Genomic DNA, 144179 nt, shown 5'->3' on the forward strand with positions numbered 1-144179 from the left:
TAGGAGACCAGGGATGAATTGTCCTGGGGTAGAAGCTTCTGAAATTCCAGGGTTTGCTGCAAATTGAAACCAAGAAGTCAGGCCCCCAACTTAGCAAAACCCATTTCTCTAAAGTATTCCATGTCAAGTACATGCAGGCAGCAACTCTGAGCTCATGAATGAATAAAATGTTTCTTAAATTGAATTGAGGAAGGTGGTGAGTGGAGATGGGGGTTGGGATGGAAAGAAGGTTCTTTGAATGCTGAGGCAGTGAGGAAGCTGGAACACCTTCTGTCAACCATTTAAACTATAGTAAATACAGAGATTGCTTCAAAGACCTCTCACCACAGTCCCTAGCACTCTCCCCTTGCATTAAACTACTAATAACTCCTTACCGTAGTCATTTGACTTCTCCCTGGCATCCCTGGTCTCCTCTACCTAGAGTATTGCAGAGATGCTTAGATTTAGCTAATTTAAAAGTAACAGGACCAGGAGGCTGGGCACCTTGAGCCATGGTTTCCATGGAAACCAATTAGCTTTCCCTGCACTTTGCAGCATCTTTCTCAACTCTGATGGGTTCTCTCCCTTTTAAAATGTATTCTGGATTTATATATGGGCAATTAGTCATTCTGATCTACACAAAAAGACTTAAGAGATCCATGGCACAAAAGATGACAGATTTGGATCTAGAAGCAAACTTAAAGGAATAAACTGATTAAAATCTGGTAAACTGAGGAGGTTACCAATGAAGAAACTGAGAGATTGATCCAAAATTTAACCAGAGAAGGGGAAAGATGGCTGAGATGAATGAGAAAGGAGTCTTATCTAAATTTAGCTGCCTGCATGATAATTGTGGGCATATATACAGAAGAATTACACATGTTTTACATAGATTGAATTACTTGCCTCTAAGTGAGGGGAAGGAGGAAAGAGAGGAAGAAAAAAAATTTGGGGACATAAGGTTTTGGAAGGATGAATGTTGAAAACTATGTATGCATATGTTTTGAAAATAAAAAGTTTTATAAAAATATGTATATAAATGTTAAAGCATCATATAAACATTTTTAAAAAGATAAAAAAAAAAGAAGATTTAAAGAAATCAGTGAACTGGAATTTGAAGAAAACAGAAACTTTGTTTTCATTAACTTCTTAAAAAAATTAGCTGCCTAAGAATCACCTCAGAACAGCAAGAAATATGACAAATAAACAAAAGATAAATATCAAACATCAAGGGAAGGGAAGAGTTCATGATGAGGAAAATCTCAAAAAAAGCAGTTGAGATTAAAAAAAAGTAAAAAAAAATACAAAACAAAAAGAGACTACAATGAATAAATATTCAAAAGTAAAACAAATAATATAAAACCTCTAGATCAGAGGGAATAATAATAATTAACACTTATTAAGCACTTACAATATGTCAGGCTCCGTGCTAAGTGCTTTACAATTATTATTTCACTTGATCCCTATAACAATCCTGGGAGTATTGGTATTATTCCCATTTTACAGTAGAAGGAACTGAGGCAAACAAGTTAAATAACTTGACTGGGGCCACACACCTGGTATTTAAGACCACATTTGACCTCAGATCTTTCTGATTCCAGAACTCAATGCTTTAACCGCTGCATCATCTAGCTATAATACCAAAAGAGATGCTTTTTCCACCCATGGAGTATAAAGATGGCCAAGTTTATTAGTCACCATCTATAACTAGTCCCACAAATAACATCCAAATGACATCAAAATACCACGCAAACAAGATACAAAAGGGACTGATCCCATGTTCTTGAGGAACATAAGATTTGATAAGAAGGAAATGAAAAAGATGCAGGCTAGCACTACCAAAATGATTAGCATCTATGGGAGAGATCATCTTGGCCATCAGAACCTAAAAAGAATTCACACTGATGTAGTATCAGAGGAAGAAGAATGGTACGGTCTCATACTCAAGAAGCCCTGGATTCAAATCCTGCTTCTGACAAATATCAGTTTTATGACCCTGGATGAGTCCTTTAACTTCTCAATGCCTTAGAGGGAGAAAAAAATTTAGGGATTTTTTTAGACTCTAAAATTGTAAATTATAGGGAAAATACTCAGCTTCCTCTGTACAGAAAAATTTCTCCCAAATTCTCTTTATCAGTGAAATCAAAGAACCAGGCCCTGTTGCTATTTAAATAGTGCCTTGAAGTTTACAAAACACTTTATAGGGTCGGCTAGGTGGTGTAACTGATAGAACACTGATCTTGGAGTAAGGAGGACCCAAATTCAAATCCACCCTCAGACACTAGCTGTGTGAACCCAGACAAGTCACTTAAGTCCAATTGCCTCAAAAACCAAAACATTTTATATACATGAATTCACTTGAGCCTTACAACTATATAATGTTGTTGTTCAGTCGTTTCAATCATATCCAATTTCATGACTCCTTTTGGAGTTTTCTCGGCAAAGATACTGGAATAGTTCACTTTCCCTTCTCCAGATGAGGAAAATGAGGTAAATTGGATGAAATGATTTGCTTAAGGTCACACAGCTAGTAAGTGTCTAATAGAAAATTTAAACCCGGGTCTTCCTAACTCCAGCCTTTCTACTCCAACCTTTCTAGCACTTTATCTACTGATCCACCTAAATATAAGTGATAGTATTATTGCAGCAGTTCAGAATTGTGGAACAAGATCAATCCTATCCTCTAAAAAAGGTGATAGACTCTTTTCCCTCAATCTTCCATTTATTCCTGTCCTGGAACCTCAGGGGAAAACACTTATATTTGTCTCAAGTCTAAGAATCCCCAAAAGGGAGTAGAAAGACATTGGATGTAAACTGTAGATCAGGTATAGGCAGCGATGTACATGATCCATATAAAAGAAATACTAAGAACAAAAAAAGTTGAAAACATTCAATGAGAGCTTTAAACATGAAGCAGTAATACATACTCATATTGTTGTAGGAAATTAATTTGGAAAATATCACCATGAACATTTAGGGGATTAGCTAATTATGCATTTCATCTTCTTCCTTCTTCCAACCTTGCACTATTCCCCCAAGGTAGACACCTTCAAATAAACCAGGCCAGGGATTGGGTTCCTCTTCTCAATGGTCATCTCTGAAATGTAGGAGCTGCAAGCAGGGAAAGGGGACAACCAGAGTAGAATTAGGACCACCTAAGGAACCCAGCAACTGTTAACCTTCTAAAGTAGCTATTCCAGAAAAGCCCATTTATCAGGATCCCTGTTCAGGTATACTAATGGAAAGAAACACAAAGCAGAAAAGATATATCCCTGGAGGCACAAGATCTCCATCACCATTTCTGAGGGAAACAGAGACAGAGACTAAGACACAGCTAGAGACAGAGAGAATGAAGACAGAAAGGAGACAGAAATAGAGCAGAGACACAGACACAGAAAAGTACCTAGAGAAGGAGAGATTAAGAGATAAAAAGAGACAGAGACAAATAAAGAGAATAGAGAGAGAAATAGAGATAGAGACAGACATAGAAAGATCTCCAGAAAGAGAGAGAGAGAGACAGAGAAAAAAGATAGAAATAGAAAGAAAGAAGGAATAGAGAGGGGAAGAGAGATAGGGAGGACAGAGACATCCAGACAGATTTACATGTAATGTGTTATAAAATTAACACTGCTATTATGGGGGGGGGGGTAGGAGATCAAGGTTTGCTGAGTCATCCCATGGCACAAAGTACTTCAGTGTTGAGTCAAAACATTGGAAGCTGCCCAAAAATCCACCAAATGGTGTGTGTGTATATATGTCTCTGTGTGCATATGTGTGTGTAGAGGAAGGGGAGATGCTCTCCTCTTTGCCTCCATCTCTTACCATCCTTTTTTACATTATCTTGCTCATTGAAGCTTGGGCTCAGAGACTTACTGAGAGTTATCCACTTATTCAGTTTCTGAGATTCGATTTGAACTCAGATTTTCCTGATTTCCAATCTAGTACTATGAAGGTCATCAGATCCACATTCACTAAACCTAAAAGCCTCTTAAGGGCCTACTAAATATTCTGGCCCCCAAAGTCACCACTAAATGTACAGTTTGCCAGGATTATAAGCAAGCCCATTAAGGCCAAGGTTGATAGAACCACTGGCCCTATACTTACCAAGCCCACCAGCTCTAAAATGGCAGATCCAAGATTATTGGTGCTAAGTACCTGGGGAAAAGGGCTACTTATTCCAAATCTACAAAATACAAAATTTTGTTTAGGACAAAAGCCTGTTTGAATCTAAAACTAGTTTTTCTTTGCCAGAGCAATACACTTTACTCTTTTGTACAAATAAAAGAAAGAAAATGATGGACCATTAAGGAAGAATTAATCTGCCTCCCTCCATAATGGAACAAAGACATTTCCCAAATGGTTTAGAAGATCAATCAGAGAAATAGTAAAGAATAAAGATGGAAATGAGAGCTCTCAAAATTATTTTTTAAAATTTAAAATCAATTAATTTTTCCAATTGTAAGTAAAGATAGTTTTCATTATTCATTTTTATAAGATTTTGTGTTCCAAATTTTTTTTCCCTCTCTTCCTTACCTCCCCTTCCCTAAAACATTAAGTAAGCAAATATAGATTATATATGTATAATCAAAGATAGGGATTTTTTAAAAAGACAAACAGGAAAATAGATCACTTAGAAAGTGAAACGATAAATTTCTCTGAAACACAGGCTTCTCCAAAGTCTCACAGGTATGATTCAAATCCAGATCTTCAAATCCAGACTGCAGCTTAAGTGTTTAGTCACACTGCTTCATGCTGCCTCTTCTCATCTGACTTGCTTCTTGACAAGCTCTTCAGGACTCATCTCTGCTTCCTTGCCTCCTTCCCCACAGCAACCTACTCTCACCTCTGAGTTTTCCTGGTGGCCAAACCCTCCTCCCTCCTAAATCAGATGCTGAAAACAAGAATTTAAAAGCACAGAAATAGTGGGTGAGATAGGTACCACCCTTCAGAGAAAAAAACAGCCTCTGAGAGGCAGGAGAGGTGTTTCCCCCAACATTCAAGGGATATGGCCAGCAGAGAATAAGAGAACTATCTTAGCTCCCACACCCTCAAAGCTAGTCTATTCTTGAACACTCAAAAGGGTAGGCTAATTTCTTCTACAGTTTGTTTAGATCTGACTCTGTCTTGAAGCAATTTCCAGTGATCTCAGTTTCTTCATCTGTAAAATGGAGATAATGATAACACCTATCCCCTAGAATTATTGTGAGGATAAAATAAGATAATAATTGCTAAGCTTGGCCCATGATAAGAACTAATAGAAATATAAGCAATTATTCTTGTTGTTACTATTATAAATCATCGGGCCCAGCTTCTTTAATTCAATTAGCATTTTTATTTTAATTTTTATTGATAGTTTCCATTTGTACATGTCCTTTCCCTTCACTCTTCCCCACCTAGCAAATTATTCCTTGTAAACAAAATCCAGAGAGAGAAAGAAAATGAAGCCCACATTACCTAGTTTCTACCTTTATCCCTCACATAAATTCATGAATTATACAAAGGTAAATTGCTTCTCTTCTTAACATTATCGTAATCCTGCCACCATTTTTATTTTGCAGAGCAGCAGTGTGAAACAGGTCTTAAGGGCCTTTGTGCTTCTAAAATCTTTTCATTCTATGATCTAACCTTTCTGCATGTGTAGCTAAAATAACATTTTTAGTCATTTTCATGTAAATGTGACCCCTAATTCAAAAGAAAAAAAGAAGGCAGCATCTTACCACTCCGGAGGAGTAGAAAATTGAATTGGCTTCCATTGATTGCTCCCATAATGCCTTACTTGGGAGTCACGAAGCAAAGGAACAAGACTGGACTCTGTGTCAGCTCAGGAAGCTGTTATTCCTCCTGAAAGTAATATGTTATTTTCATAATGGAGGCTGAGGACTTAGGAAATCTAGTCATGGTATTTTGGAACTGGAAAGGATTTTAGAGATAATCTAATCTCTGTGTGTTGTCTCAGAACTCTCTATCTCCCAAATTCCCTATATTTCTCATGCTATTAAATCCTAATCTCACAGGAGGGATTAATTTATTTCAATGAAGACTTGAAGCTCCTTTGGCAAAAGTTTCTATTCTAAAGAAGCCAACTCAGAAGAACAATACATATATTTGACATAAATGAAAAATGGCATTAAAAATTAGAAATCAGATGAAATGTAAAAATCAATTTTGATTCCAGGAGTCTAATGAAAATATATTTCCCTCCTTCTCAGTAGAGTGATGCTGAACTATTGCTACAGAATAATATAAACATCTTGGGTTGTATTGTTTCACGTGACTTAACTTTCTTCTCGGGAGACTTCTGTGAATGAACTTTATTAAGAGGTCATTGTGGAGGCAGTTAGCTGATGAAGTGGATAGAGCACCAGCCAGGAAGTCAGAAGGACCTGAATTCAAATCTGATCTTAGACACTTAACACTTCCTGGGCAAGTCACAACCCCAAATGCCTCAGCAAAGAAAAAGAAAAGTCATTGTGGTGTTTTAAAAGATGCACCAATTAAATATTTTTTAAAGGTGCTGCATTTCATCCAGGGAGTCATCAGCCAGCACAATAAAACAACTGAATCTCAATTTCCTTATCTGTAAAATTAATTCTGAGTTTCCTTTCTTAGGAATGAGGGGCAGCTTCATGCAGTGGATGGGAAGTTTTTGAGTCAGGAACAACTGGGTCCAAGTCCTATCTCTGATCTAAATATACTTACCTAACTTGGGTATTTACATAACTAGGTACTTAAACACTGTCCTAGGCAATTCCCTAAGATTGTAAATTGAACAAAAGACCACTAGGTGGCGCCATAGCACACAGAGTGCTGGACCTCGTGTGATCCTGGGCAAATCACTTAACCCTGTTTGCCTCAGTTTCCTCATCTGTAAAATGAGCTGGAGAAGGAAATGGCAAATCACTCCAGTTTCTCTGCCAAGAAAATCTCAAATAGGATCATAAAAAGAAAGACACGACTGAAACAACTGAATAACAATGAAAATAAATTGAATAATGGTTGCTGACCTATATTGACAAAGGTAGTTTTCTTACTCTGGATTACAGATCTAGAGCAAAACAAAACAAAAATATTCTTTTCAATCCTGAGATTAGATATGGTCATCTGCATTCTGAAAGAACTAGGAATAAGGACAGTATATGTAAAAAGAAGTTTGGACTATAGAACCTTTTTTTTAATTGATGGAATAAAACAAGCATTTCCATAACAAAGCATAATTTAAAAAAAAAGATTTCACATAAAACTGCAAATCTATCATGTACAATTTGCTGTTTCTTTTAAATATATAATAGTTATCATGTAAATTTCTTCTTCTTTTTTTTCCTGCCCTACCTAGAGATACCCAAATCTGCATATATATGCCAAATCTTTCTATACATACTTCTATTTATCAGTTCTTCCTCTAGATGCAGATATTATTTTTCATATGTCCTTTATAATTCATTTTAAGATTTAAATAGTTAAAATGACTTATTCATTCAAAGTTAATTTTAAAACAATGTTCTCTTGCTCATTTTGCTCTTCATTATTTCAAGTCTAACTATGTTTTTATAAGATCTTTGAGTTTAGTATTTCTCATAGCACAGTAGTATTCCATCACAATCATAAAACACAACTTATTCAGCCATTCCCCAATTCCCACAAAGAGAACTGCTATAAATATTTTAGAACATATAGTTTCTTTTTTCCCTAATCATTTTTGGAAACAGACCCAATAATGGTATTATAGGGTCAAAAGATATAGGCAGTTTAATAATTCTTTGGCCATAATTCAGAGATTGCTCTCTTAAAATCGCTGTATCAGTTCACAATTTCATCAGTAATAAATTAGTGTCTCAATTTTTCCACATTCCCTCCAGCATTTATAGACTAGAAAGTGGACTACCATTTTTTTTTTTTTTTTTTTTTGGTGAGGAGTTATCAGAACTTTATTGGAAGGCAATGTGTTTCTTTACATATAAAGAACCTCACATTCCCCTTAACAATATTTTGAATTCAATGGTATTTTTTCCAGTTACATGTAAAGTTAGTTTCCTACATTCTTTCTTATAAGATTTTGAATTCCAATTTTTTTTCTTGCTTTCTTCCTTTCCCACCCCTCTTTGAGACAGTAAGCATTCTGTTAAAGGTTATACATTGACTACCAAATCTTAAAGATGGAGGAATCTTAGATGCCTTCAAGTCACTCCCATGGAGGAATAATTTTTACAAATGTGTAGGTAGTCATTCAGCTTTTGCTGGAATTCTTTTAGAGATGAAAATTCATTTTCTCATGAATCAGTCTATTCTATTGGGAATAATTATTAGTTCTAATTATTAAAAAGTTTGTGTTTATAGTGAATCCAAAATCTGACTCCCTCTAATCAGTCCAATGATATTAGTTTTGCCCTCTGGAGTCACAGAAAATAAATTTAAAATCTCTTTCAGGTTGCCTTGCAAAAACCTGAAGATTACTAGTGTGGCTATCTTGGTCTTCTCTTCTCTAGATCCAACATTTGCTATTCCTTCAGCCCTTCCTCACATGATAGAATTTCAGTCATTCCAGTCATCTTACTCTGAAATAATCCAATTTCACCACATCCAAGGCTATTTTGGAGCTAGCTTGAACCAGCTCATGAGAGCTGATGGTTAAATTTTCTTTGAGAAAATATGCACTATGGATATGGTAAACACTACTAGTCAGGATATGATTTATTGTCCTGTTAATTTTCTAGACTTAAGAAAGTGATAGAAAGATGCTAATGATACAAATCAAACTTACAAAGTGTTATGTGTATGTTTCCCCATAAAAAGCTGATTGTTCAATATTTATCAGCAATCCCTGATCATATCTCTTAAAATATTGAACTAGGAATTAAAATTACTGCAGGTTTGGTCTGACTATTTTAAAGTACAGTAAGATGACTGTCTCCTTTGTTTTAGACATTGTATTTTGCTTCCATATTTGTTATATTTTTCACATAGCCTAAGATCACTGAAGCCAATCACAACCCACCTATAACGAAAAGTCTTAGAAATTGGCTTTTCCCCAACCCAGTTAGATCACAGGGAGAAAGGTTGTCCAGGTCACACTGAGGAATAAAATATACTAGGGAGATCCTGGAAGTAGAAGGTCCTATTAAAAACTGTTCTAATGAAAAGTGAACTTGGCTAGTTTGGGAATGAAAAGAGAAGGACCAATGTCAGTAATATTGTGGGGGTGGGGTGACTTGGAAATCGACTAGATAAGGATGTGAGGTACAGATTGGAATTCAAGATGACTGAGGTATCAAACTTAGGTCTGATTCCTCAAGACCCCATTTGGGGTTTTCTTGGCAAAGATACTAAAAGTGGTTTGCTATTTCCTTCTTCAGTCCATTTGACACATGAGGAAGCTGAATCAAACAAGCTTGAGTGACTTGCCCAGGATCACACAGCTAGTGTAAGATTTGAACTCATGGAGTTTCTTGATTCTCTGCACTATGGCGCCACCTAGAGGCTTCAACAATATTCAACTGGTAATAGCAAACTACTGGTATAGTTTTTTGAGTGGAATAACAAATGCACAAAGTTTATTAGAACTGGTTGGGCAATATTAGGGATAGACTAAACGCAGTTAAACAGGAGGCATCTAGTGGCGCAGTGAATACAGCACTAGCCTTGAATTCAGGAGGACCCGAGTTCAAATGTGGTCTCAGACAGTTAACACTTCCTAGCTGTGTGACCCTGGGCAAGTCACTTAAGCCCAGCCTCAGGGGGAAGAAAAAAAAAAACAGTTAAATTTAGGGAGAGGATATAATTCCAAAAATAAAAAGACAAGGGCCAAGGACAAGGAACTTACCTTTCTGTTATAAAATTATTACCAATGATCAGATGCAATTTGCTGTATCCCTGGATATTCCCACGACCCCCTCCCCCTTAGCCCCAAAGAAAGCCACAACTTTGAGTGCATGGCACAAATAAATAGATCTTTAATTTCAATAAATATACACTCTCCATCGTACCAGACAACATGTTCTGAAAAATGTACAGAAACATTCAAGGGTAAACAGTTCTACTCTCTAACTAGGCTACCTCCTTAACTTAAGGGCTGTTGAGGAAGAATGACTTTGATTCACACACAAACACAGAAAGGCCCACAACAGTCTGTCAGGGAAAAATATTGAGTCCAGTGGAGGTTTGAGAACATTTCAATTCATGGCAATCAGTCAGTCCTTGGCAATTCTATAGGCATCTTCAATTGTTTTTGTTTGTTTGTTTGTTTGTTTTTTTTTTTTTTGTTTTTGGATCACCCTACAAGTCCACTTCAAAGGATTATTTTTCTATATCATATTTCACATACTTCACATACAGCTACGTGAATATTAGATGGGTAGATCTCTGACAAACTAGCTGTAGTTGTATGACAATTCATTCAAGGGGGAAGGAAAGAGATCTAGGTCCCAGTGTACCACCTTCCACACAAAGGGACTCACATTCACACACATGTGCATTTAGACAAGAATACAAGCATACATACCAACAAGAGTTCCAGGGTAATAAGCTAACACAAGGACAGATCTGTTAAGTTAGAAGTTATTTTACCACATTATATATAATTGGATTTTTTTTCCCCAGTCTAATCTACTCATCACATTCACCAAGAGAACACATAAATACTTAAACCTCTGGGAAAGAGAATCAGGTGTGCACTCACTGTTAGCAGACAGTGACTATTTCAAGTTTCCCCTTGGGCTTACAGTAACCTCCCCATACTCTGACCCAACACCAAACAGACCAGTCAGGTAAAGGTTGGGCAGCCTTCTTATTAATTCAAAAGTGCCTTTTCCATTGAAAATGAAGTCACAGGGTGGTCAAAGGATTGAGCAACATCAGTGGGTATGTCCAGTAGGCCCCAGAGGAGAAACAATGGACACAGTTCACATCATCTGGAAATGGGACACAGGAATGTCTTCTGAGGCACCTTATCAAAGGTCGTCATTTTATAGCAGTATTGTGTCCATTCCTCTCAACTCCATGGTGATTATGTATGCATGTATATACTCATATGTATAGTATGTGCATGTGTATATGTCAGCCATTTTTTCCTCTCAACTTTTTTTGGGGGGAAAACAAATCACCCAGGAACTTTCACGTCACCTTCAAGAGAGGCAGGGGAGACTCGGTCACACTCGGCTCGGGACCGTAGGCTATGCCACTGCTCCACTGCTGTCCGGTGGGTGTTCAGCATCCGCCGCCAATGGTTGGATTCAGAGGAACCACTAGAGTACTGACCAATGACAATCCGTCCGATGAAGTCATTGCTGCTCTTCATATTATGGCCATACACTGGAAAGAAAGAATGAAAGGAGAGATATAAAGATTGTGGGGAAGGAAAAGAAAGACAAGGACAAGGGGAAGAAGGGATAAGTATGACAGGATAAAGATAAGATTTAAAAAATTAAATTTAAAAGAATAATATATCAGTGAGAAGACTATAATTCCCTTAAGGTCAGGAACTACCTTCTGCTTCCTAACTCAATTTTAAAATGATAATTTGATAATAATATATTACATTTTTAAAAATAAAATTCAGGGTTTTTGCATTGAAGATAGTGAGTACTTTCAAAATATATTTTGATAACAGTATTTTAATATAATTGGAAATTATAATCCCATGAATTTTATTTTATGCGTTTAAAAACATTTTTCTAAGAAGGGAACTATAATATGGCTCTTTTCTTTTTTCTTTTTTTTTTTTTTAACATGTAAATTCTTTTTTTTTTTTTTTTTTTTTAATTTTTTAAATTTTTTTTTATTTTTTTATTTTTTTTTATTATATATATATATATATTTTATAATATTATCCCTTGTATTCATTTTTCCAAATTACCCCCCCTCCCTCTATTCCCTCCCCCCAATGACAGGCAATACCATACATTTTACATGTGTTACAATATAGTCTAAGTACAATACATGTGTGTGAGTATCATTTTCTTGTTGCACAATAAACATTAGAATCCGAAGGTACATGCAACCTGGGCAGACAGATATTAGTGCTAACAATTTACATTCCCCTCCCAGTGTTTCTTCTCTGGGTGTATCTACCTCTGTCCATTATTAATCAACTGGAAGTGAGTTGGATCTTCTTTATGTTGAAGATTTCCACTTCCATCAGAATACATCCTCATACAGTATTGTTGTTGAAGTATACAGTGATCTTCTGGTTCTGCTCATTTCACTCAGCATCAGTTGATTTAAGTCTCTCCAACCCTCTCTGTATTCCTCCTGCTGGTCATTTCTTACCGAGCAATAATATTCCATAACTTTCATATACCACAATTTACCCAACCATTCTCCAACAGATGGACATCCATTCATCCTCCAGTTTCTAGCTACAACAAAAAGAGCTGCCACAAACATTTTGGCACATATATGTCTCTTTCCGCTCTTTAGTATTTCTTTGGGATATAATCCCAGTAGTAGCGCTGCTGGGTCAAAGGGTATGCACAGTTTGATAACTTTTTGGGCATAATTCCAGATTGCTCTCCAGAATGGCTGGATTCTTTCACAACTCCACCAGCAATGTATTAGTGTCCCAATTTCCCCACATCCCCTCCAACATTTGTCATTATTTGTTCCTGTCATCTTAGCCAATCTGACAGGTGTGTAGTGGTATCTCAGAGTGGTCTTAATTTGCATTTCTCTGATCAGTAGTGATTTGGAACACTCTTTCATGTGAGTGGATATAGTTTCAATTTCTTCCTCTGAGAATTGTCTGTTCATATCCTTTGACCATTTATCAATTGGAGAATGGTTCGGTTTCTTATAAATTATGGTCAGTTCTCTATATATTTTGGAAATGAGACCTTTGTCAGAACCTTTGTTTTTAAAAATATTTTCCCAATTTGTTACTTCCCTTCTAATCTTGTTTGCATTAGTATTATTTGTACAGAAACTTTTTAGTTTGATGTAATCAAAATCTTCTATTTTGTGATCAATAATGATCTCTAGTTCTCCTCTGGTCATAAATTCCTTCCTCCTCCACAAGTCTGAGAGGTAGATTATCCTCTGTTCCTCTAATCTATTTATTATCTCCCTCTTTATGCCTAAATCATGGACCCATTTTGATCTTATCTTGGTATATGGTGTTAAGTGTGGATCCATATCTAATTTCTGCCATACTAATTTCCAGTTTTCCCAACAGTTTTTTCCGAATAATGAATTTTTATCCCTAATGTTGGAATCTTTGGGTTTGTCAAAGATTAGATTGCTATAGATGTACCCTTTTTTGTCCTTTGTATCTAATCTGTTCCACTGATCTACCGGTCTATTTCTTAGCCAATACCAAATGGTTTTGGGGACTGCTGCTATATAATATAGCTTTAGATCAGGTACACTTAGACCACCTTCCTCTGAGTTTTTTTTCATTAGTTCCCTTGCAATTCTTGACCTTTTATTCTTCCATATGAATTTTGTTGTTATTTTTTCTAGGTCATTAAAATAGTTTCTTGGGAGTCTGATTGGTATAGCACTAAATAAATAGATTAGTTTGGGGAGTATTGTCATCTTTATTATATTCGCTCGGCCTATCCAAGAGCACTGAATGTCTTTCCAATTATTTAAATCTGATTTTATTTTTGTGGCAAGTGTTTTGTAATTTTTCTCATATAATTCCTGACTTTTCTTTGGTAGATGAATATGGCTCTTTTCAACAGTGAGATGATTCAGGCCAGTTCCAATGATTTTGTGATGAAGAGTAACCATCTACACAGAGAGAGGACTGTGGGAACTGAGGGTGAATCACAACCTAGCATTTTCACTCTTTTTGTTGTTGTTTACTTGCATTTGTTTTCTTTCTCATTTTTTCCCTTTTTGATCTGATTTTTCTTGTCCAGCACGATAATTGTATAAATATGAATACGTATATTGTATTTAACATATATCGGATTACTTGCCATCTTGGGAAGGGAGTACGGCAAAGGGGGAGAATTTGGAATACAAGGTTTTTCAAGGGTCATTGTTGAAAAATTATCCATGATGGTTTGAAAATAAAAAGTTTTGATGAGAAAAAGAAGAAAGAGGAGGAGGAGGAGGAGAAGGAGGAGGAGGAGGAGGAGGAGGAGAAGGAGGAGGAGAGAACTATGGCTCTAGAGACTGTCTATAATAGGAAAAAAAAACTGTCTTTGTTTTGTCTAAAAAAGTTTCTATTTTTTCTCACATTATTTTTTCAGACTATAAGCTTCTTGAAGTTAAGGTCCTAGCTCTATTTAACTCACGTTGATGACAAGTGTTTAATAATTCATTTTTGACCACAAAGAATCACAGAATTTTAAAGCTGGAAAGAAGTATCTAGGTATAGGAGGAAAATGAGTGCTGATTCTGAAATCAAAGAAATTCAGTTCAAAAGCAAGCTCTGGGTCTCAGTTTATTAATATGTAAAATTATTTCTTTCGGCTCTAAATCTATTTATGGTTTTATAACTTCGGTGACTAACCATAGGTTTCAGCTCAGATCCACTATAACATAGCCAATAAGTAGTCAGTCAACGTGTGTTTAAAGACTTCGGATGAGGGTTAACACACTGCTTTTCAAAGCAACCCCTCCACTTTTGTTCTAATTGTAAGAAAGTTTTTACTGGAATACAGATTTATATACAAAAGGAGACTTTTTTTTTTTTTTTAAGAGACTATCAAGTCCCACCCCTTCATTTACAGCTGAGGAAACTGAGTCACAAAATGCTGTTAAATGATTTGCCCAGGATCATGTAGAAGTCTAGAGCAGGATGCAAGCCCAGCCTCCCTGTGTGTCTGAATTTTTAATGATTCTTTTTGGGGTTTTCTGGCAAAGATATTAAAGTAGTTTGTCATCTGGAAAAAGAGCTGAGGAAACTGACACAGAGTTAAGTAAATTGTCCAGAGACACACACACAGAGATAGTAAATGTCTGAAGCCAGATTTGAACTCAGCAAGTTGAATTTTCCTGACACTTCAGCCACTCAGTCATCTAGTTGCCTATCACTCTATTAAGATTAAATTTTCTTCTTTGCAAATTTGTTTCCTGACTCTGCCACCAAGGTCCAAACAGAACAAGTTTAATCCCAATGACAATGAAGAAGAGGATGATAATGATGGTGAACGTTTCTATAATGCTTATTTTGTTTTACAATTATGATCTCATTTGACCCCCACAATAATTCTGGTGAGAAGTACTATTATTAGTCTCATTTTACAGATGAGGAAATTAAAGCAAACATGTCAAATGACTTGTCAGGGATCACACAGTAAGAATGCCTGAGGGGGTGTCAGGCTGAATTTGAACTCAGCCTAAGTTCAGGCTCAGTAAGAACTGTAGTCTTGCTGATTACAGGCCTAAGGCTCTAGATCCACTGTACCACTTGACTGCCACAATGATAAGAATTCTTCACATCTGTATTTCAGCATGGCACTTATTCAATTATCTAATCAATCAATAAGCATTTCTTAAGCAGCTTTTAAGTGCCAGATACAGATAATACAAAGAAAGGCAAAGAATAGACCCTACCCTCAAAGGACTTATATTCTAATAAAGAAATGATATTTAAATAAATGGGTATATTCAAGATATACACAAGGTAATCTTTGAAAGGAAGACTCATCACCTGATCAAACTGAATACAAGAACAGAAAAGCATCTTCTGTCTGGTTCACAGCTAATTCTCTCATTGGGAGATGCTACTCTCTTTAACTTATTATAACTTTAACTTATGGGAGTTGGGGGGGATAGAGTCAGAGGAGGAAGGACCATTAACATCTATTTAATAGGAGCTGTGGGTCTCCTGTTAGGATCTACTATTTCTCCAACCCTTTGCAGGGAGGCCAGCACAAAACATTTTCTCAGGAAGATTTTCTCTGTTAATATCCACACACATTTAATTTTCATCTTGAAAGCCTAATGAGATCATTAGCTTGATTTATCCTTGGAGTCATGTTAGCCCATTCTCTATCTGTACTGTGGCATTCCTCATGATCTGCTACTCTCATGGGCACCCAGACTGTCTGGGTTATTAATGAGGAGCTGTAGAATGTGATGTATTACGGATTTACCCAGCATGAGCCAGGCAAGTGCAGGATTGATCCCGGGAGGAATTCTGATGATCAAATAAGCCAGTCAAAATATGCAGAAAAAAAAAAAAAAAAAAAAAAAAAAAACTAGAGCTCAGATGGTAATGAAGCCCTAGCCTCCCCTATGAGATCCACGTCAAGTCTATGGAATGATAAAAATGAGGAAATGAAAATAGCTAAAAACCAAGCCTACCACCCACCCCCACCTTCACCAAGAGATTTATAAAGTAATTAAAACAAACAAACAAAAATAAAGATCTGACGCTAATTCCATAAAAATCATACTAATGATTTTGCTCTGATCATTTCAGTTTGAGCTGTGGGCTAAGATTATTGATAGGTGTGCTTGGCTTACTTAGACTGCTCATCTCCTAAAGAACACAAAGTCATAGGAGGCTGGACTTACAGCTGGAAGGAACCTTAGAGGTCATCAAATTCAGTCCCCTCCATTTACAAATGGACCTGAGACCCTGACAGTTAAATGCCTTGCCCAAGGTCAAATAGTTAGTGAGCAGTTTGAGGTGACACCTGAACACTGAATCTAAGTCCAGGACTCCACCCACTATATTACAATAAGTTTTTGTAGGTCCTCAGAAAATATGAATGGGCTTACTTTTTTCTTTCTTTTTTTTTTTTTTTAAAGAAAATCTGTACAAACATTTAAACTTATACAACAGATTGGGGGGTAGGGAGAGTGAGGAGGAATTTATATATAATTTAATAATAATAATGATAAAATGAGAACAGATATAATTTCATTATTATTAGGGATTCTTCATGAGGAAACTCCTTTTACCAGTACAGATGGGAATCAAGGCACTGCAAGGACATCTGACTTGTGCTATGTGTTAGCCGCCGTATAAACCAAGTCTTTCTGACTTTAGAATGAGATCTCCATCCACAACCCCTGTCTTCTTTTCAACAAAGGCAATATTATTGTTCATTCTTCTAGTTGAAGAGGATCAATGACACCCACAATGTTGGGGTCAAGGCACAATGTGTCCAATAGAACTCAGAAGGCTCTCCCACAAGTCAACATTTGGGGTAGAGATATTTCTAAAGTTGTGCTTCTCATGTTTCTTTTGGACTGTTGCAATTCTGCTTTGCTCATAGAGCATGGCGCCTTCTATGATGTAGGTATGCCATGGTTGGATGGTCTTGTGCCAGTATCTCCCATGTTTCACAATAGATAGTAAAGTTCTTCAGGGAGACCTTAAAAGTGTCCTTGAACCATCTTCTTCTGACCTTGGTATGAGCGCTTGTCTTGTGTAAGTTCTTCATAAAATGGCTTAATGTTTATTGCCAAAAAATGCTTTGCTTTTGTGAGAAATAATTCATTTGCACCCCACTCCATTCTAATCAGTATTAATTAATTTGCTAGAATCATATCAAAGTTCTGTATATAAGGCTCCAGAGCTGTGAGCCACAGATTCTAAGTTCATTTGCTTAATTTTAGTAAGTTAACTAAAGGCTCTCCACTCTTGTTTTTCCTGATGGTGACCAAGCCTAGTGTGGTGGAGGTGATTCAACTACATGCAAAGGCCCTCAATATAGTGGTTCTGCCTTCTGAGTTCAAATAGAACAAGTCCAATCCTTTCTTCACATCAGAGCCTTTCAAGATATAGTTTTTAAAAATATAAGCACAACTCTGAATGACTAAGTCATTTTGACTATTATGCTTAACCAAATTATCTACAAAGGACTTATGAAGGAAGATGCTATCTGTATCCAGAGAAAAAACTGATTATACACATAGACACATATAAATATACATGTATACATACATACATATATGTATGTATATGTAGTTTATATCTAATGGTAATCATCTCTAGGGCAGAGGGAGGGAGGAAAAAAAGTTACACGATAACTTTATTATATATTTAGAAGGGAAACAAAATTGCATATAACAGATTTTTTTTTCTGTTCTTTGTCATGAAAATGCTTATTCTATTTCTTAAGTTAAAATTTTAAAAAGAACATTGATAAACTGAGGAGTATCAGGAGTAGATAAACTAGAATGATAAAGGAATTTAAATCCATGTCCTGTGAGGATGAAATGAAAGATGTACAAATAGAGAAGGGGTGGAGTGGGGGGGGGCACTTGAACTGTTTTCAAGTATCTAGAAATGCTTTGATGTGAAGAAAAGGATTGGACTTGTTCTATTTGACCTCAGAGGGCAAAATCAGTAACAATGGTGGGTGGGAGTTGTAAAGAAGTAATTTAGGCTCAAATACCAGGAGAAATTTTCTAACAGATTGAGCTGTCCAAATGTGGAATGGGCTGCCTTAAAAGGCAAGGATTTATTCTTTCTTGAAGGTTTTCTGGCAGAGGCTGGACAACTAATCAGGCACATTGTAGTGGACATTTCTTTTGAATATGAGTTAGACTAGATAGATGACTAAAGATAGATACAACTCTAAAATTTTGTGATTCTGTATTAACAAAGTAATCCTTCCTTATCCTCCTCTTCATACCGCTTTCCCACCAAAATCCAAATCAAGTTCTATACCCCATCTTAAATTTTTGAGATATACTTTTCTCTTTGGAAAAAATTCCCAAGTTCTTTGAGTTTCCAAAACTCAAGAGGAAGCCTGGTAGTAGAGTAGATAAAGTGTGAGTGGCCTGAAGTCAGAATGACCTAAATTCAAATCCTGCCTCAGAAATGTACTAGCTGTGTTACCCTTATATGTTATTTAACTGCTGCTTGCCTCAGCTTCCTCAACTGTAAAATGGGGATAAGGGTAGATAGGTGATACAATGAATACAATGCAGGGTCTGAAATCAGAAAGACTCATTCATTTTACTGAATTCAAATCCAGTCTCAAACACTTACTAGTTATATAATTCTAGGCAGGTCACTTAATCCTGTTTGCCTCAGTTTCCTCATGTGTAAAATAAGCTGGAGAAGGAAATAGAAAACCACTCTAGTATCTCTGTCAAGAAAACTCAAAAGAGTCAGATATGACTGAAGTATGTGAACAACAAAAATGAGGACAATAATAACACCTATCTTCCAGGGTTGTTATGAGGAACATAAGAGATAATATTTGTAAAGCATATTTAACACAGTATCTGTGTTAAGTACCTGTGTAATACCACATTGTATGGGCTATATAAATATTGATGAATGTGCAAATCTGCACATAAAATAAGGCCATTATACCCTATGATCTTATAAATGGAGTTGCAAGAAAGGCAGTCTGTGATTCCCCTTCACCAAGAAACTACACTTTAAAAATCTATGAATAGGGCAGTTAGGTGGTGCAGTGATTAGAGCACTCAGAAAGAACTCAGGTCAGAAAAACCTGAGTTCAAATTTGACCTCCCTAGCTGTGTGACCCTGGGCAAGTCACTTAACCCCAATTGCCTCAGCAAAATAAAATAAAATAAAAACTATGAATTGCTGTATGACTTAAACACTCACTAATTGGATTCAAACTAAGGGTCTGTCTGTTGAACTCTACTTGGGTGAACTACAATTTTATAGACATATATATATATATATATATGTATATATATATATATATTTATATACACACACACACACACACACACACACACACACACACACACACAAGCTTCTCCCAACACACAATGATCACTTAAAATGTAAACTGTAATGAGCTGAGTCCTCCTAATAGGAGCAGTTTCCTGTTTTAATGACTTTCCTGGAAGAATATTGCTATTAGAAGATCATTACATTGGAAGGGGGTAAATAATAAGAATTGGCCACTTTCAAATATTTTATCTCATTTCATCTTTTTCAACAAATATGTGAGTTGAGTATATTTAAGCTCTTTTTTAAAAAGGGAAAGAAACTGCACAACTTCTATTCTTTTGCTAGTCTAGACAACCTGCTATCATCTAACTGATACCATCTCTAAACCCATACTTTTCCATTCCTAGGCCTTTCTTCATGCTGCTCCCTATGCTTGTAATAACTTACCTGACTTTCCAGCTATTAAAAGTTTACCCATATTTCAAAATCTTGCTTCAGTGTTCCTACTGCATGAAACCTTTCCTGATTCCTTCAGGTAATTTGTTTACCTCTGTTTGCTTCAGTTTCTTCTTCTGGATAATGAGGATAATAATAGCACTTGCCTCACAGGATTGTTGTATAGATCAAATAAAATAATATTTATAAAGCTCTTGGCATAATTTAAAATTTGAAAGGATTCCTAGGTTTTATTTTAATATGGGCTTTAGGCAATATCCAGTAGAACTACCACTGTTGCATTTTATAGGTGATGAAATGCACTGGCCATTTTCTCGGGCTATCCCCCAAGCTTGAAATGTTCTTTGTCTTTATCTCAAGCAAGAAAGAAAGTCTACAGGCTTCCCTAGCTTCTTTTAAGTCACAACTAAGATCTTCAATACCTCTTAATTTCAATGCTTTCCCTCTTTTACCTATTTTCTATTTAGCCTGCATATTATTTTGTATATATTTGTTTGCTTATTATTACCTCCAATAGATTGTGAACTACTTGAAGGCAGGGGCTGTTCCAAGGCTATTATTGCTATTACAGTTCAATCATGTCTGAATCTTTGTGACTCAATTTAGGGCAGTTTTTTACAGATGATTGTCCTTAAAATACTATTGTTACTGTTACTATGTACAGTGTTTTCCTGGTTCTGCTCACTTCACTCTGTTATCAGTTCATATTTGTCTTCCCAGATTTTTTTTAAACCTGATCCTGATCACCATTTCTTATAGCACAGGCATATTTTATCATAATGATATATCACAACTTGTTTGTTCAACCCCCAACTAATGGATATTCCCTCAATTTCCAATTCTGTCCCACCACAAAAAGAGATACTATAAATATTTTTATACAGACAGGTCCTTTTCCCTTTTCTTTGATCTGTTTGGTAGAGACCAATATAATGATATTGCTGGATCAAATATGCACAGTTTGCCCTTTGGACATAGTTCTAAAATTGTTCTCCAGAAAAGTTGCACTAGTTCACAACTCTATTAACCTTTTATTAGTGTCTCAATTTTTCACATGTTCTCCAGTACTTTTCATTTTCCTTTTTTGTCATATTAGCTGTGCAAGGTCACTTGCCTCACTTTTCCCTCCAGAGTCATCTGGATCCCGTAGCAAGATATAGATTGACGATTGATATGGCCCTGGATGAAATGGAAGACCTTTTTAAGGTAAGGTCTTCAACAGGTCTCAATCTGACTGAAGTTGCAGCTTTTCAGGGATTAAGACTAAGTAGCAATTGAGTCAAAGAATCTCCTAGCCCAAATAAATAAATAAATCTGGGAGGGGAAGACCTTGGGGTTTCTGGTCAAAACAGAAGTGACTGCTATTTACATTCAACTTGCATATCATGACTTCACCTCCCTGATGTCATGGTCCTTTCCCAGAACAAAGGACAACAACCTCTGTGAGTAAAGCTGGCCTTGAATTGGTCAATTGGAAGATTCCTTCTTTCCTTCTGTCATCTATTTATTTAGATATTTTTGGGGGGTGAAAGAGAAGGTTCTTTGCCTCAATTACTACCTAGCTTTAATCACTGAATAGCTGCAGCCTCAGTCAAACTAAGACCTGTGGAGACCTCAGCTTAAAAAGGCCAAGATAGCTTTGGAGGGGAAAGTGAGACAGTGACCTTGCCCAGCCCTCCCTCACTTAAATACAATTTACTTGTATGTTATGGCATCACCTCCCTGATGTCATGGTCCTTTTCAAGAACGAAGGATAAACAATAAAAATGAAGGACAAACAATAAAAATGTATTAGTCAATCTGATAGGTGTGAGGTAGTACCTCAGAGTTGTTTTAATTTGCATTTTTATTATAATCAGTAGTTATTTGGAGTATTTTTTCATGTGACTATTAATAGATTTGATTTTTTTCTTCTGAAACCTTTGACCATTTAGCAACTGGTGGATGACTTTTGTTTTTTAATAAATTTAGCTCAATTCTGTCACATTTTTTAGATAATAATATAACAAACTTGGTGATCAGGTTTCCCAAGCCAACGCATTTGAAATAGCATTTAGCCGATTAAAAGGAAAATAGCAATCAAATAGTAAGGAAAGAGACAGAAAAGCTATTTAGGAAAACAAGAACTAAAAAAGCATGAAGATCATGGGAACCTGGAGAACCAAGTAAGAGAGTAGTAAAATTCTCTATAGATCTGAATAGTTCCTAAGAGCAATATTACTGTATAATAATATATTTTTACATGATGATCCATACAGCAAGAAAGAATAAATTACAGATACTGTTTCAGAAGGCAGGACAGAATCTTCACCTGATGAGGAACAACTCACTGCTACCAGCCAGAGATATTATCTCCTCCAGTAGAAAGTATACCTGAGGAGAGGCAACTATTTAATTTTTGTCTTTGCTCACCTAATAGGTACTGAATAAATACTTGTTGATTAGGCAACTCCAATAGACTTGTGATGGAAAGTGCTATCCACATTCAGAGAGAGTACTAAGGGGACTGAATGTGGATCAAAGCACAGTACTTGTCATCTTTTATTGTTGTTATTTGTTTGCTTGTTGTTGTTTTTTCTCATTTTTTCCCCTTTTCATCTGATTTTTCTTGTGCAGCATGCTTAGAAGATTTGCATGTTTAACCTGTATTAGATTGCTTGCTTTTTGGGGGAGGGGGAAGAGGGAGAGAGGGATAAAAATTTAGAATACAAAGTTTTGCAAAGATGAATGTTGAAAACTATCTTTGCATGTAATTGGAAAAATAAAATTAATAAACAAAAATGGTTGTTGGTTGATTCTTTAAAAAGCAGGAAAATTAGTGATTTTATGTTTCTGTGTTTGAAGAGGAAAACATCAGTTATATGGAAAGTTAATTTGAATGAAATAATGTATTAGAATGGAAACTCCTTAAAGTGATTGTTTTACTCATTGCATCCTATAACTTCATAGGTGCTTAATACTTGCTTACCAAGTTGAATTGAATTTCTATAAAGCTGTCAAATAAGTGAAGAATAATTATCAACTATATATGAGGTGAATGAAAAAGAAAAAGATTGCTTTTTAAAAATAAAAATGTATAGAGAAATTATGTCACTTAGGAATGTCAATGATGTCCCATTATCCTAAAGGCTACCTCTTCACTGTGTAAGATTCATCTAAGTACATGTGGATAAGTTTTCATAAGTCCTTCTCACTCCTCATTCTTGCTTTGGAAAAAAAGGAGAAAAATGTTAAGGAAGTTGACCAGGCTGAGTTTGTATGGAGGGGATTCAATCTTCATTGTTGGAGGGAATCCACACAATGATGACATTGATGGTTTCCTTTTGATGCTGGTGATATTTTCAGCAATCACCACTGCAAAACATCAGAAGCATTTAAGGAAAAAAAGTATTTGATTTTTGGTCTCTAACCAAGTTGCCACTTAAGAATCAGCTCATGTATCTGTTTCTATGGTGCTCATCACCATGGCATTTCAGAGCTCACAAACATTCTTGGCAAAACAAATGCAAACACACAAAGAAAATGTTTCACTGGATTCTTGGCCCCAGAAACCGACATTTGAGAGATTGGTAGCAGGTAACTTTTCTAATCATAGATTCTATATTCCATGACCAAAAGTCATAAGAAAGTTAAGGCTTTCACAGATTTATGTATGTTTAAAAAAAAAAAAACCTACTTCTTAAATGCAAGAGTTGAATTGCTTTTAGTTGTTAATTGACAGTTATGGAAGCGAAATTAGAAGAGTTGGAAAGCAGGTGTAATACACGTTTCAAATAAGAATAAGATCTCCAAAGAGTTCAACAGATTGTACTGGTTACACATATTTTATTTTTCATTTACTGTGTAATATTCTATCCTCAGATATGACTTTAATTGCCCACTCCCTAAGCCAGCTTCTTTTCTGAACTTTATCCAACAGTGACAGTCAACTTCAAGTTACATTGTAGGATACAGAATGGCCATAAACTACCTCTAAAATCTCTCTTCTTGGCTAGCATCAGTCTTCCTCTAGTTCAGACACAATGCTACATCAGAAATCAAATAGAAGAGATAACCTGAATGCACATACAATTTGCATGGATATATGTATACACACACACACACATTCAATGGGCAATAAATGGCAATGTTCAGCAGATACACACTCAATAATACTACTAGTAGGCCCAGACCCCATAAGAAATCAAAATAAAATAAAAAGGGACTCATATGTATAAAATTATTTATAGCAAAGAATTGGAAAGTGAAGGAATGTCCATCAATTATGGAATGACTGGACAATTTATGGTGTGTGAGTGTAATGGAATACTATGGTGCTATAAGAAACAGTCAAAGGGATGGTTTCCGAAAAACCTGGGAAGACTCATATGAACTGATCAAATTGAAAGAAAGGGAATTAGGAGAACAATGTATATTATAATAGCAACAGTATAAAGATAATCAATTTTTAATGATTTAAGAACTGATCAAAACAATGACCACAGTTCCAAGGGATTGATGATTAAAAAAATGCTATCCACCTCCAGATAGAGGGCTGATGGACTCAAGATTGAAGCATATTTTCTTTTCTTTCTTTTTTTTTTTCTGGACAGATTAATGCAATTTTATTTTACATTACTATATTTGTAACAAGTTTTGGTTTTCTTGCTTTCTTAATAAGTAAGAACGGGGAAGGGAAAGAGAGAATTTGCAACTGAAAATAAAATAAAAGTTAATTTTTAAAATACATATCAAAAGTTGTATTTACAGATGGCCCAAGAGGTCAGTTTAAGGTTCCTGAACACTGACTTCTTATGCAGAAGAGTAGAGATTTTTAATTCTTCAGGCAATAGGGTCCTAGAGCCTTAGTCTTGGCATCAGAGAAGCTTGGAGAGGAAGAGACAGAGAGAGAAAAGAGAGGGCAGGGCAAGGCAGGATAGGGAAGGGAAGGGCAAGGAAGGGCAAGGAAGGGCAAGGAAGGGTAAGGAAAGGCAAGGAAGGGAAAGGAAGGGAAAGGAAGGGGAAAGGGCCAGGGAGGGAAGAATCTTCAGTGGTTTCCATTGCTTCTGGAATAAAATACAAACCTCTCAGCTTGACATCAAAAGCCTTTCACCATCTGGTTCCACTTTCCCTTCCAGTCATCTTGAACATTGCTTTCCTTCACATCCCAGTCAGTCTGACCTACTTCCTCTTTCTTATATGCAGAATATTATTTCTTATCTCCCTTTTCTACACTGGCAACCTTGCAAGGAAATATACTCCTCTCTTGCCTCCACTTCCTAGTCACTTTAGGAATTTTCAAAGCTCAATTTGGGCAGAGTTTCTTCTGGCCAACTTTTCCTAAATGCTGTCCCTCTATTCCCCCAGTTGTTAGTCATCTTTCTTCCTTCTCAAATTATCTTGTATCCATTTCTTGTAATGCTCTCATACAATGGGATCTTCCTGAAGAAAGGATGTTTTGTCTTTGTATGGTAGTTATGTAGGATACTTAGAATTTAGCACAAGCCTTTGTACTTAATAAGACACTTATAAAATTGGATATTTCTGCAATTTATTAGCTCTCCATATGTCATCCTACTCCATACCTAGGCACCTAGGTGGTGCCCTTGATAGGGTACTGGACCTGGAGTCAGGAAAATGTGAGATTGAATCCAGTTTCAGACAAATCACATAATCTCTATCTCAGTTTCCTCAACTGTAAAATTAGCATAATGTGAATGTGTACTTCACTGTTGTTATAAGCAATAATTTTTTTTTCCTCCCCTCAGGCTGGGGTTAAGTGACTTGCCCAGGGTCACACAGCTAGGAAGTGTTAAGTGTCTAAGACCAAATTTGAACTTGGGTCCTCCTGAATTCAAGGCTGGTGCTCTATCCACTGTGCCACCTAGCTGCCCTTGTTATAAGCAATAATTAAGATGATACTTGAAAAGAATTTAACACAGTGACTCATAGTAGGTGTTTAATAAATGTTTATCATCTCCCTTGCTTCCTTAATCTAAAAGCAGGATGACTGGAATTTTATCTTCTTTTGGAACAATATATTATAGGCTTGATGTGAAAGATTCTTCCCCTAATGAGTTTGGCCTTCCCCCCCTAAAACCCAATAGCTTCCTCAGTTTTTCTTTTAAAATAAATTTAGATAAACAACTTGGCTTGGCTGTTATTGTCTCCTGAACTTTTTCTGCTGTCTTGGGAATCTACACAGCAGGTGTTGTGGTACTTAGCTAACTATCTTGAATTTAATATTGGGCCAAATGCTCTAACAACCTCTAGTTGGAATTTATTTTTTTGTCCCTATGCTATTTGCCCTTCAGTGGAAGCTGGTCAGCAGTTCTTCCAGTGGGGATCTATGCACAAGTTGTCCCCCATCTCCTCAAGAAAATGTAAGCTTCTTGAGGGTAATCATTGCTTCCATTTTGCCTTTGAATTCCTAGTGCTTAGCATACATAGTACCCAATACATAATTACTCAAAGAGTGCTTAGTGAATGAATTATATAGAAATGAACAAATGAACTGCCATGCTGCTTACCTTCTCCCAATCCTCACCTGATGCAGGAAACCAAAACAATATCAACTTTCCTAGAGGATAGGCACTGGTTTGGCTTAATGCCCCCAAACAAATCTATCCAAAAAAGCAACAGCAACACTTCTGGCTTATGGACCAGTCTAAAGAGCAGCAATCAGTGCAATTCAAACCCAACACTTAAACCTGCCAAGTGCTGTTTGGAATTTCACTTCTCTCAAGGGTGAATCTTCAGGTGGTCTAAATAATTAAGTTTATTGAACACCTGTAACCTCCAGTACCATTGAAGAAAATACATGATACATTCTCTAGACTAAACAAGACACCGGGGACTTTGGCTGGGATCTATTTTCTTTGCTGACATTTTTCAAAAAGAAAGTAACAGTAGTAATACCACATCTTTTCAAGATATTGTTTTCAAGTCCTTTTACCTTATTTCATTTGATTCTCCATAATTCCATTCACTAGGCCTCTTTGCCATAGAGCTTTTTAAAAATCTGCTCATCCCTTCTCATACTCCCATTCCCTCACTCTCTTCACTATCTCAGTTGAGAATCTTGCTTCATATTTCACTGAAAAATTTGAGGCCCTTCATTAAGAGGTCACTCTTCTCATTCTCCTTTTCATATCACTCCCATGCCTTTCCTTTCTATCGCTTCCTTCAAATAAAAAGGGGTCTCTCTCAAGAAGAGGTGGCCATTTTTTAGTCAGGGCTTAGCATAAGTCTGGCACATAGTAGGTACTCAATAAATACTTGCTGACTGATTCGCACGAGTGATCCCATTCCCTACCATTCCCCTCCTTCAGATTTGGAGTCAAGTGACAAGCTGAGGAGACCTGGTCCTGATTAGTTATGCAACTGGTATGCATTTCTTAAACTGATATGCTCAGAACCTCAAACCTTTGTTTCCTCTGTCACTTAAGATTTCACCAGTCACAACAGTAAGTATTTAATAAATGTGTGCTGACTGACTATACTGGTTGTGAAGAACAGCTCCAGATAATTTAATAACTCACCAAAATAGCCCCAAAGAAGCAAGGTACACCATGAGTAAAACCTAGAGGTTTTTTTATGCTGATGAAGGAGAAAAGCACAAGACTCAAATATAGAGGTGGGGAGAGGGAAATAGATCTACCCCAACCCAACCTGATATTGAGAAATGAAATTTGATTTGATTGGAGGATGAGAAAGGCAACATGATGCTTGAGCAAGCTTCCTTGAGGCCAGAAATCAGTTTAAATTGAAGTGTCAGGGAGTAACCTTGTGTGGCCCTGTATTAAAATTGGACGAAAAAATTCTAGACAAGGGACCTCTAGAGTATCCTCCTGCCCTGTTCCTAATCTCCTATAATCTCAAGTGACCTCTGAAGACAGAGGAGCTATACTTTGAGACACTGATTGCTAGGCACAACAAAAAAAAATTAATAATTCATATTTAGGCACTCATCCATTTCAAAACATTTCCCCCATTAAATTGTGAGCTCCTGAAGAATATAGCCTATCTTTCACCTTTCTTTGTCTCTCTCTTGCTCCTGACGTATCACAGGTGCTAATAAATGTTTCTTGATGATTGATCAATGTTTATTGACTGACTTTTCATGTAAGAGGAAGATATAAGAGATGTTATTTTTCTCCTTTGGCAGATAAAAAATCTAATATAAAGAGCTATAGTGAAGCAGCTATCCAAGGTCACCCAGCCAAGCCAATAGCAAAATGTCAGTCAACAAACATTTATTAAACAACTATTACATGCCAGAAATTGTGCTAAGCCCTGAGGATACAAAAAAGAGAAAAGAGTACAGTATACTGTCTGAAACACATAGGGAGGAGACACTAAGCAGGACTGCACCATTTAAATAATTGGCTTTTCTTTACACAGGTCACATTTGCCAAGAAAAACAAAAGAAAACAAACACAAAGCCACAGAAAAAATTCAAAAGGGTGATTTTTTAAAACCTTCTAAGAGTCTCACCCAATGACCATTTTAAGGCCTTCTCAGCCCATTAAGCTCATATGTTCCAGCTGTGTAGTCCAGACATCCTGAAAACCAGATTCTGCTCAGAGAGAAACATATCTTTATAGCAGAGCCATTTGGACAGTCAGCAAGAACAGGATTTTTTTTTTCTTTTCTTTCTATCCCATTTTAAAAACAAAGCAGCTGTCTCCTGCTTCTAAAGTACACATACAAAAGCCAGAGCGCAGGTGTTGAAATGATAGGAGTGATAAAACAAAGACATTTTGGAGATAATTATGGCATCATAATGTGGGGTTAAAATATAAGCAACCATAAATGTGGCTGCCCTCAGCAGGCTGAGAAAAGCCAAATCTGAAATGAAATTACAGGTCATCAACAGGACCATCTTATAAAGCTCTCATCATTTCAACTGAATTGGAGCTATACCTTGGCCACACTCACAGGTTGTTGAAATGCATTTACAATGTAAGGCAAAGTCCATTGTAATAATTTCCAAAGGACTGTATGAATCCTTTTATTATGCTGAGCAGTAGCATATGTTACAGTGGAGAGAGCTAAGGAGGCCTGTTTATGCACCAGTTTTAACAGTAACTCCTGGCTCAGCCAACTGTTTCCATGTATAAATTTGGCCAAGTTAGTTTCTAGGGGGCTCAAATTTCCTCATCTGAGGGGGTGGATTAATTAATCTTCAAGGCCCTTTCTATTTACTGAGCTATTATAGCAAATATGAGATAAATCTTTATTAATAAAATTTGGATTAAATTTCTCTCTTTCCTATCTTATCTCTTGGTATGCCTTCCTATTCTCTACTCACAGCCACAATCCTAATTCAGATTCCTACAAACTAAAGACTCGATTGATTGCCTGACCTCAAGTATCACCCCATTCAAATACATACTCTTTTTAGCCATCAAAATTATTTTTCTAAAGCATCTCTTTCCATCCCAAGTCAATAAACCATAGTATCATTGATTAGAGAAATGTAAATTAAAAGAACTCTGAAGTACCACCTCATACCTCTCAGATTGGCTAAGATGACAGGAAAAGAAAATGATAAATATTGTAAAGGATGTGGGAAAACCAAGACATTAATGCACTATTGTGGAGTTGTGAACTGATACAACTATTCTGAAGAGCAATTTGGAAGTATGCCCAAATAACTATAAAACTGTGCATACTCTTTGATCCAGTAATACCACTAATAGATCTGTATCATAAAAAGGGGGAAAGGACCTACATGTACAAAAAAATATTTATAGCAGCTCTTTTGTGATGGCAAGGAACTAGAAATTGATAGAATGTCCATCAACTGGAGAACAGCTGAATAAGTTATGGCATATGAATGTAATAGAATATTATAGTTCTATAAGAAATGATGAGCAGTCTGATTTCAGAAAAGCCCAGAAAGACTTACATGAATTGATGTTTATGAAGTGAGCAGAACCAGGATAACACTGTACATAACTAATAACAAGATTGTATGGTGATGATCAATAACACACTTGGCTTTTCTCAGCAATACAGTGATCTAAGACAATTCCACTGGACTTGGGATGGAAAATGCCATCAATGTCCAGAGAAAGAATTATGTAGACTGAATGAAGATCAAAGCATAGTATTTTTACTTTTTTTTTCTTCTTTCTTGTGGTTTTTCCCTTTTATTCTGATTTTTCTTTCACAACATGACTAATATAGAAATGTTTAAAATGACTGTACATGTATAACCTATAGCAGATTGCTTATTCTTTTGGAGAGGGGGGAGGGTAAGTTGAGGAAAGAAGAAAAAAAACTTGGAACTCAAAATCTTACAAAAATGGGTGTTAAAAACTAAATTTACATGGGTTGGAAATAATAAAATACTATTAAATGGGGGAGGGGAACCCAGTGCCTTTCTATTGTCTCTAAAAACACATATAAACTCCCCTGGGGGCATTTAAAATTCCTTATGACCTGACTCCTTCTTACCTTTTCAGTCTTCATTTTATACTTTACTCCCCTCCTTTACACTCTCCTGTCCAGCTGCATTGACCAATTTGTATTCCTCATATATAACACTCCATAACTTGTTCCTGTGCCTTTTTCCTGGCTGTCCCCCATGCCTAGAAGGCCTCCCCCTCTTTACCCCAACCTCTCAGATCTCAGACTCAGCTCAAATCCCATTTTCTCTAAGGGACCTTTCCCTGTATGCTATTGCTAATGCCTTCCTACCTCATACTTTTCATCTCCATACATCCTTATACATTGAGACTTTCCTCATTAAGGTTTCCATATATGGCAAGTCTACATATAAATTATAAATGGGATTTGGTGGGGGGAGGAGGGGTTCACAGATATCACAGATGACATGCAAAGGTTAGCAAATGAGACAGAGTCAACTGTTTTCTGCTGTTGTTCATATCTTTAGCATTTAGCAAAGTACCAGGCATATATGGTAAGGATAAAAATGGGGAACAACAATACAATCTTTCAACTACAAGAGAGTAGGGAACCTACTTTGAAAAAATCATTTTGATGTACAATGGAAGTGCCTTGGACAGATTAGGAGCATTCAGAGACATTCTATAATTAATCATGGTCTTCTAGCCATATATATAAAGAAGAATCTTTTCAATTAGGTACATGGCCAAAACAAGAGGCATTCAAAAGACTAGTTGACTGGAACCTATTCCTCTTTTTTGGGCTGATTTCTATCTGGCAAAATTAAGGTAAGAGAAGAGAATCACTCTTTAAAGAAAGAGTCCTTCCCCAGCAGGGGCCACAAGAGGCCCGAATAGGAGCCTTGATTCTTTGTCTCTCTTGTTTTGGGGTAAAGAAAAATAGCGATTGAGATCTGAATGGAGCCAGACCAGGTTTTGAAACTAGTCCAGTATAGAAGCAATAAGGAATGAGAAAGAACCTATGGGATCCAGCCTAATGCTAGCTAATATAGGTACACATCCTGCAGGGATACTATATTGGGTCATGAATTCAGTGGAACCAATACCAGATAGCCTACTCTCAAAGAATAAATGGTATAGAGAAAAGTATGTCCCTGTGGTGTTGGGAACAAGAAGAATGTTTATGTTTCTGGGATTGCTAAATCCTAAAAGTAAATACTTTTTTATAAAAGCTATTCAAGGCCAACTAATTGAATGAAACTAAGACACTAAGTCATTGTTAATAGTAGCATTATTATCCTCATTTTATAGATAAGAAAACTGTTAAGTTAACTTCCAGAGTCATGCAAGCTAGTAAATATCTGAGGTCAAGTTCTTAACTCCAGGTCTGATGCTCTACCTACTTAGCTAAAAATTATTCTGTATTTATGTTATATATACATGTATATAAAATGTAAATATACATATATTATACATATATACAAATAAACATTATACATATATTATCATTGTTATTCAGCCTTGTCTGAGTCTTCATGACCTCATTTGGGGTTTTCTTGGCAAAGATACTGCAGCAATTTCACATTTTCTTCTCCAGCTCATTTTACATATGAGGAAACATATGTATATATGAGGCAAACAGAGTTAAGTAACTTGCCCAGGATCACACAGTTAATAAATGTTGGAGGCCAGATATGAACTCATGAAGGGGAGTTTTTCTGTCTTCAGACCTCGTACTCTTTCCACTGTGCTACCTAGGTATCCATCAAACATACATATAAATAACATACATCACACATACATTTATATACATGTATACATACACATTCTACAGATGAGGAAACAAGAATAGAGAAGTTAAGTGACCAAGGTCACAGAGCCATTGAACTTACCTCTTGTGACCCTAAAACTCCATTTCCATTATGCTACAATAGATTTTCAGTAGCTAGCCAATTCAATCAAAATGACTTTAAAACAATAACAACAAACCATGTATTAAGGACCTTCTCAGGACAAGACAGTGACAGGTGGATATTGTTCATCCTTCCTCTTTGAAGAAGACCAGTGACATCATAAATAATGTCTTGACTCGCACATGAATTGGGTTTAGGTGCAGAGTTGCACAAAGTCTCTCTTTTTCAGCCTCACTCTCTCTTTGAGTCACTGAAGTCAAGCAGTAGGAGAAAAGTCAGAATGACTAGCAGTGGCCCAGGAGGCGGTGGATGACCTTGATATCTTAGATATCTGACCAAGCTCTATGTGCTCCACAGCACCTGCTTAAGCTGCCTTCATGGCCATTGGAACAAACTGTTCTGAAAGGGAAAGTCTTCATATGCGTGGGGTAGACATCCCCCTAACTCATGGATAAGTCTGAAGACATCAATCTGCTTTAGCCTATCTACTGACATAGTTTTATCAGGCTATAAAGTATGCTACAGGTTCTGGAGCCACAGGTAAGAGTTAGGTGAATCAGGTAAATACTAAAAGTGGACAAGCAGTCCTGAAAAAGATATATATATATAAAACATTTAAGTATTTTCCTGAAAATAACACTATTTGCAGGTTTTGGGGGGTAAGTTAGAGGGGCACTAGATTTATGATACAATGATTTCTTTAGTAGAGAAAACTGAGAGAAAATTCTATCTACCAAAGCAGATGAGCAAGTCTTCTTAATTTATATAATTTCATAGAGCTGTAAGATAGCACTAAAAATTTAATTGACTTGGCCAGAGTATCACAGCCAGCATGTGCCAAGGACTGGACCTAAATCACATATATATGATTGCAAGACCTGTCTCTATCTTATGTGACCACATTGTCTCTCTACTACAAATGGAATAAATTCCCTCTTTTTAGATGAAACTGTCAATCAAAGAACTCACTAGATTACACAATCACTAGTGTTCAATTCTTTAGAAAAGAATATCTGAATCTTACATTCATAGTCAATTTACAAACCCCCTATCCTATGTCTCTGTAGCAAACCCAAGGAATTCTCTACTTTTCCCTCCTTCCATGTTATCTTTTTTTGTAACTTTCCCTTCCAAAATGGCTAATACACATGTTAATCTCTTTTTCCCTGGATGATATATTTTAGGATCAGATATATATAATAAGATCTGCTCTAGAGCCCAATTCCTCCAGAGGCAGCCTTTACATTCTAGATTCTAAAGGGTCTTACCCCAATGAGAATTGATTAACATTTTTAATTTTACTATTATATGAATCTGAAGCAATCTATCCATAGCAACACAGAGAACATCAAAACCAAAATGTAAGATTATGAGATATTCGTCCAATTTGTATTTATTTATTAAATAATTAACAATTAAACAATTATTAATTAGATAATTAATGAGCATGTGCTGGCTGACTGCCCAACATTCATTTTCTCTGCCCCCTTCCCCAAAATAGGTTTCCAGTAAAAATTCATCATTTAAATGTTCAGGTTTTAGTGTATGAATAAAATGGCCTGAGTTAAATAACTCTAGTTTCTAATGAAAATGACTAGAGTGCTGTCCCAGACTTAAATTTCCAGGAATTAACCAGGGGCATGTTAACAAATAAAGGCCATGAGGCAGCAAGGTTCTGCATAGTAGAAAGAGCACTAATTGAGCTCAAATAAATCTTGTTTCTGCTATTTACTCCCTTACATTATCTTGTCAAGTGATTTAATCTTCATGAGTATAGACTTCCTACTATGTGAAATGGGAGGACAGAACTGGGACTCTTTCCAGTCCTGAGGGATGCAGTTGATAGAAAGCTAGACTTGGGGTCAGGAAGATGTGAATTCAAATCCAGCTTAAGACACATTACTTTGTAATACTGGGCAAGCCTCAGTTTCCTCATTTGTAATATGAATGTTGAAAGGATAAAATGAGATCTATACAAAGTGCTTTGTGAACCTGAAAGTGCTACATACATGCTAGTTATCATTATTGTTGTTATGATTCCATGATAAGAGCAAGATAGAGAGTAGAAGCAATTATTCCATTCCTGCAACTCATGCTACTATTACTTTTAAACCAGAAAATAATGAACTTGAACTTGAACTTTTACCAAAAGCTACATGCTGTATAAATTGTCCTAATTGTCTTAACTGTCTTCTTTTAAAAGAACCCAGATCCTATTCAGGAGTTTTCTATGCACCTGAATTTTATTGAGTTAATACTAACTAGACCTCAGCACTTTAAGGATTACACCTTCTGGGCCATGAGTATCAGCTGCCCTGCTTGTGTAAAATCAAATTTGGCAGGACCAGTCAGAAGGGAAGGGAAGGGAAGATGCTTTTAGGAGCTTGTTCTGTTTCAAGCTGATGACATCTCAGCTGCAATCTTTATTTGGAACTAACTATATAACAAGAGGTGACGTGGGCAGTTTAATCCAAAGGCTGTTTCCCCTTTAGTCAAACTTAAAAAGCTGTGTCTCCCAGTTCTTTTTTTTTTTTTTTTTTTTTTTCCATTTAAATACTAGCTACAGGGCATGTATTTAACAAATCCTTAACTTTCCACCTGTAACTCCCATGGGGAAACCTTCCCTGAACATTCTTTGATTCAAACCCATTGAAATCATTAATCAGATATTCAGATGGAAGGAAAAGTCCCAGGAGAAGCTGCAGTCAGTTGGCTGAGGCTCACCCAAAACTCAGTTGAGACAACATTGCCAATTTTAACTAGAAGCATCTGTTAAAATTGATGCTTCCCACCTCTTGAAGCTTCTGATAACCACACAGAGTCACTTTGAGAACAGATTTGAGGGTCCCTGAGGGCTTAAGCACTTCAGTATTCTATCTCTAGTTTAGTCTTTTCTCCTGGGTAGCTTCCTTATGCTTCAGCAACATGACAGTTTGGGGAGGGTGGGAGTGAGTGGAATTGAATTTAAATCCAAATCTGCTGAATACTCCTGGAGTAATCTAAGTTAAATCATTTAATCTCTCTAGGTTTGAGTTGTCTACCTGGACAATGAGAGGATTGGACTAGATGGTCATGAGTTCTTGTTTGAATATAACAACCACTGGCAATGTATTGATTGCCACAAATTCCAGGATCTTTATGGTCAGTCAATGTCTTTTCAGGAGTTGTTAACACTTATATTGATAGGTCATGGGATTGAGAGAGAAAGGGACTTTAGAAATGGATCTACTTGAATGACCTCATTTTTACAGCTGATGAAACAAAAAGCCAGAGAGAAATGACTCACCCAGAATTAAGCAGCAGAGCCATTATTGAAAACCAAATCTTTTGCTTGCAGATTTAGAACATGCTTTTGCAAGGGAACTACACTGCCCCTTTCCCCATTGTACCCTACTGCAGGTGCCAACATAACAAAAGAAAGAAAATGTGGGGAACCAAATTCACGTAATTCCACACTATTATTTTGAGCCATCAAATCACATCCTTCTCTGGACCCAATCCTGCCAAAGCCTCTTATGCTTCTTACATTAGCACACATTTGAAATAATTAAATTCCACCTCCTCTAAGAAGCCCTTGCTGACCACTTAAACCAGAAGTTTCATAGGACTTCCATTAGAAGGGACCTAAAAAAAATCATTCAATTCCCTCATTCCATTGCTCATTCCATGCTAAAGTCTAGAAAGGTAAATTGACTCTACCTTCATTCCTGTCTTTTATACTCTTTATTTGCTTGAGCAAAAATCCCTTTTCTCCACAGCTATTTCTTCCCACATTCTCATTACTATCCAGTCCAGCCCAATTCCTTCCTAGTTTCAAGCTTCCTCTAATTTCATCCTTCCCATTATGACAATTAAAACATTCTTCTTCTAAATCACCCTCTTTCCATCCTTTAGAACTCAATAAACCTAGCCATCTCCTGAAGACATCTTGTGCCAGTCACCCTCTTCAATGCTAAATGCCCTTCTCTGATGTCATCACTAACCCCATTCCCAATGAGTTTTTCTGTATGCATTTTAGGTTACCACATGCACAGTACCATGACCTCCCCATGTTAGCAACTCTTCCTATAACCTCAAAATCTACATATTTTGTGAAGATTCCATAAATATCTTTGTCTAGCCTTCTTGACCTACTAATACCTGCTCAAGTTCTAAAAGGAGCACTCTGAGTGTGTGATTCTCAATTAATCTTAATAAATGCCTTTATTTGATTTGGAGATGGCTTAAGCCCTGAATTTTTTCAAAGATGACACCACAGATTAGCTTCTTGAACCCCAACAATAATTTGGCACCCTTAAGGGAAGTAAAAAATAAAAAGACTAAAAGAATTTTTTCACTACCCTCAATCTGCTCTAAGATCTAACCACAATACCTTTCAAAAACTAACTTCTTTATTTTTGTTGTTGGTACTACTAACCCCCAAGTCATTCAACTACACAATCCACTGTATCCAGGTCTCACCAATCATCCTGACTTTTGTCTTGCCATTGGACTAAATAAAGAGGATGTCAAGTAGAATAGCCCCAGAAATTTTAATGGATTCATCCAAATGGCCCCAAAGAAGCAAAAGAGTAAAAACTAAAGTTACTGAGAGTAAAAACTAAAGGCTCTTCTGTAGGGAGTGCTGATGGAGGAGAAAAACACAAGTCTCAAGTACAAAAGTGAGGAGAGAGAAACAGATTTAACTCCAACCCAACTTGATATTGAGAACTGAATCCTGATTGGAAAATGAAAAGAACAACCTGCTTCTTGAGCAAACTTCCATGAGGTTAGAAATCAGTTGAAACTGTAATGCCAAGGAAGTAACCTTTGTATAACCTTGTGTTAAAGCTGGAGACAATATGAATAGCCATGTCTCTAGTCAAGACAAGGGATCTCTAGAATATCCTCCCGCTTCATCTTCAACCCTCTACAGTTTCAATAGATTTCTGACAAAAGAGGAGAGCTATTCTTTGAAACGTTGCTTGACAAGCGTTACAAAAAAGGATAATTCATATTTAGTTACTCTCTCATCCTTTTCAATACATTTCTCCCATTAAATTGTGAGTTCCTAGAGAGTACTAGCCTATCTTTCCCCTTTTTTTGAATTATCAGTGCTCATACAGTGTCTAATAAGTCATAAGTGCTTAATAATTGTTTTTCATTGATTTATTAATTAAATATTGATGATGGAGCAACTGGAGCTTGGTAAGGCATTGAAGACCCCAAGATCATCTATTGCTATCAGGCTACTGGACTTTAACAACTGGAAACTTCATGCAATTCCCCCTCACTTAAATTCAATTCATTTGCAAGTCAAGACATCACTCTATAATGTCACTGGACTTCTTCAAAAGTGAAGAATGAACGAACAACAATACAATACTCCATCTTCCAACTTTGTACCTTTTCAAAGGCACATCCTAGGAATGCTCTCCCTCCTCTTTCCTTCTCCTGGCTTCCCTGGTTTTCTTCAAAACTGAGCTCAACTTTCCTAGTTCTTTCTGCTGTTAATACCTTTCATATAAGATTACTTTCAACTGTCTATATCTTACATTTCAAGAACAGGGACCATATTTTTGCTTTTCTTTGAATCTTTAGAATTTTACAAAATGCCTGGCACATATTAAATGCTTAATAAATTCTTGCTTATTGACACTAACATCTCAAACTCAACACGTCCAAAACTTATTCCATCCTGATAACTTAATTTATTTTTGTTGTTGGTACCACTAACCTCCAAGTCATTCAACCTTGAATCCTCAGGTCCATAATCCTTGTTCCTCATGCCACTCCCATTACAGTTAGTTGCCAAGTAGCAAATCTTCCATGACATTTCTTGCTTTCATCTTTTCCATTCTAATTGACTACAATCATTTGAATTCAGGCCTTTAACTCTTCTCCCCCAAACTGCTATAAGAATCCATGAACCAAACTTCTGTCATCATTTATTTAACCTTTTCCAAACATTTTATCCTTCACACCACTGCCTAAGAAAACATCCTAAAATTTATTACTATTATGATGTTACTTCTTTACTCAAAAACTGTCAATGGCTCCCCATTCCTGCTGCCATTCAAGTTGTCCACAATCTGGCTCCAAATCTACCATTCTAATGTTATTTCATGGTACTCGATTCAGGCAAGCTAAACTCTCCATTTGCTGACTTTGCTCACAGTTTTCCCTGTTTGTAACAAACTCTACAAGCATGCACACATGTACATGCAGATACAAAACATATTTCTACACCTACCTAAACCTAGCAAATTCTTTCCTTCATTTCCAATACTCAACCCCAAAGCCTTCTGTGGGCTTTATGCTCCACATGAAATTGAATTATTTGTCCTCAAGTTTCTCAAAGAACTACATACAGCTCTATGCTCCTCACAATCTCTGGGGCTCCCACCTACTTAACCTCCCCCCCACATTGCTTTATTCCCAAGTCATAGCTTCTGTTACTGTTGACTTCTTTCCCTCCCTGTCTTTCAACCTTTGTGTCTCCTCCTCCTTTCTTTGCTCCAATGGAACACTCTAAAATATTTTTTTCTCAGGTCACAATTGTTGCTTAGTATTGTTGGTGGGGTTGTGAAAGAATCCAGCCATTCTGGAGAGCAATTTGGAACTACGCCCAAAAAGTTATCAAACTGTGCATACCCTTTGACCCAGAAGTGTTACTACTGGGCTTATATCCCAAAGAAATACTAAAGAGGGGAAAGGGACCTGTATGTGCCAAAATGTTTGTGGCAGCTCTTTTCATAGTGGCTAGAAACTGGAAGATGAATGGATGCCCGTCAATTGGAGAATGATTGGGTAAATTATGGTATATGAAGGTTATGGAATATTATTGCTCCGTAAGAAATGACCAGCAGGAGGAATACAGAGAGGCTTGGAGAGACTTACATGAACTGATGCTGAGTGAAATGAGCAGAACCAGAAGATCACTATACACTTCAACAACAATACTGTATGAAGATATATTCTGATAGAAGTGGATATCTTCAACATAAAGAAGATCCAATTCACTTCCAGTTAATCAATGATGGACAGAAACAACTACACCCAGAGAAGGAAGACTGGGAAATGCATGTAAACTGTTTGCAGTATTGTCTTTCTACCCAGGTTACTTATACCTTCGGAACCCAATTCTTACCATGCAACAAGAAAATGGTATTTACAAACATATATTGTATCTAGGTTATACTGTAACATATGTAAAATGTATGGGATTACCTGCCATGGGGGGAGGGAGTGGAGGGAGGGAGGGGATAATTTGGAAAAGTGAATACAAGTGATAATGTAAAAAAAAATACCCATGCATATGTACTGTCAAAAAAATTATAATTATAAAATTAATAAATTTAAAAAATTATTGCTTAATTCCATCAGTAGATGACTCTTCTCCTTTCCCTGCCTAACTTAATACTTAAGCCTTCCTCTCACCACGAACTACTTTTTCCCTATTTCTCCCTCCCTGGCCAAAGCTTCTGCTACAGTCCACCCACTCTCATCTTCCATTCTCTCACTCCACCTCTATGCTTCCCTCTTAGGTCATAATTAAAGTACTACTCCTGCTGCTCACCTAGTATACCCTTTCTCCCTCCCTGCCCCTTTCAATCCATGTGTCTCTCCTTCAAGACTTGTCCCTCCCATGTTTAACTTATATCGTATTGCTTGCTACCTAGGAGAGGGGGGAAGGAAAGAGGAAGAAAAATTTGGAACCCAAGGTTTGCAAAGATGAATGTTAAAAATTACCTTTACTTGTATTTGGAAAAATAAAATACTATTAGTAACATAAAAAAGATGTGCTCCATCTCAGACTACACAGATGTTACTGCTCCCCTCTATTCTATTCTATGGCCCCACTAAACCCCTTTCCACTCCTCCCCAGGTTACTACTAATGGTATTACTGCTCATTGACTCTCTTCTTCCATGCTCCTATTTCACCCTGCTCACTTCTTTCATTCTTGATTCAGGCTACAGCATCTATCTGGTACACCTTCCTGCCCCATTCAACCCATGGATCTCCCTTCTAGATCATGACAACTGCTACTGCTACTAACCTCCTCAAACTCAACACGTCCAAAACTTATTCCATCCTGATAACTTATTTATTTTTGTTGTTGGTACCACTAACCTCCAAGTTCCCTCCTTTTCCCACTGGAATCACCTTTTGCTTCTTTCTTGTTTTTGTATCTTGTCTCTACAGAAAATCTAATTAACCAATTTAGTTATGCTGCTGCAGAAGGCTAAATAATAATAAAAAACAGAACAAGTGATCTTCCTCACTCCACTATAGATGCCCTGAGAGACTCTAAATATACCAATAAGATTGAGAAGTCTATGACGTTGAGAGAGATTAATGCAAAATTCTTGTTGAAATGGAACTTACTGACTGTTTCTTCTTGGTTTCCATTGCCTGATAATCATCCTATCTGTGAGTATACCCTCAAGCTGTCGCAGACCTCTAACTTCTCTCCTACATTCTTTCACTTGGAGATCTTACAAGCTCCCATGGGTTTAATTATTATTTTTATACAGATGGTTCCTAGAGCTACATATCTCTGAGCTCCAATCCTGCTTCATCAATTGCCTATTGGTTATTTCAAATCAAATTCCCAGAGTCCTCTCCCCTTGGCACCTTCTTTTCACCATGGTGAATGCTGCTGAATCAAGGAAGCTTTGGCCAGCTGATTTGGTACTGTAGCCTTGTTGAATATCCTTTCCATGCCATGGCTAAATAATTTTCCTTTTGTGAACTTTTGTTAGATCAGATGATCTGTGAATATCTTATGTCATTACAGTCTCCAAACTGAATCACCAGAGCAGCCTGAATTGGTCCTCCCCTTTATATATCCTTTGCAGACTGGCCAATTTGGTCTTCTTCATGACCCTCATTCTATATGCAGTTCCATTGTCTTTATCCAGGCTGGATTCCATGTTAAGAATGCACACACTTTTTGCCGCTGCCTCTTTAAATCCCCTCTTTCCTTTCTGACTCAGCTCAAGCATTAACTTCTACAAGAAGTTTTTCCTGATACCTCTAATTGCTAGCAATCCCCTTCCCACAAAATGCCACATCTTCCCCTTTTCCCAATTATCTTGTATTTATTTTATTATGATTATTTCCATAAATGTTCTCTTATCTAGTTGAATAACAGCACATAAAATCCATGAGTACAGTTGGATAGTTTTTGTCTTTGTCCCCTTGACCAAGGACAGAGCCTGGCACTTAGAGGCACTTGATTGTTTGTCCATAGTTTATTTACAAACTTTATCTCATTTGTGTGATACAGTAATTATTCTGAAGATAAGGAAACTGAGATTCAGAATAGTTAAGAGTAATGAGTTCAGACATTGAAGTAATTCCATTGTGTGACAGCAGCATTTATTACTAGATATTTCCTCTGGATGAGTTTGTCTCTAATCAACTCAAATTTCATTCTTTTTACCTACTTACCAGTAATAACCCAGCAGCTTCAATCCCTGCTTTCAATTTCTTTTGATAGGATAAAGCTTCTGAGTTAAGAGTTTGATATTTTAGTTGTTGAAATTTTTTCCCCTCTCTACTTTCTTTAGACTCCAGCTATATCACCTGACTGAAAATTACAGCCAAAGGAATCTTCTTCACACATGAAAGGAAATGTTCAGGAAGCCAGGAATACCAGCCAGAGCTTAATTACAGCCTTTACCAAGGAACCTCTGCACAAAAATTTAAATAGCTGCTCAACCTTACTTTGTGATGAAATGTTTGAAAACAAGATAATGGGTTACGTTTCAACATTTCAGATGGGAGTTGTTTCTTTTATTTAAAAATGAAAAGCCCCAGAATTCTGTGGGTTTGCCCAGATAACCACCAATTCACTCAATTTTCCCCAGACCTATCTCATATCTATAATGTCTTGGATTTATTTCAGAGGCCTGAAAAGCTTCTCTATCACCTATTCTAGTAGATCCTGAAACCCTGATTCCTCAAAAAAGGTTTCTTATACTAAAAAAAAAGTTTACATCCCTTAGTATGTGACTATTGGATAGAATGAGGAGGAGAATATGGACAAAGAAAGGCAACAGTTAAAATGATGTCACTGTTAGAGAGGTCACCAGGACTGAACAACCCCCAGCCAGAAAGAAGCCAAATAGGATTGGCTAAAAAGCTCCAAAGGAGTCCCTAATCTTTTTTTGGTATCCTCTTTACTCTCTCCTCTTGTTTTGTATTCAGTGAACCTTATGGACCAATTAAATGCAAAAAAAGTTATACTTTAATATTGAAATATAACTGTTAAAATAGTTTTTAAAATTAGTTCATGGATGCCAAGTTAAGAAACCCTATTCTAGAAGCATCCTTATTCTAACTAATTCTTCTGGCTAACTAGGTACTCTATTAAGAAGCTTAAAACTAGTAACTCAATTGTTTCTAAACTGCTAAATGAATACAAGTGAAATCAGTTCCTAAGGCAAAGCCCTTGTCATACCACTCTAGTTTTATATATAGTTTCTCTATTTAAATACTCAAAAGCCATGATTCATAAGGGGTTTATGGATTCTGAGTAAGAAAGCATCCTAGAGATAGATCATCTAGCCTAAACCCTTTCATTTTACTTTTTACAGAGACTCAAAGGCATTAAATATTTTACTTCTAAGTACTTACAATTTATACTTAATCCTTTGCTTATATTTACAAGTCTATTTTTTCATGTTTTTAGTCCCTATAACTTTCCAGTGTTTTATCATTTCATTTTTTTTTTTTAGGTTCACTCACATGAGCATTTTTGTCTTAGTCTAAAAGTTTTCCTACATCAGGAAATCTCTTCTGCTTAACTTGATCTATATGACACAAGGCCTGAAAAAACTGGCACAGGGTCTGGAGCTTACTAAATGTTTTTGGCTGACTAGTTCATTGATGAGCTAAAGATCTTGTGGGTGGAAGACACACCAACCAGTACATTAAAAAATAGCTGACATTTATACAATGCTTTACAATTTACAAAGCTTTTAGTATGCATTCTATCATCTGAACTTTACAAGAATTTTGTGACATTAGTAGGTACTGCAGATTTCATTATTGTTTCCATTTTATAGATGTGGAAACTTAAGCTGAGAAAGGTTGAGTGACTCACTAGCTCATGGTCACACAATTAGTGAGAGACTCATGTCTTCCTAAAGTCAGAAACTCTATCCATAATGCCCCAAGCATCTCATGAGGCAATCATGCTCACAGAACAAAGAGTTAAATTTACTTGTTTCTAGGTCCTTTCCATTCATCCATGGGGAAGTACTAACCTAAGAGTCAGAACACTCGTAGATCTGAATCTCAGCCCCATCTGTATTCATGTCATTTGGGCTTGTTCTGAACCTCAAGTGAAAAAACTACATAGGAAGGACTCTGCAAACTTTAAAACATTATATCAAGTCACAGATGATGAAGATAGTTTCATGTGACTTCTGTATTTCCCCTCCTCCCTCTACCTCGAGGTCTCAATCAGTGAACTAGTCATTTGAAAACTTTATGATCTTTTCTGGCCCACAGATTGGGGAAGGGATAAGCAAATTGTAGGAATGCATGTTATGGACTATTCCATAAGAGACAATGACATAAGAGACAATGGATTTGAAAATTTAAATCACAGAAGCATGGGAAGACTTATATGAACTGATACAGTATGGATACAGAACCAGATAAACAATATATACAATCCATATAATAACATGAATGGAAAAGACAACAACAAAACAGTCATTATAATGAAAAAACAAATAGACTCAAAAGCTGAATGTTGTATAATTATAAATCTTGTCCTTGAAGAAGAGATGAGAGGAAAAAGTGTACCTTCATTAAAGAAGTAAGGGTTTATGGATATAGAAAACTGCAAACTGTCAAATGCAGCTAATGAGCTGGTTAGTTTTGTTGAATTGTTTTCTTTTTAAATTTTTTTTTATTTTGCAAGAGATCATTCAATGAGTAGAATTTATTTGAAAATGGAATTGGTTACTTTTATTAAATTGCTTTCTTTTTATTTATTTTTCTTTTCACATTTTGTTACAAGAGGTGACTTGAGGGGTAGGACATATTTGAAAATGGAAGTGATGTAAAAATAAATATCAATACAATTTTTTTAAAATTAAGATCTTATTTAGGTAGTCCCTGGGCTGGCAGCTGTGAATCAGCCAATTAATAGATCAAGTTAATCTGAATGGATCCCTGTTGCCCTAGGAGTACTTTCAGATCTATTTTTCTAAAAACTGGCACAGATGAACATGTAAAGGTCATTCAAGGGAACAAAACAAATACTGAATAGTACCAGAATTAAGTACATGAAAAATGAACTTGAAGGACAAGCAAAGTACGCCTTATAAACACAACTATTGAAGCATCAACTTCATTTAAAATATAGATATATTTTAAAAGAAGTTTATTTGGACAAAAAAATGGGTAGGTGTAGAGGGTTGGAACTCTGAAAAGGTGTACTTGAATTTAAGACAGCAGAGCACTTAAGGTTAATTACCTACTCAATGTGAGATAATGGTTCTATATACATATATTTAGATGAGATGGTGATGTGATGGCTTTCCTCATGATTGGTGCTTGCTGAATGTGGTGTGGTGAGATAGAGGCAAGGATTGGAGGGCTGAGGGAGAGAGTTAGAAGCTCTCTGCTGCAGCATGCTAAGGAGAGAAAAAAACTCTAGACTCCAGAGTCCAGAATGCATCTTTGACAAGCCACATGGCAGCTTGCCTGCCTCCTTCACTTCTCCTCCTAAAGACCAAGGACTTTGACTGATCCTGACTCTGAATGATCCTGAGGCACTTCAGAGAGCTAGTCCGGACATTGTATATAGTTCCTGCCCTCTACAGGTAGGCCTAGTCTCGTCTTAGTTCTTTTTCAAGCTTGGCCCTGATTAGAAGAAATCACCATTTAATGACTGCTTGTTACATAGCCAGACACTGAGCTAAATGTTTTACAAATATTAATTCATTTGATCCTGATAATAATCTTAAGAGTGATATACTTTTATTGTTATTATCCCATTTTACAGTTAAGGAAACTGAGGTAAACAGAGATCAAATGACAGTCAAATTTATGGTAGTAAGTATCTGAGGGGGGATTTGAATGAAAGTCTCCTGATTAAAGATCCAGCACTCTAATCACTGCATCACTTAGGTGCCTCTACTTGAGTAGCATGGCTTTAATAATAAAGTAGTATGTAGTCTGACAGATTGTCCCTGGCTTTATAGAAGGGTGTCCTGGGGCTGAGGGCATGCCCATGTTTCCATAGATAAGTAGTAACAACAGGAGCAAGAGCTTACATTCATATGGCCTAGTATTTGGCTGGTTACCCACATTGTCTTCTTGATTCTCAGATAATTCTGTGAAGTAAGTCCATTTTATACATGAGAAAAGTGAGGCTCTTGGAGTTTAAATGACTGTTTAAAGTCAAACAGCAAAAATAGGTAGAAGAGTCAGAATATCATAGGTCTGTGGAAAGTGTACAGAACCAGGAATCACAGTGACTTTGGGCCTTATTGCCCTTACTTTAAATGAAGAGGTAAGACTTCTAAGACTTCTTCCATATAAAACCCAAGTCTTTCCCCCATTGTTGCAATTTGATTCTAACTACATCAATATTTTATAACAAGTTTCTATACAAATTGTAGTAGCACATAAAAAGATAAAATATTCCAGAATGACTTTTCTCTGGGCAATGAGACAGGTCAAGGTTTTACATCACAGAAAGAGTGAGTTCTTATGGTCTAAGTCCCAAAACACATAGTACAGTGAAAAAAACACTGTCTCTTGGCTCAGAGGCACTGAGTTCAAATCCTATCTCAGATGCTCACTATCTGAGCAACAAACCTCAGTTTTCCTCATTTGTAAAATTAATAGATTGGGCTAGACAGTTCCTGGGGTCTCTTCCAACTCAGAAGTTATGATTTTATGATCTTCTCTAAAGCTAGAAGCTGGCTCCCACTGAAGATACTGTCCCTGACTCAATCAGGGTCTGAAATAAAGACACCTACCTGTAAATACTAGGCTGGCATTTTCAAGTTCTTCCTGTGGGACTTTGAAACTGAAAGACTCATTGTAGAATGGATCAATTGTCCCTCTCATAAAGGAAGTCTTCTTGGTTTTCACAAGTTTGAGTCCGTGTACCAGCTGGATCTTCACAAAAGGGTCTGGGGAGAGAGGGACAGAGGAGACACAGAATGTCAGAGTCCCAGGAACCCTTGGCCATCCTCTAGCCCAAGGCTTCTTAAACTTTTTCCACTTGACCCCTTTTTGCCCAAAAAATTTTTACATGACCCTGGTATATAGCTGGATTCTAGCCCAATCCTGACATTTTACAGAAGAGGAAAAGAGGGGTAAACTGAATTGCCCAAGACAGTATCACAAACCCCTTAGCACAGTTATGCTTACTAATATGGATACTTAATAAATGCTCCTCCTCCCTTCTTTTCTCACTTTCTTCTCAAAATAATTTTGTTGTTAGTCACGTCTAACTGTTCATGACCACAATTGGAGTTTTCTTGGCAAAAATATTAGAATTGTTTCCCATTTCTTTCTTTAGCTCATTTTACAGAGGAAGGGTTAAGTGACTTCCTCGGAGTCATATAGCTTATCAGTGTCTAAGGACACATTTGAACTCATGAGAAAGAATCTTCCTGATTTTAAAATCAGGACAAATCAACAGTTCAGTGATCTAAGACCATCCCAATAAGAAAACCATGGAGACTGAATGTAAATCAAAACATGTTATGTACACTTTTTTTTCTTCTGTCTTTTTTCTTGTGGTTTTTCCCTTTTGTTCTAATTTTTCTCTCCCAACATGATTCTTATGAAAATATGCAAAAAATGAATTTTATATGTATAACTAAAAATGTTGTTTTACATGTAACTGGGGAAAATTAAAGTATATTTCTTTAAAATATTGATAATTATTTCTAGTACATCATTTAAACTAGGGGGAGAGAAGAAAGGGAGGAAAAGCATTTATATAACACCTACTATGTACTACTTTGCACTTTGCAAATATTATTCATTTGATCTTCATAACAACTCTGGAAGGTAGGCACTATTTTCATACCCATTTTACAGTTGAGGAAACTGAGGCAGTTTCCTGTAAGGAGAAGTGACTTGCCCAGAATCACATAATTAATAAGTATCTGGAGCTGAAATTGAACTCAGGTTTTCCTAATAGCCTAGCACTCCATCCCACTGTCCCACTTAGCAACTAAATTCATTGGAATTAAAGGCCAAGATCAGTTTGAGCATCATTATTTTTGCTTGAAGAGATAATGACTTCAGAGCTTTGCTAGGGATGGATACTACAATTATATCATTTCTGCTCACATAGAAAAGGCCATTTCCTGATGAAATGGAACTAGGTTAAATTTCCATTCAAACTTTAAAATTTAAAATTTGTTCTAAAACAAAATCTACATTTAATCTTAAGCAAAAGACTGAAAAGTGACTAAAATATAATCTCTGATTTGATTGTAATAACTTTTTGTTTTTCCAAACACATCAAAGATAATTTTCAAAATTCACTTTTGCAAAATCTTGTGTTCTAAATGTTTCTCCCTCTCTCCCTGCTCTTCCATCCCCTAGACAACAAGCACTCCAATATAAGTTAAATGTGCAATTCTCCTAAACAAATTTCCATATTTTTCATGCTATGCAAGAAATATTTGATGTGTTTTTTTTTTAAAGTTAATTACTATAAGATATAAAGATTTAAAAGAGCCCAAGGAAAGAGAAAATTTATTCTCAACTTTTGGTTTCTGAACTGAGAAGATGTCAGGTTATTTGGCATAGCAGAAAGAATTGTGGGTTTAAGAGCAGATGAAGTAAGTTTACATTTAAGTGGCATTAATTCTTATTCCCAGAGAGATGCCATGGGAAGAATAATGAATTTGGAGTCAGAGGACCTAGATTTGAATCCCACCTCTATTTTTGTAACCTCTATGACTTTAAGTAAATTATTCAACCCTCCACATTTCATTTTCCTCATCTAAAAAAGGAAGTGGTTAGCTTAGATGAACTCCAAGGTCTTTTGCAACATTAAATCTATGATTCTATATGTGACAGCCTTCCTGAATCTCAGCTAACATACCTATAAATTGGAGATAAAACTCATGTACCCTATCTAAGGGATTTTTGGTAAGGAAATACAAAATTAAAGGAAATAGTTCATAAATATTAAAGTTCTGTATAGGTTGCCACTAGATGGCACAGTGGATAGAGTGCCAGCCCCAAAGTCAGGAAGACTCATTTTCCTGAATTCAATTTCAGACTCAGACGTTTTCTAGTTGTGTGATGCTGGGCAAGTCACTTCATATTGATTGCCTCAGTTTCCTCATTTGTAAAATAAACTGGAGAAGGAAATGGTAAATCACTTCAGTATCTTTGCTAAGAAAACCCCAAATGGGTACATGAAGCTCTGAACACAACTAAAAAAACCTATATAAATGTAAATTATCATCATCATTATTAATGATAATTATACATTTGCAAATGGTAAGATTCTATATAAATCTCAATAATGATAATGTTGATAATGATTGGAATTCAAGAAGTTTTTCCTTAACCATTTACACCTCCAGGGATTTTGCACACTATTGCCATCTGCTGCCATTATTCATAAATTGCAAGAGTAGCATTTTGAGACATAAATTTACAAGCATTTATTAATTCCCTACTATGTGCTAGGCACTGTACTAGTCATTGGAGACACAAATGCAAAATTCCTTTAGAATTTGAATCTATATATGGAAATGCTTTCTATGATATAACCTATATCAGATTGCTTATCATCTGGAAGGGGGAGAATAGAATTTGGAACTCAAAACTTAAGAAAAAAATGTTAAAAATTGTTTTACATGTAACTGGGGGAAAATAAAATATTATTAAAAATAATGTGAGATATGGTTCTTATAAAAGGGAGGTTGGAAAGGAAAGAGAGAGCTAGGTTATGAAGGGCTTTAAAAGGCAAAGACAATAGAAGTACACAGAGTATGATTTTATATATGCATCTGTGGGGGTTTTTTTGTGTGTGTATATATATATGTGTGTGTGTGTGTGTGTATGTATACATATATATATACATGTCTCTGTGTATAAATGTATACACACAGAACACAGATGGACAGAAAGATAGATATACATGTCAAATGGTACACTTCTCTAGCATAAGGAAAGGAGACAGGAAGGGGAAAAGTTTGGAACACAAAGTGGAACAAAAAGTAAATTTAAAAAAATTAAGTTGAATCTACAAAATTATATGGATATAGGGGCTGGTATACTGAATATGAAGTCATCAAAAGTTAAATCAAAATCCTGCTTCTAGCAGAACCAAGAGAACATTATACACAGCAATAAGAAGATTATGTAATGATCAATTCTGATAGACTTGGCTCTTTTCAACAATGAGGTGATTCAGGCCAATTTTAATAGACTTATAATGGAGGGAGCCATTTGCATCCAGAGAGAGGACCATGGGAACTAAATGTGGATCACAACATATCATTTTTACCTTTTTTGTTGTTTGCTTTTTGTTTTCTTTTTCATTTTTTTTCCTTTTTGATTTGATTTTTCTTGTGCAGCATTACAAATGTGGAAATATGTATAAAAGAATTGTACATGTTTAATATATACTGGATTACTTGCTGTCTAGTGGAAGGGGTGGAGAATAGGGAAGGAGAAAAATTTGAAACACATAGTTTTGCAAGATTGAAAACTATCTTTGTATATATTTTGAAAACAAAAAGCTATCTTTTTAAATCCTGCTTTTGTGACCTTGGACAAGCCACTTAGTTTCCTAAACTATAAAATGGGGATGATTATAGAGTCTATCTCCCAGGATTGTAGTATCAAATGACATGGTATTTGTAAAGCACTTAGCATGGCGCCTGACACATAATAGGTGCTTAATAAATATTTCTTTTCCTTTCTTCATGAACTGACAGAATTTGTCAAATTGGTCTCAGACATATTTCTAGCCAATTCTAGACTCCAACTGAGTCATCAAAATGGTATTCAATAGCTTCTATAAGAAAAATCTGAAAAGAATTTTCCCTCTGCCATTCAACATTTTATAAACATTTATTGTCCACAAAAGCTCTTTGTAAGATGTAAAAATCAAACATTTCCCTGTGCTTATTTTCCTGTTCTGCCATTCTTCTTGGATCTTTAAAAAAAAAAAAACTTCTTGACCAACTAGGGAGAACTGGATCTATGGCCGCCTACTCCCAAGGGCTTCCATCACCTGAGGAAACTTCCGCCCTTTGTCAGCAGACTTCTCTTTACCTGAACCTTGGCTCATGTCTGTCTGAAGAAGCTGCTTGGCTCTTATCACATCAACATTCAATCTTCCAGCACTTGGGAGATAATTCAATGACAACAGCAGTTCTCCCAGCTCCACTTCATTCTATGGAGAAACAAAATGGTAAGGAGTTAAAAATGGTGGCCATTGGTACTACCAGAAAATGAAAAAGCCAGCAATCTTAGACATATTTTGTAGAACAAAAAAAAATCTCTCAAACTATAACAATATTATATATATCCTGGAAGAAAAGAAATTGTAACTATGTTTTATATTTTTAGGATAGATCATGTATTTAGAGCTGAAAGAGACATAAGTAATCTAGTCCAACCTAGTCGTTTTATACATATGAACTAAATTTTTAAAGGGTTATGGGATTTGCCCAAAATCACACAGCTAGTAAGACAGAAACTAGGATTTAAACATTGGTATTAAACTCCCAAATTCAAATTTTCTATTAAATTCTCTCTCTGTCTCTCTGTCTCTCTCTCTCTCTGTCTTTCTCTTTGTCTCTGTCTCTTTCTGTCTCTCTCTGTCTGTCTCTCTGTCTGTCTTTCTCTCTGTCTCTCTCTCTCCTTCTCTGGCACTGAATTCTCCAAACAGGTCTGAGAAGTATCAGAAAAAAATCACACAATTTTAGGTAGTAATGGTAATTTAGTAATTAATCCACATTAAAAAAGAAATCTCCTTGATTATATAACAGAAAAGAAAAATAATAAATGTTGAAGAAGATGTGAAAAAATTGGGACATTAATGAATTGTTGGTGCACAGTATATGGACTTTCTCTTCATACATGTTGTTTCCCCTAGAACATGAGCTTTCTGAGGTTAGGGATATTTTGTCTGACTGCTAGGTCACTGCTCAGTGGAGAAAGTACCAGGCATCAGGTCAGGTTCAAATCCAGGTTAAGGCAGAGATTAAATGGCTTGTCCAAGGTCACACAAGCAGAATCTTGCTGATTCCAGGTCCAGTGCTCCAGCCCTTATAACCATATAATTTTGTAGATTCAACTTTTTTTTTTTTTAACTGACCCAACCATTCTGGAGAGTAAATTGGAACTATACCTAAAGGGTTATAAGATCATGCATATACTTTGACCCTGCACACCTCTACTAAATTTGTATCCCAAAAAGAAAAAAAAATTGGAAAAGGACCTATTTATACAAAAAAAAATTATAGTAGTTCTTTTTGTGGTGACAAAGAAGGGGAAATTGAAGGAATGCCCATCAATTGGGAAATGGCTGAACAAGTTATGGTATATGATTATAATGGAGTATTACTATGATGATGAAATGATGAGTTTTTTCTCCAAAAACCTGGACTTACATAAACTGATATGAAGGATTAGAATCAAGAAAAATTGTATACAGTAACAGCAATACTGCATGATGATCAATTGTGAACGACTTAGTTACTCTCATCATTTCCAAAGGATTCATGCTGAAAAATGCCTTGACCTCCAGAGAGAGAACCCAAGGCAGATGGAAGCATCCTATTTTTTACTTTCTGTGTTTTCTCATGTTTTTTCCCCTTTTGGGTCTCTGTCTTCTTTCACATCATGATTAATAAGATAATATGTTTTGCAGGATTGATCAACAAATTGCATATTGTCTCAAGGGAGAGAGAAGGTGAGAGACAATGAGAAAGTTTGGAACTCAAGATTTTTTTCAAATTGATGGACAATATTGTCTTTACATGTAATTGAGGAAAATTTTTTAATTGCAAAAAGAAATCCTCACTGTAAGGTACCATACAAGTAACCATTCAACCTCTACTTGAAGACCTCCACTACTTTCTGAGCCTTCCCATTCCACTTTTAATTATTTATCTACTGAGAACTTTTTCATGATTTCAAGCACATCTTTGCTTTTTTATAATTTTTTATCCATTGCTACTGGTTCTGCCTTCTGAAATCAAACAGAACTAGTCTTGTTTCAAATATTTAAAGTTGGCTATCATGTCCTCCTCAGCAATGACTGTCATAGACCCGAATTCTACATGGTGCTTCCATATCCATTTTCTTATTTGACATAGCCTCATAAAGGAGATAGAGACAGGTGATTTCCACCTTCACCACCCATTTTATAGGTTAAAAAAAACCTACCAAATGAAATGAGAAAAATGTAAAGGATCAAATGCCACAGGTACAGCTTCTCTCTGAAATGCTCCTAATGTCTCCTTGATGGCAACACCATCAAAGTTTTGATTTCCCTGACTCCCATCTCATCTCTCTCTGATTCACCTTTTATACAGCTGCCAAAATGATATATTTCTAACCTAGCTGACAATATCACTTTATTGCTTGCGAAACTTCAATGGCTCTCTATTGTCGACCTGGGATAATATATCTGTTTAGCATTTAAAGTTCTTTATTATCTAGAGTTAGGTAAAAAGGCTTTTCTTTTCACTCTTATGGCCCACTACTTCATTCACCCACTCTTCAGGATTCCAGACTGACTTAGATGCTGTTTCTCATACAAAGCATTTTGTTTCTCATCTCCACACTTTTGCATAGGCTGTCTCTCATGTCTCTGCCAACTTAGAATCCTTAGCTTTTTTCAAGGTTTAGCTCTATTGCTATCTGTTACACAAAGCATTGAAAACCCTCCTCCTCAAGCTGTTAGTGCTCCTCCTACAAAAATCATTTCTATTTTATCTTTGTGTCAAGTTTGGTTCAAATCCAGCCTGAGATACTTACTAGCTGCTCAACCCTGGACAAGGAACTTAACCTCCATCTGCCTCAATTTTTTTCCACTATAAAATGGAAATAACAATAGTACCTGCTTCCCAGGATTTTGTAAAGATCAAATGAAATAATATTTGTAAAAATGCTTAGCACTGTCCCTGGCACATAGTAGGCACTTAAATCTTTGTTCCCTTCTACCTCTAACACAATGCTAATGCACACTTGGCACCTAATACATACTTGCTGAACTACACAGACCAGTTTTCCAAAGTGTTTCCAACACTCCCTTAGCAAAGCAGTGACCTCAGAAGTTTGAAGTACATAAATACACTGACCATGCTCAAGAGACCACCAAATCACTCCTTTATTTCTAACAGCAAAAAGGAAAACTGGTTTCCTTTTTCACTAAGCTGATAATAACATCCTGTGTTTAGAAGGACCATGAGTGGGTTCATAGCCCAAGTACAGTGGAGCAGAGATAAAAGATGTCTTAAGGGAAGACAGCTGTGGTTTTTGGGAGGCTTTTTTTTTTTCCAAAGCCTTTGGCTTCTTAAAATTCTTTTCCACAAACCCTGCTTTGTCCTCCAACTCATGTACCTCTAATCTTGGAAACTTTAAATGCCACTGATGACATGAAGATTAGGAGAATTCCAAGATTTGATTCTCTCAACTCAGCTTCCCAAGATCAGTTGAACAATCTCACAGCTACCACAAACAGGGATGAGATTAGAAAATGCAACTTTTTCCAGAAAGTGTCCCTGAAAAAATGGCTTATTTTCAGGAGAGAAGTGCCACTGAATTCTTCTGGAACCTCAAGGAGACATTGTCTGTGCTTGTAAGCCACAGAAAATTTCGTCCCTCAAGGACTCATAAATCAGACTCATTGCAGAGCAGGTTTCACTTGTAAAAATTTAACCAGGTTTCTTCTTGAGATGCAATTTGTGGGAAGAGGGTGAGAGGGAGGCAAGGGGAGGAAGGCAAAGGGGGAAAATGTGTAATTCAATCAATGTGGTTGATTTAACATTGAAGAAATTGAATTCTATAAATCTAGCATTGTTTAGGGGTTATTTCTTTCAGAGATGGGGCCAATTGAAGGACAATTTAGTCTAGTGAGAAATTAGCCTCCATTTTAGCATAATTGCATTGGGACATAGGAGGAGGAAAAAAAGAAAATAAAAAGGATCCAGTATGTTTTAGAAAAATTGTAACTGTATGGGCAATTACTGCTTTTCAAACCAGATGCAGTCAGAATGCTGTCTCATCATTCTCTACATCTGCTTTCATACTCCAGTATCCCTATGAAACAACTTGTAGATAAGAATTTGGAAGGCGATTTAGGATAAAGCTTTCCTTTATCCTAAAGAAGGGCCTACCTTCTCTATCTAACCCTTGCTATAAAATCCAATCACCAACATTGCCTTTTCAAAGTGAATGATGCCCTATAAGATTTATTCCCAAATAATCAATTGCTATGACTAAATCTTCATTAGGTAGACACAAAATCGACAGCCTTCTATCAAAAGTAAGGAGGTCAATAAAGGTAGAAAAGCAAATATCTGCTAAAACTATACCCTGATTATAAAGTAGGCCTTGCAAAGAAGGCATATTTGTCCAGTTCTCTCACCTGAAAAGTGAGAATTACAATATCCTTACCTACTTCATAGGGGCTACTCTGAAGAAGGTATAATCCCCCTTTTCTCTGGTCATTTCCAAGCTCATTAGCCATCAGAAATCATGCTGGGAAGAACTTCCACAATTTGTTTTTTTCTTCTGATTAGTCACTGTCTCTACAGACTTATTATGTCAGGAAAACCCCAACCCTTCACTTTATTCCCTATTTTCTGCACATTTGCTGCACAGACTCATCAATTACTTTACCAAGCATATATACCTTTTCATCACTCTTCCCTCGATTCTGGAACCATGGCCCTTGATCAAATCAACTCTATCACTGTTCATGGATGGGATGTATCAACCTACTAACCTATAGCCCCAAACACTACCTTGATAAACTTCTATCTAACTGCCAGGATGGCATAGCTGCCATTGCCCTATATTGTCTCCCTTATTAGATTGCAAGTTCCTTTGTAAACAGGGAGTGCCTTTATTTTGGTATTTATTTTCCCAAGAATTAGCACAGTGTTTCTCACATAAGTGCTTAATAAATGCTTTTTCATTTTTTCTTGTTAATGTGATCTTATATTGACATAGTGTGATGTTGCCTATGGGTTCTGGGTTTATTTTTTTGTTGTTGTTGTTGTTTGGTATTTTTGGAATTGGGGAGAGGAAATAACAACAAGGACTTCATAAGAATTTGCTCAATTGATGATTCAGGCCAATTCCAATGGTCTTGTGATGGAGAGAGCCATCTTCAATTAGAGAGAGGACGGTAGGAACTAAGCATGGATCACAACATAGTATTTTAACTTTTTTTGTTGTGATTGCTTGCATTCTGTTTTCTTTCTCATTTTTTTCCCTTTTTGATCTGATTATTCTTGTGCAGCATGATATTTGTAAAAATATGTATAGAAGAATTGCACATATTTAACATGTATTGGATTATTTGCCATCTAGGGGAGGGGGGGAGAGGAAGGGAGGGAAAAAATCTGGAGCACAAAGTTTTGTAAGGGTGAATGATGAAAATTATCCATGCATATGTTTTGAAAATAATAATAAATCTATTAAATGAAGAATACAGAAGTGTATGTATGCCTTGCCTGTGCCCTCACTTATCTAGGAAGTGTGAGGGTGGTAGTTTTTTATCTTTGATGCAAAAAATTCTAGAACAGAGTGGAGCCAGATGATCCATACTAAAGATCCAAGCCCCAGGCTCTGGTTTCATTAGTATTGTACTCTTACCAAAATAGAGAGAGATTGAGAGTTCAATCTATTGCCTAAGAGCTAGGGATCTTAATCTGGTGTCCAAGGACCCCTAAGGAATACATAGATAAGGAAATTATATTTTCATATGCATATATATATATAGACACACACACACATCTTTATTTTCACTAATACCTAATACATAGTATAATACATATAGCAGTAGCTAGGTGGCACAGTTGATAGAGCACCAGCCCTGAAGTCAGGAGGACCTGAGTTCAAATTTGACCTCAGACACTTAACACTTCTTAGCTGTGTGACCCTGGGCAAGTAACTTAACCCTAATTGCCTTAGCAAAAATAATAATACTATAAATACATAACATAAAAATACACATACATGTGTGTGTGTGTGTGTGTGTGTGTGTGTGTGTGTGTATATATATATATATATATATATATATATATATATATATATATCTTTATTTTCACTAACATCTAACTGAAATTTAGTATTTCCTTCAGTTATTAAAAAAACATTCTTCTAAGATGAGATCAATAGATTTCTCCAGATTGTCGAAGGGAATCTGTCATCACACACACACACACACACACACACACAAAAGTTAAGAACTTCTGCCCTAAAAAATTCCTTAGAGTCTCTGTCTATAAGTTGCTTTGTTTGTTCTTTCAGAGACAGGCTGCTGACTTCTGATAAGCAACATATAAGTGATATATTACATTTCAAAATCCTTAAATTGAAAGTCAGACCCAAGAATGGGAGGGCATATCAACTTTCCATGATACTTCTCAATGACACATGTGCATGCCCCTGACACCATATCAATCACTAGATACTCAACTCCAGACCCCTTTCCCCAAGCAAGTCCCTGCGAAACATGCCAAAATCTAAGGACATGATGATAAGCCCAAACAGCACAGTTCTGAACAACTAGTTAACTGTTAAACCTTCAAACTACAGAGCTGGAAAAAAAAAATCTATAATCAATGAATGAACAAGCCTTTTTGAGCTTCCTTTCCAAAGCTTTAGCTCATAGTCTATTTGCCTCAGTAGAACAGACTAGGTTCCTTCTACCTCCCTATGCCTGGATGGAATACATATGTCTTCTCAAAAGGTGGCTTCAGAAATCCAGAACTATCGGTTATCCTTGGGAGAGCTGAAATGCAGCTCTGTGAATTATTCTTTTCTCTATTTTGATTTAGACAAGTAGGACTAGATCTCACATAGACAAAAAGATCTTTGCAAAGAGATTTTAAAGAATTGCTTAGGCTTCTAAGAACTTATTTTGCCTATTAAAAGGGAATTGTCTTTAAATCACCTTCCCTTTTCCCAAGTCTCCACTTACAAAGTCTGGAATGTGGCTCTGTGTCTAAATTTAGACTCAGTAGTTTCAACAATAGATTTCTGAAATCATAAGAATGTTATTTTAAAAGGAATATGTATGAAGGCAAAACAAGAAAATCAAAGGGGAAAGACCATGACAGAACTCAGTCAGAACCTAGCCAGTTGCTTGAAGTGGCCCTTTCAGCTCAATGAATCTCTCACAGACCTTTTCAGTTGCCATTAGGACCTAAATAAAGCCCACAAAAATGAAAGAACAATTAGGGCTACCTGTAACAGGAATTACAGTAACTATGCTGTTTCATGAGAAAATTTACAAAGTGCAGTAAGAATGAGAAAAGCAGAATCTGTAAACAAAATATGACAACTTCATAGTACTTCATATCATGAAATTATTATCACCAAGTTTGGTCCTATAGAAGAAATATGACAATTTAGAAGTAGAGGACTACAGATATGGAATATTGTATACAAAAGACTTTAATTCTGTAGATCACTTTTTTTTCTTAGTCTTTTTTAAAAGGAGGAATGAAAATACAGTGGGAAATGCAGGTATTTGTAACACGCACTCCTGGCAGTTACAATCACTAGTCTGTCCTAGGCCCAACAGAGTACCTTTGACCTTTGCAGTGTCAACTCTACCCAGCTCGCCTCCTCTGAGGCCTTCAAAGGTCTCTGGCCACGATCTCTTGAATCTATAGCTTAATAACCGGTAGCGCACTCAAGAACAGCCACGTGTAATCTTAAAAGCCTTTATTATACCTACTCACATAATGCCCTGACTTGATGCCCTGACTTGTTGGTTCCCTGGTGAACACCTGGTCAGAAGACTCATGTGTTCACTACCAAACTCCTTACCTCTCTGGGCTATCCATCTGTTTGGCTCAGGGAGCCAGGTTAAAGAGAGCGACTGCTGTTTGCAGTGGGCTTATAAAGGGCCGGTGAGGTCACACACACAGCCAACCAGCGAGAGAGTTGTCACCCATTACGAAGCTATCTCAATGTGGCCAAGATCCCACCCACAGGGCAGTCCTAATATCCACAGAGAATACTTCCTGGGGCACTCAATCTCCTGTTGCGCTGTGGCGCCACCCATTTAAAGGGCCTTTACAATTCCCTTCTCTTGTTTTGTGGGAACCGCATCCTTACAGGTATTGTTTTTTAAAAAAAGTATTAATAAAATTTATTTTAAAAAAAGAAATTAAGTTGTCCTGTGGCTAATTAATTCATCACACAAGATACTCTCAGGTTACTGAATTATGAGAAGCAGCAAGGGAATATCCACCCAACCACCATCAACAATATCTTCCCCTTAGCAAGTGGTCTAAGAAACAAGGCTCAGGGTAATGTGTGAACACAAAACTCAACCCAATTTTTGGTATCACTGCCTTGTATATAAACCTTGTATATAAACCATGAGGCAGAAGCCAGGTGACCTAATGCAACCTTTTAAATATCATCCTTATATATTTTCAACATAAAGAAGATCCAACTCACTTCCAGTTGATCAATGATGGACAGAAACAACTACACCCAGAGAAGGAACACTGGGAAGTGAATGTAAATTGTTAGCACTACTGTCTATCTACCCAGGTTACTTATACCTTCGGAATCTAATACTTAATGTGCAACAAGAAAATGGTATTTACACACATATATTGTATCTAGGTTATACTGTAACATATGTAAAATGTATGGGGTTGCCTATCATCAAGGGGAGGGAGTAGAGGGAGGGAGGGGATAATTTGGAAAAATGAATACAAGGGATAATATTATAAAAAAAATTACTCATGCATATATACTGTCAAAAAATTATAAATAAAATTTAAAAATAAATAAATAAATAAATAAATATCATCCTTATGATGGCATTTGGAGAAGAGCATAACATGTGGTACAATGAGAAAAAAAAAAAATGCTCTCCTTTTAAGAAGCAGAGGGTTGATTTGACCTGCAATGATTATAATACTCAAAGACTATGGCAAAAGACATTGTTCTAGTACTCCAGAAGTTATTTATGTGGTGATTAACAGTGGCTTCTCTGCCTTCCTTTTGGATTTGGGGTCTCTTCTATTTATACTTAATGCAGCAAGGAGAGAGCTGCTTTGAATATGCTCTTTTACAAATTGCAAAGGGTTTGCTATGCCTGCCTACAGATGACTCTTACAAGAAAAATGGGAGAAAAGGAGAATCTGGAGGTTTGTAAACCTGGGCTCCAGAGTTGTATTTTTCTTTGATGTCATGGCTCAATGACTATCCAGATTAAATCAATCTACTCCAAATTCTCTTGAGAGTCTGGGGAAAAAGTGAGGTACAATTGCAACCCTAAGCTGGTTTTTTCAGTGTGTTTTATTCCTTGGGTACCTACCTGTTAATAACAAGCTACTTAAGGGTATGTCTGCCTCATAAAAGAAAAAGGCACATGTGAAATCTTTGTTAATATACAGAATTTGCCAGCTATGGTAAATCCAAGCCCCCAAATTAAGAGAGCTAGGGATAAGAAAAGAAAGTATTACCATTCCTTTCTTGTAGAAGCAGCAGCACCCATGACATGCTTAAAAAATAACTGACATTCTGAGGTCCCATTGATAGGCTACTAATAATAACAATGTTAACTAGCATTTGTGTGTTTTTAAGGTTTGCAAAGTGCTTTACAAATCTTATCTAATTTTATACCCATAACAACCTTTGAAGATAAGTCCTATTATTATCTCTGTTTTACAAATGGGAAAGTGAAACAGTCAGGGATCAAATGACTTACCAAGATTAAGCCTGTCTGGGGAAGAATTGGAAGTCAAGTTCTCCTGTCTCAGCACTCTATCCACTGTGACAGCTATATTCTTGAAGGAAGCCAAATATAAGTGTCTATAGTCTATATACACTAAAATATCCATAGCAATACAAAACTGGAAATAAAGTAGATGCCCATCTACTGGGACATGGCTAACAAAATTGTAATAAATGGATGAAGTGGAATGTTACTGTTTCATTAAAAAAAAAAAAGTTTAAAATATGAAGAATGGGCAGGTATATAAACTGACCCAGAGTAAAGTACACACAACAAGAAAATACATAACCTATGTCTACAATAGTATAAATAGAAAGAAAGAAATCAATGATTAGTTAGAATGAATTAATTTATCCTCAAAGAAAGGCTGAGAAAATGTACTGTCTCCTTTACAGAAATGGGGCACTACAGACAGAATATATTGTCAGACACATGGAGTCATAAAGCACCTACAACATAGGCAGATAATATTTTAGTTGGTTTTTCTAAATTGTTGGTTTTTTTGCTTTGTTTTGTTTTGTTTTCATTTCTGATAGAAAGGGATGGCTTGTTGGGTGGGAAAGGATGATATGGAGTATTAGAAAAAAGAAGACAATGTAACAATAAAAAGGATAATTTCTTTAAAGGAACATGAAAGGAATCACTGCCAGATATTTTAAGGAAACTTTCTGAGCTAACTGATCATGTTTTTAATTACCATAAACCTTTCTACCTTTTAGACTACCAATTGAAATTCCCTGCTCTGTTCTTTCTGCTTAGCCAAATTCTACCTATTCTTCCACATTTAGCTTAAAACCTCCTTCCCACGAGTACTTCCCTAGCCACTTTAATCAGAAGGGATCTTGCCTTTCCTCTGAAGCTGAAAGAATATTTCATATCAATATCATTAGCTCCTGTTGATGTTTCTTATACTGCTCTTGCAGCGCTGTTCAATAATTTCCAGTCATGTCCAATTCTTAATGACTCTTTTTGGGATTTTTCTCAGCATTTCTTTCTCCAAGTCATTTCACAGATGAGGAAACGGGCAAATTTAAGTGACTTTCCCAGGATCACACAGCTAGTAAGTGTCACAGGCCGTATTTGAACTCTAGCCTTTCTGCAACTATCCATTGAAGTGTTCCTTGCCTCTGATTCAATTGTCAGCATATTTTTCAATCTCTTATTTTCCCAAAATAAGTTATTTGTCTAAGTTATTTGAGGATAGGGCCTCCATCTTATAACATTTTGGCAATCCTCTCCTAGTATTGAGCAAAGGGTCTTGCAAACGGTAGGTACTCAACAGGTGTGTAACACAAATGTTGCTAAACTCATAAAGATTATTGGATTTAATGTAGAGGCATTTTTGCATGATAAAAAAGCTTAAGACCCCAAACCCACCAGACTAAGAGCATCTATGATCATTTTTTAAACTCAATTGGCAACAGGCTAGCAAATTCTATAAGGAACATGTATTGTTGAAGTAAAACATTTAAATGCAGACTTAATTACAGAGAGACAATACAATATAGTAGCGGGCAGCTAGATGGTACGGTGCATAGAACTCCACTAGAGTCAGGAAAATTCTTCCTGAGTTCAAATCCAACCTTAGACACTTCCTAGCTGTGTGACCCTGAGCAAATCACTTAACTTCTATTTGCCTCTCAGTTTTTTTAGCTATAAAATGAGGATAATAATAGCATCTACCTCACAGAATTGCTGTGATAAAAGGATATTGATATTTTTTAAATATTTAGCACAGTGCCTAGAACATAGTAGGTGCTTCAATCAACTCCAACCTTGAGGCCCAGGGCATTATTTGAAAAACAGTCCATGTGTACAAAAATATTTATTAGCAGCTCTCTACAGAGTAGCAAAAAACTGGAAACTAAGGGAATACCCATCAACTGGGGGTAATTGAATAAATTATGTTATATGAGATGTAAGGGAATATACAGTCCCATAAGAAAAGATGAAACTCAATAAAACCACATATATAAACTGAGGAAAAGTGAAATTAGCAGAACTAGAAGAACAACTTATATTATAACATTGTGAAGAAAAAAACAATTTTGAAAGTCTTATCAATCACAATTCCAGAGGAATGATGACACATACTAGCCATCTTCTAACAGAGAAGTGAGAGACTCAGGATACAGAATGAAATGTATATATTTGGAAATGTCCAATGCAAGAATTTGTGCATATTTCTTGTAACAAATTTGATTTTCTTTCCTTTTTACTTTTTTAATGGTGGTGGAGAATGGAAAGGAAAGAAAACAAATTTTTATTTGTTAAAAAAATTAATAAAAATTTTTAAAAAAAGAAATATCCTTTCTCTAAAATTATAGTTACAAATGCTTATTGGCTGATTAAAAATCACTTTGTGCCCTGCCTCTACTGTGAGAAGCTCACTTCTTAGGGGGATGGGAAAGGAAACACTGTCATGTTTCCCAGTGTGTGGCTCAAGGACCTTGTGAGAGAAGCAGACTAACTATCTGTATTAGGTACCATCATTCAAAGGCTTAAGTCAGCTTAGCCACTATGTTGTCAAGGACAATTGGGTTTACACTGCCATTCCACCTCACCACAGGAAAGCAATTTTCTTGTTTGATTAGAGGCCTAACTGACGGAGCCCTAGTCATGCTAATGGTGTGAATGCTACAGGGGCCCTTGGAAAGTGCTGAATTATTCTACCTGCCATTCTGGTTACTAACCTCTGATTTGTCTTTGTTCCAGAAGCATCCCTGATAACCATGGGAGCTACATGGGAAAAAAATCAAAAAACTTTTCACTATCATCTGAAACAAACAGAAGCTTACAATCACTCCACATCTGGTCTAAAGAAAATTGTGGTGGCAGCTGTTTTAGTGACTGGATAGGATCTGAATTTTAAGATTTGCCTTTTGGTCTGCTTGACTCCTTACACACACATACACAGTGCATCTTTTGTCCAGTTTAATTCTTAAGATGGCCTCAAAAATCCCAAAATAGACCTCAAGACATAAGTATGCAAATTGGGTCAATAGACCATCATGGACCATCCAACACCGAAATATGTAACTAAGAAATGACCAAGTAAAACTCAGGGCTCTTTTCCAAACCTGATATATTCTTTCCAGTAAGGAATTATGATATAGGGATAAAAGCACTAAATTTGAAGTCAAGTACATAGACTTGAATGAAGACTCTGCTATGTACTAGTTGTGTGATTTGGGGCAAGTTATTTACCTCCTCTGGGTCTCAGTTTCCTCATATAGAAAGTGAGAGGACTAAATGATTTCTTCTAGGTCTAAATTTTATGATTCTATGATATCGAGATGGGGGTAGGGGACACTTTAACTCCACTTCTTAGAACTCTTAGTTTCAGAGAAATCATTGTGTAAATAAATATATATATATATGTGTATATATATATATATATATATATATATATATATATATATATATATATATATATATATATATATATATATATATATATATATATATATATATATAAAATAAAAACAAATTCAATTTTTGGCATTCACAAAAGCAGGCCTTAAGGGAAAATTTCTATTTCTTAAATAAATACAAGGGGAAGCTAGGTGGTGAAGTGCATAGAATCTGGAGACAGGAAGACCCAAGTTCAACTATGATCTCAGAAACTGACTAGCTATTTATTTGCCTAAGCATCATTTTGCACATCTTATTTTCCCCAGCTGCCACTGCTTCCCAAAGACTTTTTAAACAATCAGAACTAAGTGACTTGCCCAGGTGATACAGCTACTCAGTTTCTGAGGTAACATTTGAATTTAGGTTTTCCTTAATTCCAAGGCCTGCTCTATCTACTTCACCATCTAGCTTCCCTTTCCATTTATTTTAGAAATAGAAAGTTTCTACAAGTCAGTTGAGGAATGGCTGAGTAAGCTATGGTATATGAATATACCATAACTTATAGTATATGAATATACCATAACTTATGGTATATGAATATACCATAACTTAAGGTATATGAATGTTATGAAATATTATTGTTCAAATAGAAATGATCAGCAGGATGATTTCAGAGAGGACTGGAGAGACTTACATGAACTGATGCTGAGTGAAGTGAGCAGAACCAGGAGAATATTGTACATGGTATCAGCAAGATTAAGTGATGATCAACTGTGATGAGCTTGATTCTTTTTAACAATGTCATGATTCAAGACAATACCAATAGATTTGAGATGGAAATTGCCATTCATATGCAGAGAGAGAATTAGAGAGATTGAATGCTGGATGGAATGATAGTATTTTCACCGTTTTTGTTTGTTGGTTTGCTTATTATTTCTCATGGTTTTCCCCTTTTGTTCTGATTTTTCTTGCACAATATGACAAATATGGAAATATGTTTAAAAAGGATTGTATATGTTTAACCTATATTAGATTGCTTACTGTCTTGAGGAAGGGAGATGGTAAGAGGAGAGAGAAAATTTTGGAATACAAAGTCTTACAAAAATGAATGTTGAAAACTACCTTTATGTGGATTTGGAAAAATGAACTATTATTGAGAACAAAATAAAATAATAATGGGAAGAAAAAGAAATTTTTTCCTAAGGACTGTTTTTGTGAATCCAAAATTTGAGGTATGTTTTTATTTTGTATTTTATTTATTTACATTTTGTTTTTCTCTAAAAGAATGTAAGCTTCTACAAGGCAGGGACTGTTTCATTTTTTGTTGTTGTTATCCTCGGTGCCTAAAACATCATCTGACATGTAGGAGGTGACAGACAATTGCTTGCTGATTAAATGACTAATGGGAGTTGAAAGGTAGGACAGAAAAAGGGAAGAGTCTGCAGGGGTAGATCATGGAAATCTTCTCTGCCAGGATCTCTCTGGCCAGATTTCTCATCCAGTCTGGCATCCTATCCTATTATCACCTCCCACTATTTTGTTTTTCCAACTCCATGTAAAGATAGTTTTCATCCCTTATTTTTGTAAGATTTTGTGTTAATAATTTTTCTCCCTACTTCCCAAGACAGCAAGCAATCTTTTAAAGAGATTTCCATATTTGTCATACTATGCAAGAAAAATCAGACCAAAAGGTAAAAAAACAAACAAACAAACAAATAAAAAGGTACAAATACTATGCTTCAATCCACATTCAGTCTCCATAATTCTCTCTGTGGATGCGGATGGCTTTTTCCCTTCTATCATCTCCCACTTTTTGAACAGGGATGCCAAACTTACCCGCTCTTCTAAATATCACCACATAAGAATTCTGGCTTGATATAATTTGCCAAACTTCATCTAACAGAAACCATTCCACAATAAAATTGAATTATTTCAGCTGTGTCATACTCTTCATGACCCCTTTTTTGGGGGGCAGGGGGAGCTTAGCAAAGACACTGAAATGATTTGCCATTTCCTTCTCTACTTCATTTACGGATCAGAAAACTGAGATAAACAGAATTAAGTGACATGCCCAGGATCACAGAGTTAAGTATCTGAGGCCAAATTTGAATTCAGGAGGAGGAGTCTGAAAGACCTAAGTCTCTGTACCAAGCCACCCAGCTGCTCTCCATAATAAAAAAATGGATCCATTTCCCTGATAGCCCTTGTCAATACTACTACTGTAATCCATTTCTTTTTTTTTTTTTTAAGTTGGAATAATGCTTTTATTTCTATTACTTCTCCTTTTGGTTCTAATTTTTCCCCTCCTCCCTCCCCCAGATGGCAGGTTAACCAATAGATGTTTAATATGTTAAAGTATAAATTAAATACAAAATATGTATACATGTCCAAACGGTTGTTTTGCTATCCAAAAAGAATCAGACTTTGAAATAGTGTACAATTAGCCTGTGAAGGAAATCCTGTAATCCAATTCTAAAAAAAACATCATAAATTCATAGATTTACAGCTTAGAAGGAACCATAGAGACCCAACCTACTCATTTTTACAGATAAAGAAACCAAGGAACAGAAAGTTTAGATGATTTATCCAAGATCACACAAGAAGCAAGCAGCAGAACCAATATTTTTAACACAGCTCTATGCAATCAATAAGCATTTATTAAGCAACTACTATATGGCAGGAACTGAACTAAGTAATAATTTTGGGAGAAAGACACCAGTAATTGGGGGAAGGGAAGTAAAAAGTAGAAATTAGGAAAAGATTCATGTAGTAAGTAGTGCTAAAGCTGACTTTTAAAAGAAAACAGAGATCCCATAAGGCACAGGTGAAAAAAAATCACATTCTAGGCTTGGGCCAATAGCAATGAACCAAGAAGTGGAATATCTATGAGAAATTCATCACTAAAAAATGTTAAAAAGAGTATTATCTATTGTTATTATCAGTAAATATTAATGTTACAGGCTAGTTATACATTTATATATCCTATAATTCCATATTACTCTTAAATATAGACTATAATTATATATATTCATATACATATAATATACACGTATATATAATAATACATATACGTATACATATTTGTATCCTATATGTGTTAAAATATAATTATACATGTATGTCTTGTATAAAAATAATTACATTTTAATATCCTATATAATTCTATATTAGTATCATATATAATTCTATATCCTAATAATTATATCCTATATAATTCTATATTCATATCCTATATAATGTCATTCTACAAGCTCTCTGGTTCTTAGTTTCTTCATCTGTAAAATGAATAGGTTGGGTCTCAATGGTTCCTTCCAGTACAGAATTATATATTCCCACTCCTTTCCTATATAACATAATCCTATATAATATATAAAATGTAATATTCATATCCTATACAATGTAATTCCATATTAACATATCATTATCTATTAGTATCCTATATAATATGTAATATAATTGTATATTAAATATACTACATAATATAATTATTTATTAGTACACTATATTATGTAATTAATAGTATTATATTTAACATATAATTATCTATAGATATCTTAACAAATATAATCATTTATTCATATATGTAATTATCTATTAACATCCTACATCATATATGATATAATTCTTTATTACTATCCTATAAGATATAATTATAGACTAGTATTATAAAAATATAATTATATATTAGTATTCTATAATTATTACATATTAATAATTATATACTCTATTAATATTATATGTCATGTTAATATAATAAAATATTGTGTTGATATTATATATTATATTAACAATTAATAATTATATATAATTATGCACTAATATTATCTGTTATCAGTTAACTTTATAATATATGAATTAACATATTATATATTATTATAACTTGTAAGTTATAATAAGGCTGGAAAGATAAGATGTAGCCAGGATGTGAAGAGTTTTAAATACCAAAGACATTTCTATTTGATGCTAGAGGTAGAAGGGAGCCACTGGAGTTTACGGAGTAAGGGAATAGTGCTGCATTCCAGCAGCCACCTGCAGGATGAAGTTAAGTGAGGAGACATTTGAGGTAAGGAGAATAACTGGGAAGAGATTCAACAATCCTTTGACTCACACTTCCCTAACTTCCATGGCTTGGCTTGCTGCTAATTAAAATTTAGGCACCTGGCTTTTTCTTGGATGTGAGTCCTGAGCTGAGAGCCCTCCAAAAGCTGAAAGCCATAATATTCTTTGAATTTCCCAAATTGTTTGTTCAGGATAGTAAGATAGTCTATTGGCACCAGAGCCACTAAGGAGCCAAGGGCCTGCATTTGCTTGGAGACTAAGAAATCACAAGCCAAAAAAACAAAACCAAAAAAAAAAAAAAAAACAACATTTCCCACAGAGGGCTCCTTTCCAAAGCCTTTTTTCTTTGCATCCAATCTCCTGGTGTGGTGCTGTAACTGAGATACATTTGCATCCAGTTACTGATATGATTAACCACCAAAAGCAAGGGCAAGATAACCTCCTCCTGAGCATGAGGTGATTCTGAAAAAGTCAAGGCATAGAAGCTGTTCAAGTGAATGCAAAAAAAAAAAAAAAAAGAAAGAAAGAAAGGGGAAAAAAAAGCCTTTGCTGGAAGGCAGCTCCAGGCCAAGTGAAAGAAAGGTTTTCATTAAAAGAATGACATTCACCTTGTCAAGAGCTTTGACTGTTGAGCCCTTCACAAGTTGGAGGCAATATCAGAATACCAAATACAGTTATTCGTTTTTATTTAGCAGGCCATGGTATTTAGGCCTTGCTTGGAGGAGAATATTGTCTGGTGACTATGAGCTCCAGATAGACTCTGGGAGCCAATCACACCTTTGCTCAGCAAGTAGCTGTGGACAACTTTAATCCATAGCTACCTGGGGGGGAGGGGGGGAGAGACAAGAAAATCTCTTCTGCCTTAAACGTCCTGATAGTGTTAAGACCTAGTAGAATCCTGAGAACAATGTCTTGTGGGCCCCACTGGGCCACTGGCTCCTGGTTTTCCTTCCATGCTTCCCTCCTTCCCATTGCACCAGCTCTGTCTGTGTTTGAGCTCCTGTAGCCAAATATTTAAATAAGTTTGCCATATAGTGACTTGACACTCCAACGTCCATCCCTGAGTTTGTGATGGTACATGTTTTCCTGCATCACTGTTTAAATTTAAATTCAATTGTTATCATGATTCAATTATCAATTGTGTCTGACTCTTCTTGATCCCATTTGGAGTTTTCTTGACAAATATACAAGAACTGTTCACTATTCCCTTCTCTAGTTCATTTTACAGATGAGAAACTGAGGCAAACAGTTACACCATTTTCTGAGGATTAAACAGCTAATGAGTGTCTGAGGCCACATTTGAAATCTGCCAGGGCTTCCTGACTCCAGACCCATGGTTCTATCTACTGCACTACCTCGCTGTTCTTAAATATAGTTACTCTAAATAGCTTCAAATAAAAATGGACCTCTGAAATGAAGTGATAGGACACTATGGTTGTGATGGAAAGAGTTCTGTATTTAAAGTTACAAGATCTGAATTTAAATCTTAGCTTTGCTACTAATGTCTGTTGACTTTGATCAAGTCGCCCCTTTTGTTCTGGGTCCAAGTTTCTTCATGAGTAAAATGAAGGGATTAAATTAGTACCAGAGATTTTGTTGTTGTGGAAGTAATTAGGGTTAAATGACTTTGCCTAAGGTTATTCAACTAGTGAGCATCTGAAGCCAAATTTGAACTCAAGCCTGCAGACTCTATTCACCACACCACCTAGCTACCTGAAAAGCAGAGATTCTTAATCTTTTGTCTAGGATCTAGTGTCTAGGGTCTAGTGAAGTCCTTTTCTCAAAAGGATGTTTCTAAATTCATAAAATGAAATTAAACATCTCTGGACTTGATGATTCCTTTCAGCTCTAAATTCTATGACACCAGCATTTTCTTATTTAATCTTTTTAAAGATTCACTTGAGGGAGAGGAGAGAGGTAGCCAGTCAGCTTTATTTTAAATTAATTAACCATGTCCCAAACTACATCCTATCCACTAACTCCAAAATAATAGCAGTTTTAAGATCAAAATTCCCATGCTGAGTAACAAAGGTTTGCCCATAATCTCATAAACTTCACCAAAATATTTTTATGAAAAATCCTCAAAGAAAGAACTCTGGGATTCTAACTGAATACTGAAAGCAATTACTTGAGGGCCCTTTTGTTCTGTCAGGGAAACCTAGAGTCTGAATAAAGTTCTTTACAGTCATGGTCATAGAAATGGTGGCAGTAGCAGTGGCAATGGTGGGATTTAAAAGAACTGGAAGGGGAGCAGCTACATGTTACAGAGCACCAGCTCTGAAGTCACAAAAACCTGAGTTCAAATATAACCTCAGACACTTACTAGTTATATGTCTCGTTACTAAATCTGGAAGGAAGGAAGGGAGGAAGAGAGGGAGGAAGAGAGGGAGGAAGAGAGGGAGGGAGGAAGAACTGAAAAACTGGAAGGGACAAGAGATCATTGATTCCAATACCCTCATTTTACCAAAGGAGCCAGCTTCATAGATTAAGAACTGAAAAGGACTTTAGAGTTCACTGAATCCTACCTTCCCTTATTTTCCAGATGAAGAAACAAAGATTCAGATAAGTAATATACCTGTGTCACGTAGGTATTGAAGGTAGGATTCTTAATTAGGTTTTCCTAGCTCGAGGAAGATACTGTATACTTAATATCAGGTTTTCAGATTCACAATCTAGTAGTATTTTTATAGCTACAACAGAGAATCTCAACAAATGAGCTGTGTGTCTCAGTTATTACAAAGGGTCCACAATTTCTCATGCGAACTAAATATTTTGTTGGGGTTTTTTGGCCAGGCATTTGGAATTGTGACATACAGCTAGTTAATATTGAGTGTCTGAGGTGAGATTTAAATTCAGATCCTGCTGACTCCAGGGCTGGTGCTCCATTTCTTCTACCATGTAGTTGCCCCTAAACATAGTTATTTTTTATCTTTCTTTAGAAACATGACTCAGAATAACAAATTAGTAAATATGCAGTCTGGGTCTTATTGATTTTTATGTACTATATAAAAATTATTTAATTAAATAATTCTAGAAATAAACTTATTTTATATATATGCATATATATATATAGTTACTATTTATTGTTATAGTTGGTTCAGACCTTTAATTTATTTTTGCATAAAACACTAAGTATGAAGACTCTAACTACCATGCAGAATGGTAAATCATCTATACCTCAGAGTGGTGATGTCAAATTCAAATAGAAATGGATCCCCTCAGGTGCATATTGACTTAGAAAATAACAAATTAATATTATCCATATTGTTTTGTGGGTCAGGTAGGTGGCACTGAGAATAGAATGCCAGGCTTGGAGTTAGGAAAACCTGAGTTCAATAGCTTCAGACACTTCCTAGTTGTGTGACCCTGGGTAAGTCACTTCACCCTATTTGTCCCAGTTTCCTCATCTGTAAAATGAGCTGGAGAAAGAAATGACAAACCACTCCAGTATTTTTGCCAAGAAAACCCCAAATAGGGCCATGAAGAGTCAGACATGACTGAATAACAGTAAAACATAATGTATTTTTTATGTATTTTGTTAAACATTTCCCAATTACATTTTAATCTGATTCAGGTCTCACTGAGGAGTTTTTGCAGGCCTTGAGTTTGATACTTCATGTTGGAGGATTTCCTGGGCTTATCCAGAGTTAAAAAGTTAGTCAAGACTTGAATCTGGGCCTTTTTGATTTCAAAGCCAGCATTAACACTCATGCTACACTGCTTCTCGTACCTTCTTCAGGCTGAATCATATCTCACATATACATATTTTTCAATTCTAAGCAGCCACAACTATGATTAATAAAATACAAATTCATTTAAAAGTGTTACTGAATCTATATTAGCTTATCAATATTTATTTCTCAATTCAGAAATACAGAAAAATTGAAAATTGTGATTTAGCAGATGCATGGTTGGCTGGCATGGAGTGAGGATGGCCTGTGTTCCAGTCAATCTTCTGACACGTATTATCAATGCCTGTGGGGAGTGAGTCACCTACTCTTTCTATGCCTCAGCCAACTCTCTAAGGCTATGCATTGTGGAAAAGTCATTGATCTGAATTGTTTGTGGAAATTTCATAGATTCATAGATTTAGAGATGGAAGGGACTTTGTTCCTTGTCTAGTTTTACAGAAAAGGAAATTGAGTCCTAGGTAATTTAAGTAACTTGGCCAACGTCATAGAAGTAGTTTGTATCACCAAGAATTACCCAACATTGAATAAGAAAGGTTTTAATGCAAAAAGTAACTGAAATAAGAGAAAGCTGGAAGGTGACCTTCAACTAAAATTAAACAAATATGAAAAAAAAAATGAAACAAATATGAAAAGGCCTATGTCAATGTATAGTACTATTGCCCAATGATCTTCGGTCTTGAATCCAACCGACTCAGCTCACATATAATCAAAATTAAAACTCACTGGGTTTGGCAATTCCAGGGGCATGAAACAAAATCCAGCTCTCAGGAAAGAAGGAAAGGCCTTTATTTCTGATGGGGATTTAGAGTATTTGACTATTCCTAAAAATCACATCCATCCTCAGAAGACAAAGGTTTGCCATCCCTTGAGGCCCGTTTCCCAAATAGGGAAATCATTTCACTTCTTTATGATTGCTTTCTCATCTGCAAAATGAAAAGGTCCAACTTGGACTCCAAGGTTCAGATTTAAACATCCTACTAATCTGTTATTCTGTATTCAGAAAGTAATAACCAGGAAGAGAAATATCCAGCATTGTAAGCATCAAAGACTGCTTCTATATTTGCATCCCTAGTACTTTGCATAATATTTGGCACTCTTTTTGTTATTGTTCACTGGATTCAGTCATTTATGCCTTTTTGTGACCTCATTTGGAGTTTTCTTGGCAAAGATATTGGGGTGGTCTGCCATTTTCTTCTCTAGCTCATTTTACAGATGAGGAAATGGAAGCAAAAATAATTAAATGACTTGCCCAGAGTCACATATCTACTAAGTGTCTGTGGCTGGATTTTGAACTCTGGAAAACTGGTCTTTCTAACGTCCAAACTTGGTGCTCTATCCATAAGCAATGCAGATCAATGACTTTTCCACAATGCATAGCCTTAGTTGCCCAAACTAAGCATGTATTATATATATGCAAATTGGGCAGTTCTCAAGGGGGCAACTTAGAAGGAGGCAACCCTTCTTTGGATATATAAATTCTATTGTGTTTGATTTGTTTTTTTAACCCCCATTATTTTGTAATGATGCTATCATTAGTTTGGCTATTTCCTAAACATATATAGCTATGGATATCACCCTGAACTCTTTGTCAACCTGTTCAATGTTATTCAGTATTCAACTCTATAGACAATAAAAAGGTTTCACTTTATATAGAGTAAATCTCAGCCTAACGCCATCTTATGAAACATAAATATCTTCCAGACCCATGTGCAAATATCACTTTTTAACAAAACACATTTCCTTCTGTTTGTACAAAATCCAACACTTCTCCCAATAATCTTCTAAAATCAAGTATACCAAGAATAATTTGGCTGTGTAATACAATACTGCTGGTTTCTTTGGCTTCTCCCAGAGACAAAGAAGCCTGGTTTCCATGCTGGTCATACAAGTTGTATCGAAGCTTTATAAATATCACAGTTTTCCTAGCAAAGATTCTTAATCCTGTCTATGAACATCTTGTTGTTTTTAACATTTTGATAAATGGATTTCAATATAATTGGTTTCCTTTGTAATCTTATGTATTTAGCTAACATTTATATAGAGTTTACTATTTGCCAGACACTTGACTAATTCCTTTATCATTATTATCTCATTTGATCATTTAAAAACATTATTATGAAAAATAGGAAAAAGTCTTCCCCAGACTTCCAAAGGGGTTCCTTGATACAAAATTCTGTTTCCTCAGGAAAGGGTTTTATGTTTGAGGACCAAACCTAAATGCAAATGCCAATCCTCAGATGTTATATATTTACTTAATATTGTACTTGCATGATGTTTTAAAAAATATTTTAAACCAGGTCTGAAATTCATCCTAATAATTCAGGAGATCATATAATATGATTTATTATTGAGTCATTTCAGTAGTATCCAATTCATCATAACCTCATTTGGGGTTTTCTTGGAAGCAGTAATGAAGAGGTTTGTCATTTCTTCCTTCATCTCATTTTACAGAAAAGGAAACTGAGGCAAACAGGATTAAATGATTTGTCCAGGGTCATATAGCTAGTAAGTGTCTGAGACCACATTTGAACTCAGGTCCTTCTGACGCCAGGGCTGGTGCTCTGTGTCATCTATAAAATATAATAAGATCATTGGCAATGAACGCTCAGTTTAAACTTCTAAATAGCTCCACCCAAAGATGCAACATGACAAGTATGGAAATATGTTTTAAAGGATTTTACATGTATAACATATCATATTGCTTCTTGTCTTGGGGAGGAAGTTGGTAAGAGAAAAACAAAGAAAAAATTTAGAACTCAAAATCTTATAAAAGTGAATGTTGAAAAACGTCTTTATATACATTTTTTTAAAAATACTATTGAGGAAAAAAAAGAAAGGCAAAACTGGATAAGGTCTTCATGATACATGATCTGTTGGAATTTATTACTATGGAGATTTGTTTTTATTACAAAAAAATTCCAGAATTTCCATAAAACTAACAGTCTCAAACTCAACCTATGGCAATCCAACCTTCTGGCTAATGCAATCATAAAAATGTAATCCATAACATCAATATCAAGAATTTTAAGAGAAAACAAATCAATTCTAGTACTTAAATTCAGCTAATAAAACATCACATTCAGTTTATTGCTCAGATTTCTTCCATTTCAGAAGACATGAAGTCTGGAATTATAAGAGATGCACTCCACCTTTTGCCTTTGGAATAATAAACACTTGTTATTTTACTTAAGTGGAACTACTACTGCCTGATCAGCTTACAAATAGTGAAAAAGAAGTTTTAACTCAGCTCCAAATAAAAAAATTATAGCAAAGAAATGATTATCAAAATTGTAACTAGTCAAATTTCTCTACTTGTTGTTTTTCTCTCTCACTTCTTAGTATCTGCTAAAAACCCCTCATGCTTCAAGGAGCTGCTAATTTCCTCTATAAAACCCTCAATGAAACATAATGTTACAAGACGTTGAGAAAAGACTTGCTATTCCAGAGGTTCTTCAATCTTTTTTCGATCATGAACCTCTTGGGCAATCTGATAACATCTGTGAATTCCCAGAAAATTCTTAGAAAAAGTATTTTAAATGCATAAAATAAAACATGTCATTAGTGGGTCAGTCCATAGCATTAAATAAGCACCTTCTTGTCTCTAACCAAGCACTGTCCTAAGTGTTGAGAATACAAAAGTACAGAGCCTGCACTCAAGGAGTTTACAGTCTAAGGGGAAGACTTATCACAAACAATGTACCAACAAGGTAAAAACAGGATAAATAGAAAGGGAAAAAAAAAGTTAATTATAAGCAATGATACAGATTATTCATGTTATTCATCCCTCCTAAAACAGTCTTCATCTATTCTAATAGATTATAAGCTTCCTAAAGGTAGGATGTCTTTTCACTTATATTTGTATTCTCAGGCTTAACTCAGCACTTGGCACACACTGACTGACCTAATTATTTATATCTATAGCTTACCCTTTAGAATTTAAGCTCCTTGAGGGCAGGGATTGGTTTCCTACCTTTCTTTATATTCCCATCCCTTAGCACAGTGTCAGGTACAAAATAAGTTCTTATTAAATGCTTACAGGTCAATTGATTAGTCCCTTTTACAATGCAAATAAGAAAGTAAACTCTGTCTCTGTTTTCTCCTTTTAGATCTATAAACTGCTTATTGGCAAAGATCAGCTTTTTCCCCTACTCTGGCAATCCTGTAGAATCTAATAGGGAGCATTCAACCAATAAATAATTCCTAGGAGTAACTGAAGTAGTCAATAAGGGTTACTTGGTGTACAGCAACCATTTGTGAGAGTGCTTGTGTGTGTGTGTGTGTGTGTGTGTGTGTGTGTGTAAGAGAGAGAGAGAGAGAGAGAGAGAGAGAGAGAGAGAGAGAGAGAGAGAGACAGAGAGACAGAGACAGAGACAGAGATAGAGAGAGAGATCCAATCCAACATTGCTGTTATTCAGTCATATCTGATACTTTATGACTTTGGGGTTGGCAAAATTACTGGAGCCGTTTGCCATTTCTTTCTCTAGTTTATTTTACAGATAAGGAAACTGAGATAAACAGGGTTGAGTGACTTGGCCAAGATCACACAGTTAGTAAGTATCTGAAGCTAGATTTGAATGCTCCTCTATGTATCACCTACCCAATCCCACACTGAATTACAGTAGATACAAATTTATGTATGGAAGGAAATTCCAGAACTTTAATCCAAGCAAGTAAATGACACAGTAGATATAGGGACTAGATATGGAATCAGAAGACTTCAACCTTGCCTCAGTCACTTCCTAGCTGTGTGACACTGGACAAGTCACTTAACTTGCTTTCTCAGCCTGTTTCCTCATCCACAAAATGGAAATAATAATAGCACTTACCACCCAGGGTCCCCAGGAAAATCAAATGAGATGCCATGTGAAGCACTTTGCAAACCTTAAAGTGCTCTATAAATACTAGCTATTATCATTAATCTCCCTCTGAGAAGCACCCACCATCAAATCTCTGCCTGTGACTAGCATAGCACTGAGAAGCATTTCCACACACTGTTTATAGAATCAGTAAATTTGACAGATCTTCACGTAGGAGTGTGAATAGCCGTGAGCCCATAAAAGACGGGAGGTAGCAGATCTCTGGCTTCATTCGCCCTCACTGTTAGATAATTATGCCATAGCTACCTATATTCCCAAAGCAAGAATCTACAGTCAGTTTGCCTTAATAACCCTAACAATAATTACCCAGGAAAGATTTCTGTCAGTTTGGGTGCTTCTTAAGTAGCCAGACATCTGAGTCAAGATATCAATTCCCCAGGCAACAAAGACTAGATCATCCATTATTTTCTTTCCACATTCTCCAAAACTATTTTTTAAAGATATAAGTAAATGCCTTAAAAGCAAACAAACAAACAAAACCTCAGTATTATCTCTATTCTTCCTTATAAGTCACCAGATAGACTTTCCTTACAAGTCAAGAATTTGTCACCAAGCTAGCAGAAGTCACAGACATGCTTCCTTACCTGAGAACTAGGAATCAGAGCTTTCCACCAGTGCCCCCCCTTCACCAGGTCTACTTCACTTAAAGGCACGGAAACTTTCCCAATGACACAGTGACGTGAGAATTTATCAAAATCCACTATAGTTAAAAGCAAAGTTCTTCTTTGGGCTTCTAGAAATGGAATCTCAAAGGTGTAGCGCTCCTCAAATACTGGGTTCTGGGTCTTGCGTTTCACACCTGTCTGCTTGGAATTCTTCTGGTCTGGCAAGAGGCAGATCTTCACATAGGGGTTGGAATGAGCCATATCTTGTCGAGAGCCATCATAGGAGATGGGAGGTGGGAGGTCCCTGGCCTCAATCACCCTCACTGTTAGGTAGTTGTGCAGCAGATCATATTGAGTGCTGAAATGCAGCATACCCAGCTGGTACTTGGATAAGATCTCCTCATCGGTCAGTGAGTCCATGTCATCGCTGTTAGAATCAAGAGAGTATAGTCTAGGTTCAAACTTTCTAAAATAGTCATCTGGAGTGTAGGTCTTCCTCAGCACTGATGGTTGGATAATTTCTTTCTTGGATCCGATAATCCCAAACTCAATGGGCTTAATATCAATTAGTGGTGAACTGGGTCGTCTGGACTCAAGACCTAAACAGTAAGCACACAAAACATGGAATGGTATCATATAGTAAATCACACAGGATTCTTTTATATCTATTTTATTTTACGAGTTCCATCAAGTGCCTACTATGTAGTAGACACTGCATAGTGCATTTAGTAATAAGAATACTAGACTGACTTGTGATGAAGAAAGCCATCTGCACCCAGAGAGAGGGCAATGGGAACTGAATGTGGACCAATAAAACACAGATAATGTTAATTTATGATTTTCTAAGTCACTATGCAGCCAGCAAGGATCTGTTTCCATTTGAGCTTGACACTGCTTGATAAGATGATCTCTAAAGTCTCCTTTAATGGCAATTAGGTGGCTCAGCAGATAGAACACTGTTTCTTATATGCTTACTAGTGTGTGACCCTGGGAAAGTCACTTAGCCCTGTTTGCTTCAATTTCCTCAACTGAAAATTAACTAGAGAAGGAAATGGCAAACCATTTCAGTATCTCTGCCAAGTAAATCTCAAACAGGTTCATAAAGATGACTGAGGATGATTGAACAAGTACAAAAAAAGTCTCTTTTTAAGCTCTCTGAATGAAAGTGTTCAAAACCAGCCTTAGATCAAATAACTCAGTAAGCAAAGTTTCATATAATACTGAATGTTGGAACTCTAAGAGACTTCTAAGGGATTTCCTTTAATTCCCAGATCTTCCTTCTATGATTATCTTCCATTTAGCTTGCATATATCTTATCTGTACATAGTTGTTTGTATGTAATTACACACACACACACACACACACACACATTAGACTATGTATTCCTTGAGAACAGGGACTTTCTTTGTATCCCCATAATTTAACTCAGTGTTTGGCCAATCATATTAGGTATTCAATAATACTTTTTGGCTTAATCTTAGAGATCATTTAGTCATAATCACTGCTTTTACAGTTAAAGGAAATACATTCTTTAAAAAAATTACGTTCCTTTTGACTTTCTTCTTTTTTTTTTCTCCAATAAAATTTATGGTCAAGAAAGTATCTTTTTTTCATATCAAAGTATAAATAATTATTAAGTCAGCATGCCACCTCTCCCAATATGTGATTTTTATATCTTATCCCCAGTGGAATAAAAGTATTTTTTAGTCATGTTTGATTCTTTATGACCTCATTTGGGGTTTTCTTGGCAGCCTGTAAGTGTTTGAGGATGTATTTGTATTCAGAAAGATGAGACTTCCTGACTCTAGGCCTCTGAATCTATCTACATGTTAAAAGACCTGAAATCTCTGGTTACACAGAAGAGGGGTGGAGAGTATCTGGTGCCTACCACCTACTTCCTGACATCAGATCACAGTACACTGCCTCCCATTCTATACACCTAGGTATTTATGAAATGAGAAAATCAGAAAAAGAGCTAGATATAGTGAAAGGATCACAGAACATGTGTTCAAAATCTGATTCCCAACTTCAATAGACATCAATAATATGACCAAAAGTCAGACAATTTTTGTGAGTCTCAGTTTCCTCATCTGAAAAAGGGATTAACAATTATTATAGTCAAGTGCCTCATGAGGTATTTGAGGGAAAAAAATTACCAGGTTTATAATTTGGTAAACTGAAAAGTGCTATATAATAAATAAAAGTAGTCATTATTACTACTGATAATAATAGTAATAAATCAATTTGATCAATCTAATTAAACAATTGATCAGTTAGATGAGGCAGAGGAAAAAGTCAAGCAAATTCATTAGATTTAGAGTTACAGAGGGTGTTTTGCATTAACACTTTTATTTCATATAAAAACAGTTTAGATAAGAAAGGAGGAAGGAAGGAAGGAAAGGGAGAAAGAAGGCAGAGAGGGAATGAGGCAGAAAAAAGAAAGGAAGGAAGTAGAAAAGGAAGAGAGAAGAAAAAGAAAGGAACTAAGAGGAAAGAAGGAGGGAGGAATGGAGGGAAGAAGGAAAAAGAAGGGAGAGGGGAACAGAAAGAAAGGAAAGAAGAAAGGAGGGAGGAAAGAACAGAGGAAAGCAGGGAAGGAAAGAAAAAAAGAAGGAAGGAAAAAAAGCACTTACTGTATACCTATTTATTAAGCACCTATTATGTGCCAGGCACAATGTTAAGAGCTTTACAAATATTCTCTTATTTGATCTTCACAAAAACCATATAAGATAGATGTTGTTTTTATCCTCATTTTACAGACACAGAGGTTAAGTGACTTGCCCTGGATCATATAGCTAAAAAAGCACCTATGGACAAATTTGAACTCAGATCTTTCTGACTCCTTTTCTTACCTCAGGCAAAGTGACTTGCCTAAAAGGTGGTCCAGCCAATCAACTCACTAGACATAGTCCTCTCAGTTCCAACAGCTGTTTTCCCATAATCAAGGCTACCCTGAGTGAGCTATAAATGTTCTTTCTGTCTTTCTCTCCCCAGATTTTCCTCCTCCAGCAACTCTGCCTTTTTTTTTTTTTTTTTTTTTTTCCTTTCTTTGGGAAGGGTGACATTCCTAAGAGAACCTGCTCTGTCTATTCTCTTGTCAATGCATTTGGTGGGACTTTAAATTGATTTACTTTGCATTTATCTATCAGCTCCAAAGACAAGAGTTTCTGGAGCTATATGCACTGAAGGGGATTGTTTAGAAGCTTACTTGAAATCCTCCGGGTAAGGCTGTATGCAGACTTAGATGTGTCTGAAGATGACCGTCTCTGATCTGGGGAATCGTCCTGTGGAGTTGGAGGAGCCTCGCTGGCAGTGTGATCTGAGTCCCCATTCTTATCTTCATTCCGGTTGCTCATCCTAGTGAAGGGGAAGAGACTTCAGGAGTAGCCCAGGAGAAACTGATCGGGTCCTCCAGGAACTACTACCTTAATTAGTGACTTGAGAAATGACAACACGGAGGTGTGCTTTGCTGTGAAGAGAAAAAATATGAATTGCTTCCTTCTCTTTAGAATTAGAATTCTAAGCTTAGAAGAGGGACACATACTGTGTTTACTTCTCCTAAAATCCCACAAGGGAAGACCTAGGAAAACCAGAGGAGGTTTTATCTGCCATATGGCACACCTGCAGATATTCTTCCCTCCCACTCACCCATCTTTAGTTTTTCTTGGGAGGCTTGCATAGAAGTAAACACGGTATGGATATTACCTGCAGATACTACCTTACCTCTACACTGAGAATGCTAAAGAATTTATAATCCAGAGATATGGGTTCTCCCCAGAAGAATGCAAGTTCTTTGAGGATAGAAATTGGTTTGGTTTGGCTTAGCTTTTTCCCAATGTCTAGCATAGTTTCTAAGAGTAGATGCTTAATAAATGCTTGCTGAACTACATAAGTACTTAATAAATGTTTGTTGAATTACTAACTGAATTTCATGAAACCTTCACTAATTCCTCCAATTAATCCCCCAAAATGTAATCTCATGTAATCCTCTGAGCTACACCAGCTCTTATCACAAATTATCTATATAATTATATTTAGATTATAATTTTCTGGGTACTTATCCCATTCCTTCTACTGAACTATGGTCACCTTAAAGGCAGGGTCCATATCTGCTTACAAACCATAAAGTTAGAGAGGACCTTAAAAGTCATCAAGTCCAACTCCTGTATTTTACAGATGAGGAAATTGAGGTTAGAGAGACTAAGCAGTTTGCTCATAGTCATACTGTAAAGACCACAACCCTTGTCTTTCTCATTTTAAGTTGAGCTCTTTATCCACCATGGAATAGGGCCTTATTCATTCATCTATTTCCCCAGAGGGCCCAACATAGGCCTTGCCAATTAGATGCCATTTGTTGAATATGAAACATAAATAAATGAAGCAGCAGTCTTTTCTGAGATGGGAGAGGTTTCACCATATGTCTTGAGCATGTGTCACAAGCTGTATGTCAAGTTCACATGCATGTGTCACTTCCTCACATGCCCTGCCTTGCACAGACAAGTAGGTAGCTTGTGCCCCCTGTGTCATCCCAATCCCCCATGCGGTGCTGGAAGGCAGGCTTCCTGGAGCTGAGCACATGCACTGCATGGGAAATCATAGCCTGGTCTGCACACTTGACATTTCCACTCCCTGCTTGTTTAAATACATACAACTGCCTACTCAGTAAATAAATCTGGGGATGCACAAAATATAACATCATTTTTAAAACAACTCATACCTTTCCAGGAGCATTTTTTAAAATCACTTAATTACATGGGTCCCCAAAATATGTGAAATGCTAACCATTATTAAGAATAAGATGAAGTATTATCCTTTCCTGCCCTGGTGCTTTCTCATGTCTTACTGTGGTTAAAATACAGGTTATTCACCAATTCTCTTTGTTAAGGAGAAAACTATAGAACTTCCCTGGCCAGGAAAGGTCTAGATTAAATTCAACAAGCATTTATCAAGCTCTGGGGGTACAATGAAAGGAAAAAACAGTTCCTGCCTTCAAAGATCGTATATTCTAATGGGTATTGGAGGAGGGGACAATATATCAATAACTCAGAACATACAGGATACATATAAAGTAGATGAAAAGTCATCTCAAAGGGGAAGGCATTGGAGCTAAGGGGAACTGGAAAAGGCCTCCCATAAAAGGCTGAATTTGAGCTGTCTTGAAGACAACATTTATAAAGGGTTTAGTATTATATCTGGCACATAGTAAATGCTTAATAAATGCTTTTTGAGGAGCAGCCAGGAGGTAGGGGAGCAGGGAGAGCACAGAGAGTCCTATTAGCATAAAAAAGCTCACAAGACAGATACTTCTCCATCCTGTATGTAGCTTGCTCTGACCTCTGCTCAACTCCACCAGAGTCTCCGGGACTAGGTCTTTGAAATATTTAACATAAGAGTTTTTGTCAGATTTTTCCTTTTTTTCAACAGTGAAACTTGCTATGCACACCCACACTCAGTCTCTATATGTGGGCCAGATTCAAAATCAAAGATTCAAGTTGCCTGTCCACAACAGAGATAGAAAAGAAAGAAAGGCCTCTGTATAGGGTAAGGGATTCCCAAAATGTAAAAATTTGGGAAATTCTAGCTCTGGGGATATAAAATTCTTGTCTCAACTACCCACAGAAGCAATACTTTTAACTCTGCCCTTGATATGGATAGCTGTTTAAAGAATCCAAAGTGGGCTAACTAAAGACAGGACATTCTGGAAGACAGAAAGCCAGCCTCAGAACCAGGATTCAAGTCTTATTTTAGCACAGACTGCCCTGGACAAATTATTTAAACTCTTATCACTATAAGAAGATCTTTAAGATTTTAGGTTACAGAGAAAATGGCATTTAGTAAAGGAATTGGTAAAGGAATTTTTTCACCATAGTTCCCAAAGGCTATTCGAATCACTTTTCCAGTTTTTATCCCTATACTGGGTCAGAAACCTCCAAAAAGCAAACTATAATTAATGGACGTAATAATTGCACTCAGCATCATTGGAAACCAAAAAACAGTATGCAAATGTGAGTTTTACATCATTTTGCTTTTTAAAGAAAGAATAACAATAACAACAGCTGACATTTACAAAGAATTTTTTTCATTGTTTACAAACCATTTTAAATACATTATTTTTTGGATCCTCAAAATGACCCAATGAAGGAAGTGTTGTTATTATTGTTAATAACTTACAAATGAGAAAATTAAAACTTAAGAGTGGTTGAGTGATGTGCCTGGAGTCACATAGCTAGAGACAAGCATCTAATGTGAAATTTAAACCCAATTCTTCCTGATGTCAAGATTGGCAATCTGTCCTATAGTATGAAGACTTTCAATTGCATGATTAAGGCACTCCTACCCCCCCCTCTTCCCACACCTCCTCCCTAATCTGAAGGTTGGTAAAGTCAATGAGAGTCTCTATGAATCCTGCAGCTTAGCTACCTGCCCACCCTAGCCCTCTGACCATATTCCTCGTCTAGCCATGGGGAGGTGGATAGACACGTGGATAGAAAATTCAAAACCGCTTTCCAAAAATATCTGAGTGGCTGACAGATGGAGATATGTTGTATGCAGGCGCAGGAGGAGAACGAATTGGAAATAAAATGAAAGACGCTGAAGAGACCATAAACAACGTTGGAGGGTAGGTTTCAGGCTGGAGGTGCATGTCTCTATCACCCTATTTCTGATGCAGTTAGAGCTTGAGCTGAAATAAAATAAGAGCATCCCAGGGACTACCTATAGTGCTGACCTGTGTAAGCAGAATTAGGATTGTAAACTCATTATAGAATGTTATTGTTTATAGTCTAGGAATTCACTTGACCAAAAATTACTATACTTTGAAAATTAAAGCATCCTAAGAACCTAAAATGAACTAAGAATCACAAGTCTAGAACTAGAAGGAAACTTAGAAGCCATCTAGGTTCTACAGTTGAGGAAACTGAGACCCATAAAGTTTAAGTGCCTAAAGTCAGATCTACCTAAACTCAGATCCTAAACCAATGCTGTTTATGCTTGTATTGACATGTAGACTTAGTCTCAGCGATATGTTGAGCAACAAGAAAGGTAAAATACAAGCTAACATGAGCACCAAGACTAAGATTTTCATTAGTCTCTTGAACTCTAATTATATCTCCTTTGAGAGCGCCTGACCCTTTCCTGCAAGGGGAACCTATCTCTCTGAGGCTATTTCCAATAATACTTTAAAATTACACATACACACACACATTCACACACACACACCAAGTACCATACCATGTGAACCAGAAATTGGAAGCCAGAGCACTTACAACCAGGGTGGAGTCTGAGCAGGGAAAGGTCCCAAGATTTCAACTTCATCTTCACTTGACTGGCAGCAGCTACACTCATAACACTTTTGACAGCAGTGGCGGCAGGTCCATCTACACAGCAGCAGATCAGAGATTCTAGAAAGAAAGCCCTGAGGACATGGGGAAGGGGAAGGGAGATAAGAAAAAAATCCCACTAATATTAACACCAGTCAATCACTGATGTTGATCACTGATGAGAAATAATGACATTCAGGAGGTCTGTCCCTGCTGCCGAATACTTAGAACAAAATGTTTTCCCATTTCTATTTACCAACTGCAGGCAGCATGACAGCAAACAGAATTTTACTGGAGAGAAAGAGAGAGAGAGAGAGAGAGAGACAGAGAGAGACAGAGAGAGAGAGAGAGACAGAGAGAGAGAGAGAGAGAGACAGAGAGACAGAGAGACAGAGAGACAGAGAGACACAGAGAGAGACAGAGAGAGAGAGAGAGAGAGAAAGAGAGAGACAGAGAGAGACAGAGAGACAGAGAGAGACAGAGACAGAGACAGAGAGAGAGAGACAGAGAGGGAGGGATGGTAGGGGAGAAAGAGGGGGAGAGAGAGAGAGAGAGAGAGAGAGAGAGAGAGAGAGAGAGAGAGAGAGAGAGAGAAAGCATTAGCAGGTATTTTGTTTTGTAGTTTATTTAATTGCCTTCTTTGATGTGTGGGTGGTTTACACAACATTGTGAGAAATAGACAATATGTTTGAACCTGAAGCTAAATACATATTATTTCATCTTCTCTAAAAAAAAAAAAAAAAAAAAAAAAAAGCAAAAAATATTCCAGTGGTATGACAGTGAATAAGAAAAAGGATATTAATTAGCAAGGATGGGGGAAAAACCCCTTTACATAAAGTATTTACTGTGGATGGGGTCCTCTCCCCCAAACTGCCTTTTCCAAGAACATCTTTAATTGCGTAGTTATCGATGTCTGACTGTTTAATGCTCTCTCTCTCTACCTAGTACCCTAGATAAGACTCCCAAATGAAAGACAACCCCTTCTTGATTAGAAACCAGACAGAATGAATCATCCAATTAACTCACCTCATTTAATGGCTCCAACTGTCCTTTTAGGTATCCATTATGAAGCAAAGGATGAGAGTAGGGTGAGGGAAGAAAAGGAAAGAGACAAGACCAGTTTAGCAATGCTCACACAAGTCAAAAATCCTCATACCTTTCTACTTACCATCTCGGGGGACAAAATGGAACTTCCTAAAAAAAGAATTGCTATATCCAGGGCTGCTGCTCCCCTCATGACAAACCACATCTAATAAATAAAAGGGAAACTTTAGCCTTTCAATTGGATTTGCACCGTATGGTGTATGAATCAGAGCGGGTGGATAGATAGTTGAGCTATCCAATGCAGCCACACTTTGGGAAAAATAGCAAACCTTCTTATACAGAAATATCCAAGAAGCCAACCAAAATGTATCATTAGCTCACGTAGCAGGCAAACACATCCTGGAGGCCATTTGGTCCCCCCATCCTCCCAGAGGCCCATTCTTCCAACTTTAGCTTCTAAGGTGGAGATGGTAGGAAGATTAATCTCTCTGATACTTTTGTAAAATAAATAGCCTAAAAGGAGCTTCTTTGGAGCTCAAGTTCATGCTATATTTTCCCTCCTTTCCACCATCCTCTGCCTTAGAGGTGTCCAAAGCAATATCCCTTAGTCTCTTCTTCCTCCCCTACTCTGTTGATTCTCTACGCCTATTAGACAGGGAAAGAAATAAGCAGCAGAATGAAAATGTTTAATGGGGCCAAGTTTAAGAGGATGGGGAAGAATGAATAAGAACTGGTTTCCCAGAGCCAGTCCAGCCTGGCTCCTAAGTTGGAAACTGAGTCATCAGAATTCTTTAGGAAAAGACCAAACCAAATCTGAAGTTGGATGGCAGCATAGAAAGGGATCTCATCATCAAGATATGTATTATCTCTGCAACTTACTATCTGTTTGACCTTGGTCAGGTCATAGTTTTTTCATCCATAAAATGATCTAAAAATACCTTCCAAATTTAGATTTATTATCAGAAACAGAAATAGGACTCCGAGGAAGATGGGCAACAGGGATAGACTCCTTGAATGTTATTATTTCTCATGAATGATTGACATCAACAATTGGTGGTAAATTTAGTTGAAGGAGGGGCAGCTAGATGGCACAATGCCCCTGCCCTGAAGTCAGGAGGACCCTGAGTTCAAATCCAGCTTCAGACACTTAACACTTCCTAGCTGTGTGACCCTGGGCAAGTCACTTAACCCCAGCCTCAGAGAAAAAAAAAAAAAAAAGTTGAAGGAGGGGAGGCTCTCTGCCTTTACCTAGGAAATAGGAGTGAGCCTGGGGAATATTTGGATGGGTATAATTTCTAATTGATGGGTATCAGATGAAATAATATAATGTGAAAATACTTTGAAAAGCATAAGGCATTATGTCCTATCCTTTTTTGAAATTTCCCTATTGGTGCTATAATCTATAGAGAAATAATAAGTCAGAAACACATATATAAAACTATGTGAAATACACATCTGTAGACAGAAGTTTGGTTTCCTAAATTTTCTCACAATGAAACAACTTCCCCCAGCCATATATCCTAGATACAAAATATCAGGGAAGGCAAAGATGATGAATGAAATGTTATGAGGAGAGGTTCCAACCAGACTTCAAATATATTTGCCATGGATTTCTCTAAGAAGAACCTACAGTTCATATCTCTGTGTGATCAAAAGATTCATTCAAAGCCAGAAAATGCTGCCTGAGGGATGGACTGGAACCTATGGAAAAGGAAGGGGATAAAGATAGGGAAGGGAAACTGGACACTTTAAAGAAAAAGCTGCAGCCTGGGATTCTCCAAAAACTAAGTGCTTAATAAACGTTTGTAATTAATAATGATAATGGAGATGAGACTGAACTGAAAAGGGGATTTGAGACGTAAATGTGAAGAAGCCTAGACTTTTGGAAAGGAAAAAAGGGTGACCATAGATATGAAATTTGCGAAATAAGGTCAAATGTCTAAGATAGTACTTGGGAAGAAAAATCAAAGGTTGAACCCAGTGGTTTATGGCTAAGGAGAGAAGAATGGGCACAGAGCTACCAATGGACTGGGAGATTTTATCTGAACCTTGAAGTGCCAGATTTAGAGACGATATAGAAAAAGAGAACTAGATTAGGAATCGAGAAAATTGTTAGAGTTTCAGCTCCAAATAGCTGACTCTGTGACCTTGGAAGAGCCGCTCCCTCTCTATTGTAGTTCTCCCCAGTGATGTTCTAGAGTTCTCTGCATTTGTCAGAATGCCAGAAAGCCTTGGGGACCCTTACAACCTTGGAGTTTATTAGAAGCCCTAATTCATCGGTCTCGGGAGCCTTTGAACTAAGCATTTGTCCTCCGAAAGGCCTAATTTGAAATTATTTCAAAGGCTGTGTCAGCTGTCCTAACCTTCTCACCTCACCCATCCGCCTTTCCTAAGACTTCTCGAGTAGTTCTTCCCTTGTTACTGACTCTCAGTGCACGTCCTTCCTCACCATCCTACATTTCATACCCAACCATCAAATCAATTTCGTCCCTCCGGCCCTCCTCCTTTAGCAGTCAAGCCTAGGGGAAAGGAGACGTCCTTGTCCCTCTCGCCCAACAGCTGCAACAGTCTCCGCTCCCAATTAGCCAGAGCCGTAACCACGGAAACCGCAGCTGGCGGACCCGCCGGCCCGCCCCGGGCCACTCTCCTTGGGGCCTCACCCCTTCCTCCATCTCTCCCCCTCCCTCCCCCCCCCACCAGGCGCCAATTGCGGCCTCGGGGAAAGGGTGCCCCTTCCCAGCAGCTCCACAGCTGGCGCCCAGAACTCGCAGCTGCTGCCACTGCTGGAGGCGAAAGACACGGCACGACAGAGCACTCCCGTGGGTGCCAGGAGCTTCCCTACCCCGCCCATATCGCACCACGCCCCACCTCAGGCCAGTCTCCTGCAGGCTGGACAAACCCAGTCTCCATGCATTACCCAGGGCCTCTCGCCCAGAACTCTCCTACTCACCCTTACGCTATTCCGCATCCCCCCTCCATCCAGTCCCGGCGCTCCCGCTGCCCTCCACGTCTGCTTTGCCCAAGTCTCAATAGCCGCTGTCGGTCTCAACCAAAGCGCTCCCGGGCAGCTCCAGAGCCCGCGCAAACAGGTTGCCTCAGAAACCTTTTATCCCCGTCCGCACTGTCTCTCCCTCTCTTCCTCTTCCCCCCGTTCTTTTGGCAAGTTTTTTTGCGCGTGGGGCTGCCTGCCAGCCCCCCGGCAGATGGAGGAGCCCAGCAGGGCGCAGCTGGCCAGCTCCGGGCCGGGAGTCCAGGTCCTCGCCGAATAGTCCCCGTGCCTCCTCCGCGCCTGGCAACGCCATCCCCACCCCGGCCCTGGCCCCGGCCCGGACGCGTCCCTCCTGCCCCAGCCCTACCTGTATATACGCCATTTTCACTCGCTCTCACTTCAGCCCGGGCATGGCGCTGCTACATCCACTTTGCCCTCGACAACAAGGGAGGTGAAGAAAGGAAAAAGGGGGAGGAAAAAAACCAACCCAATCGCCCCAGACGTGACTTGCTTGGCTGATCAGTGGCGCCCATGTCCTCCACTCAGCTGGCCGCCCCGTCTCTTCCTCTTCATGGTCCTGCCCCCGGGCTCACGGACCTGGGGGGCGCCTTATAGGCGGAGAGAGAGCCAGAGGAGGGGGCCCGCCTGACCTGCGCCCCAGCAGCGCCCTGCTCCCTCCTCTTTCCCCCGCCCCCCAGGCGCTTCAGCCTCCTTTCCCTGCGCTCTGGTCTCGGCCGCCAGTGGCGCCAGGAGCAGCAGGCGCTTTCTCGCCTCTGGCTCCCGCCTCACGCCCGCTCGGCGAAGCTCCCCGTCAGCAGAGCAGAGGCCCCGGAGCTTGGGTCCCACTGCCCGCACCTGGGGACCGAGTCCTGGGCAGCTCTGGCATCAACAGGGACCTGGTCTCCAGGGTCTACGGCCGGTCTCATCTGAAGACAGGAGCGGAGCTCGGGGTGGGGATAAGGAAAAGGGTCGGAGCGGGGATAGCCGAGGCGGGGGAGGAGGGTGGGGAGGAGGGGTGGTGATGCACAGGGCAGCGTCGGGGTGTCCTAGGAGCCTGCACCTGTCGCGCAGCGGAGCAGAAACCCGGCCTGAAGTTACTGCCCGGGAATCTCTGTTACGTTTAAAGGTGGCCCAGGGGGATGGATTCGATTGGTGCTCCTGTCCTTGACCTAGGGAATAAAAAGTTTCGTCTCCTCTGTAACCCCTTTAGAGTCTGGGGGACCCAACAGCTGACAGAGACTGTTAGGCGCTAACGGGCGGGTAGTGTGGAGAAGGCACCGAGAGGAGTCTCAGCGCAGTACTGAATGGAGGAACCAAATGTCGGCAGAGAATAGGAAAGGGCGTGGACCTCGCGAGGGCCCCAAAGTGACTGGCGCTCCCCAAGTCCCAAGGACTTGGTGTGCCCCGGGCGCAACAGGTTGGGCGCAAAGAGGTCCAACAGCGCCACCCAGCGGGCCCAATGCTACACTGCTTCAGAAAGCAGCCATCCTCCCTTCCGCCTGAGCCGCGGTAGCGTGAGTGAAATGAAAATACAAAGTAGCCTGGGCCGGGGGTGCCTCAGAGGAGCCACGGGGGAAAGTAGACATTTGAAAGACGGGTCAAGGGGAGGCTGACCACAGCAAAAATTGTGGCAAAAGTTCGGGGGCGCCCCGGGGCTACCTTCCACCGTACCTTCCCCCCACACCCTCCTCCCACTAAGTGTGTATGGGTGTGTACGCACCAGCCAAACGTCTGAATCCCACCATTAGTGGTTCAGTCTGCTGGCTTATTTTGGATTTAAGATTGGTCTCACTCAATAGTTCTTTTAACACCTGCTGCAAACTCACTAACATTTTAAATTTGCTTTCCCAAACATTTTGGTGCTCGAAATACTTTGATGAAACCCATAAATACTGTTCCAAAGGTGCCATAGGCCTGAAATCCCCTCCTGTTCCTATAAAGTGGAAGGGCCTAAGTTTAGAATAGAGAAAATTGGGTCTGTTTTTATTTTCCCAAACTTGCAGATAATGCACATATACATTATTTCACATTTTAGAGGGGAAATTTCATTAGTATTGAAGTTTTCTCACAGAAACCTTATTAGTGTCCTGTGCAACAACCAGGATTCTGTGAAAGACAGTTTGGAAAATGCTGCCCTCATTAAGAAAATTAGTTTAGCATCTCAGACACTGGAGGAGCCTGAGGGGCCAAGGGAGGGAAAATCTAAGAATCCCGGCACTTAGAAAGGGAAGAGGAAGGGGAAACACATGCCTAATTCACAGTTTTGCCCAGGGTTTATTCTCTACATATTTGGGGTAGAAGTTAAGTAGCCTGGAGTTCTTGATAGTGGGTAGGAGTGAGACTAAACCTAAACAGAATTGTAAAATCAATGGTTTTTCTTTGGGATTACCCAGGCTCCTGTCTGCCCCGAGTCTTCATCACTCTTCTTTTGCTCCTGTATGAGAGTATCTCTGTAAGAAACCTTTCTTCACTGCAGTCTGCTCCACCTCTCTAGTGGTTGTATGGCTCCTTTGGGATGACTCAACTCTCAAGTCCACCCAATGATTGTTGTGTCCCTGTCTGAACCCAATAGATCTTCACAAAATCCAGCCATTATGCTTACTCTTCACTTCTAATTAGCTCTCTGTCCTGTTCCACCTCCACAGCTGCCTGACTCTTCCCCATCCCCCTCCATTTGGATAACTTTTCCCCCCTCTTCAACTTTTTTTGTGGTGACAAAGAATTGGAAATTGAGGGGACACCCATCCATTGGAGAATGGCTCACAAACTGTGGCATATGCATGTAAGAGTTCATACTATTAGGAGATCCCAGGAGATTCTAGACTTAAGGTGCAGCAAGCAAGCTGAGTTCTGACCTTTATATAACAGTAATTGTTTGCACTCACTTTCTGGAACTGATGATTCTTGAGGGCAGGAAAACACCAATAGGTCCAATAAAGTCCTATCATGAACAGATTTTTTGGTCACTAGATAATCTTGCCTAAGTGTTTCTACTGTGCCTCACTGAAGCGCCTTACCACTATTGCTATACTACACTGATTTTTTATCTAGCCACAAATATATAAATCAAGGTTCCTCAGGCCTCCCCACCATGAGCAGGGCCCAAGCACACGTCTTTGCTTGCAAACCATTTCCCTCACTTCGAAATTAAATTTCTGTTTGATTGCTGACTCTCCTGTCCAGCCATCCACAGGTTAGAGGTCAGTTTGGTCTAGATAATATTAGTTGGTATCAAATGGATATGGAACTGGGCCATTGGCAGGAACAGACTAGTACCACTGGAAATTTATTTTTTTCTGAATCTGACCCTCCTCATCTGGTGAATCCTATGTCCTTCTCTCTGCTTCAGTGGCCCAAGCTTCTGCCCTAGTCAGCTCATCTTTCTTTATGAGGAAAACTCCCAAGACCTGCCAGTGACCTGATCCATCTTGGATCACTCTAGTAAGAATATCCTTTCTTTAATTCTATACCTCTGTTAAGTGGCCTCTGTATACCTCTGCTGTTTTGAAACTTCATGCCTTTGTGTGTCTCTGCCAACCTGGTTAAAATTAGAATTGTAATTGCATGCTTTGTTAAAACTGTTTGTGTCTGTTTGTACAGTCTTGTTTTGTCTGTGTTTGTGTCTTTATAAAATGTAAAATGTCCATGTTATATTTTCTGAGCTAGATTCTCTTACCTTGAAAGATTTAAAATGTAGCCAGCCAGAAAAACTTCTAAGGGCTGTAGTCAAAAAGTTTTAGAACAGTGGGTAAGATGAACAAACTTTAATACTTAAAGCAGGACTAACTCTCACTTTAGGTTATCCACGAGAGATTAGGTTATAAGAAAAAAAATCCGCAGGACACTTTTTCCACTGTCATTTCAGCTTTGGTTATGCTAGAATTACAGAAATAAAGCCACATAATCAAAGTTTGTAAAATTAACCAAAAAATTAAGAAATTTAGAGATTAACAATTTTAAGATTGCAAAGGAGAACTTCTGGGGTATAAGGTAATTCCAGGAACTCACAACCTTCTGAAATATCTTAATAAGTTTTGAGCTATTTGTTTTAAGGAAAAATTAGGATTTAATTTCATAAAAGTTCTAAAAGTAAATTGCAAGATTAATAACTTCATTATTCTAGGGCAATGAAGAAACACTGCTACTTTAAAAGTAATCACAGAGTGAAGAAAGAAAAAAAAAGATGTTTTTACTTTATAGCAACCTCTTGTTAACCCTTCCTTGACCATGCTTGTAACTCTCCCAGATCAGAGACCCTCTTCTTATTCTGTTAACTCCTCTCATCTCTCATAAAATTCCCAAATAAAAGTTGAAAAAATGCTGGAAATGTAGGGAAACTTGAATCACATTCTAGTTGCAGTAATTCATTAGCTATATAATCTTAGGCAAGTTATCTTATCTCTGCCCCAGTTATTTGATCTGTAAAGAGAAAAATAAAATGGCATCAACATCCCAGGGTTGTTATGAGATCAAAGTGATATAATGATTAGAAAGTGTTTAACACAGTGACTGGCATATGCTAAGCAATATATTATTTCTATAATTGAATGCAATTGTTCCATACCTGATAAGTCTAAAGAGGTTTTAAAATGTCAAAATAATAAGATTAATAATTTTTATATGGAATAATTTGGAAATGCAATTGATGTCTTCTGAAGTTTTTTTTCATGTTTTAAGTACATATTGTTTAAGTTATTATGGTATTTTTAAATTTTCTTGTGTTATGAAATTTGAGAGAGCATTGTAACAAATGCTGCTAGCCAAACAACTTTTTATCTGGATATTGTTATACATGAATTTGACGTTTAAAAGGATGTAATAAAATAGATAATTGGAAATTTAAATATTTAATAAGGTAAATTTTGTTATAAAACAAGATGATAATAATAATGTTTACTATAATAGCAAATTTCTATTCAAAAATCTTGACTATTGTGAAAGTGTATATGGTGTCATAAACATATTAATGCCACCATATAATAATAATATGAATGAATAATGAATAATATGAAGACATAATAATATGTCTTCAACATATTAATGAGTTAGCAATCACGCATGTGCTGAAAATTTTCTACTTAAAGTATAAATTCTTGGGATTGTAATTTACCATTATTTTTAAGCTTTGATTACAGGGATAATTGAATTGTCATGAAACCAATAGTAAAAAATGGCATATTCTGCAATCTTACAATTTTAACCTATATTTGTGGTCAAATTACAATATAGGAATTTCCTCTAAGATGGAAAATGATTCGACAAAGCAATAAGATAAATATGTAATGTAAAAGGGTTTTTTTAAATAAATAGATTAAAATTGGAGTAAGCAACAGGATTATGTGATTTTCATATGTCTAAAACATAATGAGTTTTAAAACATAATAAAGTAATGAGTTCTCAAAATTGGATTAAGGATTTTACACATAAGTGGTGTTACTAATGGCAAAGAAAGTTAAATTATTTTCTCATTTTTAAAGTGTCTGATTATTTAAAAAAGCAGAATTTATTTTACAATATTATATTTTATATAATTGAATTTAGATAAGGATAGAAATAGCAAATGGTATATAAACTCGAATTCTCTGAAACTTCAAGATTGGACAACCAAATTTAAGTGATTGTACTAAATTATACTAAGTCAGAAGTGTCCTGGAACCTCTAGATTTTGAACCAAAGAAGCAGAAATCCCTTTAGAACTGTACTGAGAATAAAACATATTGTCTAAAGACCAGAAAATCATAAGAGACATCTGAGACTCAAATATGCTGGTTAAATGGACATTGAGAATGGGTTACTAGGATACAAGGAGACTTGCTGTAAATTAATTAGTGATAACTATTATATTGTTCTGCCTGGTTTTTGTTTAAGTTTTCTTGGTCACCTAAGTGACATGTAAATCTCCGTTCTCAAAACTAGTTCATTGTGAATCCTCAAAACATTTGAACTATACCTGACTTCATGTAATTATGCAATTATGGAAATTGTGAGGAAACTTTAGTACACTGTTTGAATTTAGCCCTCTACGGCTAGGAAACTTGACCATTTTCTCAGACCCAAAGATTGATAAAAGTTTGCTTACAATTGTCTTTTTTTTTTTTTTTTTTTTTTTTGGCTTACAATTGTCAAGCCATGTGTCATCTAAGCACCCTTACTGGGTCCTTCAGACTACTCCTACTGGAGAAAGTCCCTGTTCCTAAGTGAACCATAGAACCCTCTAGGGACCCCAAGCTTCGGCTAGCACAAACTCAGAAGCAGGCAACATCCAGAGGAGACAGATGTCCCAAAATTCTGGACAAGGGCCGAATATGCTGCCCTAGGTTTTCCTCTTTCTTCTACATTCTTGGGCTCCCATATCTTTTCTTCTTGCAGGCAAACAATTATTCCATTCGGCATTTTACCTGGCCCAACTTGTGTCAACTTTGCTTATATCTGCCTCTCCTTTAATAGCCCAGAAGGGTAGAGGTTCTTTCCTCCTTTAGGCAAAAGGAAGAAGTGCCAAAATACTATTAAGAAGTATCCTATTTTCCAGGGCTAAGACCCAGTAAGCAAGCTGTGCCCTGAGCTTGACATAACAACAATCCTTTGCATTCATCTTCTGGAACTGATGATTCCCAAACTTGGGCAAACACCAAAAGGCCCAGACATGAAGTTCTGGCATCAATAGACTTTTTGTCACTAGAAAACCTTATCTCACTGTTGCTCTTGTGCTTCACCACCATTGGTATACTACACTGTTTGATTCTTTATCTAGCCACAAACATATACATCAAGTTTCAGCCCCATTGCCTCTAATTCCCTCCCCATGCCCCACCCCCCCAGGGATACATGTATCCTTGCTTTCAAGGTGTTTCCCTCACTTTGAAATTAAACTTCTGTTTGATTCCTGACTCTCCTGCTTCTAGTTTGGTTCTGTTTGTCTATGACTATCCACAGGTTAGAAGCAATTTCAATTCAGTTGACAAATTCTATTGTACTATAAAAAATGATGAGTAGGAGGATTTCAGAAAAACCTCAGAAGTCATATGTGAACTGATACAAAATAAAGTGACTAGAAGTAGAAGAGTATTGCACACAAAAACAGCAATACTGCAATGATTAGCTATGAATGATTTGCGCTTCACAGCAATACAATAATCCAATACAATTCCAAAGAACATATGATAGAAAATGTTATTCATATCCAGAGAAAGAGCCGATGGAGACAATGTAGATGAAAACATACCATTTTCACTTTTTTTCATACTTATTTTTCTTTGGCCTTTTTCTTCTTTTATAACATGACTAATATGGAACTATGTTTTATATGATTGCACATACATAACCCATATTAAATTACAAAGCTACTTAGGGAAGGGGGAGATGAGGGAAGGAGATAATTTGGAATTAAATTTTTTAATGGATGTTAAGAATTATCTCATGTAATTGGAAAACTAAAATACGGGAACTATCTTGTTTCTTATTTTTGTATTCTCAGCATTTGGCATAGTTAATATCCCCAATCTAACATGTAGTAAGGACGTAATATTTGCCTTATCCGTCCATCTATCCCCCTTTTGCTCTATCTATGCCTCTACTTACATCTCTATCCATCCATTGATTTTTCTATCTATCCATCTAGCTCCCTCTGTTTATCTATCCATTCATCCAATTATCTGTCTGTTCATCTGTTATTTACCAATTTATCTATCGTCTATCTCTTTCTATTGATCTCTATCCATCTTTCTATCTCTATCTCTCCATCCATGCATTTAGCTCTATCTATCCATTAATCTCTCTACCTTTCTCCATCCATCCAATTATCTATCAATTTGTTTATCCATCTAGCTCTCTACCTATACACTGTTCTCCTTATCTCTTTCTCTACCTACTCATCTATCTGTCTATCCATCTTTCTTCCCATCCATTCATATCTCTCTCCTCTATTTCTCTGTCTCTATCTGTCTGTCTGTCTGTCTGTCTGTCTGTCTCTCTCTCTCTTTCCCCCCTCACTCCACTTTTTCCAAAACAAACAAAAATATCCTTTGTAATATTCCCAACGATTCAATTGGTGATTCAGCTTTTCTTTGGAAATTGAATAAGGAAGAATTCACAATTTCCTAAAACAACTAATTCTTTTGGACAATTCTAATTGTTAGAAAGTATTTTTTTTCCTTACATAAAATTTAAATCTGCTGGTTCACAACTTCTACCCACCACTCCTAGCTTCACCCTCTAAGGCTAAGCAAAACTATCAAATCTCTCTTCCTAACCTGGCACTCTGAAGCAGGGTCTTCCTAACATGGAATATTCTGACCTAATTCAGGCAAGCCCTTTTATTTTCCCATCTACTACGAAGAGCCCTGACTTTGTGCCTTAATCAATAAGATTAGTTTGTGTTTCTAAGGGACAACTAGTCTTTTTATCCCCAGAGGTCTATAAAGTCAAGTCAGGCTTGACCTTATCACATAATTAAGGCAGAAGAAGAGAAGATAAATTTCCTACATCCCCATGATGCCAGGTTCCAAGGAAGAGAATCCAGAGGTTTAGTCCTTCTCAATTCCTGGAAAGGAATCAATAAAGCTACTAAGCCCCTAGGCCTAAGTGCTCCTTAGGGAATTTAAATTTTGAAAAGTGGGAGTACAATAAACTCAACAGTCCTGCAATATCCACTCCCCAGTGACCATAAGTGGACTCCAGCTTTGGTACCAAGCCAGAGAAGCTTTCGAAGAAAAAAGCAATCTGGAGGGACCAATCTGAGTTGGTCCTGAAGGTCACAGAGAATTAGTAAAGAAGGATAATAGATTCTTAAGCAACTGGGTGGCACAGTAGATGCAGACAGGATCTGGAGTCAGAAGGATCTTGTTCAAATTTGGCCTCAGATATGTGCTAGCTGTGTAATCTTAGGAAAGTCATTTAACTTCTGTCGCATCAATTTCTTCATCTATAAAATGGGGTAATAAAAGCATCTATATCCCAGAGTTTCTCTGAAGATTAAATGACATAATAATTGTAAAGTAGCACAGTGTCTGGCACACAGTGACTGCTGTAAATATTATTAGTTATATTTACCATTGAAGTTACTGAATATAACTCATATTGGTTAACCACAAGAGGGAGTCTATGAAATTTAAGAAACTAGACCAGAACCAAAAGACCCTCCATGGGTGATATCCACAGAAACTCATCTAACAATATGTTGACAAAGAGCTATGTAGCAAATGGTTGATCTGAACTGATATGTTTACAAAAACAGGAAAGTTCATATTTGTGATATGGGTCATTGCTACCAAAAACTACAGAAAGCTCATTCTAAATGAGTTCAGATTTATTGACTGATAAAGACTTTATAAGAAAATATTAGAAATTATGTAACATATCACTGTAGTTTGTAAAAAATTAGCATTTAATAAGCCCCTAGAAAGATGATTAAATAGCCGTAATACAACAGATGACAAGTCATCATTTTAAAAACACAAATCAGAAAATATCCTTGAGAATTCAGAATTCAGTTGAGTCAGAGTTCTGATTTGGAGTTAGAATTTCAGAGTTCAAATTTCCTCTTAGATATTTATTAGCTCTGTGAGACTAAGCAAGTCCTTAACTTCTTTTAGATTTCTCACCTGTAAAATGGGCATAATAATAGCAGCTACTTAACAGAGCTGTTGTGAGGATCAAATGAGATAACATATGTAAAGTACTTTGTAAACTTGAAAGTATTACATAAATATAAGTTATTATAATTATTAACAAATAAACAGGAGTATTACCACATAAAAATTTGCTACCTGTAATCCCCTAAAGCACTGAACCACAAAAAACCACAAAAAGCATTTTAATAGATGCTTTCATGCCAAACAATCATACTTTAAACTATATGGAATGAAAAACTTTCAATATATATAGGCCTAGAAGAAGAAATTAAAACTAATTAGCAATAGGAAGAACTATATGTCATCTCTATCAGTCTGTCCAGCAGTCAGTTAATAAGTATTTATTGTTTACTATGTGCCAGAGGCCATGCAAAGCACTGGGAATACAAAGAAGGGATTGTCATGAGGATGCTTACAGCAAGCCTATAGAAGAAGCCTGTTTCCCAATATTTTCATCCAGTTACAAAACTAATTTTTTTATCTACCTATGTAATAGTTTATCTGACATTAAATATAAAAGAATGGCAAGATAGAAATTTGATCCAGGGCTATTTCTGAGTTCCATCCAACATAAATTTGAGAAGAATTAAATAATAACAATAATAGATATTTACAAAGAACATTAATGTTTCTATAGGGAGACTGGCCAAAATATATCATCAATATTAGGGGATTTTGCATATATATTTAAGGTAAGAGTATAGGCCTTGTTTTCAGGAAAAATGACTTTACCTCTTTCCTTTACTTTTTGTTCTGATCAAATTCATTTACATACCAAGGCAAAGAAGATCTTAGGAATTTCAAACTCTAAGTCAGATGATTGATTTTTTTTTTCAATTGTCTGGGACAAAGAACAATGAGCTCATTCCCAGAAATAGGTGTTACAAGAAAATACTTAACCTTGACCTGGCAAAATCCCCAGCTTTTGTTAAAAGTCTACAGTGATTCAAAGTCCCTATGATCAAAGAACTTTTATTTTGTCCTAATTGGGGAGAGGCTTTCTAGTCACTACACACCCCCCCCCCAGAAGACTATAGCTGAAATGTCAATCAGATGCACCTGAAAAAAATGAAACTCAGAAGCCAGGAAAAGGAAACAATGATGTCCAGCAGCAACCAAAAGTTCTAGCAAAGTAATAAGCCCATTAAAGAAAAAAGAAATTCAGATTAAGACAGAAAATATTAACCAATTGCTTGTCCCAAAGGGAGCATCACTCAGTATGGGACATCCCCAGAAATAACAGGTTAAAGAGATTGCCAGAAGACTTTGTGGCCCTGTATCATCAGAGAATGAGTTGCCAAGGGGCAACTCAATAGTGCAGTGTCCTAGAGTCAAGAACTCTTTAGTTCAAATCTGGTCTCAGAGCCTTATTAGATGTGTGATGCAGGCAAGTCACTTAACCCCAATTCACGAAGAAGAAGAAGAGGAAGAAGAAGAAGAAGAAGAAGAAGAAGAAGAAGAAGAAGAAGAAGAAGAAGAAGAAGAAGAAGAAGAAGAAGAAGAAGAAGAAGAAGAAGAAGAAGAAGAAGAAGAAGAAGAAGAAGAAGAAGAAGAAGAAGAAGAAGAAGAAGAAGAAGAAGAAGAGAAGAAGAAGAAGAAGAAGAAAGAAGAAGAAAAAGAAATGAATTGCTCTTCCACCCATATGTCCCAGTCACATGCATTCATGCCTCTCTATATGCCCTAGCTACATGAATTCCCTACATATATAGTCTTCATCATGCATGTATGCATCATCTCCATGTATGTCTACTCTCCCTATAGATGGCATATGTATTTATAAGCAAATGTGACTCAGATTTGTAAGGCAATTTTCCATCACTATTATTTCACTAAATTCCTTTGCTTTGAACTGTTTGCATCCCCTCAATGCTTAGTAAAAGTAAACACATTGGTGAGAGGTCATAAGCTACAGTTCTGAGTGATGCAAATCCACAGAGGTATCAATTTGTATAGTTTTTTTCTGATTTTTTTAAGTAAAAAAGGAGTATTTCAAGTGTTTCATTTATGAAACATTTTATGTAAATTTTCCATTTGAGCCTTGCAAGGACCTTGTAAGGTGAATACTACAGTCACTTATATCTCCTTTTTAAGATGACATTTTACTGGAATGCAAATACATTAACTGACTTGGTCACATGGCTAGTAAGTGTTAAAGTTAAAATTGGAACCTAAATCTTTGAACTCCAAGTCTATCATACTTGGTATTGCAGTCCTTGAGTCTTAAAAGAATGGAAGTTTTAGTTCATCCAGAGGGCAATAGAGAAAGAAGGGGAGATATATGGTGCTTATGAGGAGCTAGTAGCATATTCCAAAGAATGGTAAGAAGATAAGCATCAGAGACATTAGCATAAAAAGGGAGTGAGTTGGTGATACAGGGATAGTGGGAATAACCAATTAATAAACAGTCCACATGCTCCATTGGTACTCACACAATATAAAGAGACTAGAGGAAGCCCTTAGAACACAGGGTAGATCCTTTTGTGGAGGATTTGTGAGAGGACATGGACAAGAATGATATCAGATAAGATGATATGGTTGGTTTTTTTACCTCTACAGTTGAACAAAAAACCACAAATCAATTCCATCAAAGTAAGAAGTTTCAAAAGCCATTAAAAGTCATAATTCATTCCCCTTCCCAAGACCAACCATAGATTTACCTCTGGTCCTATGCTCTGCAAGACCACCATAGACTATTCATCAGATAGAGCCAACTTGCAATCTTAAAACTAAAGCTCAATTGACAAAAGCAGAAAAACATAGTAGCTTTCTCTTTGAGTACCTTGGAAATATAGTTAGAAGTGGTCCTTAAATTACTAATTTTAATTAACAAGCATTTGTACGCCAAATATAATTTCTGACATCCATATGGTGAGTCCAGCTCCTTGCCGGGTGTGTGTGTCTATTCCAGCATTAAACAGTCTGACAACACTTGTCTCCGAAGTCAATTTAATTATACCACTTCCCCAGCATGCCATGCAGATCCAGTTTTAGATGATCCTTTAACACTAGGCAGCATCACAGAACACAGAGGCAGACAATGGACTGATTAAATAAGGCTTTTGGAAATTATAAGGGTCACTCCCTATTAAGAACAGTACTAAGAGCAGATAACATTGGATAATATATCCCAAATCCTCTTAATTTCACATTATCTTTAGGATATATTTCCAATAATTCAGACTACTTTTCATTTTCCAAGGTCAACATTTCAAAGTCCCTGGAATCCCTCATGCCTGGAATGTACTCTTAGAATCCTTCCTTTCTAAGCCAATGAACAACTTCCTACAGGAAGCCATTCCTGATGCCCTTTTAGTTAATGTTTTCTCCTTAATCAAATAATTGTGTATGTACTTATCTGTGTGTGTGTGTGTGTATGTGTATAATAACCCTTATCCAATAGAATATAAGCTTCTTGAAGACATTGCTTTTCATTTCAGTCAATCTTCAGAACGTACTTAGCACGGTAAACCCCTAATGAAAACTGGTTGGGTTATACTGGATTTCTACCTACATTTGCCCTACTTTCCATAAAATAATGACTGAATGCATACCTTCGTTTTGTTTGCTAGTCAAAACTAAAGCTACTCAGTGAGGCTGAGATTAGACAAATGGTTATCATCATTTGACTTCATTGAGTTCTTTATTTCAAGTGAGATTATGCTAAAGTGCAATACTAAAAGACTTTTATAGGTCTAAGCTCCACCCCCTAAGTGTTTACTCCACTCCACCAAATTGGAAGAACTGAATATCAATAGCAAAGATTACCCCAAATTAGAGATCTGTAATACACAGTATTCCTTATGCTAAAAGGATTGAGAATGAGAAAGCTGGAAGAGGATCTCCTGAAGGTAGGAGGATGAACAACATGACTTTAAGAAGTCCTTGGCAACTAAAAGGAGCAAATTTTAATAAGGAGCTTGACTCACCCCTGGAGTATTGAGTTGTGCAGGTCCTTGAGTCCCATGGTCCCCAGTCTCTCCACCTTGCATATCTGAGTGATGATAGGACTATTCTGGGTCTTGAAGAGATGTAGGGGAATCTGTTGGTCCAACCAATGAAACTTGTACAATCTCCCCTCTCCAACTGTGCTTCCTTCCTGGAACTCTGAGCATAAGAATTTACAAAGAGAGTAAGTACCCTTAACCAAGGCTGGTAGCTATGCTTAGCTAAGTGCTCTCCAGCCAGTGAATCAGTGCAGGGAAGCAGAGAAGAGTAACTAATTATTTAGTCTAGAGAAGGAAAAGCTGAGGGTGACTTAATAACAGTCTTCAAGGATATGAAGGGTGATTATGAGGAGGCTGGTGACCAGCTGTTTTCTGTTTTCACTGAGGTTAGATAAAAGAGAATGGGAGTCAGTTAAGAAGCAAGGGTCTAAAGAAACACAAAGAAGAATCTCTTCTTCTATTAAATCTCATTGGATCACAGGATTTTGAGATGAATGGGGCCTTAAAGATCAGCTAGTCCAACTCCCACACTTTACTGATTAGGAAACTGAGGCCCTACTAGTAAAAGTGGGAGAGCTGAACTTGAACTCAGTCAACCAAACTCAAATTAAGTTTAGTTTCCATGTGCTACATTTAGATAGTGATGTAGATTTCCAGAGGAGGAAAAAATGAGTCAAAATGGAGCTCATTCTAATCCAGAGATCTTTAAGATGAAGATAGACAATTATTGATAATTTGGGATCTTTTAATATATTGATTGATTTAGCTATTTCTCTGGAAAGAGAAAGGGAGGTCTTAACAACCTAAAATAATGATCTCCAAAATGAGTACAGTGGTCTGACTCCAATGATTATGTGATTAGCCAATAGAGGGTGAAAAGATAGTTTGCATCACATCCTCCCTATGAAAGCCAATCATAGGGCTGGTCTCTAATACACCCTCCCAATGTTCTCTCTTTCTAACCCCCCTCTTTCTGTAAACTCCCAAACTTCCCTTTTCAGGGCAGGGCTAATAATCTAACCATTACCTAGGTACCCACAGTAGGACTAGAGATTTGGAAAAATGGATGAACCTTTAACCCAGTATATCAGCTCCCCATCTCCAACACTGCTAGGACTTTCTTTGTCAGGCACTCCCCAGAGGTTAGATTCTGTTCCCTCCTGCAGTGACCAGTGAGTAAGAGTGCTCTTCTCCTTTCATTTAGATAGGATAGAGTAAGTCTCACAGGATGAACTGGATCAGTTGTCATCCATAGATGTCTTATTTATTAATTATTATTAAATTTAAATTAATAATAGATAATAGTATGTTATAAAACATAATATATAACATTAATTATATATATATTAATCAAATTATTGAATTAAATAATAATTATTAATAAGATCTTATTACTTTATCTTTACTCCCTTCGCCCAAACCTGGTCCTTTCTCTATGGTGACTCTATGTGCTCCCTGACCACTCCTCATTTACAACCAGTTGCTAAATCCAATTATTTCTACTTAGACAACATCTATACCTTTGTCCTCTTGCCCTTCTTAAATCCATGCTCCTCACAGTCAGGAAAGTGACTTACCTGAATGAAGCACAAGTTCCCTACTCAATAAACTCCATTAGTTCCATAGTAACTCTAAGACAAAAATATTGTTTGTCTTTATCTTCTATTTTTGAAATTCCTACTTTTGTATATATTTTACTATATACATAATGATTACTTTAACACATATGTACTCCAAAAATATTTTTGGATTTTTTTTTATATTTTTAATGAATCTGTAATCTCATTCTAATAATGTAGAACACAATTTATTCATGACTGCCCATCCTCTAAAACTATTGTCCATTTTCTCCCAAAAGCTCATCACAGGGAACTCACTTAATGGACACATAAACAGTTTATAAATAAGTAAATATATGCAGATTGTAAGTACACACTCAAAACATTTTCACTGATATGGGTTTATGATCATTCAGGTTTAGAGATCATTACTGTAAAGAATATTTTGTATTCCATGATTGTGCGTGTTCCAAGTATTGTTCCTGGAGTATAGAAACAGGGGAAGCCTTAGAACTATAGTTTCAGACAAAAGTCAAGTTCACCCTATCTGGGATCAGTTCTTATCAGGGACTATTACTATTAGTTAACTTGACAGGCTCAGGACAGTTCTCTATCTGTAAAATAGTGAAAGTGGGGTAAGTGAGAGATTTGTTCTTTTAATTTAAAAAAATTTTTTTACTCACAAATTAACACATTGTTGGAACTTCCTTTCCCAATGTCCCCCAATCTCCTAGAAACAAAAATATACCTTCCTGAATTGATTTGGAATGGGTGGACCCCAAAGGAGACATATAAATTCACTTATGAGGGACAAATAGAGGATGATCCCAGTAAAATATAGACCTAGAATACACTGGTTCACACAATTCTGCTCAGATTTACTGCCTATAAACCATATTGTTTCTCAGCAAAACTTAAATGAGTAGTCAGAATTAGATTACAGGAATCAAAGGAGTCCCTAACACAGGCTCTTGTCAATTGCAATAGTTGCCTTTAATGTGAGGTGATGACAACCCATTGAATCTAGCTACTCCTTGGTCCCATCTGCCACCACCTGACAGGACCCCATTCAAAAGGCATGGTTGTGGTAATTAAGAGCTATTTACAACTATGGTTCTTCTGGGAAATCCGGGAGGGAGGACTGGCCCTGAATGGCCCCAATCAATTAACTAATCGATATTAGCTTTTGCAGTTCTAGGCAGTAAAACTCCATAAAGGCAGGGAATATACTTTATATGAATTGTGCATCTCCTCTGTGCCTACCAGAGTACTTTACAGAAGATTTAGTGACCTGAGAGCACTAATGTTCTTCCCCAAATATTTAATACAACAAGAAGAAATTGACATAATCAGACATGATCTTTCCCAGAATCTCCTTGATTCTAATTATAGTCAATTCAATTATCCAGATAAATGATATGAACCATGGCTGATCCAAAGCAGAAAATAATTTTTAAATTGTGATCATAGAATCATACTAGTTAGACCTAGAAGAGACATTAGAAATCATCTAATCCAATTCTTCTAATTTTATAGATAAGGAAACTGAGAGAAGTTACATGGCTTCCCTTAGGTGGAAAAATAGAAAGTAACTAAGTCAGGATTCACAGCCTAGGCTCTTAGACTCCAAAATCAGTGCTCTGTTTACTTTGTAATTTCTATTTTGCTTTCAAATGGATATACGCATTTTTCATTATATTTGTTTCATGAGATTTATTTTGCTCATTTTGCTTGCCATAGTTTGAAGTAGTTCTTTATACACATGGTGATAGTAAGCTGAGAAATGTGTTAGGAAATGGAAGGGGGGCAGTTATTTATTAACTGATGTGTACCAAGCACTGTGCTAAGTACTTTACAAATATTATTTTACTTGATCCTCACAACAATCTTGTGAGATAAGTGCTATTCTTATCTTCATTTTATACTTGAGAGTTGCCAGAGGTCACACAGGTAAGAAGCTTCTGGGGATGGATTTGAAATCAGGTCTTCCTGGCAACCGTTTCTATACTAAATCACCTAAACAATCCACACTGTGGATAATTCCTGAAAGGATAATCAAGTATTTACTATGTATCCATATTATAATTAAGTGACATAAAAATCAAGAAATACAATCTCCTTCCCACTGTGCTTCACTCTACCTGTATTAAAGAATAGTTTCAAGAAAAAGCTTAGACAAAAGAAAGTTACAAGGACATCTGTCTTTTCAGCAGTGTTTTATTATTATTACATTGTCATCAAAAAGCACCACAAATAACTACATACACTGGGAGGAAAGGAATGGGAGGAGAGAGCCTGGACCCAATGTAAAGAAAAACATTATCTCCACTCATGAATTTTTAGATTAATTGTCTTTTCATCAGTCTCCCATTGTTATTCATAGTTTATTAATATGTATTTATTAGGCAAGATGATATAAAAGTTTCAACCCTGTGGATTTTTACTGGCTATCCCCCATTCCTGGAACATTCTCACTTCTCATGTCCACCTCCTGGCTTCCTTCAAGTCTCAGCCGAAATCCCTCCTTCCACAGGAAGTCTTTGCCCACCCCCATCCCCAATTTGAGTTCCTTCTGCTCTCTTGCTTATCTTCAATTTATTCTGAAAATAGATTGCTTTTACGTAGTTGACTACATGTTGATTCCCCCATTAGAGTCTATGCTCCTGGAAGACACAGGAATTGTTTATGATTTTTTTTATTTTATTTTTTTAATATACGTAGTGCTAAGTATAGTGCCTGGCACACAGTAGACACTTAATGTCTATTGACTGCATGGACCCCCATTTCACACCACATACTAAGATAAGATCAAAATGGGTCCTGACTTAGGCATAAAGAACGAGATCATAAATAAATTAGAGGAACATGGGATAGTTTACCTCTCAGACTTGTGGAGGAGGAAGGACTTAGTGACCAGAGGAGAACTAGAGAGCATTATTGATCACAAAATAGAAAATTTTGATTACATCAAATTAAAAAGCTTTTGTACAAACAAAACTAATGCAAACAAGATTAGAAGGGAAGTAACAAATTGGGAAAACATTTTTACAGTTAAAGTTTCTGATAAAGGCCTCATCTCCAAAATATACAGTCAATACAACTTGACTTTAATTTATAAGAAATCAAGCCATTCTCCAATTGATAAATGGTCAAAGGATATGAACAGACAAGTTTCAGATGATGAAATTAAAACTATTTCCACTCATATGAAAGAGCCTTCCAAATCACTATTGATCAGAGAAATGCAAATTAAGACAACTCTGAGATACCACTACACACCTGTCAGATTGGCTAAGATGACAGGAACAAATAATGATGAACGTTGGAGGGGATGTGGGAAAACTGGGACACTGATGCATTGTTGGTGGAGTTGTGAAAGAATCCGGCCATTCTGGAGAGCAATCTGGAACTATGCCCAAAAAGTTATCAAACTATGCATACCCTTTGATCCAGCAGTGCTACTACTGGGCTTATATCCCAAAGAAATACTAAAGAGCGGAAAGGGACCTATATGTACTAAAATGTTTGTGGCAGCTCTTTTTGTAGTGGCTAGAAACTGGAAAATGAATGGATGTCCATCAACTGGAGAATGGTTGGGTAAATTATGGTAAATGAATGTTAAGGAATATTATTGTTCTGTAAGAAATGACCAACAGGAGGAATACAGAGATGCTTGGAGAGACTTGCATGAACTGATGCTGAGTGAAACGAGCAGAACTAGGAGATCATTATACACTTCAACAATGATACTGTATGAGGATGTAGTCTGATGGAAGTGGATATCCTCAACATAGAGAAGAGCTAATCCAATTCCAATTGATCAATGATGGACAGAATCAGCCACACTCAGAGAAGGAACACTGGGAAATGAGTGTAAACTGTTAGCATTTTTTGTTTTTCTCCCCAGGTTATTTTTACCTTCAGAATCCAATTCTTCCTTTGCAACAACAACAACAACAACAACGAAATTCGGTTCTGCACATATACATTGTACCTAGGATATACTATAACATATTTAATATGTATGGGACTTCCTGCCATCTAGGGGAGGGGGTGGAGGGAAGGAGGGGAAAAATTCGGAACAGAAGTGAGTGCAAGGGATAATGTTGTAAAAAATTACCTATGCATATGTACTGTCAAAAAATATTATAATTATAAAATTAATTTAAAAATGTCTATTGACTGATTAACTGACTAAAAAGAGGAATCCTGAACTTAAAGGTTCAAATTTTGCCTCTAACAATACTTAAAATTAAACATCTAGGATTTATGTAATATTTTAAGATTTGCAAAGCACATTACATTTATCTTATTTGATCCTCAGTCCAAACTGTTTTAGATTGTAATTTACTGAATTGAGGAATCCACAGTGCGAATTGTTTAGGTGATTTAGTATAGAGAACTTCTGTGGTCAGGAAGACCTGATTTCAAACCCATCCCCAGATGCTTCTTACCTGTGTGACCTCAGGCAACTCTCAAGTATAAAATGAAGATAAGAATAGCACTTATCTTACAAGGTTGTTGTGAGGATCAAACAAAATAATATTTGTAAAGTACTTAGAACAGTGCCCTACACATGGGAGGTGACACTTTCCCCTTCCCCCTCATAAACTCTCACCTCCTAACACATTTCTCAATTGCTTATCATTGTCCTCCATGGTATAATAGGTGAACTACTCCAAACTACCTTAATATTGGTATGGCAAGCAAAATGACCAAAGTAAATCTCATGGAACAAATATAAAAATAATGAAATATTTAAATATTCATTCAAAAGCCAAATAGAAATTATATAGTGAACTGAACACTGGGTTTGGAGTCTGAGAGCCTAGGTTGTGAATTTACAGTTGTACATTTATAGTTGAGAGAAACTAATAGTACACAGAGATTAAGAAACTTGCTCAGAGTTGCATAGCTGGTAGTGTCTGAGGCCGAATTTGAACTCAGACCTTCCTGTATCTAAATCCAGCACTCTATCTACTTTACCATCACTTACCAGTGTTATGACTATGTCACTTGATTTCTCATAGCTTCAGTTTCCTCTTCCCTAAAATAGGATTAAGAAAGTTATTTCAGAAGATTAAGATGCTTAAATAAGCTAATATGTTAAAGTGATTTGTGTATGTTAAAAAAAAAAACTATCTTTACATGTATTTGGAAAAATAAAATACTATTGAAAAAATAAATTACATTGTCTTTCAAAATAAAGTGCTTTGCAAACTTTCAAAGGCTAGCTACATATCAGCTACAGCTAGTAGTAGTAGTAATAGTAGTAGTAGTAGTAGTAGTAGTAGTAGTAGTAGTATCAATACTACCTAGAAATATTGCATTCCTGCTTCCATGGAATGTACAATAATATATAATTTTAAAACTAATAAAATATGGACATATGTGACAAAATGCATTCCCAAAATGCATAACTGTCTCTGTCTTCTCTGTCTTGTCCTTCCTTCCTTTAAAAAAAAAAAAATGGTAGCATTGAAGGTAGCAAGAGAGAAATGAGAATGAACAGGAAGGGAGGGGAAGACTACTGTTTGGATTTTTGGCAAACTTGGAAAAAATTTATCTTTTGACTTATGTTAAAGTAGTGTCAGCTAGATGATGAATTTGTGTTCTCTGACCTGCACATCTTGTTCACTGAAACTATAGTAAATAACTTGTAAACTAAATTTATAGGCTATAATTCAAAGAACTCTATTAAATATTACAGGAAAATAGGCCCATTTAGAAACTTTTATTGGACATTATTTTGTTTCAAAATGTTTCAAACTTATAACTTTATAACAATCCCCCTGGAAAGAAATTCTATTATAAGAACATTTTGTAGATGAGGAAATTGAGACAGATTTAAGTGACTCGCTCAACATCACACAGATAATAGAGACTCATTTGGAACTCATGCCTCTTCCTTCTCATCTCTATGTCTTCCCTGGCTTCCTTTAAGTTCCAGCTAAAATCTCATATCCTATAGGAAGTCTTTCCCAACCCATCATAATTCAAGTTCCTTCCTTCTCATTTATTTAAAAATTATGCTGTATATAACATAGTCCTATATATGTCTTTGTTGTCTCCCACTTAGATTTAGCTCTTTGAAAGCAGCAACTATCTTTTGCCTTTTTTGTATTCCCAGGGCTTAACATAGTACCTTGCACATAACAGCCACTTAATAAATTTTTTTTGTCTGATTGATTAACTCTAGTCCATTGCTCTGTCCACAACACCTAGCTGCTTATTGTTAATATAAGTACTTATGTAAAGAACTGTCACTCCAGAGAACTTGTGATGCAGTATAATATCTACTTCCTGGCAGGATTCATGGAATGCATAAGACATTTTGGACATGACCAATTTGGGTACATGTTTGTTATCCAAAAATTGGTAAATATACACTTGCTGCTAGCCTCCTGGGTGCAAGAACCATGTATCTTTTTTTTTTAATGGTATTTTTTTATACAATGACTTGCATACTTCAAACATTAATAAAAGTCTGTTGAATCAAGGTTTAATTAGGTACTCTTGGCTGATGATCGAGATTTTGTTACAGTCAAGCTAGACTATAGAATAACAACAAAGATTGCCAGTCAAACAGGAAAATCTAGTGGTAAAATAAAAACAGAGACAGAGTCAATAATCATGAAGCACCTACTATGTGTAAAGTCCCTTTGAGACAAAGAAAGGGGAAAAAAAATCCCTCTTTTCAAGGAGCTCAGCTATGAACAGATAATTGGAAAAGAACCAACAGAGGGAAGGCAGTGACATTAAGAGGGATCAAAACAGAGACAGGATCATAGATTTCAAGATGAAGAGGTTTTCTAAATCACCTTCTCACTTTAGAGAAGGAAATCAAAACTAAGAAAGCTTAAATGACAAAGCTTCAATGCTGTCACCTTTGAACCCAGAAATGCTTCTGAAGTGGGTTTTTTTCATTACTTTGGTCAATGAAATACCCAGGAGACATAGTAGGTTGCTCAGAACTTGGGATACAGAGTTTACATTTAATTGCTCCCTTTCCAGCTCTTAAATTCTCATTTTGGAGATATGGAAACTAGAGTCCACAATGGCCAAGTTCACCCAGACAGAACCAAGACTAGAAGCTAGGCTATCCTTAACTCACAATTCGATATTTTTTTCTGGTGCACTATGCTGCTATTTTTTAAATGGAGTTTCTTGAAATTTCTCAAGTTCTCTTTCAAGTCATCACTCCCTGATTTGGATTGATTTTTCCTGAAACTGAATGAGAAGAATCATCACCATCATGCTATATTCCCCCTCAGCCATACTGGTTTGGCAGTTTTGAGAAGTTTACAGAGATCAAGGACTTCAGCTTTGCCTGTACAGTGCCTAAACAAAAAGGATTATCCAGAGGATCTTGTAATTCTTTTTTCTCTGTCCCTTGAAGACTTGTCTCAACTGATCGTGAACTTCAATGAATTGGCTCTTCTGTTAGAGGAAACCAGGTTTGAGCACATATGCAAGTAGGCATCTTCCCATTTAATCCATTTGTAGGTTTCATTTGCTTCTCCTAGCAAAAGGGTTTTCTAATGGGCAAAGCTGCCATGGAGGCTACCAGGTGAGGGGCCCTTATGTTTTCTCAGAACTCCCTACTTTAACTTTTATGGTCTCCAATAACTTTGTTCATAGTAAATGAGCATGGAAGCACTTTCTATGTTATTATGCATAAGTGAGGCCTTCATCTTTGAAAACAATCTTTCAATTCATTAAACTAACGTCTGAGTCATGCATGCTTTTGTCCCTTAGATGAAGAATATGTTTAAAAGACAATAAATGTAGTTGAAGATACAGAAATGAGAGCATTTTTTTTTAAGTCATCAGGATCCCATTATGCAAATTCTCTAGGGGACAACATTTAAAATCTCGAAATTTGGCAAATAATTCCACCCACCTAGGAATTGCTTAAGGGCTTGACATTTCCTGTAGCCTTGTTACTGGGTCACTGTTTTACATGTATGTATGTGTGTTCAGCTTTTCCAGGAAAAATAAGACAAATGGAAATCACAGCTTCTGGAAAAAATCTGATCCAAGGGAGTCTGAATTCTTTAGAAACATTTTCTAGCTCCCCAGAAAGAAACTACTTATGGCACTAGGGTCTGACTGGATGATAGTCTTTCTTCTACTCATCCCTATTATTTTTATTACTTTCTTTTCTTTTCCCTCTCTTTCTCTCCACTTCCCCTACTCACCCTAATTCACTCTTTTTCTTCTTCCCCAGTCTATGCCATGGACCTACATTGATTATCTCTTACCCCAGTCTGTAACTTTAGAGCTGATAAAGTTCCTGATCCCTGTCTATATAGAAAAGACCTATGAAAAATTCCTTGATGCCATTAGAGGATAGCTAACCATTAGTCAATCATCAATCATCCCCAAATGGCCCTTTAAAAATTTTAAATTTCAGTTTTGCATCAGTATTGTAGGAATGATCAACTGTGAAAGACTTAGCTACTTCAATCAAGACAATAATCCAAAACAATTCCAAAGGACCCATATGAAAAATGCTATTCACTTCCAGAGAGAGAATCAATGAACTCTGAATGCATATTGAAGTATGCTTTAAAAACAAACAAACAACAAAAAAACCAAACCTTTATTTTCTTGGAGTTTTTTAATCTGTATTTTCTTTTGTAACATAGCTAATATGAAAATAGCTTTTGCTTGACTTCACATGTATAATCAATATCAAATTTCCTGCTAGTCAAAGAGGAGGGTTACTATGGAATAAAGAAACTGAGTAGTTACCTTCAGACAATAATTTATGTAGCAATGCCTACAGTTGCAGAAACAAACCAAAAAAGGGATTTAGGTAGGCAGAGACCCAAAAACAAACAGTAAAAAATAGAAGTATAGGGATTGAGACACCTAGTTCCTTATTGATAGAAAGGATCAAAAGACATTGAAGTGAGAGGGAGAGGCTTTGTGACATTTCTTAAGTCAGAGAAACTAGATAGATAAGTCACAATTATCTAAAATCAACTTATAAGTATCTGACACTTAGCTTCACAAAATGGTGGATAAAAGCAAAATGAAATCACAAGTGTTTTTTTCTTTTTAACATAACCAGTGGGAGGAAAGGAGAATTTGAAACTCAAATGTTTAAAAAATTTTACATGTAATTAAGATTGAATATATATCAAATAAAAAAATTTTTTTAAAAAGAATCAGTTATGAATCAAGGCAAAACATAGCTTTGAGAAAGATGCAACTTGATAGCAGAGAATAGAGCCAGCTATAGAACACAGCTCTTAAGAAAGAACCATTCTTTAGCTTGGGGTGGTAGGGAGAGGGTAGAGTCTTTCTCTTCTTCCCAAAATTATCCATAATGTCTTACAACAGTGCTACTCACCCAGTAGGAAAACACCAGGAACAGCTCATCAGTCAGATGAGAAAATGTATGTGACTCCAATCTTCTCACTGATGCTATATATAGCTATGAGAGAGTGTACTCCAGGCTTATAGGTGGAATGATTGGCTGCTATTGATCTTAGAATGCCATCTTAATAAATGCTTTTGCTTAAAGGTAATTGTGTCCTTATTGATGATCAATTATGTCCAACTATTTGTAACCCTAATTAGGGCTTTCTTAATAAAGATACTAGAGTGGTTTGCCATTTCCTTCTCCAGTTCATTTTACAGGTAAGGAAACTGAGGCAAATAGGGTTAAGTGATTTGCCCAGGGTCACACAGCTAGTAAGTATCTGAAGCCAGACTTGAAATTATGAGGATGTCCTCTTGATTCCAAATTCAGTGTTCCAGCCACTGCACCCCCTAGCCACCCCAATTGTGTCTATTGACTTGCCATTAAAAACAAGAGTACTAAGGAAAGTTCATGAGCTATAAATCATTGAATACAATTTGTGAAGGGTAGTTCAGAGGAGACTCTACCAGAATATATAAAAATAAATCCAAATCAAACAACCCAAAAGAAAAATAATAAAAAGCAATTTTCAAAGGAGGTAGAGTGCTAATAGAGAGGGGAGAAGGGGAATCAGGGAGAGATCAGGAAAGGTTTTGTTCAGGAAGCAGTAGCAGAACTATGTTTGAAGAAAGTTAGGAATTCTTTATCATAGATAAGGATCAAATACGATCCAGAAATAAGGACTGATTTGCAAAGATCCAGATGGAGTCTTGTGCAAGGAGAAAAGCTAGTAAGGCAGTTTGACTAGAAGTTCAATCATTCTTCTAACTTCACTCTCAGTCCCTGGCTCCCAAGAATCTAGCATACTGGCCCTCTGCTACAAAGAGGAACAAAGATCCTTTTCCACCCAGAGTTTGAAAGTCAGCACTTAGCAATCAATGCACTACAGAACCCAGAGGTCAGAACTGGCTCAGTGCTTTGAAAGTTTGCCAACCTTGGATCTATCATGAAAATAATTATAAATCTACATTCTGTTGATAAGATAAGCTCAGTTCTTACCAGTGAAATAAACAAATTTCTCTGGACAAAATGACATCATTTTCAACATCCTGTACCAGAGCTTTCTAAATGTCTCCTGGGAGGAAAGGATATTCATGAAAGAAGTTAATAATGTACAGGACATGCCCTAGAAGAGAAAAGTATAGGGAAATGCCATCTGAATGTAGTACCCACACCCAACTCACAGAGTGGATCAGCTAGTTAGCTGAGAAAGATGATGTTATTTTTTTTCTTTCTCATGTTTTTTTTTCTCCACATTTGATCTGATTTTTATTGCACAGAATGATGAATATGGAAATATGCTTAGAAGAAGTGCACATGTTTAATCTATATTGGATTGCTTGCTGTCTTGGGGGAGGGAAAAAAACTTGGAACACACAGTTTTGCAAAGATGAATGTTGAAAACTATCTTTGCATGTATTTGGGAAAAATAAAATACTATTTTTTAAAAATAAGGAATTCAAAGAATCTTTGAAAGATATATACTGATGCTTTGTAACAATATAAGATATAATAATAATATACTATTAGAACTAAGAAAAATATATAATTGACTATATTTTTGTTGAATGAAAATGGAAAAAATAAATTAAACTATTTGAATTTATAATGGCAAAAAAACATATATATCCACTCAGAACCATAATTCACTCCTACAGATTTGTTTACTTTTAACAGTCATAGAAAGGGAAAAGCAGAGGACCAGAATGTCAAGCATTGCCCTAAGCACTATATAAATATTATTTCATTTGAACTTCACAACAACCTTAAGAGGCAGATGCTATCATTATCCTTATATTATATTTGAAGCAAACACAAAATAGTGATAGTAGGCACAATGCTACTAAGGGTCTACAGCTATATTTGAACAAAGTTTTTTTCTGACTGGGCCCAGAACTCTATCCCCAGTACCACCTAAGCAAAGGAATTTGATTCCCCCCATAAAAATGGGATATGCCTTCCCACAAATATACCCTCCATTTGTAGGAAGAGTAGCTACAAAAGGGAACAGACATGGAAATGCTCACACATGAGGAATATCTATCTCCAGGGTACACAGATGGGGCAACTCATGTCTCCTATACTGCATGTAGGGACTGATATGTTCTAGTGATCTCATCATGCTACTTCTGGCAGGCTTGCTCCCCCAGTCTCCAATGAACACATTACTCGTCATTGCTACAGTAGATATTTCCACTAAACACAGCTCTAACTGTATGCACAATCTCCACCATCCATGGCTCTGCAAAATACTGGGACACAGTCTCTGCCACGCACTGCCTACCCAGTCCTGGTCCTACTTGCAGTTAATGCTTGCACAAATGTTCTCTGCTTCTGGACTCTGGTTTCAGTTGCTATGTTCTCTTAGGCCAGTCACATACATACATACACACACACATATATAACCATATACACATACAAGCCATGTGTGTATATGCACATTGCATCCATGCATGTTTATGTGCACACATGTGTGCATATATAGTTATTATTTGTGCATGCACATGTGTTACGCGTCTGCATGCTGGATGCACCTATTGTATGCATACATGTATGTGTATATTGTGCAGGGTACACACTTGCATATGTGACATATTATTTGTGTGTGTCTATATATGTGTGTATAAGTATATATGCACATGTATATGCATATAGATAAACAAAACATTTATATATACACATATTTATAGATATAATTATATAAATAGCTTTAAGTAATAGTCTGCTTTCCTTAAGAAGATATCAATATCCCATTGCCTCAACTGTGCACTAACCCTAAACAAATGCTTTCTAGGCTTTTTTACTTTATTTATCTATTCCTTTCCACAACTCTAGCTAAGAGGAGTGTTTTCTCCAGCAGGAGATGGTTTGTTTCACACAAAAAGTCCTTAAGAACACAGATCTGTATTTTCTCCCAACTAATTAATGCTTTCAGGTTAAATCTTGTTGGAGGTTTTTTTTGGACCCCACTTCCTGGTCCACAGGGTTGAGTATTTCTGTCGTGCCTTTCTCTAGCTATATATACAGTGTATATATATACATACATTTATACACTATATACACTATATATACTATATATACAGTAGGTATAATAGGTTATGATTTTAACCTCCAAAACTTGGATATTTTATCTGGACATTGTCAGTTCAGGAGTTCCTATTTCCCAACTCTAAAACACTGTCATTTTCCTAAGTGAATGAGTAAAAAAACAGACAAAACTCAATTCAGGGGCAAGGTCATTGTCTCTTAAACCTGATTGGTCACATTCCAGGTCTTTCCTGTACAGACACAGTCAGATGAAGAAAGCTTGAAGAAGCTCACCTTTACACTACTTCTCTTCCCGAAATACTGAAACACATCAGCTCTTAGCATAAAGCTTGAAGTGCTTAGTAAGTGCACATTTAGTGAGGCTGGCATAAAGCAGGTGCTTAGTAAATGCTTATTGATTCATTGCTTTAAAATATCATGATTCTTTTTAGGAGAATTGCCCAGAAATCCAGCTGATAAAATACCCTTCTTCCTCATTTGTCTAGCTGATATTTTCACTAACATTCCCCCATCCCCTCTTTTTTCTCACTTAAAGCTCTGTTTCATTGCAGATATGATGAAGGAACATTATGAAATACTTCCTTTCTCAAAGGACAACCACTCACTACACTTGTAAAGAGATACTTTATGTAACAATTGACTAAATCCATAATTCACAAGATGAAACATTACAAGAAAGTTCTCATACTCAGAAGCTATGGGATCCTCTGCTAGTTAGTATCTTAGCAATACCAATGCAGGTGTATTTTCAGGATTAATTGGGCCATTTTATTTTCAATGGGGCCAATTCGTTCATAGGGAGATGTCCAAATAATTGAGTCAGTGTCAACTCTGGATAAGGGTGCATGATATAAATAAAAATGAGAAATTAAATGGGAAGGGACCATGCTTTTTGAGATTATAGAACACTTTAGGCAAAGTTCCATTTGTTTTTCTACAAGAAAAGCACCTGTGTTCAATTTGCAGCTGAAAAAAAAGGTAAAACTTGCCCAAGAAAATATGTGAATCCACTGAAAATGGAAAACACACACACACAAATGATTCCTACAAGTGAAACAAACCTACCTTTAAGTGATAAGGTTACATTATCATAATTTATCATTGAGTTAATCTCAATTATTTACTACTTATATGTGCTTAAAATATGTATTCTTTAGGCATGGTGGTGATCTGTACCACTAAAGAAAGGGTGCACACCAATAAGATAACAGATTTATTGGGGAGACAATGATGCCCAATACTTTTTGAGCATTTTTAATTTTCCTCCAGGAGCTTCCAATCCAATTGAGGAGACAAGACATAATCATGTGAAATAATAAGTTAATCACCCCAGAAACCACTATGGCCTAAGGACCTGTTCCTACTCAGTAATAAGGCTCAGTCCTGAAAAGTTACATATTTGTACTATCATTATGCATTCCACTCAATATCAAACACTATGCTACTACTGAAGCTTAAAGATAACTGAGGCATTGATGTAAGAATGTCTGAGCCAACAGTCACTGTTGGTTTTCCCCAGGAGACTAGATATCAGACTGTACTAGAGAATTTATATTAAATCCCAAATTTTCCTGTTTTTTCAAATTTGGTCTCATTTTCTGTTTAATTAGTACCAATGATGATAAGGATTTGATTAATCATAAGAACTCTGATTTGCATACTTAAATATTTATGAATAGGGAAATGTAAAATAAGGAGCGATAGTGGTTAGTTAGCACATTATGAAGAAAGATAGAAGGGGACATTGAATGTATATCCTCTTTGTCTGAATTTTTGCCAGAATCTGACTGGGGGGGCTCAGGAGCTATCTGAGAGAGAATCTTTTTGTTTGTTATACTTTATAAACTTCTCAAAATAAGAAAAAGAAAAAATGTTTTAGTTTTTTTTGTTTTTTTTAATCTGGGATTTCTTTTTAGGCAAATTGTAAATGGAAAGTGATTTGGCTATCTAGTATGGCCTTGGTGGGCTGAGGTACTATTTTTGTTTTCTTCTCTCTCTCTTTTTTTTTATCCTAGAGTAGGGGTGAAACCTGAGGGATGGGAGCTAGAGAGTAGATCATACTTGATGGAAGCACAAAGAAAGAAGAATAATGTACATTACAGGAGTAGGAGTCAGGAGAGGGGAGGGAAGAATTCCTGCTTTTCCATATAGGATGAAGGGAAGGAAAAAGAGAATAACATTTATTGTCTACTATGTCAAGTACTATGCAAAACACTTTAAAAATATTATTTAATTTGATATCCTCACAACAATACTACAAAGTAGGTTGAGGAAACTGAGGCAGTTCAGGTTTTTGTCTAAGGTCACAGAGTTAGTATCTGAAGTTTGATTTGAACTCAGGTTTTCTTGACATAAAGCTCAGTATATTAGCAGTATATTGATACACCAAATTCAGTATACTATCCTCTATACAACCCAATAGACTCTAAATAATCAAAGCAACAATCATTTATTAAGAATTCACTGTGCCAGGCACTGTGCTAACCACAAGAAATGTGAAAAAATGATAGTCCTGATCCTCAAAAAGATTTCATTCTAATGGTGGAAGACAACACACAAAAGGGAGTTTTAAAAGGGGAAGGGTACAAATTCACCTATATGAAGTGTCACTTAGTGGAAGACTATGGGTCATAATAAGGTGTAAAAAAGCTGGAAAGCTAAAAGGGGGCTAGATGATGAAGGAGTTTGAATGCGGAACAGAATACTTTGTATTTGCTCCTGAAGGCAATAGAAGCTGTGGGACCCTGTGAGACACTTAAGTTTATTGAGTGGGGTGTCATGATCAGATCTGTGTTTTAAGAAAATCATTTCAGTGGCCAAAATGGAAAATAAATTAAAGTGGAAGCAGACTAAAGGCAGGCAGACCCACCAGCAAGCTATTAACATACTTCAGAGATGAGGTGATGAGAGTCATGATTAAAGTGGTAGCAGTGTCATAAGAGAGAAGGTGACATGTTCTAGGGATATTGAAAAGGAGAAATTGATAGGCAATATATGATATGGGGAGGATGGGAGATAGTGAGGAGTCCAACACTGAGAGACTCAGTGTTGTCCATTATAGTAATAGGCAAGATTAAGAGGTAGAAAAAGATAAGGTGGAAAGATAATGAATTCTGTTTTGAACATATTGAGTTTAAAATGTTTACTGAATATCTAGTTTGCAAGGAGGTCATATCTAAAGGAGATTAAAGAAGGTCAGCAGAGAGATTGGGGCAGGAAAGATAGATTTGAGAATTATCTGCAAAAAGATGGTAATTAAATCTATGGAAACTGATGGGATCACCAAGTGAAGTAGTATTGAGGAAAAAAACAAAAAGGCTCAGGATAGAACTCTTGAGCAACACTTATAATTAGAGATTGTGATCTGGAAGAAGATCCAGGAAAGGAGATAGAATGGTCAGATAGATAAAAGGAAAACCAGGAGAGAGTGGTGACCCACCCCACCCCCGCCACTAAAAAAAAAAAAGAGAGAGAAAAACAAAAAGGAAAGAGTGATAAACAGTTTTCAATATTTCAGAGAGGTCAAGGAGAACAAAGCCATTGGATCTGGCAACCATGAGACTATTAGTAACTTTGGAGAGAGATTTGGTGGAATGATAAATTCACAAACCAGATTGTAAAGGATTAAGAAGAAAGTGAGAGGGGAAAAAGTGGAAGCACCTATGGTTGACAAGCTTTTCAAGTATTTTAGCTGCCAAAGGCATAAGAGATAGAAGGATCAATTGGTCTTTTTTTTTTTTTCCCAGGATTGGGGAGACATGATATGTTTGTAGGCAATAGAAAATGAGCCAATAGAGGAATAGAGCAGAGAGGAAGAAACTCAAAGTAAGTTAATGAGAGAGGTTGATCTGTTGGAGGAGAGGGAATGAAATATAGTCACTTTAACAAGTGAAGGGTTTAGCTTTAGTAAGGGGTAAGCCTATTTTATTATATTATACAGGGATGAAAGAGGAGAATGCAACAGAAGGCACTTGAATGACAGGAGATGTGGGGATTAAGAGAGTCTGAGACAGAGGTCTTTGCACATTATTAAAGGGTCCATATTCCCTCTAATTAAATGGACCTCAGATCTTCCTTATGATCTGAGATGCCTCCTCCTTCCCAGACTCTATTTTTATAGGTCTAAATGCCTGCTCATTCTGAAACAGTTATACCAAAGATAGAATAATTCCATTGAATAGCAAAATGATATGCCAGTAGGGTCACAAATTGGGTGAAACAAGAAATATTTCCATATAAGATAGGCAGGTTTCTCCTTAATTTGGAGGAAAAATTGATACAAACTGTCAGTCAGTGGCCTAAGTGGTCATGAAATAGCTATTTGTTCCTATTGGACAAGTGATTGATCCAGAGATATAGAAATATTTTTTGGGGGGGCTGGACTTTCCATGTGGTTATGAGCTCTATCATGCTAGTCTTGATCATTGTGATAAGGTAAAACAAGGACAAAGGACCCATAGTTAAGCAAGTAAACTTCGAATCTGCAGCTCACAGGCCTGGGATTTTGATATAATTCTATAAAATTTATTTATACTAATAATAGAGTAGAGGTCCAAATAAATTATTTCTCTCAGAAATGAGGAAGAAGAGAGAAGAGGGGAAAATATGAAGCAAAGTTCTCCGTTAAGAGAATGGAACCAACCATAGGTGTTTCATTGTGGAGAGTGGGAAATTGAGGATAAGGGAGCTTTAGCAGCATTGCCTAGAAGCAGTAAAACCCAATTGAGGTTATGTTATATGTATTTGTAGTGGACCCAGTCAAAATGGTTGTGTGATTTTCTCCACCTTCATTCAATAATAGGTATGTAGGCACTAATGCAATGAAAAGTGGGAGTGAACCAAAGTTGAGAATAGTATTTATGATGAAGGGAAGACAGACCAGTTTGGTTGGATCCTGAAGTTTTTGAAGGAAAGTAATTGCAGTAATCAATCCACCAATAAACATTTATTAAGAGCTTATTTAGGGCTGGGAAGACAAAAAGAGGAAAACAATCCCTGACCTTAATGAGTTTACAGTGAAACAGAGGAGAAAACATGCAAACAAATATATACAAAGCAAGCTATATATGGATAAGTAGAAAATAGTTAACAGAGGGAAGGCACTGGAATTAAAAGAGGTGGGGAAAGGCTTCCAGTAAAAGAGTTTTAGGTGAAATTTAAAGGAAACTAGACTGGTCAATAGGTAGAACAAAAGGAAAAGAGCCTTGAAAGCTAGGCTGGAGACAGATTTTAGAGGATTTTAAAGCCAAGCAGGAGAGTTTGTACTGCTGGCTCTAATTCTTTGATTTAATGACTTGGTTCATGTTAGAATTTTAGCCCTAACATACACATCATACACACAGATTCCTGACATCTGAGTGTGCATGAGACACACACACACACACACACACACACACACACACACACACACACATTTTCTGCTCAAGAGAAATGAACAGGCGGTCTCCTGAAAGAAATTTTCCACAATGAAAATGCAACCCTGTAAATATTTCATAGACACTTCCCAGTGTGCCTTGCGGTGGTTTTTTCATTGTTCCTCTTGTGGCTAATTACAGGTGCTGAAGGGCAGAACCAGAAATGGTTCCAGATCATGACTGCTGGCTACTTTATAAAAATTCCTCCTTGATTTGGAACTGTCCAGTTTTTAAAATTCCATCCAGAATGACATATGCCTATATAATAACATCAAAATGTTTCCTCTTTGTCTTGTTGGCATTTCTCATCAGAATAAAAAACTGCAGGACTCTAATCCTCAAATGACAAGATTTATAGACCTCTTGTATTCCTATAAATTTACATGATTTTCCCTCCATATCTCTATGTTCCCCAAAGGAATACTAGGCCCGTCTTATTACATTGCTCCAGCCAGCAGCTTAGCTCTGAGGGCAGCCTTCTGTAATTTGTTTTTCTAATGGGCATTCTCTTCTAAGAATCTAATAAAGGCCTTCTGGAGCATACAGATTGGGGAGAAGGGAGGAGTCTGAGAGTGTTTCTCTTTCAAAAGCAGAGGTGGCTAGAAGATGATTAATCATTCATCCCTTCATTCAACAAGCATTGATTGAACACAGTTTATGCATAGAATTAAACTAGTCACTGGCTAGAAGTAAAGGATAGATATTAAAGAAATAGAAAAAAATGTTTTTGCCTCAGAAAAACTTAGAATCATATCATGGTTTATTTTCATTAAAGAAAATCCAGGGTATAAAAATCTGAACTACAAAATAGCTAAATTTATGAACACTGTCCTATTTATAGGCATTATTATTTTATTATATTTCTATGTTGTTGTTCATTTGTTTTCAGTCATGTCCAACTCTCTGTGGTGCCCTCCCTCTCCTTTGGGGTTTTTCTTGGCAAAAATATTGGAGTAGTTAGTAATTTCTTTCTCCAGCTCATTTTACAGATGAGGAAACTGAGGGAAACAGGATTTTTTGGCTTGCCCAGTGTTACACCGCCAGTAAGTATCTTGGGCCAGATTTGAATTCAAAAAGGTGAATTTTCCGAAGCCAGATCTGGCACTATACCTACTGTATTACTTACCTGCTCAATATCTGCCTAAACTGAGCATTCTATTATCCCCATTTTATAGTTTAAGAAACTAGGACAAAAAAGTTAAATGACTTACCTATGATCACATAGCTAGGAAGTAAATGAGGTCAAGTTTGATCTCAGACCTTTCTGACTCTACTCAACATTATATCAGTTCTTTCTGGGATCAGCAGTATATATTAGTCAATTTTATTTGTAGTTTTTAAAGTTGCCTCCAGGACTCAAGTTCCTTCTTGTCTCAAATCATGGGACACTTAACTGATCTTAGGAGATGGAGAAGTAATACAAGTATAATTAGCTGATTTCACAGATAAGGACACTGAGCAGTCGGATGTTCAGATAACATCATATAACTGGGTTAGACCAGCTCCAGTCTTTTAGCTATGATTCATGTTAAACTCTTTCCATCCCACCATCTGTAGTAGTAACATCTTAAGCTTAATCAGTCATTTATATCCTAATGTGAAAGAATATTGTCAGGATTTTTCCAGGGAGCAGGTTTTTATCAGGAAGACAGAAAAGGCATACAAACAGCAGATTCTTGGGGACTATAGGAAGATAGAAAGCAGAAACTGATGAAAAGATATGTATAGGTAGTTTTCAAATGAAAAAGCAAATTGTTAATAATCACATGCGAAAATGCTTGATCTTAGTACTAATCTATGAAATTAAAATAAAAAACAGTTTTGAGTAACTACCTCATACCCATCAAATTAGCCAAAACACTGAAATTCGATGTTGGTGGGATAGTAGAGAAACTCTCTATACATGAGTTCTTTGCAAATAGAATTACATGCTTGTAAAAATTACTTAAAAGAATAAGATGATCATATACAGTAAAAATCCCCCCCAAAAAAGTCATTCCCATTTCTGGGAAAATAATATAAAAATTTTATCAAAAACAAGCAAAAGAGCTATCTATTCATAATCTATATGTAATGAGAAAACTGGATGGTGGGAATCCAGGCCTTAGAAAATGTACAGATTTGTCCTTTCTAGTGAGTCATAAGAAGCGTATGTAAATATTCCAAATATTCCCTGTCTAGTCTCAACCCTGCATATGAAAGCTATGTTTCTAACCATGTATGACTAAAGGGCTTCTAATTGGTTTCTGATTGTTCAGTCAGCAAGTGGGGGGCAAGCCTTGTAAGCCCTAGGGTCAGGGAAGGATAACTTCCCTATCTTCCACCCAGCTGCCATGTGTTTGTAAATATATGGAACCTCTTTCTTTTTATGTTCAATCTTTATTGACCTTAGGTGAATAAGTTTTCCAAAAAGTGAATATCCAGGTGATTAATGAATTCAGGAAAGGCAGAGTTCTTTCAGAAGCCCCTAATAGTGTTCTGAGGCAGTAGTGAAGGTAGTGGTGAAAGAGTTACGGATGGCTGTAGAGATTACCCATAGTGTGGTGGGAACCCCAGAAAATCATCAGTCCTAGGGGTCAGCAGAGAGCTACACCTAAGGGCAACTTCAGAGGCCTCTACCAAGAGAAGAAAGGATTTCCAGAGCCATGAATTGAGAAGTACCCCTTGGCCATATACATTCTTCAAATGATTACTCTAAGGTTGAGTCTTCTCTCCTTGGAGATCTTGTGTGTAGAGAGAGAGAAAGAGTGTCTCTGGTTCCTAGGGAATGTTTTCAACTTAAGGAAATGAGAAAGTACAACTAGATGGCACAATCGATAGAGTTCCTGAATCCAATCTCAAGACACTTAATAGCTATATGAGCTTACACAAGCCACTTAACTTCTATCTACCTCAGTTTCTTCATCTGTAAAATGGAGATAATACTAGCACCTACCTCCCAGGATCGTTGTGAGGATCAAATGAGATATTTGTAGAGCAGTTAGATGTATAATTTATTAATTATTAACATTATTATAATGAGACATTAAAATATCATTAAGATCGACAAGTTTGAGAAATACATTGAAATCCAGAAAGATCTTTATTTCACTTCCCAGATTCTGTGGGTTTATTTTTACAAATTGAAAGTTTGACACAAATCTGTCTTGGGCAAGTCTATCAATCCCATTTTTCTAATCTATGTGCTCACATTGTGTCTGTATGCCCCATTTTGATGATTCTTGCAATATTTCAAACTTTTTAATTATTATTATATCTTCTGTAGTCATTTGTAATCACTGTCATCATTTTGAAGTTACTATTAAAATTGTTCTGAAATGCCACCCCCATATAAGATAGAGAATTTAATAAATATTGTTTGTATTTTGATTGTGTTCTCTCTTCCTCTCTTGAGGCCTCCCTATGTAATAATATTGAAATTAGTATCTCTACAAAGGCCTTTAAATGTTCAAGTGAAAGGAAGAGACAAATGATGCAACAAACTTCATTGTGGTTTTATTTTAAGAAATTGTCACAGTCCAATCTTAAGCAACCAATATTCTGATCAGTCAGTAGCCATGAATATTAAGGCAAGACCTCCATTAGCAAAAAAATAAATAAAAAAAAATAAAAAATTACTGTTGAAGTTTCAGATGATGATTAGCATTTTTAGCAATAAAGTATTTTTTAATTAGGATATGTACTTTTTAAAAACAATACTATTGTACACTAATATGCAGTAGAGTATAAATAAAACTTTTATATGTACAAAACCAAAACATTCATGTGACTCAGGTTTTTGCAATATTTGCTTTATTGTGGTGTCCTGAAACTAAATTCACAATATCTCCGAGGTATACCAGTATGCTAAGTTTGAACCCACTTTCTCTAAGGATCTTGTGTATGCAAGAGAAGGGTTTTGCCCTAATTTGGAGAAAGGATGTTATTTTATAATAACTGTTCTTGCCATTCTTTTTCAATAAATTCTTTTTACAGAGGCTAATGGAATTCCATTGGTTGATTGATAATGGGGAACATACTAATAGAGATTCAGAAACTACAGTGTTTGAAGTTATAAACTCTCAGAGTTGTGTGTAAGAGAAAGGTGGAAGGAGTATACCTAGAGCAGAATGCTACAGAAGAAGTGGACTCTGATCTTCTTTCAACCAATGGCATTGGCTCTGGATGGCAAAAGTACCATTTACCCAGCAGACTCTGACTTAGAGTCAATCTCACAATACAATTTCAAATGATCACTCAGTTCTTGACAACACTTTCCTCTGTATGTTAGATAGCAGAACCTATTCTCATCAGAGAACTCTGGTCCTGTCCCTACCAAATAATACCTCCCAGGATTTGAAACAGTCACTTAAGAACTGTTCCCATAGAACTGGAGAACACCAAGGTTGGAATGTGCAGGCCTTGAAAAATGATTGTATTATAATCCCCCTTTCCACTTATGATTTGTGTATAAAATCTCTGCCTCTGCTACAATAGGTAAAGTCTCTTGCCCAGGAGAGCTTCCAGTTTGCAAACTGCATTGCTCTCTCTGAAATTAATTAATTAAACCTCTACTGGTTTTCTAAAAACTTGTCTCTAGGTCTGCTTTATGAGACTCCAGCTAGTCACAGTCTAGAAACAGTTACAATAAAATTTGGTTAACAGGATACTAGAGCCTCCACCTTCTTAACAGACAGCCTCAAGAGACGCAGAAATAAAGTCTTTGGCTTTTCTAAATGTGTGAGAAATTTCACCAGGTCCAAGCGGATGGGCACCCAATTTTGTTCTGCACTTTTGTTAATTTTAAGCACCTCAGTATTGTTGCTCATTAGTCTCAGAAACACTGTTATCACTGACCAACAGGCTGTTATCTGATAGCCAGCAATATTTGTGGGCTCAGCATTCTGGTCATACAGAGTAAACTGGGGAAGGATTGTCTAAGGGAAGAAATACATCATTCCTAACTACATCACTCCCAAAGTCAGTGGCCTTGAGGTTATTGCTACATCCTTCCTAAGTGCAGCACCACATCAATATGGGATAGCTATTTATTTCCTCTACACAAAATAAATGCTTGCAAAACAAAAGACTAACAAGTGCACGTTGACAAAAACTTTAACAGGAGGCTTATATTTAAAATATTAAAACATGAAGCAGGGAGTAGAATTATAGAACAGGCATATCATCTTCACTTAGCCTCTGAATCATCTGAAGAGCTCCCTCAAACTCAGCTCATGCTATAGCAATTAAAAAGATTCAAGAAATATAATTCTAGGTGATTTAATCATTTTATTCATAAGGTCAGCATGTTTATCAATAAAAGAACCAGTTTTTTGGCTACCTCCCTTAGACCAAATACAAATATGGCAGCAGGCTCACAATTTAGATACCCTTTGAAGAATTCCCCAAGGTGGGGATTGATCCTGTTTGGTTAACAATTAATGAGAGAAAAGCCCTGGTGTCAGGAAGACCTGAGTTCAAGTTCAGCCTCAGATACTTAATATGTGCTAGCTGTGTGACCTTGGAGAAGTCACTTATCCTGATTATCCCAGTCAAAACAATAACAACAATTAAAGAAAGAATAATACAATAAGGGACTGAGAATGACTTCATATCACACTTGGACAGAGAGTCTATTTCTGTATCCAGAGGGCTAACCTCCTGGGCATTTATGTCCCACCCAAGCCTGAGCAGAAAACAATGGCCACTCCACATGGGTGGAGTCTGAACAAGAAATCTTTTTAGTAGCAATGACCTGCAAGAGACTGAATTTTTTAAAATCAGGAGGTTAGAAAAAGGGGGAAACTCTAGGTCTCCCCCAATAATTGGCTATTAATAATCATTTCTCTTCCTGTCTACTGGCAAGCTGAGTTCCGCTCATGATGAGGTCCTCAGTAACTGAATGCAATTGGCAGAGGATTGGAATTTTGATGGAATTGCTCCCTAAGGAGGCAGGAAGGGGCATTGATGGAGATCAGTTTAGTCTTGTGATTCCACCCTCTGTGGGTAGCCCCACCTTGTTATGTCCAGTCAGAAATCCAAGTTATATCAAACCTCTGAGGTTAAATTTCCCCCATTAATCTGTCCATGGCTCATGCCATCTTTGCTGAATCCCTCTTAGAGTTATGGGCACCTCCCCCCAGCACTCTGCCTTATCATGTCTTTCTCCTTACCCCTTCCCCATGCCTCTCACCCCCCTCCCCCACTACCACTACCATCATACCTTATAGTATTTTTCTCCTCTTAATTAACTAACTCTTTTAAGGGACTAAATTTCTTTTGCTATTTAGCCTGCCAGCTAAGGGCATAATCCAACTTCATGGGGTATAAATTGTAAATTCCACTAGGGAACTTATCTTTTCCATCATTATCCACTCCTTTTCCTTGCTAACTATATGCTCTTGCAATTCTATTTCATATTTACCACTCTTGGTATTTACTATATCTCTTCATTTTGTCTTTAACTTCTTCTAAATAAACCTATCTTCTGCCAAAGAGAATGGCCATTGTGAATTCTTCATATGACTGAATCCATCACGGTGACAAAACAATCTCATCATTTGGTGACCAGAATTGCTCTTCTGGATCACATCACTCACCTTCTGGTAGTTTTTCCTATAAACGTCAGTAGTTTCAGGAGTGTACTTCCCAAAGTACAACCAAAGGATCCCAAACTCCCAAAATGGGGCCATTTGGGAGGAGAGTATCTGTAAGGAAATTATTATGTAGGGAATGTAAGGAAATTGGTGTACAATCATTTATCAGGCTAACCAGTAATTGTTTCACTGATATTGCCAGTACTGACTACTCATTTAGATAGTTGTTCATTTTTGATGTGAACTTTAAAGTAGCTTATTCTGCTCTCTTGTCACAAAATGCTGAAATGAGAACATCCTATTCCTATTGTCAAACACAATCAGTATGCAAAAGATCAGCTTTCCCAGACTACCTTAGTTAAAATAGTCATAATATGAACTCTGTCAACCATAATTGCATATAAAAAGGGTTAGTTCTCCCAAATTGATTTGTTAGTATCTTTAAAGACAGTCTCAACATCCCGTGTCAAAAGAGCACACCATTGTGATTTTGTCACATGTGCCTTGTGCCTTAGGAATCTGGAATTCCTCCCTATCCTCATCACTTTTCATTTGTGTCCATCTCTTCACAACCTTATTTGGAGATTTCTTAGCAAAGATTTTGGAGTACTTTGCCATTTCCTTCTCCAGCTTGTTTTACAGATAGGGAAACTGAGGCAAAAAGTTTGTGACTTGCCCAGGGTCACATAATTAGTTAATTTAAACTCAGGAAGAGTCTTTCTGACTCCAAGATCAACACTCCATCCATCCTGCTACCCAAGCTGCCCCAGTTACTTAGTGACAGGGATAATAAAAATAACCTTGTTTCCTCCCTTCTGATTCAGTATAAAAAAAGGAACTTAGTAGAGGCCTGTGGACAGAAAGCCAAGATGTTACTACAAAAAATGGACTGAAACACATCTCTGTGTTGTCATTTAGGAGAGCAATTTCAGCACCAAATGATGTGATTTAGGAGGTTCAGTCATGTGAAGAATTCACAGTGGTCATTCTCTTTAACAAAAGATAGGTTTATTTAGGAGGAAAAGTTACAGACAAAAATGAAGCAGTACAATAGACACCAGGAATGGTAAATATGAAATAGATCTGGGAGAGCATATAACAATTAACCATGGAAAAGATAAGTGCCTCAGTGAAACTCCCAATTAACATCACATGAGATTGGAGTATTCCCTTAGATGACAGGCTAAATCTATAGAGGGGGTTAACACCCTAAAGAGTTAGCTATAAGAAGGACAAAGACACCATGAGACATGATGGGAGGAGAGGAGAGATAGCTCTTTGTGGGCTATAACTCCAAAAGGAATTCAGCAAAGATAGCATGAGGCAGGAACATATTTATAAGGGAAATTTAATCGAAAAGTTTTGGCTTAACTCAGATTTCTGACTGGACATAACAAAGTAGGGCTACTCACGATCTTCAGAGAGGACTATAAGGTTGAACTGATTCCCATCAATGCCCTTCCTTGCTTGCCTCAAAGAATAATTCTATGTACTTCAGTATTTCTCTGTCAACCTCATCTACTTACTCAGGACCTCATCATCAGGACCCTCAAACTGTTTCTTAGTGGCTCTCAAAACACCTTATAAATGATTGGGAGTTCTTGGGGTTGAGAGTGGAAGTAGGGACAGTTAATCAGGGCAGGGGTCTTGCAGATGAATTCCAAATTTAAAGAGTTAGACATGCCCCCAAAATACAGATACCACTGCAGAGAAAAGGGAACTCAGGGACGGACACAAGGCTATTAACTAGAAAAATGGAGGCAACTCAAGAAATAGGAGGTTCTGGGAAAGGACAGAATGATTTCAGGAAAAAAGTGAACAGCACCATGGGTGCAAGCAGTGATACCCACCAGAAGAGTTTTTACTTGGCTATTTGGCTGCTTTTGCATAACTTCTAAAAGTTCCTCTTGGGTCTTTCAAATTTTGTTTTTACAAACTTTGACAACTTATCATTTCCAGGGATGGTTTTATTCACTGTCCAACTGTATTTCCTGTTACTGTCTCACCATGGAGATCACTAGCTGGGATTTGGGTCCCCCTTCCCCTGGAGAGGGAATGTATTTTTAAAAATACAAAACTGCTCATTCCTCAGCCCTACTCAGTGGGTTCCTTCCTTTCAGTCACTTAGGGCTACTTCCAAAGAAACCTCATGCAAACAGCTGGGATGGATTGCAACCACCTGGAACTCTCAGGGAAATTTGGTGCTCCTTGTTTGGAGTATATGATCCAGAGATCCCTAAGGTAGTGAATAGCAAAGAGCTTGAGGATGAGTAGAATCATTCAACTTGGCCTGGAGCCTGGAACCTTTGGCCCAGTCAAAGGAAGTACTAAAGTTTTGCCAGACCTAATTAAAAGGAGGAGGAGGAGGAGCTGTAGGAAGAAGAATCTATTTGGTTTCAGGGTATGAGAAAACAAAACTGCCTCAAGTAGTAGTCCTGTTGAATCACTGCTTTTATACTTCTCTCCTTTCCCCCTCCTTTTTTTGGCAAATAATCCCAGAGTAACAGGGACCTGGACAATGAGAGTCCAGTCTTAGAAACTTTTGAAATAGATTCTGTCTGTTATCAATCAAAGTAGGGAGTCTGGTGAGCTTGTTTCTGAAATATAGAATGATGCATAATGGAGGGCTCCTCTTGGTTCAAAGCATGCAAGGGTGTTCTATCACTTTCTTGTTCACTTAATGGTATGAGAAATGGATGGGTATTTTGATTTCCACATGAAGTTATGAAAATTAGAGAAATGAAACTTAATTAGAAAACTGAAACCCACAAAGACACCAAGGAATAATCAAGGGTGAAGGTAATCTTCCCCCAAAAGAATGTAAATTCCTTGGAGACAAGGACTGACTTTTGTAATCTGGGCTGGTGGTCTGAGATTTTAAAATATTTTTTGTTCTTTGCTCTTCACCCTCCTCTGTTACCTTCCCCCATTCTAGAATGGAAGTTCCTTTGGGGCAGGGACTGGTTATGTAATAAGGAGTGGAGATTAATGACACATAACTCCTGTAACATCCAATTAATGGATAATCTCGGAAGAGACATGTGTTAGGATAGGAAATAAAATGCTGCCTTTGGATTTTCAAAGGTGTGTCTATTCACCTAGGCACCCATTCTTGCAAGGATTCTGCATTCATCAGTGAGTCCGCCCAGTTCTTGGTAAAATATTTTGTTTCTTACAATGGTGAATAAAAGGTTTTTGCTTGAGTATTGAGCTAAAATAGAGTCTATGAACAAAAGGTATTAACTGTCTAAATGAATCTTTTTCCTGGTGGCAACTGAGGGAAGACATATTATAAGCTTTCCAGTAGAGGGAAAGATCGATTTTGTATGAATGCTCAGTCGCAGCTCAGCATCTAATCAAAAGACATTTCTTCCCCACTCAGGAAGGAAGAAATAGTATAGAATTGCTTTGCATTCTTTGAACTGGGCAGCAGAACTACTCCATTAGGATCATCACACTTTCAGAAGCAACAGGCAGAAGCCACCTATCATGATCCCAAGGTAGGGCCTTCATTGGTCCATCCTCTGTCACATTAGTCAAAGGCTAACTTCCTATCCCTTGAAATAAGAGGCATAATTTTTAAAGCAGCGTTGTTATTTAGATTAATTTAGATACATAGGTTCTTATGATCTCTTTTTCCCTCTTCTACCAACCCTGATCTCAGATCCTTCGCTAAGATATATAGAACTGGTTCCCTTTCTCCTGGTTAATTATGAGTTCCACTAGGGAACTTGTCTTTGTTAACTATTAAAACCCCTTTTCTTGCTAACAATATGCTTCCCAACTCTATTTCATATTTACTATTCCTTGTATCTATTGTATCTCTTCATTTTTTGGGTAACTTCTCCTAAATGAACCTACCTTTAAAGAGAATGACCATTGTGAATTCTTCCTATCACCAAACTCCAACATTTAGTGCTAAACCCCAAATACATCATTTGGTACTGATATTGCTCTTCTAAATTACATCAAAGCTAATAGAAACATCGATAGATTGATAGAGAAATCTCTAACTTGTGAAAGGAAAGGAAACAATGGGAAAATTAGCAAAGGGAATATCACAGAACTAAAGGAAAACTGGCAGAAACTAGATGCAGAGCTACTGTAGGTCGTTAAAGACTCTTGGAGCAGGAGTGAAACAGTGCTACTTCAGAGGCCTAATTAAATGTCATGGTCATCCCAGAGTTATGGCAGTGTGATAAAGGAAATGCTGCATATCATCCAAGCAGATAATCACTCCGGACATTGAATCCCTGTCTCGCTGCTCTGAGGTGAATGTGACCAATTGCAGAATGTACACAACAGTCCTAAGAGATTTTCTTTCAATACAGGATACCTATTGGTTTGCAGGCTTTCAGTTCAGGTAAATACTATTGAGAGATTAATGTGAAAGAATAATATGAATGGGCTGCCATAGGTGTCCATAAAGAATTCCTGAACAAGAGAAATAATGTCCATGACAGCCTTCAATATATGCTCCTGTAAGTAGGAGCTGCTATCAAGGAGCAAATGCTTCTCATGTTGTAACCTGCTTCCCATTATTAAGATAGCAAGCAAAGATGCCTGAGTACCAACCAAGAGTGGTTTTGGACTACGATTCTCAAACATTCCTGTTTTACGATGTTCTCAGAGGCACTATGATATTTTCTTTCCTTTTCCTATACTTTTTAGAACCTCTCAGGCACATTTTTTTTAACTTGGCCACCCATATTATTGTATACAATCTTCTCTTGATTCTGTTCATTTCATTTTTTATTATTTCATATGTCTTTCTATGTTTTTCTAAAATCATTAAGCTCATCATTTCTTTTTTTTTATTAATTTTATAATTATAAATTTACATTCAGTGGACATATAGTAATAACCTATAATCTATACATATAGGTAATTTTTTACAGCATTATCCCTTACACTCCCTTCTGTTCGGAATTTTCCCCTCCTTCCCTCCACCCCCTCCCCTAGATGGCAGGCATTCCCATACATATTAAATATCTTATAGTATATCCTAGGTACAGTATATATGTGCAGATCCGAATTATTGTTGTTGCAAAGGAAGAATTGTATTCGGAAGGTAAAAATAACCTGGGAAGAAAAAAAAATGCTCACAGTTTACACTCATTTCCCAGTGTTCCTTTTCTGGATGTAGCTGATTCTGTCCATCATTGATCAATTGGTTCTGAATTAGATCTTCTCTATGTTGAAGAAATCCACTTCCATCAGAATACATCCTGATACAGTATTGATGCTGAAGTATATAATGATCTCCTGGTTCTGCTCGTTTCACTCAGCATCAGTTGATGTAAGTCTCTCTAAGCCTCTCTGTATTCCTCCTGTTGGTCATTTCTTACAGAACAATAATATTCCATAACATTCATATACCATAGTTTACCCAACCATTCTCCAATTGATGGACATCCATTCATCTTCCAGTTTCTAGCCACTACAAAAAAGGCTGCCACAAACATTTTGGCACATACAGGCCCCTTTCCCTTCTTTCGTATTTCAAGCCCAGTAGTAAGCTCATCATTTCTTATAACACAATAGTATTATCACATACCACAATTTATTTAGTCATTCCTCAATTGAAAATTTTTTATCTATTTGTAATCAAGAAAAAATAAAAATAAATATTTTTAAAAGTATAATTATTTTCCTCCCTAAGTTTGTGGAGCTTCTAAAATCTATCCATAGTCCTTAAGGTAAAACATGGACCCCAGGTTAAAAGCCCATGGAATTGCCAGCTCAAATGGCTCCAGAGAGCTGATTTTTAAAATTTAATTGTGAGCATTTTTGCCTCAGACTTCACTCACTACTTTGTAAGAGTGAGATAGAGAAAATGTTGGTAAAGCAAATTAGGCTTAAAAGGAGGACCTGAGTTCAAATTCAGCTTTAGACACTTACTTGCTGTGTGAGCCTGGGCAAGTCACTTCACCCTGTTTGCCTCAGTTCCTCATTTGGAGAAGGAAATGGCAAACTGCTTCAATATCTTTGCCACAAAACCCCAAATGGGGTCACAAAGAGCTGGGCGTGACAGAAACAACTGAACAACAAAAGTGTAAAGTTGAACTTACTTACTTTAGGACTCATATCGTTGAAGAAGACCCTAGTCAACTAGCCAAAATTCAGGGAATGGCAGGAAGTTGACTTTATCTCTGATTTACCCTGATTCCCTAATGCTTCGATCTTTTATATTGTGGTTGCTTATATCCCTTGTCTCTATTCAATTTTGATGTGTCCACATGATCATGGGTAAAGGCTACCAAACCTCCCATTCAATCAACTATGCACCTCTTATTCAATGCCTGGAACAGAATTTTACATTAGTGGACATATAGTAATAAATTTATGTTGAATGAATTAGCATTCTCATATAGCACATCTGTCAATGAATGTACAATGATGTACATTGACATCAAAATCAATCTTGATGCGAGAAGAAACTCGAACTTGAAGTTCAAACATACATCCGCCTTTCCTTGATCTTATTACAAAAGGTCTTTCATGTCCTCCCCTATTAACCATTCCTTTCAGCAGAGAACAGATCAGTTGCAGTCCAATTATGTGATCAGCTTATGCTTAGAGTTTGATTATTTCATATTTTACTCAGTATCAGGTAAATAAATACTGTGAATCATAAGCAAATTATTTTTGCTGACCTTCCTAGACTCCCAAGGTAATCTAAAATAACTTATCTTAGAAATTTCAAAACTGATTATTTTTCTTTTCTTTTTTCCCCTTAAATTTACATCCTGGCAAACATGATTTGAAGTTGAAAAAGTCTCACATTGAAGTGTTCTTGAGATTTGTACTTGCTTTAGTTAGTCAGATATATTCTTATTATCATTAATAGTACTAAGGCTATTATTAATGATAACAATGGTGTTTGTATAAGCTCAGAACACTAAATTGCAGTTGAGTGCATTCCAACTAGGGTGCTCAGAAGGAATAAAGATTTTTAAAAGAGAGAGGAAAAAAAAATTGGAAGTTCTGTCAAGGTTTCTTAACCAAGAGATGAAGCCAGAAGTGTGAAATGCAGCATACCTGGCTACGTGGTTCTTTGTTTCACTATATTTATTTGGTACAAGGCAGGACATTTTTTGGTGAGTAGAGAAGAGAGACGAATGAGTGAATGGGGACAGAGATGTAAAAAAAAAAAAAAAGAAAAGAAAAAAAAAGAAAAAAGAAAAGAAAGGACCATTGGTAAATTATTAAAGGCACAAAGTTCAGATGGCATCATATATTTTTTAAAGTTTATTAAAATTTAAAATTTTAATAAAAAATTTTAACTAAATATTAATAAGTTTATTTAATAAGGTGCACAAAATTAAAAGTTTAAAAATGTAATAGACTTTTATGAAATAATGAATGACGTGAGAAGAACCAAAAGAATGGTGTATACAGTAATAACAATATTGTTTTAAGAACAACTTTGAATAATTATTCATTTTTTTGAGTATTATAAATACTCAAATTAACTACAAGGGTCCTAGAAAGAAGATGCTATGCCTCCAGAGAAAGAACTGATAAATAGATGTATGTATAATAAGATTTTATACTTATATTTTAAAAAATTTATTTCTATATACATATGCACATGCATATACATATTTGTGTCTAATGAGAGTCATCTTTGCACTGGGGAAAGGGGAGGGGAAAAGAAAGTTATATAATAGTTATATATTTAAAAAGAAAAGCAATGTACATAACAGATTTTCAGTGTCATGTACAATCTTTTTTTTTCTATTTTAGTTTGTTATGGAAATGTTTGATTTTTTACATTTAAAATAAAAACAAATGAATGAAAAAAGTTAAATATATTCTTTTTTTAAAATGATAATATAATGAATTCACAGTTTTACATAAAATCCTCCAGTTTAGTTCTTTGTAAATATAAATATTTGTGTTTATTAATGAAGGTTAAGTTTATAACTCAGAGACATATTTCAAAGATAGAGAAGTCTATCAACATAATTCTCTACCCCATCACTAAGTCCTTTATTTTTTCTGGATCTCTAGCTCCCTAAAGCCCAGTGACCAGATGTATTTTCCCACATGGGAAAGTATTTCCTGTTTATTTTTCCAGCTCATGGGTGTCCATATATTTGAGATGGGAATTTGTGGTCAAACTGAAATGAGCTATTTTAGTAAACTAGATAGAATTGAAGCATGCACTGTGCTTTGTATTTCCATTTAATTTAAATTTGTGTCACATAACCATCATCTGAGATTTCCAGAAAACAGTTTTATCTCAGACAATATGCATATTAGTTTGTGTTAGTCTAAATGTATATTTGTTCTCTACATATAATTATAAACCATACATTTTATATAACCACAATTATTCATGATTTTAACAGTTAATACAAATATATAATCCCTTTATATTTTTCAAAGCCACTTTAAGGCTGTGAGACTACAAATTTAAAGGTGGTAAGGACCTTAAAGGTTAGCTAGTCCAGTCTCTAAGGCAAGGAAACTAGAATCAAATATAAATTTCTTTGCTTAAAGAGCAGCTTTAAGTTTGCTTAAAACTACTCTAAGATTTTTGGAAAATTCTATAGTTATCTGAGATTAAAGAAGCAACACTGCTGGCAGTCTGGAAAATCCATGTAAATTTTTTTGGCTCTCACTTTGTACCAAAGAAAAAGTCTGAATTATTATGAGATTTATTATTATGGGAGTAAAAGATCAAATGTTAATATTGTACAATACTACATATATCTTTTATGCATTTCTGAGTTTCTAAACTTTTTTCTGGCCTTTGAGAATCATCGGTAGTTTGCATAAAACTCCCCCCAAATCCTCATTTAATGTCTTTCTTTTTTAAAAAAATTATTTATTTTTAATATACATTGCTTTAGGAGAGAAAAATCAGAGCAAAAGGGAAAAAATCATGGGAGAGGGAAAAAATAGAAAAAAGAAGTAAACATAAAATTTTTTTTTAATAATTTCATTTCCTTTTCTTTCTTTCTTTCTTTTTTTCTTTTTTTTCTTGAGGCAATTGGGGTAAAGTTACTAGACCAGAGTCACATAGCAAGTTTAATATATATTGGATTACTTGCCGTCTAGGGGAGGAGATAAGGAAAGGTAAGGAGAAAAATTTGGAATACAAGTTTTTGCAATGGTGAATGTTGAAAACTATTTATGCATATGTTTTGAAAATAAAAAGTTTTTAAAATAAAAACAAAAAAACAAAAAAGAAAAAAACTAATGTGGGTGATGAAGACAGAGAAACTCGGAAACATCGATATTGAGTTGATTCAAAGTGAAGTCAACAGAACCAAGCAAACAACAATCCCTCTCTCTATACACCCTGCCGCATACATACACAGATACACACACACACAAAAAAAACCAAAATCAAAAGTGAATGTTGCAAAATCATAAATAACAAGCTTTGCTTGAAAGAAGAGCTTTAAGAAGATATTCTCTGAGATAATAAATAGATTAGAGGAACAGAGAATAGTCTACCTCTCAGACCTGTGGAGGAGGAAGGAATTTATGACCAGAGGAGAACTAGAGATCATTATTGATCACAAAATAGAAAATTTTGATTACATCAAATTAAAAAGCTTTTGTACAAACAAAACTAATGCAAACAAGATTAGAAGGGAAGTAACAAATTGGGAAAATATTTTTACAGTTAAAGGTTCTGATAAAGGCCTCATCTCCAAAATATACAGAGAATTGACTTTATAAGAAATCAAGCCATTCTCCAATTGATAAATGGTCAAAGGATATGAACAGACAATTCTCAGATGATGAAATTGAAACTATATCCACTCATATGAAAGAGTGTACCAAATCACCACTGATCAGAGAAATGCAAATTAAGACAACTCTGAGATACCACTACACACCTGCCAGATTGGCTAAGATGACAGGAACAAATAATGATGAATGTTGGAGGGGATGTGGGAAACTGGGACACTAATACATTGTTGGTGGAGTTGTGAAAGAATCCAGCCATTCTGGAGAGAAATTTTGAATTATGCCCCAAAAGTTATCAAACTGTGCATACCCTTTGACCCAGAATTGCTGTTATTGGGCTTATATCCCAAAGAAATACTGAGGAGGGGAAAGGGACCTGTATGTGCCAAAATGTTGGTTTCAGCTCTTTTTGTTGTATCTAGAAACTGGAAGATGAATGGATGTCCATCAATTGGAGAATGGTTGGGTAAATTGTGGTATATGAAGGTTATGGAATATTATTGCTCTGTAAGAAATGACCAGGAGGATGAATACAGAGAGGCTTGGAGAGACTTACATCAACTGATGCTGAGTGAAATGAATAGAACCAGAAGATCACTGTACACCTCAATACTGTATGAGGATGTATTCTGATGGAAGTGGAAATCTTCAACATAAAGAAGATCCAACTCACTTCCAGTTGATCAATGATGGACAGAATCAACTACACCCAGAGAAGAAACACTGGGAAGTGAATGTAAATTGTTAGCACTGCTGTCTATCTACCCAGGTTACTGATACCTTCGGAATCTAATACTTAACGTTCAACAAGAAAATGGTATTTACACACATATATTGTATCTGGGTTATATTGTAACACATGTAAAATGTATGGGATTGCCTGTCATGGGGGGAGGGAGTGGAGGGAGGGGGGGATAATTTGGAAAAATGAATACAAGGGATAATATTTTTTTTAATTACTCATGCATATATACTGTGGGAAAAAATTCTAAATAAAATTTAAAAAAAAAAAGAAGAAGATATTCTCAACACACCCCTTCAAAATGGGAGGTCTACATGTTACACTTTGAACATATTTTCAGACTTTTTTTAATGTCTCAATGATGTATGCTGATTTTTAACTTTCTTTTATCTTCTTTATCCTTCATATTTAACAAATAAAAATACTTAAAAACAAATAACATATTTGTTATATGTGATGACCCTCTGGGAGGAAGGAACAGAGGGATATTGGGAGAAAATATAGCATTGTAAAAAACAAAAGACATCAATAAAATTTTACTTTAAAAATTGTTTAATGGGGGCAGCTAGGGGGCGCAGTGGATAGAGCACCAGCCCTGAAATCAGGAGGACTTGAGCTCAAATCTGGCCTCAGACACTTAACACTGCCTAGCTGTGTGACCCTGGGCAAGTCACTTCCCAATTGCCTCAGCAAACAAAAAAAAAGTTTAATGACTGCTTAAAGACTAGAAAATTTGCCTAATATCTAGCAGAATTACAATAGGATTCCTGACTACAGATCCAAAGGAACAGTAGGGATAATATAAAACCTATTTGGCTGATGAAAGAGCCTAGGATTCAGAGATATAAAAATACCTGAAGAGCATCTAGTCCAACCCCTTCTTTTTCCTGTTGATGAAGCTGAAGCTCAGAGAGCTTCACTGATCTGCCTGATGTCATCCAATGAATCAATGTTAAAATGTTAAAACAGGAACTCAGATCTTGGTCTTTTGACTTTGTGCCTAAGCCTCCTTTTCAAATAAACACAAGATCCAGAGCTACCAGTTCCCCTTGGCTTAGAAAACTAGCTACACTCAAAATTTCTCTGACTTCTATGATCCCAAATTGTTTCCACCTTTTCCTGTCTTTGTCATCTTTGCTTACATCATCCCATGTACATGAAATACACTCTCCCGCTCCCACTAATCACTACAGCTCCACCTATGGAGAAAATATCTGATATTAAAACTCTATTTCCATCTTCCTTTGATTTCTTCTAGTTGAAAATGATCTTTTTCTCTTTTCTCTTTTCGCTATGCTTGTACCTCTCCAATCTACTTGCTACATTTCATTTTATATTATAGTATTAATATATTTTTTTAAAATCTGCTCCTACTAGACAATAAAATCCTGGAGAGTGGAAATCATGTTTTATTCATCTTTCTATCCCCAAATGCCCATCCCAGGATCTTCCATACAGTAGGCATTTAATAAATTGCTTGTTGAAGGGAGGTGAGAGAATGATTCTTTTTTTATTTTTATTTTTATTTTTTTGCTGAGACAATTGGGGTAAGTGACTTACCCAAAAAGGAGAAATATTGAGTGTCTGAGGTTAGATTTGAACTCAGGTCCTCCTGACTTCAGGGCTGGTGGAGAGAATGATTCTTAAATAACCAAGTACTGGGAGATCCAGGGTTTTTTTTTTTCCCCTTCCTATATTTTCATTCTCTATTAGTCCCTAAGACAGCATCTAAAAGACACTTATTGGATGAGAATGCCTAAATTCCTCCAAAAAATGTGTTTTGCTCCTGGGTGGGAGTTATTGTCATACCCAAAAAGAAAACCTCACAAAGAACTTAATCTCTAAAGTGAATTCCAGCCACTTGTGTTCCAAGTTGAGTCAAGGGAATAAATCTTTTGTCTAGATCACTTAGACTGGGAGTGGTCTGAAATAGAGAGTTTCCAGTTCTTCATTGGAATAGGTTCACTTTTCATTATAATATTCATTTTTCTCATTAATTGTTAACCAATCAGAGTTGTTAACCACACAGGAAAATCCACTCTTCCAAGAACATATGAGCTTTGAGCAGATTCCCTGAGGAGTCTTTGGCATTTGAGAATGTCACTGGTTCCTTTTATTATTTACTAGCATAATTTTTAAAAATTAATTAAAACTTTATATTTATAAAACATAGGCATGGGTAATTTTTCAACATTGACCCTTGCAAAGCCTTCTGTTCCAAATTATCCCCTCCTTCCCTCAACCCTCTCCCCTAGATGGCAGGTAATCCAATACATGTTAAATGTGTTAAAATATATGTTAAATCCAGTATATGTATACATATGTATACAGTTATCTCGCTGCACAAGAAAAATCGGATCAAGGAGAAAAAAAAGCTGAAAGAAAATAAAATGCAAGCAAACAACAGAAAGAGTTGAATGCTATGCTGTGGTCCACACTCAGCTCCCACGGTCCTCTCTCTGAGTGTAGATGGCTCTCTTCATCATTGAACAATTAGAACTGGCCTGAATCATCTCATTGTTGAAGAGATCCATGTCCATCAGAATTGATCATCGTATAATATTGTTGTTGCCATGATTTATTAGCATAATTAATAAAATGAGTAATTACTGAGAAACTAGGTCTCTCAAACTCTTTGTACATCACAGAAGTGTATTGTCTTATTGGTCTTTCTATCCCCAAGTTCTTAGTACACACAGTAGGCATTTAATAAATGCTTGTTGAAATGAGATTGATGGTGGCAACGAAAAGAGTGCTGAACTTAGTATCAAGGACCTGAGTTTGAATCTTGCTAATGTGAGACCTCAATCACATATCTCTCTAGGTCTCAGTGACCTCACCTGTAAAAGGAAGGCATTGGACTAATCCAGAATGTCAAATTTGTATCTCAAAAAATTTCCAAGTACATAAGAACCACATTAAGATGTAATTGGGAAATGTTTAGCAAAATAAAAATATAATACAATATAGATAATGTTAATTTGTAGTTTTCTAAGTCATTATGGGGCCTTCGGGGATATTTTTTATTTGAATTTGATACCTTTGAACTAGAAACTGTAAGGAACACAATAGTTTCCCTGAGCTACTTAATGAAGAAGCCTTGGAAATTCAAAAACCTCTAAAGGGAAAACTGAGTCACTATTTCACAGAAACACCATCAGTTATCACCCAAAGTCCCTTTTCTTAAGTTTTCAAATATTAACTAGCCTCCATTTCCCAACCATCTCTCACTAATATGAATGAACATGTCTCAATCTAGGATCCTGGCTCCCTTGCCCCAATTCCTTGGTCCTATTGGACCCAGATATTGGATCCTATAGAAATCTATCAGATACGGCTGGTTTGGGAGAGCGTGCCCCACTGCTCCATTCTGTCTGGGGCTCTAGCAGCGTACCCATTTCAATGTAGAAATCCAAAAGATGTAACAGTTTCTGCCATCTTCCCCAATGGCTCTTCATTATTATATCTCATCTCAATAAAGCTGGTTTGCTCTTTTAGTCTTCTTGGGAGCTTAGATTTCCTTGTACAAAACTTTGGTATTCTATACCTTCCTAAGTCTAAATTTAGACAGTGACCCCAAAAATCCTGCAGCTCCAGATCTATGAAGGGAAATCTAAGAACAAGTCTAATTCCCTCCTTTGTTGTTGGTTGGTTGGTGGATGATCTTCCTTCTTCTCTAACTTTATGTATCTTGCATTTCTTTTGGACTAATTCAATTCTGCTTTGCTCATAGAGCATAACACCTTCTCTAATAAGGGCACACCATGCTGGGTGGTCCTGTGCTAGTGTCTCCCATTTCACACAATCAATTCTGACGTTCTTAATAAGAGAGACCTTGAGAGTATCCTTGTATCACTTCTTCTGACCACCATGTTTGCCCTGTGTGAGTTCTCCATAAAATAATTATTTTGGCAAGCGTACATTTGGCATATGAACAATTTGGCTAGCCCAGCAGAGTTGGGTTCTCTGCAGTAGAGTTGGAATGCTTGGCAATTGAATTCAAGAAAAGATTTCTGTATCTGGTATCTCATCCTGCCAGATGATCTTAAGAATCTTCCTAAGACAATTCAAATGGAAGCAATTCAGTTTCCTGGTATGGAGCTGATGCACTGTCCAGGTTTCCTGGGCACACAACAATGAGGTCAGCACAATAGCTCTGTAGACCTCCTTTGTGTGGCTCAATTGTTTTCATTTGTCAAAAAGAGGGGATGAGAGAAAAGAAGTTCTAAGATTCCCAGCAGTTTCAAATCTATGATCCTATGCTCTCATACTCATCTTCAATCTCAAAAAACGAAAAATCAAGATGCTTATGTTGTCAGAAGCAGAAGGAGGAAACTGTCTTTCTTCCTGAGATCTTATTGATAAAGGAAGGAAGAGAAAATGAGACATGAGATATGATATATCCTACAAAGCCATGTGCCAGGAAATATTAGCTGATAACTAACATTTACATCTCTGTGTGTCAGGTTCTGTGTGAAGGACTTCCAATTATGATCTCATTTGATCCTCACAACAACCTTGGGAAGTGGGTGTTAGTATTTATTATCCCTACTTTATAATTGAGGAAACAGAGATAGACAGGGGTTAAGTCACTTGCCTAGGGTCACACAGAGAGTAAGTATCTGAGGCAGATTTGAAATCAGGTCCATGCTAGTATGAGGAAACAATTATAGTTGTAAGGTGATAGACTATCATGGATCTAGGGCTAGAAGCAGCCTCAGAGTATATCTAATGCAATACTTTCCTACGGATTAGGAAACTGAGGTTATGAAAAAAATATGGTGTAACATGCAAAAATGTTTGTAGCAGCTCTTTCTTGTAGTGGCAAGGAATTAGAAATTGAGTGGATGCTTATCAGTTGGGGAATGGCTGAATAAGTTATGGCATGTGAATATAATGGAATATTGTTGTTCTACATGAAGTCATGCTAAGTAAAGTGAGTAGAATCAAGAGAACATTGTACACAACAAGGTTGTGATGATCAACTCTAAAACACATGGCGATTGGTGATTCAAGGCAATTCCAATAGAATTGTGATGGAAAGAGCCATCAGCATCCAGAGAGAGAACTATGGAAACTGAATGTGGATCAAAGCTTTTTGTTGTTGCTTGTTTGCTTGTTTTTTTTTTTTTTTTTTTTTTTATTTCTCATGATTTTTCCCCCCTTTTGATCCAATTTTTATTATGCAGTACGAATAATATGAAATTATGTTTAGAAGAATTGCACATATTTAATCTACATTAGATTGCTTGCCATCTTGGGGGGGGGGAAGGAGAAAAATTTGGAACATAAGGTTTTATAAAAGCAAATGGTGAAAAATATCTTTGCATATATTTGGAAAAGTAAAATACTATTAAAAAATCTTAAATACAATGTAGAGGATAGTGCAATGAATTCAGAGTCAGGGAGATCTTAATTCAAATCCTACCTCATTCACCAGCTATGTGACCCTGAAAAAAGTTACTTAAGTTCTCTGTGCCTCGGTTTCCTCATCTGTGAAATGAAGGGATTGAGCTCAGTAGATTTTAAAATTCCTTCTAGCTCTAAAAATATGATCCTACATGAATTGCCCAAGATCACATATGTAATAAGAATCATAAGCAGGATTTGAACCTAAGACCTCTGACTTTAGAGACAATGCTTTTTTCATTGTAATTACTACTCTGCCTCTAGCTTGTGGCAAAAGAACTTGACTGCACAGCAAGTCACAGTAACAATCATTTTATTCCCTTTTCTCCTGGACTCCATGCCATTCTGCCAGGGTTCTCTGAAGAAGAGTCCTTTGTTTATATGAGTATTTTTAAGTTAGTACAGTAACAAATCATTGTTTTCAGATCATCTGCTATGAGGGAGAGATAAAAGGGAAGCAATTCAGGGCATAAAACCTGCTAAAATTCAGGCTTCTCACCCCTAGAGTGCAGCAGAAGTGATCAAGAGAGCAGATAGCTTGATGGAGGCATTTCATCC

At 36.6% G+C, this 144179-nt stretch overlaps 1 protein-coding gene across 3 annotated transcripts; it reads right to left on the reverse strand.

Annotated features, from left to right (window-relative positions):
• Positions 1 to 10190: 10190 nt before the first annotated feature.
• SYT17 (synaptotagmin 17) lies at positions 10191 to 102064 on the reverse strand. 3 transcript variants are annotated; one of them, XM_074280900.1, is made up of 8 exons: positions 101713 to 102064; positions 85151 to 85173; positions 84071 to 84219; positions 80014 to 80162; positions 76785 to 77404; positions 50543 to 50663; positions 46258 to 46413; positions 10191 to 11283 (listed from the first exon to the last, which is right to left on the reverse strand). In XM_074280900.1, exons 4-8 carry the CDS (start codon positions 80159 to 80161, stop codon positions 11072 to 11074), a joined length of 1257 nt encoding a protein of 418 aa, XP_074137001.1. In that variant the 5' UTR covers position 80162; positions 84071 to 84219; positions 85151 to 85173; positions 101713 to 102064; the 3' UTR covers positions 10191 to 11071. The 3 variants fall into 3 exon arrangements, with proteins under 3 accessions (XP_074137001.1, XP_074137000.1, XP_074136999.1); XM_074280899.1 differs by lacking the exon at positions 101713 to 102064 and adding an exon at positions 88525 to 88661 and having other exon boundaries at positions 85151 to 85168; XM_074280898.1 differs by lacking the exons at positions 85151 to 85173; positions 101713 to 102064 and adding an exon at positions 85281 to 85437.
• Between the last annotated feature and the right edge of the window lie 42115 nt (positions 102065 to 144179).

The sequence above is a fragment of the Sminthopsis crassicaudata genome, chromosome 1, assembly GCF_048593235.1.
Source record: "Sminthopsis crassicaudata isolate SCR6 chromosome 1, ASM4859323v1, whole genome shotgun sequence".
NCBI classification, from domain to species: domain Eukaryota; kingdom Metazoa; phylum Chordata; class Mammalia; order Dasyuromorphia; family Dasyuridae; genus Sminthopsis; species Sminthopsis crassicaudata.

Bases quoted from the DNA above. Each gene is read 5' to 3' on its own strand.
- SYT17 (XM_074280898.1), bottom strand. From the start codon at position 85,373: ATGTGGTTTGTCATGAGGGGAGCAGCAGCCCTGGATATAGCAATTCTT. The intron at 80,163-84,070 runs GTAAGTGCTCTG...CCCCTTCACTAG, and splicing joins GCTCAGACTCCACCCTGGTT to GATGAGCAACCGGAATGAAG. The intron at 77,405-80,013 runs GTAAGCTTCTAA...CTTACTGTTTAG, and splicing joins CCTTACCCGGAGGATTTCAA to GTCTTGAGTCCAGACGACCC.